General features: G+C 40.7%; 2 protein-coding genes across 4 annotated transcripts in view; both read right to left on the reverse strand.

The window, feature by feature from the left end:
• Window positions 1–19,056: 19,056 nt before the first annotated feature.
• Mtpbeta (mitochondrial trifunctional protein beta subunit) lies at window positions 19,057–76,825 on the reverse strand. The gene is made up of 10 exons (XM_070095896.1): window positions 76,666–76,825; window positions 74,184–74,364; window positions 72,467–72,654; window positions 65,141–65,275; window positions 44,419–44,546; window positions 40,733–40,963; window positions 38,286–38,435; window positions 36,529–36,745; window positions 20,756–20,844; window positions 19,057–20,425 (listed from the first exon to the last, which is right to left on the reverse strand). Exons 1-10 carry the CDS (start codon window positions 76,718–76,720, stop codon window positions 20,381–20,383), a joined length of 1,419 nt encoding a protein of 472 aa, XP_069951997.1. The 5' UTR covers window positions 76,721–76,825; the 3' UTR covers window positions 19,057–20,380.
• Window positions 76,826–96,651: 19,826 nt separating this feature from the next.
• LOC128694540 (protein trapped in endoderm-1) overlaps window positions 96,652–144,179 on the reverse strand; it is a 72,153-nt gene continuing 24,625 nt past the window's right edge. For all 3 annotated transcript variants that reach the window (XM_070095898.1, XM_070095897.1, XM_070095899.1), the window contains exons 2-9: window positions 129,237–129,680; window positions 124,102–124,360; window positions 119,327–119,447; window positions 105,772–105,927; window positions 100,579–100,655; window positions 100,073–100,199; window positions 99,147–99,293; window positions 96,652–97,762 (exon numbers count right to left, since the gene is read on the reverse strand). In XM_070095898.1, the coding sequence (XP_069951999.1) occupies window positions 97,550–97,762; window positions 99,147–99,293; window positions 100,073–100,199; window positions 100,579–100,655; window positions 105,772–105,927; window positions 119,327–119,447; window positions 124,102–124,360; window positions 129,237–129,348 (1,212 nt within the window). In that variant the 5' untranslated portion in view covers window positions 129,349–129,680 and the 3' untranslated portion in view covers window positions 96,652–97,549. The remainder of the gene's footprint in view (window positions 97,763–99,146; window positions 99,294–100,072; window positions 100,200–100,578; window positions 100,656–105,771; window positions 105,928–119,326; window positions 119,448–124,101; window positions 124,361–129,236; window positions 129,681–144,179) is intronic.

Here is a 144,179-nt window from a genome sequence, read left to right on the forward strand (position 1 = left end):
GTACCATAAAAGTTTGATAAATTTGTTGCCAGCAAAAAAGTCAAAAAGGAAGTCTGCACAAAGGTGGGCCATCAGCGAGGAGGGAAGATAAACTAAGGGTATTAGAGCGGTGACGACATTGGAGATAAATTCTGTGTGCTTGCTGGTAAACAATAAAGTCCAATAGAATATGGCAAACTGAAACTGGAACCTGACAATTCTTACAGAGTGGAACTGGGCACCTCTCCAAGAGATATCTAATGTGAAGATGGGAAGAGTGTAGTCTCCCAACCCCGGCATCAATGATAAGACGGCCAGAAGCCTAAACCCGGCTTAATACATAGAATATATTTGTTGTGAATCAAATTGGACCATTTTTTTTTTTTTTGGCTTTAGACAAATTAATACGGGCAAGAACGAATTGCTGACACAAGGGACAATTGCATAGCTCATTGTATTACATAAGGCAGGCCATCAAACAAAGGAAATAGTAGAAGCCATCAGTGTGTGTGTGTTCAGTGAAGATCTGGGTGGCTCAGCTTTGTGAAGGTGGTGATAATGACATGCCCACACCAAGAGAACATCCAAGGGAGACTAGATAAACATCTCTACTTACATGGATGTGCTCTAGACAAATGTACCCACCTATGTTAATACAGTATTGAAGGGTTGAAAATTTAGTACTGCAGTTAACATAAATGGGGACACTTGTTTGAGCTTCCCTGAATGTGCTCATGCTGGGGGCATGTCATCTCCACCACTGTTATGGATTATTATTATAATCGTGGGGGAACGCTAAACCCGTAGGACCCGCTGTTACGGAAACAAGGTACCCAGTTCCTCACTGAAAGCTCACATGAACCAATGGCCTGCCTTATGTGATCCAATTGTCTCATGTCAATGACTTATTCTTGCCCATATTAATTTGTCTATAGCCAAAAATGCCCGATAAACTTGGCACTCAAGAACACGTAGTGCTTAGAGACTTCCCCCCCCCCCACCACACACACACACACACACACACATCCATCCACTCAGCAAGCCTAGATTATTATTATAATCAAAATGAAGCGCTAAGCCACAAGGGCTATACAGCGCTGCTCAGCAAGCCTAGAAGGCACTGAGCATGCAGCCAGTAGGCCTAGGGAAGTCCATGACATCCCACTGTTTAATGTCAGGCTGGCATTAATTTGTGTTGCACCTAAACACCTAATAGGACTGGGTACAATTTTGACATTAAAGTATGCCAGGCATCTCCACCCAGCATACTTTAATGACAAGCATTGTAATGTCGCAGAAAACTCACCCTAACCTTTGCACTTTATTATGGGATATTGGCAGTTTGGAGGGATGTGTTGTGTATCTCTATACGTATATGCTTCTGAACTGTTATATTCTGAGCACCTCTGCAAAAGCAGTGATGATGTGCGAGTGTGGTGAAAGTGTTGAATGATGATGAAAGCATTTTCTTTTTGGGGTGTCACCCTGCCTCGGTGGGGACGACCGGTTAGTTACATTCGGTGTAGGAGGGTTAGCAGTGTAGTTCTAAAGTACCTGGAGGATGAGAGGCAAATAATTTTGACCCAAGGAAGGGAAGATTAGGTCTAATTCTCTGAATCAAGAGCTCTTCCTTGGCATCAAGGAACAGCCTTGAAGGGTCACATGCCAGTATGTAATGGTAGTGTGTAAATTTGACACTTAGCCCTTAAATATCTTCCATGCATGTATTTCCCTCTTTTTTGCTCCAGAGTGCATCCCAAGTGTACTTTGAGGCACTCCTAGTACAGGTACACCTCACTTAATGACCTACCTGTTTGACAACCACTCAGACTTACAACCAGCTCTCTGACCAGTGTACTGTACATAAGTGTATTTTACTTTGTTATTTAATGCCTATTTCTAGTTTTAATAAACTAAAAATGTTATAAATGGTGCAAAGGTGACATTAAAACAATATCTAAAGATGGTTGACACAAACCCACTACCAGCACAGTATGCTTGAAATATCAGTAAGGGGTGGCTCCTCGCTTTACGACCAATTTGCTTACCACCCTACTCTTATTCAAATTCAAAGTTTATTCTCTATAAAGATTACAATGTTGAATTTACAGAATTTGGTTGTTGTGTGGTTTACATGTAGTTAACTAATGATTACAGAGTGTACCACTAGAACGCCTAGCATGGCTAGGCATTTTGGGCAGACTTAGTTTAATTCTTTATTTTAAAATATTACAAATTATGAGGTAAATTGGTATTATGGTTAAGTGACTAAATACTAGTTTGTGAGTTTAGCAATGTGAATGCTTTTGTTTTGGCACAGTACATAGTTTCAGTATTGGAGTATCATAGGATTCATTATTTTAAGATTGAGATTAATATTTCTGTTTATGGTCAAATGGGTGAGTGAGTGTGTGAACCACCAGGTGGTATTCGTGTAGTTAGTTGATGGGGTTTATCAGGGAGATAAGATGTTTTCTAATGGTAGTTTTGAAGGTGATGAATGTGTCTGCAGTTCTAGAGTTCTCAGGTAGGGTGTTTCAGATTTTAGGGCCTTTGACATACATTGAATTTTTGTAAAGGTTTAGTCGGACATGGGGAATGTTGTAGAGATGTTTGTGTCTGGTGTTATGCCTGTGGGTTCTGTCACAACTATCAAGAAAGCGTTTTAGGTCAAGGTTGATATTGGAGTTTAAGGTCCTGTAGATGTAGATTGCACAGTAGTAAGTGTGGATGTACTGAACAGGGAGTAAGTTTAGATCTATGAAGAGTGGGGGGGTGTGTTGCCAGGGATGGGATTTAGTGATTATTCTTACTGCAGCTTTTTGTTGGGTTATTATTGGCTTTAGGTGTGTTGCTGCAGTTGATCCCCAAGCACAAATAGCATAGGTGAGGTATGGATAAATAAGTGAGTGGTATAGTGTGAGAAGGGCATTTTGCGGCACATAGTATCGTATCTTGGAGAGGATCCCAACTGTTTTGGATACTTTTTTGGTTATGTGTTGGATATGGGTGCTGAAATTCAGGTTGTTGTCAAGGTATAGGCCTAGGAATTTGCCCTCATTATGTCTGGTAATTAGAGTGTTGTCGATCTTAATGTTAATTTGTGCATCTCCTGCTCTGCTACCAAACATAATATAGTAGGTTTTGTCAGTGTTAAGCGTAAGTTTATTGGCTGTCATCCAAGTCGATATTTTGATCAGCTCCTCGTTAACAATGGTGTTAAGGGTGGCAAGATTAGGGTGAGAGATGACATAAGTCGTGTCGTCAGCAAAGAGAATGGGTTTCAGGTGTTGGGATACGTTTGGAAGATCATTGATGTACATGAGGAAGAGCAGGGGACCAAGGACACTTCCCTGCGGAACTCCAGTATCAAGTGGCCGTGTTGTTGATGCTGTGTCTTTAATGGTAACATACTGATACCTATTAGTAAGGTAAGATTTGAAATAAGCAAGCGCATGGCCTCTTATACCGTAATGGTCAAGTTTGTGGAGTAGGATGTCGTGGTCTACTGTGTCAAAAGCTTTTCTTAGGTCAATAAAAATTCCTAGTGGAACAGAACTCAGTCATTAAGTGAGGAGTACCTGTAGTTGAAATGTTTTAACTTGGTTTTATGTAGGCAGTAAACAATCTGACAGTAAACTCTGATGTCTTGTCTTGAATATTATTATTATTACAATCAAGGGGGAAGCGCTAAACCCGGAGGATTATACAGCGCTTGTCTTGAATAGACTGTCAACACTGAGCAATATTCCAAATGTGAGAGCACAAGTGATTGGAATAGTGCCCCTATAGACATTATTTCTTATGTTTTTAATGTTATTATCTACCCTGTCCCTCTTCAAGGGGGGCTCCTTGGCATGGTGAAGAGGCTCTTGGTCTGAGGAATTAGCCCTGTCGGTCTTCTTCCTCAGACCGAACCTAATTACCCCCCATTCTCCCCTCCCCTATCCCATCCTCCCCTTTTTCCATTCCTCCTCCTCCTCCTCACCCCTCCCTTTTGCCCTTCCTCTTTTTAGCCTTCGTGATTTCTCCCACAGGCGCGCTAGTTCCTAGGTAGGGGAAAGGACACCGGGGTCCATCCCATTCCGTTGAGGTTTCTTGGCGGTGGCGTAGTTTGCCGTGGAATCTGGATTGCCTAGGGATGTCCCGATCCCTCTCCGGTATCCCGGAGTAGCTTTGGGTGTCTTTTGGGCGACGGGTGTATCTCTGGAAGCCACCTTTCGGATTCCGGGGGTGGTGGCTGAAGGAGGTATGCTTTGTGGCGGATATCCGGCCGCCCTCTCTTTTGTCCACCGAGGTAGCTCGGCAGATGTGAGGTTGCTATCCCGGATTGCTGGTTTACTGGCATGAAGGGTAGGGTATGGCACGGGTTCCATGCTGCATCTGCGCTACTAGCGGTGTCGAGTCCTCTTGGGCGCGGAGGGAGATTTCCGGCCCTTTCATTCCTCCTGGGAACTATTCCTCCCCGCTCCCCCCTTTTTTTTATTCTTTTTTTATTTTTATTTTCTTTTCTTCTTTCTTTTTTTTTCTTAAAAACAAAAAGCAAAGGAGTAACCTAACCATGGCAGCCCTAGTCCATGAAACCACTACCCCCGGGCCCCTTCTTGATACCGCACCCCATTCTGACCCTGCCTTGTGTTTAGACCACTCTTCGGACACTCCTGATGCCCCTGTACCTCTTGCTGGTGCTGTTTCCTCACCCGCTTCAGGTACCGGGGCTTCGACTGACTCCTTCGATTTGTCTGAACTCCGCTCTCCTTTGACTATGCTTCCGGCTTCTCCCTCTACGGTACGGCAATTTTCGAATCGCCCACCCATTTCATGCCGGACCAACTCCGGTCCTACTCCTAAACGCCAACGTCAATCTCCTGATGATGCTCCGTCGTTACCTTCCCATTCTACTCGGAAACGACCGACACGTCAAGCACTCCCTCTCCACGCTCAGTTTCGGACCACACAATGGACTAAATTCTTTACTTTAAGACCAACTTCTTCTTCTGCCTACCTTTCTGACCATAGTATTGCCAAAGCGCTCCTGCGTCATGTTGGCAGAGATATTTCATTTCACGCTCTCAAGAGCGGTACGCGCATCGTCACTGTCCAGAATGCTACCCAAGCTCATGATCTTTCTCTCCTTTCGAATATCGATACTACTCCTATCACTATTGAAAAACATCTTTCTCTCAATTCTTGTAGTGGTACTGTCATTCTGCCCCATACCATAGTCCAACAGAATTTCCAGTCATGTGGCAATGACATTTTTGAACAGCTGGAACTCCAGGATCTCCCAATCCTCAAAGTAGACACTTATGTCCTTCCTGCCCGGGGGCGGAGACGTTACCCTTGCAATGTGGCTCGTTTAACTTTTGACAGCCGAGAACTCCCGTCCTCTGTATATGTCGCGGGACATCGGTTACAAGTTCGAAAGGTGATACCTACACCGCAACAATGTAGAAATTGCTGGCGTTTTGGTCACCCAGCGAAATATTGCAGATCTATGGCCGAATGCCCAGTCTGTGGTGCCGACGACCATTCTAATACATCTTGCAGTCAACCTCCATCTTGCCTTAATTGTAATGAAGCTCACCCTTCGTACTCCCGCCGTTGCCAGGTCTACTTAAATGAACGTGAAATCCGTTGCCTCAAAGAGGCAGAAGGTCTCCCTTATGCTATGGCAGTTACTCATCTCCGCCTCCAAGGGAGACTACCCCGTGTTTCTTATTCTCGTGTTTCCAAACGTCCCCCCACTTCTGGGGTCCCATCTTCTGCAGCCTCCTCTGTTGTTACCCCTCCCATAGCCACTATGGCATCTAATCCTTTTGCTGTCCTTGGCTCTGACGTCCCGACTACAACACAGTCTGTTCTCACATCTTCGCGTCCTTCCTCACAAGCCCCAGTATCGACAAGACCTCGTACGACACCTAATACCAATCGCCCCTCTACTCAGAAGTCCAAAAAATCCACATTGCTCAAATCTTCTTTGCCCCTTCCTTCCCTTCTTCTGCCTCCACACTTTACCTTTCTAGTCTCTGTACCTAGTTCTTCCCCTCTCTCTGGCTCTATTACAAGTGTGGAGATTCACCCTCCTCCTCGTACTATGCCTTCCACCCCCGTCCCCTCTCAAGTTTCTCCCTCTTCTGCCACCTCCCAGGTTTCTGCCTCTTCTGTCCCCCCCCCCACACTTCATCTCCAGTCCCTTACACTCTTCCCTCCCCCTCTACTTTGGTACAGTCCATTACTGTCCCAATCTTTACTCACCCTCCTCCTCCTATCTCCAATATGGTCTCCCATACATCTTTGAATTCAGAAACACTTGAAGCCATTTCAGAATATATTGCAGAGACTAAACCTTCAATGGACACTGATTCACTTCCTGTTCCTTCTCTTCCCTCTCCTCCATCTTCACAACCCCATTCTTCGCAACGCTCCGTTCCTTCGCTACTTGAACATCTTCCAATGCCACCACACGTTGACTTTTCTAACCCCTCTAGTCCGTAGGTGCCTTTACCTACAGATTCCTGATATTTTCTTCATCGCCAATCATGGCCTATTTACAGTGGAATATCCGCGGCCTCAGGGGTAATCGGGGTGAGCTTCAGATGTTGCTTTCCAGGTTTTCCCCTGTTGGTGCTTGCTTACAAGAACCAAAATTACACTCGGCTGTTTTCCAACCTATCTCAGGCTATAATTTATTGTATTCTTCGGATCCTTTCTCAGATGGGACCTTTAATGAAAGTGCCCTTCTTCTACGCAATGATATTCCGTACTGTCAACTATTTGTCCATACCTCGCTGCATTACACTGCAGCCCGTATCCACTTGAATAAGTGGTTTACAATATGTTCTTTATATCTCTCTCCTTCTCGAGCATTTTCTATCCCAGACTTTGCCTTTCTTGTTTCATCCTTACCACCACCACTTCTGTTACTTGGTGATTTTAATGCCCACCATTTCCTCTGGGGGGGGTCTCATTGTGACTCACGTGGCATTCAGTTGGAGGCTTTTCTTGCCTCTCACCCCCTCCATGTTTTAAATACGGGTACTCCCACCCATTTTGATCCTCGTACTCATACTCTCTCTTGCATCGATCTATCAGTCTGCTCTTCCTCCACTGCACTAGACTTCACCTGGTCTGTTCTACCAGACTTACATGACAGCGATCATTTTCCGATCATTCTTACTTCTCCTTCCTATTCACCACCTTTCCGTAGCCCTCGCTGGCAATTTGATCGGGCAAATTGGGATCTTTACTCACACCTCACTGCTTTTAGTGAGGTTCCTTCTTCATCCTCCATTGATGAGCTCCTACACATCTTCTCGACATCAGTTTATACCGCAGCTTCTCATTCTATACCCCAAACCTCAGGCAGGCATTCTCAGAAGTGCGTGCCTTGGTGGTCTCCTGCTTGTGCTCGTGCAGTACGTTTGAAACGTGCTGCATGGGGCAGGTACCGGTACAATAGAACCGCTGAGAGACTTGTTGATTTTAAGCAGAAGCGTGCGATCGCTCGCCGTGTCATCCGTGAAGCTAAACGCACTTGTTGGCGAGACTATGTTTCCACCATCACCTCTGCTTCTTCTATGAGTGCAGTCTGGAAAAAAGTGAGGAAATTGAGTGGTAAATACTCTCCTGACCCGGCTCCTGTTCTACGGGTCACTGGTGTTGATATAGCAAACCCTCTCGACGTTGCCATTGAACTTGGCACACATCTGGTCCGTCTTTCCCGAGGGCTCCATCTATGCCCCTCGTTTCTTTCCTCAAAGTCTGCCAGAGAGTTAGTACCCTTGGACTTTTCTTCTCTCGGAGAAGAACAGTATAATGTGCCTTTTACACTTCAAGAACTGGAGGCAACGCTCTCAGCTTGCCGATCATCGGCAGCTGGGCCTGATGACATTCATATTCGTATGTTACAACATTTACATCGGTCAGCCCTTGTAGTCCTCTTACACCTCTTCAATCTTATTTGGGCACAAGGAGTTCTTCCCCAGCTGTGGAAATCTGCCATTGTTCTCCCTTTCCGCAAACCGGGTACTACAGGACATGATGCCTCCCACTATCGCCCCATCGCTCTTACAAGTGCAGTTTGCAAAGTGATGGAACGCCTCGTAAATCGACGTTTAATGTGGTATTTAGAGACTCACAACAGTCTCTCCGCTAGTCAATATGGCTTTCGTAAGGGTCGTTCTACCATAGACCCCTTACTACGCTTGGATACGTATGTTCGTAATGCCTTTGCGAATAATCACTCAGTTATTGCCATATTTTTTGACCTTGAGAAGGCATATGACACAACTTGGAGGTATAATATTTTGGCCCAGGCCCATTCCTTAGGCCTCCGAGGCAATCTACCATCCTTCCTTAAGAACTTTTTAACTGACAGACATTTCCGTGTTCGAGTCAATAATGTTCTTTCCCCGGACTTCGTCCAAGCTGAAGGTGTCCCTCAGGGATGTGTTCTAAGCACAACACTTTTTCTCCTTGCTATAAATGATTTGGCCTCTGTTCTTCCACCCAATATTTGGTCATCACTCTATGTTGATGACTTCGCTATTGCTTGTGCAGGCGCTGACTGTCACCTTATTGCAGTTTCTCTCCAGCATGCGGTCGACCGTGTTTCCACTTGGGCCACCACACATGGGTTTAAATTTTCAAGTACCAAAACTCACCAAATTACTTTCACTAGACGCTCTGTTATCTCCGATCATCCTTTGTATCTCTATGGCTCCCGTATCCCCGAACGTGATACAGTCAGGTTTCTAGGCCTTCTCTTTGACCGTCGGTTAACCTGGAAACCTCACATTACCTTTCTGAAGGCAACTTGTCACAGCCGGCTAAACCTTCTTAAAACCCTTGCTCATCTTTCCTGGGGAGCTGATCGTCGAACTCTGCTTCGCCTACATTCAGCCCTCGTTTTATCGAAACTCGATTATGGTGACCAGATTTATTCTGCGGCCTCTCCTGCTACTCTCTCTAGCCTTAACTCTATCCATCACCAAGGCTTACGTTTGTGCCTTGGTGCTTTTCGCTCTTCCCCTGTTGAGAGCCTCTATACAGAAGCAAATGTTCCATCCTTGTCTGATCGCCGTGATGCCCATTGCCTTCGTTACTATGTACGCTCTCACGATCTACACAATCCTTCCATTTATAGAATGGTCACCGATATTAGTAGACATTCTTTATTCGTTCGCCGCCCCTGTTTGCTCCGTCCCTTTTCTCTTCGCCTACATTCACTCTTGTCTTCCCTTCAGTTACCACCTTTATATGTTCATGTAGCATCTCACTTTTCCCTACCCCCCTGGGAAGTTCCAGCTGTTCGGGTCTGTTCTTTCTCACTCCCTTGCTCGAAAGCTCAACTGCCTACGGTGGCTTCCCGCTCTCTTTTTCTTGATCACTTCCACTCCCATTCTCATGCCACCGCTGTGTACACAGATGGCTCTAAGTCTTCAGACGGCGTCGGATTCGCAGCAGTGTTTCCGGACAGCGTCGTACGAGGGCATTTACTATCTTCAGCTAGCATTTTTACTGCTGAACTGTATGCCATTCTTGCAGCACTTATCCGTATCCAACTTTGGCTACGCCGTATCTCTACCAAACATAAAGATATTGTTTTTTGTTGGGTCCCTGGTCATGTCGACGTACAGGGCAATGAACAGGCAGACACTGCTGCGCGGTCAGCAGTATATGACCTACCAATTTCCTATCGATTATTATTATTATAATCAAAAAAGAAGCGCTAAGCCACAAGGACTATACAGCGCTGCAGGGCAGGAAGGAAGCGAGGGCATCAGGTGGCAAAAGGGAGATGGATGAGCAACAGGTTACGGATAACAGCGGGGCAGTGGATGGTGAAAGGGTAAAGGGCAGCAAGAGACTGAACCAGAAAGGGCTGAGGGGAGTGCGAAAAGTATCATCAGAGTTTGTGGAGTAAATCAGTCGTTGTCAAGAAGTCAATGAGAGAGTCAGGATTAAAGGAGGGTCCATCAGCAAGAAGGGAAGGTAAAGAGAGAGTAGGAGAACGAAGACGACGTTGGAGGTAAATTCTGCGTGCTCGTTGATAGAGAGGGCAGTCTAACAGAATGTGGCTAATCGATACTGGAACTTGACACTGCTCACAGAGAGGAACAGGGTGCCTCTCCATGAGATACCCATGAGTAAGACGAGTGTGGCCAATGCGAAGGCGGGAGAGAGTGGTCTCCCAACCTCGGCACTGATGACAAGAAGACGGCCAGTAACCTATGCTCGGTTTAATAGAATGAAGTTTGTTACCGAGCAGAGTTGACCAACGTTGTTGCCAACGGGTGCGAAGGTGGGTAGCTATTGCAGCAAAATAGTCTAGAAATGGAACACCTCGATAGGAAATTGGTAGGTCATATACTGCTGACCGCGCAGCAGTGTCTGCCTGTTCATTGCCCTGTACGTCGACATGACCAGGGACCCAACAAAAAACAATATCTTTATGTTTGGTAGAGATACGGCGTAGCCAAAGTTGGATACGGAGAACTAGGGGATGAGATGTATCAAATTTTCGTATAGCCTGTAGAGCACTAAGGGAGTCTGAGACTACTACAAATGATGACACAGGCATAGATGCGATACGAATAAGTGCTGCAAGAATGGCATACAGTTCAGCAGTAAAAATGCTAGCTGAAGATAGTAAATGCCCTCGTACGACGCTGTCCGGAAACACTGCTGCGAATCCGACGCCGTCTGAAGACTTAGAGCCATCTGTGTACACAGCGGTGGCATGAGAATGAGAGTGGAAGTGATCAAGAAAAAGAGAGCGGGAAGCCACCGTAGGTAGTTGAGCTTTCGAGCAAGGGAGTGAGAAAGAACAGACCCGAACAGCTGGAACTTCCCAGGGGGGTAGGGAAAAGTGAGATGCTACATGAACATATAAAGGTGGTAACTGAAGGGAAGACAAGAGTGAAAGTAGGCGAAGAGAAAAGGGACGGAGCAAACAGGGGCGGCGAACGAATAAAGAATGTCTACTAATATCGGTGACCATTCTATAAATGGAAGGATTGTGTAGATCGTGAGAGCGTACATAGTAACGAAGGCAATGGGCATCACGGCGATCAGACAAGGATGGAACATTTGCTTCTGTATAGAGGCTCTCAACAGGGGAAGAGCGAAAAGCACCAAGGCACAAACGTAAGCCTTGGTGATGGATAGAGTTAAGGCTAGAGAGAGTAGCAGGAGAGGCCGCGGAATAAATCTGGTCACCATAATCGAGTTTCGATAAAACGAGGGCTGAATGTAGGCGAAGCAGAGTTCGACGATCAGCTCCCCAGGAAAGATGAGCAAGGGTTTTAAGAAGGTTTAGCCGGCTGTGACAAGTTGCCTTCAGAGAGGTAATGTGAGGTTTCCAGGTTAACCGACGGTCAAAGAGAAGGCCTAGAAACCTGACTGTATCACGTTCGGGGATACGGGAGCCATAGAGATACAAAGGATGATCGGAGATAACAGAGCGTCTAGTGAAAGTAATTTGGTGAGTTTTGGTACTTGAAAATTTAAACCCATGTGTGGTGGCCCAAGTGGAAACACGGTCGACCGCATGCTGGAGAGAAACTGCAATAAGGTGACAGTCAGCGCCTGCACAAGCAATAGCGAAGTCATCAACATAGAGTGATGACCAAATATTGGGTGGAAGAACAGAGGCCAAATCATTTATAGCAAGGAGAAAAAGTGTTGTGCTTAGAACACATCCCTGAGGGACACCTTCAGCTTGGACGAAGTCCGGGGAAAGAACATTATTGACTCGAACACGGAAATGTCTGTCAGTTAAAAAGTTCTTAAGGAAGGATGGTAGATTGCCTCGGAGGCCTAAGGAATGGGCCTGGGCCAAAATATTATACCTCCAAGTTGTGTCATATGCCTTCTCAAGGTCAAAAAATATGGCAATAACTGAGTGATTATTCGCAAAGGCATTACGAACATACGTATCCAAGCGTAGTAAGGGGTCTATGGTAGAACGACCCTTACGAAAGCCATATTGACTAGCGGAGAGACTGTTGTGAGTCTCTAAATACCACATTAAACGTCGATTTACGAGGCGTTCCATCACTTTGCAAACTGCACTTGTAAGAGCGATGGGGCGATAGTGGGAGGCATCATGTCCTGTAGTACCCGGTTTGCGGAAAGGGAGAACAATGGCAGATTTCCACAGCTGGGGAAGAACTCCTTGTGCCCAAATAAGATTGAAGAGGTGTAAGAGGACTACAAGGGCTGACCGATGTAAATGTTGTAACATACGAATATGAATGTCATCAGGCCCAGCTGCCGATGATCGGCAAGCTGAGAGCGTTGCCTCCAGTTCTTGAAGTGTAAAAGGCACATTATACTGTTCTTCTCCGAGAGAAGAAAAGTCCAAGGGTACTAACTCTCTGGCAGACTTTGAGGAAAGAAACGAGGGGCATAGATGGAGCCCTCGGGAAATACGGACCAGATGTGTGCCAAGTTCAATGGCAACGTCGAGAGGGTTTGCTATATCAACACCAGTGACCCGTAGAACAGGAGCCGGGTCAGGAGAGTATTTACCACTCAATTTCCTCACTTTTTTCCAGACTGCACTCATAGAAGAAGCAGAGGTGATGGTGGAAACATAGTCTCGCCAACAAGTGCGTTTAGCTTCACGGATGACACGGCGAGCGATCGCACGCTTCTGCTTAAAATCAACAAGTCTCTCAGCGGTTCTATTGTACCGGTACCTGCCCCATGCAGCACGTTTCAAACGTACTGCACGAGCACAAGCAGGAGACCACCAAGGCACGCACTTCTGAGAATGCCTGCCTGAGGTGTGGGGTATAGAATGAGAAGCTGCGGTATAAACTGATGTCGAGAAGATGTGTAGGAGCTCATCAATGGAGGATGAAGAAGGAACCTCACTAAAAGCAGTGAGGTGTGAGTAAAGATCCCAATTTGCCCGATCAAATTGCCAGCGAGGGCTACGGGAAGGTGGTGAATAGGAAGGAGAAGTAAGAATGATCGGAAAATGATCGCTGTCATGTAAGTCTGGTAGAACAGACCAGGTGAAGTCTAGTGCTGTGGAGGAAGAGCAGACTGATAGATCGATGCAAGAGAGAGTATGAGTACGAGGATCAAAATGGGTGGGAGTACCCGTATTTAAAACATGGAGGGGGTGAGAGGCAAGAAAAGCCTCCAACTGAATGCCACGTGAGTCACAATGAGACCCCCCCCAGAGGAAATGGTGGGCATTAAAATCACCAAGTAACAGAAGTGGTGGTGGTAAGGATGAAACAAGAAAGGCAAAGTCTGGGATAGAAAATGCTCGAGAAGGAGAGAGATATAAAGAACATATTGTAAACCACTTATTCAAGTGGATACGGGCTGCAGTGTAATGCAGCGAGGTATGGACAAATAGTTGACAGTACGGAATATCATTGCGTAGGAGAAGGGCACTTTCATTAAAGGTCCCATCTGAGAAAGGATCCGAAGAATACAATAAATTATAGCCTGAGATAGGTTGGAAAACAGCCGAGTGTAATTTTGGTTCTTGTAAGCAAGCACCAACAGGGGAAAACCTGGAAAGCAACATCTGAAGCTCACCCCGATTACCCCTGAGGCCGCGGATATTCCACTGTAAATAGGCCATGATTGGCGATGAAGAAAATATCAGGAATCTGTAGGTAAAGGCACCTACGGACTAGAGGGGTTAGAAAAGTCAACGTGTGGTGGCATTGGAAGATGTTCAAGTAGCGAAGGAACGGAGCGTTGCGAAGAATGGGGTTGTGAAGATGGAGGAGAGGGAAGAGAAGGAACAGGAAGTGAATCAGTGTCCATTGAAGGTTTAGTCTCTGCAATATATTCTGAAATGGCTTCAAGTGTTTCTGAATTCAAAGATGTATGGGAAACCATATTGGAGATAGGAGGAGGAGGGTGAGTAAAGATTGGGACAGTAATGGACTGTACCAAAGTAGAGGGGGAGGGAAAAGTGTAAGGGACTGGAGATGAAGTGTGGGGGGGGACAGAAGAGGTAGAAACCTGGGAGGTGACAGAAGAGGGAGAAACTTGGGAGGGGACGGGGGTGGAAGGCATAGTACGAGGAGGAGGGTGAATCTCCACACTTGTAATAGAGCCAGAGAGAGGGGAAGAACTAGGTACAGAGACTGGAAAGGTAACGTGTGGAGGTGGAAGAAGGGAAGGAAGGGGCAAAGAAGATTTGAGCAATGTGGATTTTTTGGACTTCTGAGTAGAGGGGCGATTGGTATTAGGTGTCGTACGAGGTCTTGTCGATACTGGGGCTTGTGAGGAAGGACGCGAAGATGTGAGAACAGACTGAGTTGTAGTCGGGACGTCAGAGCCAAGGACAGCAAAAGGATTAGATGCCGTAATGGCTATGGGAGGGGTAACAACAGAGGAGGCTGCAGAAGATGGGACCCCAGAAGTGGGGGGATGTTTGGAAACACGAGAATAAGAAACACGGGGTAGTCTCCCTTGGAGGCGGAGATGAGTAACTGCCATAGCATAAGGGAGACCTTCTGCCTCTTTGAGGCAACGGATTTCACGTTCATTTAAGTAGACCTGGCAACGGCGGGAGTACGAAGGGTGAGCTTCATTACAATTAAGGCAAGATGGAGGTTGACTGCAAGATGTATTAGAATGGTTGTCGGCACCACAGACTGGGCATTCGGCCATAGATCTGCAATATTTCGCTGGGTGACCAAAACGCCAGCAATTTCTACATTGTTGCGGTGTAGGTATCACCTTTCGAACTTGTAACCGATGTCCCGCGACATATACAGAGGACGGGAGTTCTCGGCTGTCAAAAGTTAAACGAGCCACATTGCAAGGGTAACGTCTCCGCCCCCGGGCAGGAAGGACATAAGTGTCTACTTTGAGGATTGGGAGATCCTGGAGTTCCAGCTGTTCAAAAATGTCATTGCCACATGACTGGAAATTCTGTTGGACTATGGTATGGGGCAGAATGACAGTACCACTACAAGAATTGAGAGAAAGATGTTTTTCAATAGTGATAGGAGTAGTATCGATATTCGAAAGGAGAGAAAGATCATGAGCTTGGGTAGCATTCTGGACAGTGACGATGCGCGTACCGCTCTTGAGAGCGTGAAATGAAATATCTCTGCCAACATGACGCAGGAGCGCTTTGGCAATACTATGGTCAGAAAGGTAGGCAGAAGAAGAAGTTGGTCTTAAAGTAAAGAATTTAGTCCATTGTGTGGTCCGAAACTGAGCTTGGAGAGGGAGTGCTTGACGTGTCGGTCGTTTCCGAGTAGAATGGGAAGGTAACGACGGAGCATCATCAGGAGATTGACGTTGGCGTTTAGGAGTAGGACCGGAGTTGGTCCGGCATGAAATGGGTGGGCGATTCGAAAATTGCCGTACCGTAGAGGGAGAAGCCGGAAGCATAGTCAAAGGAGAGCGGAGTTCAGACAAATCGAAGGAGTCAGTCGAAGCCCCGGTACCTGAAGCGGGTGAGGAAACAGCACCAGCAAGAGGTACAGGGGCATCAGGAGTGTCCGAAGAGTGGTCTAAACACAAGGCAGGGTCAGAATGGGGTGCGGTATCAAGAAGGGGCCCGGGGGTAGTGGTTTCATGGACTAGGGCTGCCATGGTTAGGTTACTCCTTTGCTTTTTGTTTTTAAGAAAAAAAAAGAAAGAAGAAAAGAAAATAAAAACAAAAAAAAGAATAAAAAAAGGGGGGAGCGGGGAGGAATAGTTCCCAGGAGGAATGAAAGGGCCGGAAATCTCCCTCCGCGCCCAAGAGGACTCGACACCGCTAGTAGCGCAGATGCAGCATGGAACCCGTGCCATACCCTACCCTTCATGCCAGTAAACCAGCAATCCGGGATAGCAACCTCACATCTGCCGAGCTACCTCGGTGGACAAAAGAGAGGGCGGCCGGATATCCGCCACAAAGCATACCTCCTTCAGCCACCACCCCCGGAATCCGAAAGGTGGCTTCCAGAGATACACCCGTCGCCCAAAAGACACCCAAAGCTACTCCGGGATACCGGAGAGGGATCGGGACATCCCTAGGCAATCCAGATTCCACGGCAAACTACGCCACCGCCAAGAAACCTCAACGGAATGGGATCGACCCCGGTGTCCTTTCCCCTACCTAGGAACTAGCACGCCTGTGGGAGAAATCACGAAGGCTAAAAAGAGGAAGGGCAAAAGGGAGGGGTGAGGAGGAGGAGGAGGAATGGAAAAAGGGGAGGATGGGGAGGATGGGATAGGGGAGGGGAGAATGGGGGGTAATTAGGTTCGGTCTGAGGAAGAAGACCGACAGGGCTAATTCCTCAGACCAAGAGCCTCTTCACCACGCCAAGGAGCCCCCCTTGAAGAGGAATAGGTTACTGGCCGTCTTCTTGTCATCAGTGCCGAAGTTGGGAGACCACTCTCTCCCGCCTTCGCATTGGCCACACTCGTCTTACTCATGGGTATCTCATGGAGAGGCACCCTGTTCCTCTCTGTGAGCAGTGTCAAGTTCCAGTATCGATTAGCCACATTCTGTTAGACTGCCCTCTCTATCAACGAGCACGCAGAATTTACCTCCAACGTCGTCTTCGTTCTACTACTCTCTCTTTACCTTCCCTTCTTGCTGATGGACCCTCCTTTAATCCTGACTCTCTCATTGACTTCTTGACAACGACTGATTTACTCCACAAACTCTGATGATACTTTTCGCACTCCCCTCAGCCCTTTCTGGTTCAGTCTCTTGCTGCCCTTTACCCTTTCACCATCCACTGCCCCGCTGTTATCCGTAACCTGTTGCTCATCCATCTCCCTTTTGCCACCTGATGCCCTCGCTTCCTTCCTGCCCTGCAGCGCTGTATAGTCCTTGTGGCTTAGCGCTTCTTTTTGATTATAATAATAATAATCTACCCTGTCAATTTCTGGCCTTTGAGAATTTTTTTTTTTTTTAAACATCCTGGCTGTCTCCCACCAAGGCAGATAACTTGAAAAAAAAAAAAAAACTCATCATTTACACTCTCACTGTCTTGCCAGAGGCATAATTATCCCAAGTCTTACTTGTTCCTTTCCTTTCACAAGATAGTCCTGTGTGTTCTGTAACCAGGTTTTCTTTAAGTTCTTCATTAATTCCTCTATATTATTGCCAATTGGAGATAATATAGAACACTTACCTACCTCTCAGAGATAGACAGCCCAGTGGAAAAACTTCTAGAACATCAGAACACTGATTAACTGCAAATGACTCAACTCCTAAATTTTTTTTAACATGTCAGCTGTTTCCCACTGAGGCAGGGTGGCCCAAAACAAGAGAAAAAACCCAGAAAGAAAAAACTTTCATCATTCAACACTTTCACCATCACTCATACATTTTTTTTTCTCAACAAGTCGGCTGTCTCCCACTGAGGCAAGGTGACCCAAAAAGAAAGAAAATCCCCGAAAAGAAAATACTTTCATTATCATTCAACACTTTCACCTCACTCACACATAATCACTGTCTTTGCAGAGGTGCTCAGAAAACAACAGTTTAGAAGCATATACGTATAAAGATACACAACATATCCCTCCAAACTGCTAATATCCCGAAACCCCTCCTTTAGAGTGCAGGCATTGTACTTCCCTTTTCCAGGATTCAAGTCCGGCTATATAAAAATAACCAGTTTCCCTGAATTCCTCCACTAAATATTACCCTGCTCACACTCCAACGGATCATCAGGTCCCAAATACCATTCGTCTCCATTCACTCCTATTGAACTGTTGTATTTTGAGCACCTCTGCAAAAGCAGTGATTATGTGTGGGTGAGGTGAAAGTGTTGAATGATGAAAGTATTTTTCTTTTTGAGGATTTTTTTTTAGTTTGGGTCACCCTACTTCGGTGGGAGACAGCCGACTTGTTAAAAAAAAAAAAAAAAAAAAAAAAGCATCAGGATAGTATCTGTCAGTGGTTCCAGGGATCATTGACCTGTTTGTCTCCTAAATTGGGAAGGAAATAAAGTATAGTTAAGTCCTTGAATAACGTTATTTCGTTATAACATTGACAAAAAAAAAAAAATATTCTTGGCTGGGGCCACTGTCCGTGTGAAGACAGTAAAATAAAAATTCATAAAGTATATGATAATCATACAAATGCACAACAATAAACGATGTGGTATGAAAGCGCCCAGCAAGTCCACCATATTTGTTGTTGAACTATGTGTGGTAGCAGGTACTCCTTAGTTTTCACTTTACAAACATTTATTCCTTGATTTAACCCTGTTGCAACGAGTGCTAAACGTGCACTGTGCACCCCTGATGTCTGTGGCCACAAAAACACAGAAAAAGTGTGATATCAGAAACAAAACGAAGTTTTAAAGAGGTTTCACTGTCGACAGCGAGGTGTGGTTTTGTTATACATTTCACTTAGTCACAGTTTCTAAGAACCTATTGTACTGTATTACAAGAACTGCCAAGAAACACACAGGACAGTAGATTTTTATATTCAGAGAGAAGCACTAACCCTTTATGGGTCATACAGTACCCACTGAATGAGAAGTAATCAGATTTGACTCAAGCCCCAATTCCTTGGATCAAGAGCTCTTCAACATCATCAATGCTCTCTCCTCTGTTAAAGGGAAGGTAGAGCATATGTTACAGCTTACATATTAAAAGATGAAATGAAAACACCTGCCAAAGCATAAAATATTTAACAGGCTTCCATTTCATACCCAATTTAACAGTATGGTGGTACAGGTAATTCTCACCTAACAACCGAGTTCCTTTCCTAAGAGTAGGTCGGTAAGTGAACTGGTCATAAAGCGAGGTGCTGCCTGTTACTGATATTTCAAGCATATTATGCTGGTAGTGGGTTTGTGTCAACCATCTTTGTTTTAATGTCACCTTTGCACCATTTATAACATTTTTAGTATATTAAAAATAGAACAAGGCATTAAAAACATATATTTACACATATGGTACACTGGTCAGAGAGCTAGTCATAAGTCCGAGTGATCATTCAATGGGTAAGTTGTTAAGCGAGGAGTACCTGTACTGTCCTGGATGGTTGCTATCAACCTATATATAACAGCAGGTAGCTGTAAAATGAAACCTACTAAAAAATAAAACCACAGGTAGTAATGTCAAACAAGGTGGCTTTTAGCTCTTTATTATTTTTCAACTCAATCCACTGAAGAAATTAACGACAGGTTTTGAAGTGAAAGTTCAAGACAACTTTCAAAATACCACTAAATATATTTCCCAGTATATCACCTGATCATGACCAGGTCATGGACTGGGCCATGGGAGTGTTAACCCCCAAAACACCTTCCTCCAGGTAGAAATTAAGAGAGCTCACACTGTTTAAGAGGAATATTATCAGTAACATTGTATACAGTGCAGATATCAGGGATGAAAGGGCTGATGGCAGTTCAAAGCCTATCAGTGGAGGAGGATAGTAATTTCACTGCAGTCATAATGTTCCTTTTAGAAACCATTTTTTTTTTTTTTTACATTTTAAGCATGTCGGGAGGAAGAACACCTTTCAAAATCCTGTGCAACAGGAAGATAATAAACAAAGAAGATAATAAAAGACTATTCATAGGCCTTTACCTCGTTATATGAAATTAAAATGCAAAACACTGCCCTTTGTCTATGCACTGAAGGTCCACTCAAATTTTTACTTGGTCCTAACAATTTTTTTTTGGCCGAACTTGACAAAACTCATTCGGTTAACCTCATTTTGCTCGATAAGCAGAGCATAAATTTGTTGTAAAATATTCAAGAAAATCAGTCTGAACATCACAATGTCAAAATATTTTATTGATGTTAAGTGCTAAATAAATTTATGTTGAGCTCAGATAGGAAAACTATATTACACCAAGATTAGCAAGATTAGGCTAGATGTTAAGTTAGTTTTGGTGAAAACTTTCAATTCTGCTGTGTTAATTTATTAGTTAGACAGGCTTGACTGACTGCACAGCAATTGCATAGTAAAGAGCAACTATGGTAGGTCTTTTTCCAGCAGATCAAAAATGTTTGTAGAAATACCTTGACACAGATGTATATATGAAGGTTTAGTCCTACAGTTTTATGTTTATTGCACCATTTAAATCCCCTATTACTTTCATGATAATTAAAATCCATTAGGTTGTTATATTTCATGTATTCATGAAAATAATATATACAAAAATACTATATAGTAACCGTTAATTATATTATACAAACACTACAGTTAACTAATAATTCAAAAGATGCCTTACTCCATATTAAAATTATTGCATTGATAATTGCAGTTTCTTATATTTATGGGTAAACACATGGTAGGAAGCTAAACACTATTATAAAAAATGTATACCTCATGAATTTCCCACTGGAAGAAAACAAAATTTTAAGAAGCAACTTTCTCATTTTATTTTAATGTGTTCTTGGTAACATTCTGAAGTACTTCTTGGCATCACTTTCAAAGTACACCAGCTTAAACAGTTGCACCTGGATACCGCTCAATAAGCATACCAACACCCTGCAAGAAGGAATTTTAATCTTAAAAGAACTGAGATATTAATACTTTAAACCAATTTTTTTTTTTTTTTCAACAAGTCAGCCGTCTCCCACCGAGGCAGGGTGACCCCAAAAAAGAAAGAAAATCCCCAAAAAGAAAATACTTTCATCATCATTCAACACTTTCACCTCACTCACACATAATCACTGTTTTTGCAGAGGTGCTCAGAACACAACGGTTTAGAAGCATATACGTATAAAGATACACAACATATTCCTCCAAACTGCTAATATCCCGATATTATTTAACCTTTTCTAAATTTACTGTACTGTACTCTGCTTGGACACCCACCTGACCACCAGCAGCACAAGCAGTGATGCAAGCATAGTGGCCATCTTCCTTTATCAACCGGTGAGCTGAATGCATTAAGAGGCGCACACCTGCAAAATTCATGTAGTTTTAACCTACAGTATATACTGTAATAAAAAAAAATGTTAAAAATGACAGAATGAGACCTAGTGCAGTGCTGACTAATTTCTAGTTATCTATTTATTTATAGGTGAACAGGGGCAGTATATGTAAGGAGATGCCCATATGTCATTTAGGCATGTATGAAGGCAAGCCTCCTAAAGCCTGGTGTTCATGTAAATTTAGCAGTAAAGAGGTACCTGGGTGTTGCTAACCTTACCTGTACTGCCCCTTTTCACCTATGAATAAGTAGGTGCAATACCTGGATATTGATTTTAACAGCTGCTGCCAATATTTACCTAGCAGTAAACAGGAACCCATGAGCTAGATTGCAAAAGTCACAATGGGTCTGTCATACCCTAATGGGCATTGTTATGGGATTGTATGGAATAAAATCTAAAAATATACACACTTCATTACCATTAAAAACACTGGTCATAACTGGGCTGCATCTCCCCTATAAAAACCATTCTTTCATCTAGTCGATGCAAAATATGGATACAGTTTCAAGATTTCAGATATGTTATCATTAATAAGGAGATGTTTTGCCATATCTTGTAAGATTTGCATGGTGGTATCTGAAATAACAAAAAAAGGCACAATATCGTGACTGGAACGATACACAAATAACCCGCACATAGAAGAGAGGAGCTTACGACAACGTTTCGGTCTGACTTGGACCATTTACAAAGTCACACTAACAAAAAGGAGAGCAGGATGGGTATACAGTGGACCCCCGCATAACGATTACCTCCGAATGTGACCAATTATGTAAGTGTATTTATGTAAGTGCGTTTGTACGTGTATGTTTGGGGGTCTGAAATGGACTAATCTACTTCACAATATTTCTTATGGGAACAAATTCGGTCAGTACTGGCACCTGAACATACTTCTGGAGTGAAAAAATATCGTTAACCGGGGTTCCACTGTATATACTTATATATATATACAGTGGACCCCCGGTTAACGATATTTTTTCACTCCAAAAGTATGTTCAGGTGCCAGTACTGACCGAATTTGTTCCCATAAGGAATATTGTGAAGTAGATTAGTCCATTTCAGACCCCCAAACATACACATACAAACGCACTTACATAAATACACTTACATAATTGGTCGCATTCGGAGGTAATCGTTATGCGGGGGTCCACTGTATACACCTACCATGCGACTTACGACCGAGTTCGGTTCCGAGAAACTGGTCTTAAGTCGAAATGGACGTAAGTCGAACTTTACTACTGAATATCAACATCACATTTTTGTAATGACTTTATTTTATTGTTTTATTTTGGTGTTTCATGTTTTACTTTACTTTTTATGCTGTTAGTACTGTATTTTATACTGTAAGGTTTAGGATAAACACTGTGTACAACACAAATAATTGTTTATTTCCCAGAAATTTGGCATAAAAAACACGGTCATAAGTCGAGTGGTCGTAAGTCGAGCAGGTAGGTGTATGTATATATGTGTATATATGTGTGTATATATGTGTGTATATATATGTGTATATATATATATATATATATATATATATATATATATATATATATATATATATATATATATATATATATATATATATACTGTATATATATATACACAGTGGACCCCCGCATAACAATGGCATCACATAGCGATTATTTCGCATACCGCTTACTTTAATCGCAAAATTTTTGCCGCGCATACCGATTAAAAACCCGCTCACCGATTTTCGTCCGAGACGCGTCCAATGTGCGCCCTCACCCAGCCTCACATGTGCCGCCCGTGCCATTGTTTACCAGGCAGCCTCCGCGCTAACATCCAAGCATACACTCGGAATATTTCGTATTATTACAGTGTTTTCGGTGGTGTTTCTGGAAAATAAGTGACCATGGGCCCCAAGAAAGCTTCTAGTGCCAACCCTGTGGTAAAAAGGGTGAGAATTAGTATGGAAATTAAGAAAGATTTTGAAGGGTTTGGGGCTAACCCTGAGAAGCCTATGCCAGTTGTGGAATCCATTGTGCCTACTTCAAAGATTAAGGAAATGTGTGCACAGTGGGTTGAACTGCAAACCTTTATGGATGAAAATCACCCTGACACAGCTGTTGCAAGCCGTGCTGGTGACTATTTCAATGACAATGTTGTGGCCCATTTTAGACAAATCGTAAAGGAACGGGAGGTACAGAGCTCTATGGACAGATTTGTTGTGCGACAGAGGTCCAGTGACTCTCAAGCTGGTCCTAGTGGCATTAAAAGAAGAAGGGAAGTAACCCCGGAAAAGGACTTGCTACCTCAAGTCCTAATGGAAGGGGATTCCCCTTCTAAACAGTAAGAAGATAATGCTCTCCCCTCCTACCATCCCATCAATCATCACCAGATCTTCAATAAAAGTAAGTGTCATGTAAGTGTGCATGCCTTTTTCAGTTTGTGTGTATTAAAATTAACATTTCATGTGGTAAAAATTTTTTTTTTTCATACTTTTGGGTGTCTTGCACAGATTAATTTTATTTCCATTATTTCTTATGGGGAAAATTCATTCACATAACGATTATTTCGCATAACAATTACCCCTCTTGCACGGATTAAAATCGTTAACCGGGGGTCCACTGTATATATATATAGGCAGCGGTGGTGGTGGTAGTGGTAGTAGTAGTAGTGGAGGTGGAAGGAAGTAGTTTTCTTTTTTATATTTTATAATTTATAAATTTAATATATATTTATATTTATTTTCAAAATTTAATAATCATAAAAGAAACACGTCCAATGTTTCTACTCTGGCTGGGATTCGAACCCAGGCCCTCGCCGTGTGATGCGGGAGCGTTAACCACCAGGCCACCAGAGCCCACATGAGTGGAAGGAAGTAGTAGTGGGGAAAGTTGTAAGGAGGAGGAGGAGCCAGTCAAATACTAAGAAAGAAGAGCACTGCAATTTATTTATTTTTCCCACCGAGGGGGGAAAATAAATAAATAATTAATGAAGGAACAAATACACAAGGCAGAAGAAAGACAACCCAAAGGAGAAAAATCAGAGAGGAAAGGGGAAGAGGGAGAAGAAGAAAAAGAAGGAATCAGGTTAGGTTACTGGTGTTCTAAAGTTTGGAGCATTTTACAATGTAGTGGGAAAGGAAGGCATCTACAGAGACAAAGCCAGGACTAAGATTCATACAAGGAAAGTTGTGTATTAGGGAGGATTCAATCAGACGGCAACTGTTAAAGTTGGAAGTAAGCAAGACAGTTTTAGCAGAAGACCAGTCAATAAGATGGCGGTGAACTCTGACATGACAGAAAAGAGCATTGTTTGTGTCAGTAAGCCTAACACTACTTTTGTGCTCCCTAAGTCTGTCAGAAAGAAATCGGCCAGTTTCTCCAAAGTATTGAAGAGGACAGGATGAACAAGAAATAGAGTAGACACCAGGAGCATCTGTAGAGGGAGGAGAGGTATGAACGAGATTAGTGCAGTGTTCGTCTGGCAGAAAGTAAGTTTGATGTCTAAGGAACGGAGAGTGTTGTTGAGATTAGAATGACCAGAAATGTAGGGAAGGCAGAGGACAGAAGAGTTCCCAGGAGTAGAGAGTTTGGGAGAGAAGAAATTACGTTTCGCACATGAAAAGGCAGAGTCTATGAAATGGGAAGGGTAGCCAAGACGGGAAAATGGAAATTTCTGATTGAAGGAACTGAGGATCACAAATGTGGAGAACATAGAGAAAGAGGGAGACAAGAACACCTTTCTTGACAGAGGAAGCATGATAAGAAAAGTAGTGAATGTACATGCCACTGTGCATAGGTTTGCGGTAAATGGAAAAGGCAAAACCTGTATCTGAGCGGTGGACATGAACATCAAGGAAAGGAAGCAGGGAATTAAGATTCCTATTCAGCTTTAAACTTAATGGAAGAGGCAAGATTATTAAGAGTGTCAAGAAATGGTTGGGAGAGACTAGAGTCATGAGGCCACAGAGCAAAGATGTCATCTGCATAGCGGAGCCAGAGTGAAGGGCGCACATCGATAGTAAGAAGAAGAACAGTCTCGAAGTATTCCACGTAAAGATTAGCAAGGACAGGAGAAAGCGGAAAGCCCATAGCCACACCAAAGGTTTGAGAATAATATTTCCCTTGGAAAGAAAAGGAAAGACTGGCTGTTGTGGGTCACATCCTGGAGATGACTCAAGGACTCCAACTGGCAATAAGCTACTTTGCTTGCTTGCCCCTTTTTTTGGGGAGGGGTTTACAAACCCTCAAGGGTTAAAAATCCAAAGAAAGTCTCTTTTCATCAGGAAGCTAATGATGGTTAACTTACATTTCTAATTATGGAATGAGAGAGAACAACTTGGCAAGTGCTGGAAGCCAATGACAGCAAAACCCATTTTGTTGCAACACAATGGAACAATTTTTTTCAATACGAATGGTTTTTGGACTTGACGAGCTGTTGGAGTGTGAACAGGGTAATATTTTTCGAAAAGATTCAGGGAAACTGGTTAGCCAAACTTGAGTCCTGGAGGTGGGAAGTACAATACCTGCACTTTAACCCTTTGACTGTTGAGACCCCTGCTCACAAACTTGCTCTCAGTATTGAAGAATTTAAAAAAAAAAAAATCTTATAAAATAATAGAGAATCTTTTTCTGATGGTAATGACGCCAAAAGTACAAAATTTGATTGAAAACTTACAGAATTACGCTCTCATGAAGTTAGTGATCTCAGCAATATTTACACATCAGCAATTTTGCCCAATTTGAGCCCTATTTTCACCCAATTCCATTGTTCCAGTCAACCAAACTCATAGTTATTTCTTTAGAACTCCATTTGTTCTATCGACTGAGTACAAGAAACCGCCCATTTACTGATTTCAACTACCCAATAAAGTGGTCTTATAATACTCTTGCTTTCTATAAAGTGGTCTTATAATACTCTTGCTTTCTATTTTGAATTTTTATTCACACAAAAAATAGAAGACTTACTGTTATGCAGACTACTGCATTATTGTAATAATTGTATAAGTAATGTCAACCCATTCGTGACTGTGTATCAGAATGACTAGTTGGACACTTAATGGACAATGACATTTATTTACTCTTGAACATTGGCAAAACTCAAACATTTCCTCTACTTTGAGCTCAATTTCAAGGTCCCTTTCATCATGAAACCAATCAAAATCATCTCTAATCCTGTAAAATGTCTTCCATTCTATCAAGTGAGACCAAGAAAACGAGAATACAACCAAAAATACTATACAAAAATACACCTCAAAGTTGGTGTTTTAATCCAAAAACACAGTCGGAGTTTTCTTTTTCCCATTATGCACTGCGTGCTGCAGGATTTTTTTTATACTGCGCACACTGACCACACGGACCCATTCTCTCACATGTGGGCCAACCAGCTTTCTCCCACTTGATTTAAAGCCACTAAAATTTTGGAGTATAAATACGTCAAAAACACTGGCTCGTAAGAGACCAGCTCAACCTGGAGCTCATTACCTTTGTAACTTGGTCATGATTATGACCAGATCTAGTTCATTACCTTTGTAACTTGCTCAGCTATCAAAACTTTGGAGTCCAGTCCCTGGACCAATTATGTACCTCTGTAATCTTTTGACTACCGCCCACAGGATGGGTATGGGGTGCATAATAAACATATTAAACTAAACTAACTCATAAGATGTATACATACGTGTGTGCAAAGACAGTGATTATGTGTTAATGATGGTGAGTGTTTCTTGCTTTCTTGGGACACCCTGCCTTGGTGGGAGAAAGCCAGCATGTTAAAAAAAATTACCTGCCATCTCCCAACGAGACAAGGTAACTTGAAAAAGTTTTTTTTTTTTTTTTTTTTTTAGTTAGTAATTTATACAGGAGAAAGGGTTACTAGCACCTTGCTCCCAGCATTTAAGTCACCTTTTACGACACGTATGGCTTACAAAGGAAAGATTCTTTTCCATTTTCCCATGGAGAACTGGAACTGAAATATATGTGCATTTAATGTAAGGTTCTCCTGCTTTGATATGTTAAGCAAAATCCTATTTACTTATTATTTGGTGGTCTAACAAAGAGGAAAGCATGGCTTACTGACTGTACAGTGACTGGCAATGGAGTAGTTTATAAAATTTTCTGCTCCAATCATAGGTGTATTTCATCTAACCCATCTGGGGCTGGAGTAGGAAAACAGACTTCATGGAAAACAATACCCAAAGTTAAGAGAAAGTGTAGAACACTTTCTCCATAAGCTATACGTGTTGTAAAGGGCAATTAAATCATCGGGAGGAAGAGCCTAAAAACCCCTCTTCTTTCTCCTGTAACAACTACTATATCGAAAAAGGAAATTTTAACCCTTTCAGGGTCCCCAGGCCCTCTCCCAGACTTGTTCTCAGGGTCGCCCAAATTTCAAAAAAAAAAAAAAAAAAATTATTTCTTATGAAAAGATAGAGAATCTTTTCCTGATCATAATGACATCAAAAGTATGAAATTTGATGAAAAACTTACGGAATTATGCTCTCGCGAAGTTAGCGGTCTCGACGATGTTTACGCATCAGTGATTTTGCCCAATTTGAGCCCTATTTTTGGCCAATTCCAGTGTACTTATGGACAAAAATTATAACTATTTTGCTAGAACTCCATTTTTTCTATCGAATGAGTACAAGAAACCACCCATTTACTGATTTCAACTATCCAATACAGTGGTCAGAATTTAGCAATTTTGCCAATTTCACAAAAATTTCAAAAGATGCCAATTTTCAAATAGGGTCCAGAATAAACAAGAAAGACATTCTTGGCACTAAAATAACATTTCCTCTGTTCAATAGTCAAGTCCCCATGCCCCTCTTACATTCTTTTGCTTTCCACTTTGAATTTTTATTATTATTTTATTATTATTATCACACTGGCCGATTCCCACCAAGGCAGGGTGGCCCGAAAAAGAAAAACTTTCACCATCATTCACTCCATCACTGTCTTGCCAGAAGGGTGCTTTACACTACAGTGTTTAAACTGCAACATTAACACCCCTCCTTCAGAGTGCAGGCACTGTACTTCCCATCTCCAGGACTCAAGTCCGGCCTGCCGGTTTCCCTGAACCCCTTCATAAATGTTACTTTGCTCACACTCCAACAGCACGTCAAGTATTAAAAACCATTTGTCTCCATTCACTCCCATCAAACACGCTCATGCATGCCTGCTGGAAGTCCAAGCCCCTCGCACACAGAACCTCCTTAACCCCTTCCCTCCAACCTTTCCTAGGCCGACCCCTACCCCGCCTTCCTTCCACTACAGACTGATACACTCTTGAAGTCACTCTGTTTCGCTCCATTCTCTCTACATGTCCGAACCACCTCAACAACCCTTCCTCAGCCCTCTGGACAACAGTTTTGGTAATCCAGCACCTCCTCCTAACTTCCAAACTACGAATTCTCTGCATTATATTCACACCACACATTGCCCTCAGGCATGACATCTCCACTGCCTCCACCCTTCTCATCGCTGCAACATTCATCACCCATGCTTCACACCCATATAAGAGCATTGGTAAAACTATACTCTCATACATTCCCCTCTTTGTTCTTTGTCTCCACAGACTCCTAAGTGCACCACTCACCCTTTTCCCCTCATCAATTCTATGATTCACCTCATCTTTCATAGACCCATCTGCTGAAACGTCCACTCCCAAACATCTGAATACATTCACCTCATCCATACTCTCTCCCTCCAATCTGATATCCAATCTTTCATCATCTAATCTTTTTGTTATCCTCATAACCTTACTCTTTCCTGTATTCACTTTTAATTTTCTTCTTTTGCACACCCTACCAAATTCATCCACCAATCTCTGCAACTTCTCTTCAGAATCTCCCAAGAGCACAGTGTCATCAGCAAAGAGCAACTGTGACAACTCCCACTTTATGTGTGATTCTTTATCTTTTAACTCCACGCCTCTTGCCAAGATCCTCGCATTTACTTCTCTTACAACCCCATCTATAAATATATTAAACAACCACGGTGACATCACACATCCTTGTCTAAGGCCTACTTTTACTGGGAAATAATTCCCCTCTTTCCTACATACTCTAACCTGAGCCTCACTATCCTCGTAAAAACTCTTCACTGCTTTCAGTAACCTACCTCCTACACCATACACCTGCAACATCTGCCACATTGCCCCCCTATCCACCCTGTCATACGCCTTTTCCAAATCCATAAATGCCACAAAGACCTCTTTAGCCTTATCTAAATACTGTTCACTTATATGTTTCACTGTAAAAACCTGGTCCACACACCCCCTACCTTTCCTAAAGCCTCCTTGTTCATCTGCTATCCTATTCTCCATCTTACTCTTAATGCTTTCAATAATAACTCTACCATACACTTTACCAGGTATACTCAACAGACTTATCCCCCTATAATTTTTGCACTCTCTTTTGTCCCCTTTGACTTTATACAAAGGAACTATGCATGCTCTCTGCCAATCCCTAGGTACCTTACCCTCTTCCATACTTTTATTAAATAATTGCACCAACCACTCCAAAACTATATCCCCACCTGCTTTTAACATTTCTATCTTTATCCCATCAATCCCGGCTGCCTTACCCCCTTACATTTTACCTACTGCCTCACGAACTTCCCCCACACTCACAACTGGCTCTTCCTCACTCCTACAAGATGTTATTCCTCCTTGCCCTATACACGAAATCACAGCTTCCCTATCTTCACCAACATTTAACAATTCCTCAAAATATTCCCTCCATCTTCCCAATACCTCTAACTCTCCATTTAATAACTCTCCTCTCCTATTTTTAACTGACAAATCCATTTGTTCTCTAGGCTTCCTTAACTTGTTAGTCTCACTCCAAAACTTTTTCTTATTTTCAACAAAATTTGTTGATAACATCTCACCCACTCTCTCATTTGCTCTCTTTTTACATTGCTTCACCACTCTCTTAACCTCTCTCGTTTTCTCCATATACGCTTCCCTCCTTGCATCACTTCTACTTTGTAAAAATTTCTCATATGCTAACTTTTTCTCCCTTACTACTCTCTTTACATCATCATTCCACCAATCGCTCCTCTTCCCTCCCGCACCCACTTTCCTGTAACCACAAACTTCTGCTGAACACTCTAACACTACATTTTTAAACCTACCCCATACCTCTCCGACCCCATTGCCTATGCTCTCATTAGCCCATCTATCCTCCAATAGCTGTTTATATCTTACCCTAACTGCCTCCTCTTTTAGTTTATAAACCTTCACCTCTCTCTTCCCTGATGCTTCTATTCTCCTTGTATCCCATCTACCTTTTACTCTCAGTGTAGCTACAACTAGAAAGTGATCTGATATATCTGTGGCCCCTCTATAAACATGTACATCCTGAAGTCTACTCAACAGTCTTTTATCTACCAATACATAATCCAACAAACTACTGTCATTTTGCCCTACATCATATCTTTTATACTTATTAATCCTCTTTTACTTAAACTTGTGGCATTTATGGATTTGGAAAAGGCGTATGACAGGGTGGATAGGGGGGCAATGTGGCAGATGTTGCAAGTGTATGGTGTAGGAGGTAGGTTACTGAAAGCAGTGAAGAGTTTTTACGAGGATAGTGAGGCTCAAGTTAGAGTATGTAGGAAAGAGGGAAATTTTTTCCCAGTAAAAGTAGGCCTTAGACAAGGATGTGTGATGTCACCGTGGTTGTTTAATATATTTATAGATGGGGTTGTAAGAGAAGTAAATGCGAGGGTCTTGGCAAGAGGCGTGGAGTTAAAAGATAAAGAATCACACACAAAGTGGGAGTTGTCACAGCTGCTCTTTGCTGATGACACTGTGCTCTTGGGAGATTCTGAAGAGAAGTTGCAGAGATTGGTGGATGAATTTGGTAGGGTGTGCAAAAGAAGAAAATTAAAGGTGAATACAGGAAAGAGTAAGGTTATGAGGATAACAAAAAGATTAGGTGATGAAAGATTGAATATCAGATTGGAGGGAGAGAGTATGGAGGAGGTGAACGTATTCAGATATTTGGGAGTGGACGTGTCAGCGGATAGGTCTATGAAAGATTAGGTGAATCATAGAATTAATGAGGGAAAAAGAGTGAGTGGTGCACTTAGGAGTCTGTGGAGACAAAGAACTTTGTCCTTGGAGGCAAAGAGGGGAATGTATGAGAGTATAGTTTTACCAACGCTCTTATATGGGTGTGAAGCGTGGGTGATGAATGTTGCAGCGAGGAGAAGGCTGGAGGCAGTGGAGATGTCATGTCTGAGGGCAATGTGTGGTGTGAATATAATGCAGAGAATTCGTACTTTGGAAGTTAGGAGGAGGTGCGGGATTACCAAAACTGTTGTCCAGAGGGCTGAGGAAGGGTTGTTGAGGTGGTTCGGACATGTAGAGAGAATGGAGCGAAACAGAATGACTTCAAGAGTGTATCAGTCTGTAGTGGAAGGAAGGCGGGGTAGGGGTCGGCCTAGGAAAGGTTGGAGGGAGGGGGTAAAGGAGGTTTTGTGTGCGAGGGGCTTGGACTTCCAGCAGGCATGCACGAGCGTGTTTGATAGGAGTGAATGGAGACAAATGGTTTTTAATACTTGACGTGCTGTTGGAGTGTGAGCAAAGTAACATTTATGAAGGGATTCAGGGAAACCGGCAGGCCGGACTTGAGTCCTGGAGATGGGAAGTACAGTGCCTGCACTCTGAAGGAGGGGTGTTAATGTTGCAGTTTAAAAACTGTAGTGTAAAGCACCCTTCTGGCAAGACAGTGATGGAGTGAATGATGGTGAAAGTTTTTCTTTTTCGGGCCACCCTGCCTTGGTGGGAATCGGCCAGTGTGATAATAAAAAATAATATAATAATAATGTATTACCTATAACTAAACCCCTTTCTATACAAAGTTCAATCAAAGGGCTCCCATTATCATTTACACCTGGCACTCCAAACTTACCTACCATACCCTCTCTAAAAGTTTCTCCTACTTTAGCATTCAGGTCCCCTGCCACAATTACTCTCTCACTTGGTTCAAAGGCTCCTATACATTCACTTAATATCTTCCAAAATCTCTATCTCTCCTCTACAAAATAGAAGATTTACTGTTATGCAGACTACTGCATTAGTGTAGAAATGGTATAAATAATATCAGCTCACTTGTGAAATAATATTAGACTCGCCAGTTGACGTATATTGGACGCTTAGCATGATTTGTTTACTTTTGAACTTTGGTAAAAATCAAACATTTCTGCTACTTTGAGCTCAATTTCAAGGTACTTTTCATTGTAAAACCAGGAAAACTAAAATACAACAATAAATACCATACGAAAATACAGTGCAAAGTCGCTGTTTTAATCCAAAAACACGGTCAAAGTTTTTTTTTTCTCATTACGCACTGTGTGCTGCAGGATTTTTTTTATACTGCGCACACTTACCACACAGACCCATTCTTTCATATGTAGGCCTACCAGCTTTCTCTTACTAGATTTGAGGGCGCTAGAATTTAGGCATACTAATACGTCAAAAACCCTGGTGCGTAAGCCGTACTAGTACGTCCGAAACCCTGAAAGGGTTAAGGACGCGATGTCAATGTGCATGAATGCAGTATGGATGAGAACAAAGAACTGTTAATGTTATGAATGAAAAGAAACTGGATATCTTAGCTCTAAGCAAAACAAAACTAAAAAGGGGTAGAATTTCAGTGGAGAAGAGTAATTGAGGTTAAATCAGGCTTAGTCTAGTGAGTTAGAGCTTATCTGTGCCTCCCTCATTATTGTACATACATGTACATGCTGGCACAAGATGTTTACTAAGGGTAATAAGTCAGAAAAATTAACTGGCTACAGAAAATAATATAGCAATGATCACGGTAATTGTTTAACCACCTTTCACTGTTGCAACTTAACACAAAAAACTTCTAATATGGTGAACTACCTTTTCCTGAAGGTAGACACCAAAAATACATAATTAAATAGAAACTTATGGAATTAAGAAGGCTTGAAGTTGGTAGTCTGAGAACAAATTTATCCATCAGTGATTTTGCCCACTTTGTGGAGAAATTTTCTCCAGGAGGGGGGTATCAGCCCCCTTCAGCCCCTTTCAGCCCTGAGGGGCCCAGACCTCTCAGAAGGGGCAAGCGTCTTGTTTACTGCTACAGGAAGTAATTGATCACAGATGCCGTACGAGTATGCGACCTGTGGTCAACCGACCATTGCTCCTTGCAGTCCAGTGTTGCAGAGTGTATTTTAATAAGCGACAGTACATCTCTTACTTTAGCAGGACAATTAAGGAAAATCCTGCTCCCATTTCGTTACCATAGTAAAGATAGTGGACATTGTTGTCTATGCTTAAGACAGCAAGAATCAAACCTTCTGCTTTGCTTCTTCGAGGAAGTGGCAAGGAAGCAAAAAGTACTAGGTCAGCTTTTTTTTTGTGCAAGGGGCAGTGATGGCATGGGGCGCTGTGGCGTCTTCAGATTAGTACTTTTGACTCTACTGAGAGTGACACTGACGCCAGGATAACCAACAAAGAACAACGATCTGTGCGTTAGTGTGAACAGAGTGTCTCACAAAACACAATAAACACTTAAGAGAAGTGTGATCAGCTTCTCTTGTGATAACATTGTGAACAATAAAGACAAATCTTGTGGAACATAGTGTACCAGTGTGCGTTTTCTAGACAATGGAAGACGTGGACATCCAAGGACACTTCAGCTTCTATCAAGTCACCGATATCTGTCGAAGGTGTGAAGAACACCATAGCTCACGCTACAAGAGCAAGGTATGTTACGAATTTCTTGTAGAACGGGGGACTGCGCAGTTCTTGAGTCGCAAGGAGTTTGTAATCAACCTATAGTCGGCAGTAAGGTGTGGACTTTTGAGTCCAAACAAGTATGTATTTTGTCAGCCATCAGTGAATGAAATATGCTGACATAACACCCCCTAGGGGTAATTTATAATCTTACAAATTATATTTCTTGACAGCCCGTTGTGAGATGGTTTCGACAGCTTCTAGACCTCGTCTGCAGGGGCGGCTGTGCAGGCGATGAGTTGTCCTTAAGTTAAGTTTTCACTGTTTAAACTTAGCTGGTAATGCCATTTCCCAACACACTTTGAGGCCTATTTAAACCAAAGAATGTATGAAAGAATAGTGGTACCAACACTCTTATATGGGTGTGAAGCTTGGGTTGCAAATGCTGCAGCAAGGGGGTAGCTGGAGGCAGTGGAGATGTCCAGTCTAAGGGCAGTGTGTGGTGTAAATATTATGCAGAGCCTCACTATCCTCATAAAAACTCTTTACAGCATTTAGTAACTTACTACCTATTCCATATACTTGCAACATCTACATTGCTTCCCTATCCACTCTTTCATATGCCTTTTCTAAATCCATAAATGCAATGAAAACTTCCCTACCTTTATCTAAATACTGTTCACACACATGCTCTAATGTAAACACTTGATCCACACATCCCCTACCCACTCTAAAGCCTGATAAGTTAGACACATGTGCAACTCTTGGGTATCTTTATTGAGGAAACGTTTCGCCACACAGTGGCTTCATCAGTCTATACAAAGGAGAATCTTGAAGAAGGAGGAGGAGAATGAGGTAATCAGTCCCTCAACCTTGAGTCGATGTGGTCAGTCCATGATGGACTGACCACATCGACTCAAGGCTGAGGGACTGATTACCTCATTCTCCTCCTCTTCTTCAAGATTCTCCTTGTATGGACTGATGAAGCCACTGTGTGGCGAAACATTTCCTCAATAAAGATACCCAAGATTTGCACATGTGTCTAACTTATCAACATGTCAGTTCTCTGAACCATTCATCTACAAACTCTAAAGCCTCCTTGTTCATCTGCAATCCTACTCTATCTTACCTATAATTCTTTCAATAATAACCCTACTGTACACTTTACCTGGTGTACTCAGAAAACTTATTCCCCTATAATTTTTACAATCTCTTTTGTCCCCGTTCCCTTTACATAAAGGAACCTTACACGCTCTCTGCCAATCCCTAGATACCTTCCCCTCTTTTATACATTTATTAAACCAAAATACCAACCACTCCAACACTATATTTCCCCCCTTCTTTAAACATTTCTGTCAAGATCCTGTCAGTAAATAATATGCTAATAATGTCTAACCAAGACAGAACTAGCAGCAATGTATTCAAGCTAGAAAAATTTAGATTTAGAAAGGTTACAGGACAGCAATGGTTTAGTAATAGAGTTGTGGATGAGCAGAACAAACTTCCAAGTAGTGTCATTGAAGCTAAAACCTTGTGTAGTTTTAAAAAATAGGCTAGACAAGTACATGTGTTTAGGTAGTAGGTTGGTAGACAGCAACCGCCCAGGGAGGTACTACCGTCCTGCCAAGTGAGTGTAAAACGAAAGCCTGTAATTGTTTTACATGATGGTAGGATTGCTGGTGTCCTTTTTTTCTGTCTCATGAACATGCAAGATTTCAGGTACGTCTTGCTACTTCTACTTACACTTAGGTCACACTACACATACATGTACAAGCACATATATACACACCCCTCTGGGTTTTCTTCTATTTTCTTTCTAGTTCTTATTCTTGTTTATTTCCTCTTATCTCCATGGGGAAGTGGAACAGAATTCTTCCTCCGTAAGCCATGCGTGTTGTAAGAGGCGACTAAAATGCCGGGAGCAAGGGGCTAGTAACCTCTTCTCCTGTATATATTACTAAATGTAAAAGGAGAAACTTTCGTTTTTCCTTTTGGGCCACCCTGCCTCGGTGGGATACGGCTGGTGTGTTGAAAGAAAGAAAAGAAGTACATGTGTGTGTGAGTGAGAGTTTGACCTGGTTAGCTTGGGCCAGGAAGTCTGTAGCAGTGCTTTCGTTAAGCAAGTGCGACTTGGAACTGCCTAGCATGGGCCAGTAGGCCTGCTGCAGTGCTGCTCCTTTATATTCTTAGGGGACAAGGAGCTAGCTCTTAACATGTTTGTTGTGTAACCCCCATTTTTAAGTTACTAAATCTACATAGGGCATTATTACAATACACAGATTTTCAGGAAATTAATCTCCACTTCTTTGATACCTTTGAAGAATTTCGAGAGTATATCTACTCTCTGAGCCCGGCCATGAGCCAGGTTCATCTGGTGCTTGCCTGGTCAACCAGGCTGTTGCTGCTCGAGGCCCGCTGCCCCACATATCCATCACAGCCTGGTTGATCTGGCACCTGGTAGAAGTACTTGCCTAGTTTCTTCTTGAAGGCTTCAACACTTGTTCCAGCAGTGTTTCTGATATCTTCTGGTAAGATGTTGAAAAGTCTGGGACCCCGGATGTTGATACAGTGTTCCCTTATTGTCCCCACCACACCCCTGCTCCTCACTGGGTTTATTTTACACTTCCTCCCATATCTCTCACTCCAGTATGTTGTTATGGCAGTGTGCAGATTTGTGACCAGGCCCTTGAGTACCTTCCAGGTATATATTATCATGTACCTCTCTCTCCTCCGCTCCAATGAGTACATGTTCAAGTAGTTTAGGCACTTTACTGGATCAATGTGAGCCGTAAACGATCTCTGTATTTGTTCCAGCTCCGATATCAATAATGGCAAAATAAACACTTAAAAGGAGATCCATACCCCTTTAATACAAATTTACAAAATATAGCACTCTCATTACCCTACTACTGCACTAACATAAATTTTCAGATTAGTACAAGAAAATGATGTTCTTCACACGTTATATCATGGACTTACCTGTTGCAGCAAATGGATGACCAATGGATAATGAGCCTCCCCATGTGTTAATTTTGTCCGGATCAGGAGCGCCAACTTTCTCTGAACGTCCTTGATAAGTTTTTGCAAACCAATCAGAATCCATGGCCTTAAAGTTGGCAAGCACCTGGCCTGCAAATGCCTCGTGGATTTCCCACACATCAACATCTGAATTCTTTAGGCCAGCTTTTCCCAGAACCTTGAATAAATAAATTTAAATATTAGAAATGCAGTAAGATTTATTCTTAACCTGAACTTCATGTAAATTTTTGGGAGAAACATTGGGTATTCACCACGCATTTACAATGCAGATAATGTACCTTCAACAGCTGGTTAATCAATACTCTGCATCCCTTCATAGATATTACCTTTTTCACACTACAACATCCAAATCTAAGAGGCAATTCTCCTCCACCTGTTGTAATATGAAGAAAACTCATATGCCTGGAAGATAAAAGATATTTTACCACTAGATATCGTGCATGCCCTTCTTCCATATCTTCCTTGGATGCTCCTTACACCACTTTCTATAATTCTCAGATTTATATACACTCAAGCTTACTTGCTGTATCCTATGACAAAGTCAGTTCAATCTTTACTTTTTTTGGTTTAAAGAGATTTCACCTTCATAGACTAAAAAATGTTACCCTACCTCAATTCATTTCAAAGCCTGGCCCTAACTATGGTATACTATTTCCCAGGATACAACTGAGAACAGTCTACCAGCATTCAGATAACCATTTACTGATAGGTGAAAAATGTTAATGAAACTTGCTCATAAGTTTTGCCCTTCTTTAAATACCTTTCACAAAACCATACTATTTTCTAACTGCTTCATTTTCTGCATGATATTCACATCATACAATGGTATGCTGATTACAAGCTTAATACTGCACACATTCACAGAATTACAGGCAAGGCTTGTGCTGATTGGGTGAAACTGGGTACATTACATAACTCCACTTTTACAATTTTTTAACTATCAAAAAAACACTAATTACAAATACAATCACTAATACAAACAGTGAGAGGACATGGTTGCTTTTTGCCAATAACAATGTGCTTTTGGGAGAGTCTGAAGAGAAGTTGAAAAGGTTGGTGGATAAATTCAGAATGTATGTAAAAGAAAATTAGAAGTGAACAAAGGAAAGAGCAAGGTGACGAGGGTAAACAAAAATTTTGGTAATGAAAGATTGGATATCAGATTGAAAGGAGGGAGTATCTGCACACCTCTGGCAAGAATGTGATATACTGAGTGATGGTGAATATTTCTTTTCTTTTGGGTCACCATGCCTCGGTGAGAGATGGCCGGTGTGTTAAAATAAATAAATAACAGCATCAACAAAAACAAAAAGGGCAAAATCTAACCAAGAACAGAGAAGTGTCACAAGGATACCAGTAAGTTTACCTTTAAAAGCAGGAGTGGTAGATTACTGAAATGGGATTTAAATGCAACTATACAGTAAGCGCTCTATTTGCTGAAAACCCTAAAAATACAAACACAAAGTAAACACTAAAGACAGGACGAAAGCATAACTTTGCATCTGTAACTACAGATAAGCCATCACAAATAAGGACTAAAAACTGTGAATTCTTTTTTGGTCATGTGTGCAGCTATATTTGATTAATAATGTCTTGATCACAATCATAAATGTTTTCTTAAAGAGGTTAATACCCCATTAGATATTAACACACACTGACAACATCTGAACACTGTACTAAGCAGTTTGTCATCTAACCTTTGGGGTAGCGTAGGTTGGCCCCAAGAGCAACTGATCCTTAGGGTCCTGGGAAACGTAAGTAAAGTCGCGAATATATGCCTTGGGCTTCCATCCCATCTCTTTGGCTTTCTCTTCGGTACATATAAGGCAAGCAGAAGCACCATCAGTCTGTAATATAATACAAAGACGTACATTCTATAAAACATGGTATATTTAGTGTCCCAACAAATTTTGCTGTCCATTATTTTATTTCTGTTTATATTTGTCAATAATGGATCATAAATAAATGAATCAGTGTGGCTGGCATTTATTTAGGTTTAATGTCATTCATAACGTCAATTATGTATATCAGGCTATTTCCTTATAATTCTTACACTCTTTCTTGTCCATATTCCCCTAGGTACCTTCCCTTCTTTCATGCATATATTGAACAAATACACCAACCATTACAAAATTACATTCCCACCTGCTTTTAGCATTTCTGTTTTAATCCTATCTATCCCAAATGCTTTATCCCCTTAATTCTACCCGCTGCCTCACTCTCTTTTCCTACATTCTTGTCTGACTCTTCTTTATTCCTACAAGATGTTATACTTCCCAGCCCAATGCATGAAACCTCTGCCTCTTTTTCTTCAACATTTAACTCTTCAAAATATTCCCTCCATCTTCCCAATACCTCTGCTTCCCAATCTAGCTTCTCTCCTCTTTTACTTTTAACTGCCAAATTCATTAACCCTCTAGGCTTTCTCAACTTATTAATTTCAAACTTAAACTTTTCTTACTGGCTTCCCTTTCACACTCCCTCGTCACTCTTTTAACCTCTCATTTTCTCTCCATATACTCCACCCTCCACTTACTAGCGCTTCATTGTAAAAAAAACCCTCTCATATGCAAACTTTTTCTCCCTTACTACCCGCTTTACCTCCACATTCCACCCAATATATCTAGTTTTGAAACCCAACTCCTCACTTACTTTAATTAAAGGTATGCCATGTCTCAGATCAGAGATACAAGTATTATGCAGATAAGGATGAAATAGAGCAATGTGCAGTGGCATAAAAAGTAAAACTTTAGAATCAGGAAAAAATGGGTATTGACAGGGTATTAATTTTTTAACATACTAGCCATTTTATATGAAGGAAATGACTCAAAAAATGAAAATGTATTCATCATCACTCAGTCTTTTCATAAATGCACCGACATCACTATTTAAATGATACATTGAACTGCAACATTCCCACTCATCAAGGTGCAAGCAATGTACTTCCCATCTACTAGGTTTCCTTCCATTCCTCAAATATTAACCCTTTGACTGTCGCAGCCGTATATATACGTCTTACGAGGTACTGTATTTGACGTATATATACTCATAAATTCTAGCGGCTTCAAATCAAGCAGGAGAAAGCTGGTAGGCCCACATGTGAGAGAATGGGTCTGTGTGGTCAGTGTGCACCATATAAAAAAAATCCTGGAGCATGCAGTGCATAATGAGAAAAAAAAAACTCTGACCGTTTTTTTTTAATTAAAATGCCGACTTTGTGGTCTATTTTCGTATAGTATTTATGGTTGTATTCTCATTTTCTTGGTCTCATTTGATAGAAGGGAAAACATATTATAGAAATAGAGGTGATTTTGATTGATTTTACTATAAAAAGAACCTAGAAATGGAGCTCAAAGTAGGGGAAATGTTTGATTTTTGCCAATGTTCAAAAGTAAACAAATGATGCCATTGCCCAATAAATGTCCAACTAGCCATTCTAATATGCAGTCATGAATGGGTTGATGTTATTTATACAATTATTACAGTATTGCAGTAGACTGCATAATAGTAAGTCTTCTATTTTTTGTTTGAATAAAAATTCAAAATAGAAAGCAAGAGTAATACCAGAGGGGCCTGGAGACATGACTGATGAGCAAAGAAAATGTTATTTTAGAGCCAGGAATGTCTGCATTGTTCATTCTGGACCTTATTTTGAAACTGTCATATTTTTTAATTTTCGTGAAATTGGCCAAATTGCAAATTTCTGACCACATTATTAGGTAGTTGAAATCGGTAAATGGGCAGTTTCTTGTACTCAGTCGATAGAAAAAATGGAGTTCTAAAGAAACAGCTATGAGTTTGGGCGACTGGAACAATGGAATTAGCCAAAAATAGGGCTCAAAGTGGGTGAAATCGCCGATTTGTAAACAACGCCGAGGTCGCTAACTTCGCGAGAGCATAATTCCATCCGTTTTCCATCAAATTTCGTTTTTTTGGTGTCATTACAATTGGGAAAAGATTCTCTATCATTTCATAAGAAAAAATATTTTTTTTTTTTTTTTAAATTTTGCGACACCAGGAGACACCTCAGGATTGGGGGTTGCGACAGTCAAAGGGTTAAGTAAAAAAAATGTATGGAAATCTTTCATGGGTAACCATGTATAATGATGCACTGTATAAATGTGTTTGTCCTTGTTACACTTACCAAGAATGAAGAATTTGCTGCTGTAATGGTACCATGTGGCTTCACAAAGGCAGGTTTGAGCTTGGCCAACTGGTCAGGGGTGGACACACGAATACCATTATCTTTCTCCACTACTTGGTCTACACCTGGGACCTTGAAGGGCACTACATCAGACAGGTGTCCTGCTTCCTGTGCTTTGTGAGCCAGTGTGTGTGAGCGTAGTGCAAACTCGTCTTGTTCTTCCCGGGATATCTGCATATAATCCAAATGTCACACAACTATATTTCCTACATAAATGGTATACAGCCCCTACTATATACAAAAATATGAGAAGATACAAGTGAAATTACATGAAGCATCTTTAGGATCAAATTAAATACAGACTATTCCTCTCATATCAATACACATATACATAAATCAGAAAAATTAATAGGAGCATAATCATCAGAAAAATCACTTGATAATTTAGATCTTCTTTCTTAACCCAGAAATGAAAAAACTATGAATATTTAAGTCGCATGTTGCCTTATTGGGGTTATGTCTCAAAGGGAATACCTAAAACAAGGAGTCATTCCAAGCTATCATATAATGGAAGTGTCAGTGAACAGTGTTATATAACGTGAAATCTGCCAAGTATGAAGTGACAATAGCAATTTTGGAGGAAAGGGGCAGCAAAGAAAAGTCTTGTAAACTGGGTAACTTTGGATTCACTAACTCTTAGAACAGAGCTAAAAAGTACTGTAACAAAGAGAAGCAGCTTTCTTCAATAAAACACATTATTATAAATGCAATAAGATCACAATAAACAGGCGATATCACAATAAGCACACCAACCAGTGAAAAAATAGGGAACTTCCAAGCACTTTTGTGATTTCTCGTATTATCAAGGACAATTAAAATTTTCTAGGGTGAACGAGAATTGACACTTATGGTGAATATTTGACCATAATAATAATAATAATAATAATAATTCTAGGTAGTAGGTTGGTAGACAGCAACCGCCCAGGGAGGTACTACCGTCCTGCCAAGTGAGTGTAAAACGAAAGCCTGTAATTGTTTTACATGATGGTAGGATTGCTGGTGTCCATTTTTCTGTCTCATAAACATGCAAGGTTTCAGGTACGTCTTGCTACTTCTACTTACACTTAGGTCACACTACACATACATGTACAAGCATATATATACACACACCCCTCTGGGTTTTCTTCTATTTTCTTACTAGTTCTTGTTCTTGTTTATTTCCTCTTATCTCCATGGGGAAGTGGAACAGAATTCTTCCTCCGTAAGCCATGCGTGTTGTATGAGGCGACTAAAATGCCGGGAGCAAGGGGCTAGTAACCCCCTTCTCCTGTATGTATTACTAAATGTAAAAGGAGAAACTTTCGTTTTTCCTTTTGGGCCACCCTGCCTCGGTGGGATACGGCCAGTGTGTTGAAAGAAAGAAGAATAATAATAATAATAATAATAATAGGTAGGGAAGTTTTTATTGCATTTATGGATTTAGAAAAGGCATATGATAGAGTAGATAGGGGAGCAATGTGGCAGATGTTGCAAGTATATAGAATAGGTGGTAAGTTATTAAATGCTGTAAAGAGTTTTTAAGAGGATAGTGAGGCTCAGGTTAGGGTGTGTAGAAGAGAGGGAGACTACTTCCCAGTAAAAGTAGGTCTTAGACAGGGATGTGTAATGTCACCATGGTTGTTTAATATATTTATAGATGGGGATGTAAAAGAAGTAAATGCTAGGTAGGGTGTTCGGGAGAGGGGTGGGATTAAATTATGGGGAATCAAATACAAAATGGGAATTGACACAGTTTTTGCTGATGATACTGTGCTTATGGGAGATTCTAAAGAAAAATTGCAAAGGTTAGTGGATGAGTTTGGGAGTGTGTGTAAAGGTAGAAAGTTGAAAGTGAACATAGAAAAGAGTAAGGTGATGAGGGTATCAAATGATTTAGATGAAGAAAAATTGGATATAAAATTGGGGACGAGGAGTATGGAAGAAGTGAATGTTTTCAGATACTTGGGAGTTGACGTGTCGGCGGATGGATTTATGAAGGATGAGGTTAATCATAGAATTGATGAGGGAAAAAAGGTGAGTGGTGCATTGAGGTATATGTGGAGTCAAAAAACGTTATCTATGGAGGCAAAGAAGGGAATGTATGAAAGTATAGTAGTATCAACACTCTTATATGGGTGTGAAGCTTGGGTTGTGAATGCAGCAGCAAGGAGGCAGTTGGAGGCAGTGGAGATGTCCTGTCTAAGGGCAATGTGTGGTGTAAATATTATGCAGAAAATTCAGAGTGTGGAAATTAGGAGAAGGTGTGGAGTTAATAAAAGTACAGTGGACCCCCGTATAACGATATTATTTCAATCCAGAAGTCTGTTTGGGTGCCGTTATAGACCGAATTTGTTCCCATAAGAAATATTGTGAATTAGATTAGTCAGTGTCAGACCCCTAAAAATACACCTACAAAAGCACTTACAAAAATACACTTACATAATTGGTCGAGTTGGGAGCTGATCGTTATGCGGGGGTCCACTGTATTAGTCAGAGGGCTGAAGAGGAGTTGTTGAGGTGGTTTGGTCATTTAGAGAGAATGGATCAAAGTAGAATGACATGGAGAGCATTTAAATCGGTAGGAGAAGGAAGACGGGTTAGGGGTCTTCCTCGAAAAGGTTGGAAGGAAGGGGTAGAAATATGAACACACATGCAGTATAATGTGATCCTTTATTGACAATGTTTCGCCCACACAGTGGGCTTCTTCAAGTCATAAGCAGATCTACCTGGGGTGGAAGGTACGCGAGTATTTATAGTCAGGTTCAGAATGCTGAGGTCAGGTGGAGAATGCTGCATCTGATGATGTACCGAGTGGGGTGATAGACTCTATAACCCCACTTGGTACATCATCAGATGCAGTATTCTCCACCTGACCTCAGCATTCTGAACCTGACTATAAATACTCGCGTACCTTCCACCCCAGGTAGATCTGTTTGTGACTTGAAGAAGCCCACTGTATGGGCGAAATGTTGTCAATAAAGGATCACATTATACTGCATATGTGTTTATATTTCCATTGTGTCGGTATTTTATACCATTTATTCCCAAGGAAGGGGTAAGGGAGGTTTTATGGGCGAGGGGCTTGGACTTCCAGCAGGCGTGCATGAGCGTGTTCGATAGGAGTGAATGGAGACGAATGGTATTTGGGACCTGACGATCTGTTGGAGTGTGAGCAGGGTAATATTTAGTGAAGGGATTCAGGGAAATCAGTTATTTTTATATAGCCGGACTCGAGTCCTGGAAATGGGAAGTACAATGCCGCACTCTAAAGGAGGGGTTTTGGGATATTAGCAGTTTGGAGGGATATGTTGTGTATCTTTATACATATATGCTTCTAAACTGTTGTGTTCTGAGCACCTCTGCAAAAACAGTGATTATGTGTGAGTGAGGTGAAAGTGTTGAATGATGATGAAAGTATTTTCTTTTTGGGGATTTTCTTTCTTTTTGGGTCACCCTGCCTCGGTGGGAGACGGCCAACTTGTTGAGAAAAAAAAAAATAAGGAAATTTCTAATAAGGCTTACCAGTAACTGAAAAATTACTAAGCCTTCACATAATAAAAGCACCTGCATTCTACAGCTACAACTAAGGTAAATTATCTAAAACTAATGGTTCGTAAATAATGAAAATAAAAAATATGAAAGGAAACCTGGAAAGCAGCAGCAAGGCGGTCAGCAGAGTGGCCCATGCTTTCATTGGTAGAGAACTCTGCCACTGCAGGAACATCAGGCATAAAATGCTTCAGTGACAGCTGGGAAAGAAGGCTCAACCGTGCACCTGAAAAATTAAACTTCCAATAAAATTCTCAAGTTTATAAACTGATGAACTAATTTCTGACAAACATTTCCACCTATAAAGTATAAAACCACATTAAAATGAACAAGAAAATTTGCTGTTTTTCTTATATAAAATAGCATACCAAAAACCAAGATATACTAGGCTTGTTGTCAGCCTGCTTGTTCCCAATTATCATTATTATTATTTTTTTTTTTTTTTTTCAACAAGTCGGTAAGCTCTAAATCTTTTAGGACAGTGGGGTCACATTTTTTCAACTTTTATTTTATTATTCTGCTCCTCTTGAAAGCCTCCATTACACTGAAAATACCTTGTGAAAAAATTTAGCAAAATATTTTGATACTGGGAGATGGATAAAGAACTTCAAGTTTTGTCTATGACCAATTAATGATTTTTTCATGTTTATGTTATGGCTCCTCAATGATACTAATTGAGGGGTATATCAGATGTTCTCTGATGGTGGCTGCAACCATTGCATTACAAAGAAGCTGAACAAGGGTTCTTAAATGAAAAAGGCAAGGAAATTTTCAAGGACTTGAAACTTCCATCCAACCAACCAGCTCTTGGATACTTCCTTTACATCCACTGGAAGCAGATCACACATGAAGCACTGGCTTAAACTATCAAGAGCAAGGAGTTTTGAAACCAAGCTCCCATCCCAGTGCCCCATACGCTAGATTCAATGAAGAAACTCAAGAACCTTCTCACTCAGTGGCACACCCTGAAAAAATGCTTCCCAAATGACAGACACAGGCCCAAACAGTGACAGTGAATCTGAGGAGTGCTCTCAGGATATTTTTGACCATCTATGCTAATGCCCTTGAAATCATCAGCACTGAGAAGGATAAAGCCTTCTTTTTTGCTCAACAAGAGCAAAAGCTTTAGGGAGCTGACTTCTGTTGACATTGTCCTCACAAAACTAAAGAAACAGCAGCAGCATTTAGCCAAAAAAACAGGAACACTGGCAGACATGAGCAAAGATGCAGAACATTTAGAAGAAAGCAGCAGTAGTACCTGTAATTTTGCAGCTGGGGAATCCAGTTCCAGGTCCAAGCTTACACACTGCCTCTTCCCAGGAAGGTTCCAATTCTATCATAACTACTCTGGACCACAAGTCTCTGAGCTGCAATAATAACTGTCACAAAAACAGCCCAGACTCTTACAGGATCAGCTTCAGATTGTAATGACAACAGCATCTAAAGGAGACCTCCACCAACATTCAAGAAAGCTTTAATTGTCCATTGAGATAGCAAGCCTCTGATATTACTAGAAAATAAAGTTAATCTCCTTTCTTCACTAGCATCTTCACCAGACAGAGGTTGCCAACTGCAGCACTGAAGCAGCACAAGGAAATACTGTCTTCAATGTCTTGAAGGGTGGAAGACTGATATAGTATGAGGAATATGTTTCAATCGTACAAATTGCAACATCAGTCAACATGATGGCCATGTATAATCCTTGAACAGTCACTCAGGTGTGACCTACATCTCCATTCTCAATACCACAATTTAGAACTAGTAATTTGGGCAGCATTCAGTTTGTCAGTGGGTGCTTCCTCAGCTCTGGAAGCACTCAACATCATTTCCAAGTACACTGGAAGTTCAAAGGGCTTGATAGGCTTGAAGACCACCATCAACCACCAAAGCCTCTGTGAATTTGCTCAACTTGGCATTAGTGGAAGCCCAGCCACTTGACTGTCATCTACTGGAGCTTACCTGGTTCATCCCTGAACAATTCCTCATGTCCTGTGGATGAAGACCATCTATGCCATCTATGTACACCAGGGGCCATACTAGGTAGTACATCACCAGTGGTACTAATGAAGCACAAAGGTAGACAAAACATCCCAAATGGTAATTTCTGCTTCATATTTGCAAATATTCTAGGTAGTAGGTTGGTAGACAGCAACCGCCCAGGGAGGTACTACCGTACTGCCAAGTGAGTGTAAAACGAAAGCCTGTAATTGTTTTACATGATGGTAGGATTGCTGGTGTCCTTTTTTCTGTCTCATGAACATGCAAGATTTCAGGTACGTCTTGCTACTTCTACTTACACTTAGGTCACACTACACATACATGTACAAGCGTATATATACACACCCCTCTGGGTTTTCTTCTATTTTCTTTCCAGTTCTTGTTTATTTCCTCTTATCTCCATGGGGAAGTGGAACAGAATTCTTCCTCCGTAAGCCATGCGTGTTGTAAGAGGCGACTAAAATGCCGGGAGCAAGGGGCTGGTAACCCCTTCTCCTGTATATATTACTAAATTTGAAAGGAGAAACTTTCGTTTTTCCTTTTGGGCCACCACGCCTCGGTGGGATACGGCCGGTGTGTTGAAAGAAAGAAGAAAGAATTTGCAAATATTCAGGGTTTGAAAATCAAACAAAAACAACAAAGTTAGTTATGTAAGTGGTCTCCTATCAGAAGCAAATGCCATGTTTGGAGCATTTACAGAAACACATACAAGGGATTTTTTGGAACGAGAGATAAGGATAGAAAATTATAACATGTATAGATGTGATAGGATTAATAGGTCACAGGGAGGAGTAGGAATCTCTGTAAAGGATATTTTCTGTTGCACAGAAGTGTTGAACTCTATGAATGATATACAGTGGACCCCCGCATACCGATTTTAATCCGTGCAAGAGGGCTCATTGGTATGCGAAATAATCGGTATGCGAATGAATTTTCCCCATAAGAAATAATGGAAATCAAATTAATCCGTGCAAGACACCCAAAAGTATGAAAAAAAAATTTTTACCACATGAAATATACATTTTCCTACACACAAAGAGAAGGATACATGCACAATAGTAGAGTAGTACATGCACAGTATATATTGTGCATGTACTAGTCTACTAAATGAAGAATAAATGACACTTACCTTTATTGAAGATGCAGCAATGACTGATGAGACACTGTGTCCTGGGAGTGCCTTTTCCTCCAGAGTACTGTAGGTCCTGTTTGGCATTTTCTTCCAGAACAGGCCTTATCACACTGTGTATGTCACTACGATTCTTAAATCTCTCAAACCAACCTTTGCTGGCTTTAAATTCACCAATATGAGCACTAGTTCCAGGCATTTTTCCCTGTTCACCTGGGTGTTAGTCGACTGGTGTGGGTTGCATCCTGGGAGACAAGATTAAAGACCCCAATGGAAATAAGTTAGACAGTCTTCGATGACACTGACTTTTTTGGGTTATCCTGGGTAGAAAATCCTCTGGGGTTAATTGTTTCTTGGTATATTCTCAATAAGCCACACCAACAACGGTGCTACAGCAGCAGCAGACGATGCTACAGCAGCAGCAGACAATGCTATAGCAGCAGCAGCAGCTGACAGTGCTACAGCAGCAGCAGACGATGCTACAGCAGCAGCAGCATCAGCTGACAGTGCAGCAGCAGCAGCAGCTGTACCACCAATAGTAGCGATGGTTGATTGGGGTTCATTATACAACCTGGCCAGCTCGGAGACACGCACTCCACTTTCATACTTATCAATGATCTTTTTCTTCATCTCTATAGTAATTCTCACCCTTATTGCTGTAGGGTTGGCACTAGAAGCTTTCTTGGGGCCCATGGTCACTTATTTTCCAGATAAAATCACCAAAAACACTGTAATAATACGAAATGTTACGATTGTATGCTTGGATGCTACAGTGGAGGCTGGCTGGTAAACAATGCCACCGGCGGAACATGTGAGGCTGGCTAAGGCGCAAATTGGACGCGTCTCGGACGAACAGCGGTGAGCGGGTTTTTGAGCGGTATGCGAGGCAAAATTTTTGCGATTAAAGTGAGCGGTATGCGGAATAAACGGTATGTGATGCCAACGGTATGCGGGGGTCCACTGTAGTAGAAATCCTCAGCATTAAAGTTGAAAAATAGGAATATGGTAATTTTTTTTTTTTTTTTTTTTTTTTTTTTAACAAGTCGGTCGTCTCCCACCAAGGCAGGGTGACCCAAAAAAGAAAGAAAATCCCCAAAAAGAAAATACTTTCATCATCATTCAACACTTTCACCACACTCACACATTATCACTACTTTTGCAGAGGTGCCCAGAATTATCCTAATATATAAACCATCATCATCAACTGCTGAGGAATTCACAAAGCAGCTAAGGCAGATAAATAGTTATGTGGATAGGCTAGAAAATCCCACACCAAATATTTTACTCCTTGGAGATTTTAATCTCCCTCACGTAAAATGGAAGATGGCACAACACAGCGTTATACCAGAAATATCTTCAGGAAGCACCCTGGTCCAACAGGCACATACCAGGGAACTAATGAGGTTTTGTGAAAAGTACTCATTAAACCAACAGATAACTGATCCCACTAGAAATGAAAATACCCTGGATTTGACATTCACAAACAACGAGGAACTAATCAGAGACATAACAGTTACTTTGTATAGAAAGGGATTTAGTTATAGGTAATACATATTTTAAGAAAAAGAGGATAAATAAGTATACAAGATATGATGTAGGGCGAAATGACAGTAGTTTGTTGGATTATGTATTGGTAGATAAAAGACTGTTGAGTAGACTTCAGGATGTACATGTTTATAGAGGGGCCACAGATATATCAGATCACTTTTTAGTTGTAGCTACACTGAGAGTAAAAGGTAGATGGGATACAAGGAGAATAGAAGCATCAGGGAAGAGAGGTGAAGGTTTATGAACTAAAAGAGGAGGCAGTTAGGGTAAGATATAAACAGCTATTGGAGGATAGATGGGCTAATGAGAGCATAGGCAATGGGGTCGAAGAGGTATGGGGTAGGTTTAAAAATGTAGTGTTAGTGTTCAGCAGAAGTTTGTGGTTACAGGAAAGTGGGTGCGGGAGGGAAGAGGAACGATTGGTGGAATGATGATGTAAAGATATTATATTATAATTCTAACTTTAAAGAATTACCTTTAAAGTACTACCTACTATCATATTCCCAAGCTCCATTATTTGATCATCACTTTATTTGTTCACCACAAATTATTTTAGTCCCTTTTATATTGTCTCCTTTATTTTAGCTTTAAAAAACTACCTTAGCTCATTATTTTTACATTTGTTAAATAATTCAAGTGCTATTTTTTTTTAGCTTTAGAATATTTACTTTATTTTTTACTTAATTCTAACTATAGATTCACTACAAATCTTATGATTACAAGCATTGATCCTGATACCAACCTCTTATTTAATGACTTAAATGATTCAAACAGTTACTGTAATTACTACACAGCAGAACAATCAAAGGCACTTCTCAGAGCTAACAACAACATAACTATCTTTAACTACAATATCAGATCTTTAAGCAAGCATTATGATGACCTCCTAGCATTACTAAATTCCTTGCATGCCAATATGTCCATCATTACACTAACTGAAACCTGGCTAAAGCCTGATACTACAGATGTCTATGCCATTCCTGGTTACACAGCCATACACAACTGTAGGCCAGACCAACAAGGGGGTGGCACTGCTATATACTACTCAGACCAACTAGAATGTATCACTAATACTTACACAAGGGATGAACATGGGGAATATATAATAGCTAAATTCAAATCCAAATACCTACAAAAACCTCTCACAGTGATAAACATCTACAGAGTTCCACAGTCAAACATTAGCCAATTTAGTCAAAACCTAGGAAGTATGATAACTGATGCACGCATGAACAAAGATCACTTACTACTCTCAGGTGACTTCAATATAAATCTCCTGCAAGACCAGGACCCACACGTTACTGAATTCACAAACACAATGAGTAACTGCATGTTGCTACCAACAGTAACAAAACCTACAAGAGTTACAGAGACTAGTGTTTCCCTACTTGACCACATCTGGACCAACACCATATCCCCTTTAAAATCAGGCATAATTACAGATAATACCACAGACCACTACCCTACTTTCCTCATAACAACTCTTGGTAAAATACCCCAAGACACTACTAAAGTCACCTTCAGACTTCACAATGAGGCAGCCATTAATAACTTCACAACAGCAGTAACAAACATTGACTGGCACACTGAGCTAGAAATCTATACAGATATTGATGAATGTTTTAATAATTTTCTAAAAAAGACCCAATACCTTTATAACAAGCACTGCCCTAAAAAAACTAAACAGATGACAGCTAAGAGACTGAACAGTCCCTGGCTAACACCCAGCATTCTCAAATCCATAAATACAAAACACCGATATGAAAAACAGTACAGAATGGGTCACATAACCAGAGACCAAACAAAACGTTATTCGTCAATCCTAACCAGCCTGATAAGAAGGGCAAAAAAATTGTATTATGAGAACAGATTATCCAACTTACGAGGTGATATAAAAAAGACCTGGAAGACCCTATCAGAAATTCTGGGAACAAAAAAGATATCACGACATAGCGAAATAAAATTAGCAAAATCAGATGAACCCCAACTCCCACCAACAGAAACAGCACACAGACTCAATGATTTCTTCTCCACTATAGGTCAAAACCTTGCCAATAAAATCCCAAGCGCAGATACCCCACCAAATGACTACCTCACTGGCAACTACCCGAACACACTGTTCCTAGCTCCGACTAACCCATACGAAGTCTCCCTTATTATCAACGCACTGAAAAACAAGGCAGGAGATTTAAATACCTTACCACCCTTTATATACAAAAAAGCATCACAAGTACTATCACCAATCATTGCAACACTCTTTAACAAATCCATTGAATCCTCCACCTTCCCTACAGTTCTCAAAATAGCAAGGGTCACCCCGATCCATAAAGGAGGAGACCAGAGTTGAATAACTATAGGCCAATATCCAATTTACACCCTCTCTCAAAAATCTTCGAAAAATTAATTCATAAACGAATCTACTCCTACCTCATCTCCCAAAACATTCTCAACCCCTGCCAATTTGGATTCAGGCCTAATAAAAATACTAATGATGCTATTATACACATGCTAGAACATATATACACTGCAATAGAGAAAAAAGAAGTCCCACTGGGGATCTTCATTGACTTACGTAAAGCCTTTGATACAGTTGACCATGACTTGCTCCACGTAAAATTGTCACACTATGGTATTAGAGGGCACTCCCTCAACTACCTCAAGTCTTACCTCAGCAACAGAAGCCAATATGTGTACGCAAATGGGGCAAGCTCTTCCGCACAACCAATTACAGTTGGTGTCCCACAGGGAAGTGTCCTTGGCCCTCTTCTCTTTCTCCTATACATAAATGACCTACCAAATGCTTCGCAATTACTCAAACCCACACTTTTTGCAGATGACACTACATATGTCTTCTCTCACCCGAGCCCAGTCACGCTAGCCAATACTGTAAACACCGAATTACAGAAAATATCTACCTGGATGAGGACTAACAAACTTACACTAAACATTGACAAAACCTACTTCATTCAGTTTGGTAACAGAGCTACAGATGTACCTCTTAACATAACAATAAACGGATCACCTATCACAAAGCTAACAGAGGGAAAATTCCTAGGAATCCACCTCGATAATAGACTCAAATTTCATACACATATACAACAAATTTCTAAGAAAATCTCCAAGACTGTAGGCATACTATCGAAGATACGGTACTATGTTCCACAGTCAGCCCTCCTGGCCCTTTATCACTCTCTTATTTACCCCTATCTCACCTATGGAATTTGTGCATGGGGCTCAACAACAATTAACCATCTCAGACCACTAATTACCCAACAAAAGGCTGCAGTTAGAATGATAACAAATTCTCACTACAGGCAACACACTCCACCAATATTCAAAACACTCAACCTACTCACCATACAAAACATCCATACTTATTATTGCACCTATTACATACATAGAACACTTAACTCTGATATTAACCCTCCCCTCAAACATCTCCTTGCCAACCTCAACAGAACACATGACCATAACACAAGGCACAGATCACTCTTTGATGTTCCTCGTGTCCATCTCACGCTATGCAAAAACTCAATGCACATAAAAGGCCCTAAAATCTGGAATTCATTACCTGTAAATATAAAAGAAACGCTACCTGTTTATAAATTCAAGTCTCTTCTCAAAGATCACTTACTCACTCAAAACCAAATAAATACTGAATAACTGAACCTTATAAATTGTATATCCTATATGTTACTCACAATTATATCACACAAATGTTAAACCTAGGACCCAATCTAACTTTATTATTTTTTTAAATACACTACCTAACAGAATACTCCATTCGACTGAATGTACAGCAATGCAAGCAACCATATGACCTGTCTTTGTAATACTCATTTGTGCTTTATAGTTATCTGTTTACAATAATGTTTTATCACTGATTTTATCATTGCTTAGTTAATCTTAAGTTAATTTTAAGCCAGCCCATAATGCTATGCAAATAAGTGGCTTTGGCATGCTGCTCTTACCTGCTCTAAGGGAGAAAAAGTTAGCATATGAGAAGTTTTTTTCAAAGTAGAAGTGATGCATGGAGGGAAGAGTAATGAAGAAAAAGAGAGCTTAAGAGAGTGGTGAAGCAATGTAAAAAGAGAGCAAATGAGAGAGTGGGTGAGATGTTATCAACAAAATTTGTTGAAAATAAGAAAAAGTTTTGGAGTGAGATTAACAAGTTAAGGAAGCCTAGAGAACAAATGGATTTGGCAGTTAAAAATAGGAGAGGAGAGTTATTAAATGGAGAGTTAGAGGTATTGGGAAGATGGAGGGAATATTTTGAGGAATTGTTAAATGTTGATGAAGATAGGGAAGCTGTGATGATTTGGAAAAGACATATGACAGGGTGGATAGGGGGGCAATGTGGCAGATGTTGCAGGTGTATGGTGTAGGAGGTAGGTTACTGAAAGCAGTGAAGAGTTTTTACGAGGATAGTGAGGCTCAAGTTAGAGTATGTAGGAAAGAGGGAGATTATTTCCCAGTAAAAGTAGGCCTTAGACAATGATGTGTGATGTCACCGTGGTTGTTTAATATATTTATAGATGGGGTTGTAAGAGAAGTAAATGCGAGGGTCTTGGCAAGAGGCATGGAGTTAAAAGATAAAGAATCACACATAAAGTGGGAGTTGTCACAGTTGCTCTTTGCTGATGACACTGAGCTTTTGGGAGATTCTGAAGAGAAGTTGCAGAGGTTGGTGGATGTATTTGGTAGGGTATGTAAAAGAAGAAAATTAAAAGTGAATACAGGAAAGAGTAAGGTTATGAGGATAACAAAAAGATTAGGTGATGAAAGACTGGATATCAGATTGGAGGGAGAGAGTATGGAGGAGGTGAATGTATTCAGATATTTGGGAGTGGACGTGTCAGCGGATGGGTCTATGAAAGATGAGATGAATCATAGTATTGATGAGGGGAAAAGGGTGAGCGGTGCACTTAGGAGTCTGTGGAGACAAAGAACTTTGTCCTTGGAGGAAGAGGTGTGGAGAAATTTTCTCCAGGAGGGGGGTATCAACCCCCTTCAGCCCCTTTCAGCCCTGAGGGGAACAGCCTCTCAGAAGGGGCAAATATCTTGTTTACTGCTACAGCGAGTAATTGATCCCAGATGCAGTACCAGTATTACGACCTGTGGTCAAGCAAACGCCGCTCCTTGCAGTCCAGTGTTGCAGAGTGTATTTTAATAAGAGACAGTACATCTCTTACCTTAGCAGGACAATTAAGGAAAATCCTGCTCCCACTTTATTACCAGAGTAAAGATAGTGGACATTGTTGTCTATGCTTAAGACAGCAAGATTTAAACATTCTGCTTTGCCTCATGGAGGAAGTGGCAAGGAAGCAAAAGTACTAGGTCAGCTTTTCCTTTGTGCTGGGGGCAGTGACGGCGTGGGGCGTTGTGTCGTCTTCAGATTACTTTTGACTGTGAGTGACACTGACGCCAGGATAACCAACAAAGAACAATCTGTGCGTTACTGTGAACAAAGTGTCTCATAAAACACAATAAACACTTACAGAGAAGTGTGATCAGATTCTTTAGTGATAAGACTGTGAACAATAAAGACAAATCTTGTGGAACATAGTGTACCAGTGTGCGTATTCCTAGACTATGGAAGACGTGGACATCCAAGGACACTTCAGCTTCTATCAAGTCACCGATACCTGTCGAAGGTGTGAAGAACACCATAGCTCACGCTACAAGAGCAAGGTAGGTTACGAATTTCTTGTAGTACGGGGGACTGCACAGTTCTTGAGTCGCAAGGAGTTTGTAATCAACCTATAGTCAGCAGTTAGGTGCGGACTTTTGAGTCCACACAAGTAAGTTTGTAAGCAATCAGTGAATGAAATATGCTGACATAACACCCCCTAGGGGTAATTTATAATCTTACATAATATGATCTCATTACAGCCCATTGAGAGATGATCATGACAACAATTCAAGACCTCGTCTGCAGCGGCGGCTGTGTAGACGATTTGCTGTCTTTTATCAGCTAAGTGTTCCCTATATTTAAATTTAAAATTAAACTTAACTGGTAATCCCATTTCTCAACATTTTGGTCGTGCTCGAACCGGATAAAGGCCACACTGTGGTCCAAATATGTTGTACTACAGTGTAGAAATAACCTACGAGCCAAGGTCCTTCGAAAAAAGCTGTAAAACTAGTGTTTTACAATATAAATCAGTATAAATGAGTCCCTCCAGATTCAGTCACAGAGAATGGGCAGCCAAAATAAAACTGGCGCTCACCCAGCATTCACCCAAAGAAAACAGGAGCTGGGTGACTCACCCAACAAGAAAACGGGGGATGGCACCCGGCATCCACTGCTCCAAGCTCGAAGAAGCGCTGACTAAGACGACGACAACCCAACTGAGGTTCGGTTTGTCTGAGTGTATATACACATAGTGTTTATAATGTTTATAAACAGAAATTAAGAGACAAGATTGTGTTAAAGTTTGTTTCTTATAGATATACCTGTTATATTAAAGGAACTTATATATAAAGTGTAAGCTTTCAAATACATATTAACAGTGACATTTATATATGTGTAAGCAATATTCACGTGTGATTTGCAGTTATACAATGACATTTATAGTGTATAGTGAATGAAGTGTATAACGTTATTTACGATTAATCATCGTGGTCAGGCTGACACAGCAAATTCAAGCCATAAACACCAGCCATATGTACTCTGTACCCTTCATGGTCATTGACCCTGAGGTTAAGCTTAGTGGGTCAGTAGTGTCTGACTCGATTATTGCTGACTTAAGCATAACAAAAACTCAGCTGTTTATAGCAGTACCGTGTTTTTTAAACACTCTAAGTGTGGTGCTAGAATTTTCAGTATACCATTAAAATGGCTTGTTTGAAAACTCAGTTTCAGTCTTTACAGACTAAGATTACACAATTAGAAAATCTAATTTCAGTCTGTATAGGATTAACTCAAGATACAAACATAGATTTTGATGATCTTGAGGTCAAATTTGAATTACTTACACAACGTCTGGAAATAATTAATTCAGACTATACACATTATGAAAAGAATTTTCTTGAATCAGATCCATCTGAGGATGAAATTAAAAATGTTTTGGAAACTTTTAGTAATCAACAATTAAGGTGGACAGGAGTACAGGCTATCTGCCGCAAAACTCTGTCACAGAGACCTACTGTAACTAGTGGTCAAACACCTGTTACACCTGTAACAACAAGTGTCCCATTACCAAGCTTACCTACATTGTCATTACCTATTTTCCAAGGTCATAATTATGAAGAATTCATTAGTGGTTTTCAATCCATAGTAAATTCACGAACTGACATAGATGAGATTGCTAAGTTCAATTATCTTAAATGTCTTGTGAAGGGAGAACCCTATGAACTGATCAAGTCATTTCCGGTGGTTAAAGGCAATTATCAAATAGCCTTACGTGTCTTAGCAGACAATTACTTTGATGCTGACAAGGCCAGGGTTAGACATGCAATCTTAATATCAAGCTTGAAGCCACCCAGACATTGTTTTTCAGACTTACAGGCATTTAGAATCACATTAGACAATAGTCTCAGATCTCTAGGTGTTAAATATGACCTAAGGAAATGTGATTGGTTTATCAGTGGTATTGTACAAGATAAGTTGTCACCACAAACTATTGAACGATTAAATATTATGTTCAATAAACGCTATTTTACTTGTGAGGAAATTAGCAATGGTTTACAAACAATAGTTTCATGCATGCAAGCAACGAGACAAGATGAGAAATCCACAAATCCAGTGGATAATAAACCTTCAACTCAGTATAAAAAGAGTATACCTACTCCCACTAAACCACAGAATGGGAAATCCCATATAGGCATTTATCAAGCTGTGAATACAACAGACAGTAAACAGACTGTCATACATAAACGTACTCCAAAATGTGTACTTTGTGATGGAACACATTGGGCACAGTATTGTATTCAATACACATCAGTGGAGGCACGTAAACAACGTGTTCATCAGCTGGAAAGGTGCATTAAGTGTTTAGGTGAACACAAGGGAGGTAAATGCTCACTGAAGAAGTGTTTTAAATGCAAGGGTATGCATCATACAGCATTATGCCCAAATACTTTCGCTGAACAGCAGAAGACTTCCACAGAATCAGGAAGTCAACAAGCAACAGCATTAAATGTGAGAGATAAGTTTAAAGCAACTGCTCTCCCGATAGCTCGAATTGAGTTATCTAATAAATTACACAAAACCAATGTGCTAACACTATTTGATCAAGGCTCACAAAGGTCCTTCATAAGAAGAACAGTGTTGCAGAAACTGAATAAACAACCCTATGCCAAAATACAGTTAGATATAGCTGGTTTTTTCCACAATTCTGGTAAACAGACACATGACCTAACCAGAATCACTGTTGGTCTAGGAAACAGGAAAAAGACAGGAGAAGCTGTGGTAGTAGATGATTTGCCTAAGTCTGTGCAGATCCAGGGATTAAAAGAAACAGTTGCAGCACTGAAAGCAGCTAAGGTCAAGTTAGCCTGTCCTGACATACAGATGGACACAATTAGCCCAATTGATTTAATCATTGGAAGTGATTATTATCACTGTTTTGTGCAAAATATAGTAAGTAAACATGATGTTCACTTGCTGAAAACAGCAGGAGGCTACATGATATGTGATCCCATTCCCTCTCAAAGTGGGAAAGAAGCTGATATTGATTCAGTGAAAAATGTACTAGTTACAAGAATAACCGCTGATCATGTACCACAGCAAAAATTATCATTACTGGAAGAAATGAATGAACCAGTTGATAAGTTGTGGGATTTAGATGTGATAGGTATTGATGTAAATAAACCAAGCCCACAAGAGTCTCAGACTTATAACCAATATTTGGACACTGTCAAATATAAAGATGGACAGTAAATCCACCACATCTGCCTAGCAATTATCGCATGGCTTTCGGACAGATGAAAGCACAAATACATGAGCTAAGGAAGAATCCAGAGCTACTGACTGTCTATGATAATATCATACAAGAACAGTTGGACAATAAATTCATCAAGGAAATAGTCGAAGACAAGTTGAAGACAGACGCTCATTATCTCCCGCACCATGGAGTCAGAAAAGATTCTGAAACCACTCCACTACGTGTTGTATATAATTGCAGCGCACGTGCAAATAAAGATGTAGCAAGTCTTAATGACTGTCTGATGACCGGACCCTCACTAACTGAGAAGCTTGGAGACGTGCTTATGAAATTTCGCACAAACCCATATGCCTACACGGCTGATATTTCCAAAGCTTTCTTAAGAGTAGGACTACAAGAAATAGATAGAGATTATACTCGATTCTTGTGGCCTGAAAATCCACATAATCCTCAAAGTCCTGTGAAAACTTATCGTTTCAAATCAGTATTGTTTGGTGCAACATCCTCTCCATTTCTACTAGAAGCTACTCTAAACACACATTTGAAGAAATCTGAAAGTCCCTTCAAAGAAATCTTAAAGAAAAGTTTCTATGTGGACAATCTTCAAGGTACTGTGAATAAAGAGGAGGATTTGAAATCCTTATACAGAGAAGCTAACAAGGAGATGAAAGAAGCAAATATGCCTCTAAGGATGTGGAATACAAATTCAAAGCAATTAAGGGAACTTATCAAAGAAGATTTCCCTGAAGCTGAAATTCCTGATTGCAACAATATGTTGGGACTTAATTGCAACACACAGGAAGATACTTTTGAGTCTCAAAAAGATAAATAATAAATCATGCAGTACACTCACTAAACGTAGTTTACTGTCAGAGGTATCACAATGTTTTGATCCTCTAGGACTCGTCTCACCAGTTACCATAAAGGGTGAAATGCTTATGCAAGATGCATGGAAGCTCAAAATTGGATGGGATGAGAACTTGCCTCTAGAAATGAGTCAAGCATGGGATGAAATATCCAAGGAGTTTAAACAACTTCATCAAATTAAATTTCCCAGACGAATAGGTCAAGAGGGAAACAAGTACACAATACACAAGTTCTGTGATGCGTCAACCAGAGGTTATGGCGCTGTAGCTTACATGAGTAATGCTGAAGGAAGTACACTAATTACTTCAAAGGCCAGGGTAGCACCCTTGAAGGTCAGAACAGTATCACAATTGGAACTGACAGCACTCTTTGTAGGTACAAAATTAGCTGTCTATCTCAACAAAGTACTTGATCATCTCACTATTGAGAAAACCGTGATCTGGAGCGATAATGAAGCAGTTCTTCAGTGGTTAAGAAATAATGAGAGTAAGTTGGTTATGTACAGAACAGAGTAGCAGAAATAAAAGAGATGCAGAGAGATTATCTCTTTCTCCACGCCTCTACCCAAGAGAATCCAGCTGACATGTTGTCACGTGGTGTCCCACTCAAGAAATTTGTGGATAATAAATTATGGCTCCACGGACCGAACTGGCTCTCTAATGAAAATAACTGGCCTCAGCAAAAAGCTCACATTATGCCAGAAGAAACAGTCTGCTTGAACACAGCAGAAGTAAGTTGTGTAAATACTGCAGACACAACAGAAATAGTCATTGATGGATCTAAATACTCATCTTTGGGTAAACTCTTAAGAGTTACAGCTCTTGTCTTTAAATTCATTAAAGGAATAAAACCTGATTATGAATATCTTGAACCCATTAAATACTGGGTGAAACTAATACAGAAAGATGTTTTCTCTACAGAATATAAATTTCTAGAAACACAAGATAAATCTCCAAAGAAACCTGTCATGATTAATTCTTTAGGATTTTATCTCGACTCAGAAAAGATTATAAGATGTCGAGGAAGAATTCATAATTCTTCACTACCTAAAGTAGCCATACATCCAATATTGATCCCCAAGAATCATTGGCTAACAAAACTGATTGTGCAAAACGCCCACAGTAACGTGTTACATGGTGGGGTAGCTGACACACTTTGTCATATACGACAATCCTACTAGATACCTCAAGGTCGACAAAGTGTGAAAAAACAAATAAAGGACTGTATTACTTGTCGTCACTACGATATGCGAGTATGTCAGTATCCAGGTCCACCTCCATATCCCTCTGAAAGAGTTTGTCATATCACTCCATTTGAGGTGACAGGTGTAGATTACACTGGACCAATAAGTTTAACCAAAACAGTTGACAAAGTTCCCATCAAGGTGTACATCTGTTTGTTCACTTGTGCTACAACTAGAGCAGTACATCTAGAAGTAGCCACTGATATGTCTGCTGAAACCTTTATCAAATTATTCAGAAGGTTTGCAGCCAGAAGGGCATGTCCCAGACTGATGATTTCAGACAATGCAACAATCTTTGTTGCTGGTGCTGCTTATATAAGCAAGATCTTTGATCAACCAGAAGTACAACAGATGCTGAATCAACGCAGGTGTCGTTGGAGATACATTCTAATCTCCATGGCACGGCGGATTTTATGAAAGAATGATCGGCATTGTAAAACGTTGTTTAAGGAAGGCTCTTCATCGTCAGAAAATAGACTTAGAAGAATTCCGTACAGTTGTGACTAAAATAGAAAATAGAGTCAACAACAGACCTCTAACTTATGTTACCGATGATCTGGACAATTTAGAAGTGTTAAGTCCATCTCATTTACTCCATGGCAGAAGGCTCAAACCTGTTCCTCCCGTGAATGATAAAGAAATCATAGAGGATCCTACTTATTTCGAACCTGAGCAACTCAGACGTAAATTCAAACATCTTAATAAAGTGATTGAGCGTTGGGAGAAAATTTGGCGAGAAGACTATCTCACCTCATTGAGAGAACACTTCTATGGAGCTGGTGTTCCTGAAAATCATAAGTCCTTAAGACCTGGTGACATAGTGATTATTGACAATGATGGTCTGAGGTCCCAATGGCCACTTGGAAAAATTGTGACCATATATCCTGATGCAAATAGAATCATCAGGACAGTTGATGTTTTGAGCAAAGGTGTAGTGAATAAGCGGACAATAAATAAACCGGTGCCATTAGAATTACAGTGTTGAAAACAAAATTAGTGATTCTCCAGAAACCACACCGACTAAAGCTGTTCAGAAAAGACAAGCAGCAGTGGTGGTGAGTGAGAAAATCAAATTAATGTTAAGTGATGAATAGTTCACCTGCAGCGAACCTCCGCCACCCCCCAGTGTGGAGAAATTTTCTCCAGGAGGGGGGTATCAACCCCCTTCAGCCCCCTTTCAGCCCTGAGGGGCCCAGCCTCTCAGAAGGGGTAAATATCTTGTTTACTGCTACAGCGAGTAATTGATCCCAGATGCAGTAAGTATACGACCTGTGGTCAAGCGACCGCCACTCCTTGCAGTCCAGTGTTGCAGAGTGTATTTTAATAAGAGACAGTACATCTCTTACCTTAGCAGGACAATTAAGGAAAATCCTGCTCCCACTTTATTACCATAGTAAAGATAGTGGACATTGTTGTCTATGCTTAAGACAGCAAGATTTAAACATTCTGCTTTGCCTCATGGAGGAAGTGGCAAGGAAGCAAAAGTACTAGGTCAGCTTTTCCTTTGTGCTGGGGGCAGTGACGGCGTGGGGCATTGTGGCATCTTCAGATTACTTTTGACTCTACTGAGAGTGACACTGATGCCAGGATAACCAACAAAGAACGATCTGTGCGTTAGTGTGAACAAAGTGTCTCACAAAACACAATAAACACTTACAGAGAAGTGTGATCAGCTTCTTTAGTGATAAGATTGTGAACAATAAAGACAAATCTTGTGGAACATAGTGTACCAGTGTGCGTATTCCTAGACTATGGAAGACGTGGACATCCACGGACACTTCAGCTTCTATCAAGTCACAAATACCTGTCGAAGGTGTGAAGAACACCATAGCTCATGCTACAAGAGCAAGGTAGGTTACGAATTTCTTGTAGTACAGTGGACCCCCGCATAACGATGGCATCGCATAGCGATTTTTCCGCATAACGATTACTTTTATCGCAAAATTTTTGCCCCGCATACCGATTAAAAACCCGCATACCGATTTTCGTCCGAGACGCGTCCAATGTGCCCTCACATGTGCCGGCCGTCCCATTGTTTACCAGCCAGCCTCCGCGGTAACATCCAAGCATACACTCGGAATATTTCGTATTATTACAGTGTTTTCGGTGGTGTTTCTGGAAAATAAGTGACCATGGGCCCCAAGAAAGCTTCTAGTGCCAACCCTGTGGTAAAAAGGGTGAGAATTAGTATGGAAATTAAGAAAGATTTTGAAGGGTTTGGGGCTAACCCTGAGAAGCCTATGCCAGTTGTGGAATCCATTGTGCCTACTTCAAAGATTAAGGAAATGTGTGCAGAGTGGTTTGAACTGCAAACCTTTATAGATGAAAATCACCCTGACACAGCTGTTGCAAGCCGTGCTTGTGACTATTTCAATGACAATGTTATGGCCCATTTTAGGAAAGTCTTGAAGAAACGGGAGGTACAGAGCTCTATGGACAGATTTGTTGTGCGACAGAGGTCCAGTGACTCTGAAGCTGGTCCTAGTGGCATTAAAAGAAGAAGGGAAGTAACCCCAGAAAAGGACTTGCTACCTCAAGCCCTAATGGAAGGGGATTCCCCTTCTAAACAGTAAGAAGATAATGCTCTCCCCTCCTCCCATCCCATCAATCATCACCAGATCTTCAATAAAAGTAAGTGTCATGTAATTGTGCATGCCTTTTTCAGTTTGTGTGTATTAAAATTAACATTTCATGTGGTAAAAAATTTTTTTTTTCATACTTTTGGGCGTCTTGCACGGATTAATTTTATTTCCATTATTTCTTATGGGGAAAATTAATTCGCATAACGATTATTTCGCATAACGATGAGCCCTCTTGCACGGATTAAAATCGTTAACCGGGGGTCCACTGTACAGGGGACTGCGCAGTTCTTGAGTCGCAAGGAGTTTGTAATCAACCTATAGTCGGCAGTTAGGTGCGGACTTTTGAGTCCACACAAGTAAGTTTGTCAGCCATCAGTGAATGAAATATGCTGACATAACACCCCCTAGGGGTAATTTATAATCTTACATAATATGATCTCATTACAGCCCATTGAGAGATGATCACAACAATTCAAGACCTCGTCTGCAGGGGCGGCTGTGTAGACGATTTGCTGTCTTTTATCAGCTAAGTGTTCCCTATATTTAAATTTAAAATAAAACTTAACTGGTAATCCCATTTCTCAACAAGAGGTGAATGTATGAGAGTATAGTTTTACCAATGCTCTTATATGGGTGTGAAGCATGGGTGATGAATGTTGCAGCGAGGAGAAGGCTGGAGGCAGTGGAGATGTCATGCCTGAGGGCAATGTGTGGTGTGAATATAATGCAGAGAATTCGTAGTTAGGAAGTTAGGAGGAGGTGCGGGATTACCAAAACTGTTGTCCAGAGGGCTGAGGGAGGGTTGTGAGGTGGTTCGGACATGTAGAGAGAATGGAGCAAAACAGAATGACTTCAAGAGTGTATAAGTCTGTAGTGGAAGGAAGGCGGGGTAGGGGTCGGCCTAGGAAAGGTTGGAGGGGGTAAAGGAGGTTTTGTGTGCGAGGGGCTTGGACTTCCAGCAGGCATGCATGAGCGTGTTTGATAGGAGTGAATGGAGACATGGTTTTTAATACTTGACGTGCTGTTGGAGTGTGAGCAAAGTAACATTTATGAAGGGATTCAGGGAAACCGGCAGGCCGGACTTGAGTCCTGCACTCTGAAGGAGGGGTGTTAATGTTGCAGTTTAAAAACTGGCAAGACAGTGATGGAGTGAATGATGGTGAAAGTTTTTCTTTTTCGGGCCACCCTGCCTTGGTGGGAATCGGCCAGTGTGTTAATATTAATAATAATAATGAAATATTAATTTTAATACACACAAACTGAAGAAGACATGCACAATTACTACTCTACTAAGAAAAGAATACATGACACTTACCTTTATTGAAGATCTGGTGATGATTGAGGGGATGGGAGGAGGGGAGTGTGTGGAAGTTATTGTTTAGAAGGGTTATCCCCTTCCATTAGGACTTGAGGTAGCAAGTCCTTTTCTGGGGTTACTTCCCCTCTTCTTTTAATGCCACTAGGACCAGCTTGAGTCACTGGACCTCTGTCGCACAACAAATCTGTCCATAGAGCTCTGTACCTCCCGTTCCTTTAAGACTTTCCTAAAATGGGCCATAACATTGTCATTGAACAGGTTGCCAACACGGCTTGCAGTAGCTGTGTCAGGGTGATTTTCATCCGTAAAGGTTTGCAGTTCAACCCACTTTGCACACATTTCCTTAATCTCTTTTTTTCAATTCCATACTAATTCTCGCCCTTTTTACCACAGGGATGGCACTAGAAGCTTTCTTGGGGTCCATGGTGACTTATTTTGCAGTTACAAGCACTAAAAACACTGGGATAGTGTGAAATGTACCGAATGTATGTGTAGATGCGACTGCACTGGCTGGCTTGTAAACACTGGCGCTGAGGCCACACGTGGGACGTGTCCCAAACGAATCATGTAAGGCGAGTTTTTTATTGTGAGGCGAGGCAAAATTTTTGCGTTCAAATGCTTTGTATGGCGGATTTAACGTAACACGATGTGTTCGTAAGGCGAGGGTCCACCGTATGCGGAATTTTGAAGTACTACTCATAAGTTTGAAATAAAGAAAATTTTCAAGAAATTTTATTTCGTATGGGGGTCAAGTACTTGGGTTAAAAAGAAAGAGGGTGTGAGAGTTAGATCTCTCATAGCTTTACACTAATTTTTGTCCTGGAGAGCTGAAGAACAGGTTTGTGGAGTTTTTCTTTTTTCCAACTATGATCACAAATAAGCAATAATCGTGGCTTGCTTCTTTTGTGCTTTTTATAAAACTCTTCACTTTATTTCCTTTAGTGGCCATCTGATTTGTGAAGATGACCACCAGTAAAAAAAAAAAAAAAGATTCAAAACACTGAATAAAAATCATACGGAATGCAAAAAACCATGATGCCCACTGTGATGAGTATAAGCCTGGCTTTATTTATAATTTCCACCATTTAATTTAATTGACTACAAGTGATATATATTTGTTTACACTAGCTTTAAATGGTGAATCAGTAGCATAGAGAAAAGCTAAAAAAATAAAATTGTCATGATAAAAAATGTATACTATTATAATTTACCTAGTTAAACCAAAAATACTGATGTACTGTACTCACCTGTTGTCTTTGCTCTGTTCAGCTTAAGCAAGAGTTCTCGCATTTTGCGAGAGTGACGAATGGGTACATCAGACATAAATTCCACTCCTCCAGCAATACATGCATCATATACACCTGCATACAGCAGTCCTGCACCTGTTGGCAAATGCTTGCTTAACACTGCATATTGCTTTTTTGAGCAGAAAATTTAGCTATCCTTCACAAAACTGTGCTCTTTACTTGAGCTTCAAACATATTTTTTCCTGTACATTTTAAAACTTTTCCCACCTGGCATGTATTTTACCATGGATACTGGCAGCATTTTAATTGCCTTCTGTGACATAAGGAGAAACTTTATTAGAATAAGAACTATTAATAAACACATTAGAAAGTGAAGATGTTCATATACTGAAGGCCCGTAGAGGTTTGTACAACTGTCTTGTCCATCTTGCTTATTAATGAAACAAAGAAAAGACACAATCTTACTATTGTTCAAAATTTTTAATAGGCTTCTATGTCACACTCATGTGGTTAGCCTGTAGTATCTACCATAATGGTTGCTTTCTATCAACTTATACAGATAATTACCAAAAATGATAATCAACCAATTCTGTTTCTTCGTCCGTTCTGTATCTAATACACATTTATTACAAAGTACAAATACTTCTACAATTCCAACTTTTCTCAACATGTAATCTTATCACCGTTTCTCGTACTGCTAATTCGGACAATTTTGCTTCAATCTGCCTTCTTTCCTATTTCAGGTAAATCCCTTTGCTTAATGAAGGAAGGAAGAGGGTGGAAGTTCCAATTTCCTTGATCAAGAACTCTTTACCGGCATCATGGCACTGTCCCCATCCTTGAATGAATCAGGATCAGTCCAAGAAAGTAGAGCTCAGGTCAAAATTCTTGGATAAATAGCCCCTCACCAACATCAAGGAACCTACCCTGAGGGAGGGAGGGACCTCATCCTCAAAGGACTAACATTACAATAATTGCCACTTAGAAAAAATGGTATTCCACACTAACAACATTGAACTGCATTTGCTTTATTAAGATGTGGTAAAAATAAGTTAATAAGTAAATTATGATGCTTTATGCTTTGTTACTCTACCTAATTGTATAGTTTAATGTGATTTACAGGATTAAGACAGAAAAATTCTTAAGTAAATGAACTAATTTCTTAAACTTTACAGAATTAATAGTATATATACTAACTACTAAATTTGAAATCAATACAACAGTCATAAGAAATTAAGTTTGGAGAAAAATTTTCAAAAGCTCTAGAATTCTGGGGCGATTGAAATTAGGCAGCATCCCTAACATGTCAGGTTCACCAATTCCTAGAGTGCTATGTATATACACGTACGTACGTACGTACGTGTGTGTGTGTGTGTGTGTGTGTGTGTGTGTGTCTGTGTGTGTGTGTGTGTGTGTGTGTGTGTGTCTGTGTCTGTGTGTGTCTGTGTCTGTGTGTGTCTGTGTCTGTGTGTGTCTGTGTCTGTGTGTGTCTGTGTCTGTGTGTGTCTGTGTCTGTGTGTGTCTGTGTCTGTGTGTGTCTGTGTCTGTGTGTGTCTGTGTCTGTGTGTGTCTGTGTCTGTGTGTGTCTGTGTGTGTCTGTGTGTGTCTGTGTGTGTCTGTGTGTGTGTGTGTGTCTGTACTCACCTAGTTGAGGTTGCGGGGGTCGAGTCCGAACTCCTATTCCCGCCTCTTCACTGATCGCTACTAGGTCACTCTCCCTGAACCGTGAGCTTTATCATACCTCTGCTTAAAGCTATATATGGATCCTGCCTCCACTACATCGCTATTGTGCGTGTGCGTGTGTCTGTGTGCGTGTGTCTGTGTGCGTGTGTCTGTGTGCGTGTCTGTGTGCGTGTGTCTGTGTACTCACCTAGTTGAACTCACCTAGTTGAGGTTGCAGGGGTTGAGTCCAAGCTCCTGGCCCTGCCTCTTCACTGGTCGCTACTAGGTCACTCTCCCTGAACCATGAGCTTTATCGTACCTCTGCTTAAAGCTATGTATGGATCCTGCCTCCACTACATCGCTTCCCAAACTATTCCACTTCCTGACTACTCTGTGGCTGAAGAAATACTTCCTAACATCCCTTTGATTCATCTGTGTCTTTAGCTTCCAACTGTGTCCCCGTGTTGCTGTGTCCAGTCTCTGGAACATCCTGCCTTTGTCCACCTTGTCAATTCCTCTCAGTATTTTGTAAGTCGTTATCATGTCCCCCCTATCTCTCCTGTCCTCCAGTGTCATCAGGTTGATTTCCCTTAACCTCTCCTCATAGGACATACCTCTTAACTCTGGGACTAGTCTTGTTGCAAACCTTTGCACTTTCTCTAGTTTCTTTACATGCTTGGCTAGGTGTGGGTTCCAAACTGGTGCCGCATACTCCAATATGGGCCTAACGTACACGGTGTATAGGGTCCTGAACGATTCCTTATTCCTTATTCCTGTGTGTGTGCGTGCGCGCACGTGTGTGCGTGTGCATGTGCGTGCGTGTGCGTGTGTGTGTGTGTGTGTGTGTGTGTGTGTGTGTGTGTGTGTGTGTGTGTGTGTGTGTGTGTGTGTGTGTGTGTGTGTGTGTGTGTGTTTTCAACAAGTCGGCCGTCTCCCACCGAGGCAGGGTGATCCAAAGAGAAAGAAAATCCCCAAAAAAGAAAATACTTTCATCATCATTCAACACCTTCACCTCACTCACACATAATCACTGTTTTTGCAGAGGTGCCCAGAATACAACAGTTTAGAAGTAGTATATACGTATAAAAATACACAATACGTATGTCTCCAAACCGCCAATATCCCAAACCCCTCCTTTAAGAGTGCAGGCATTGTACTTCCCATTTCCACACACTTCAACAGATCGTCAGGTCCCAAATACCATTTGTCTCCATTCACTTCTGTGAAATTATGAACTAACTAATGTAGCTTTCCAAAGAATATTTTAAGACCAATTAAAAATCTTATTAACTTTAGTAAAGAAATAGTAGTGCCTGCAATGAAGTGTGAGAAACATAGCAAAAGTAGCAATCATTATGATAGCAATCAATATACAGTACAGTGGTCCCTCGTTTTTCGTAATTAATCCGTTCCTGGAGGAGCTACTGTAAACGAAATTTACGATTTGAGAATCAATTTTCCCCATAAGAAATAATGTAAATACAATTAATCCGTTTCTGACACTCAGAAGTATTAAAACAAAAAAAATTTTTACATGAAATATACATGTAGTACATAAACAATACAATGGGAAATGATGAATGAAACATTAACAGCATAACACTTACCTTTATTGGAGATTCTTCTTAGTGTATGGGAGACTGGAGGAGGAGAGAGATTGGATTGTTTACAGTTTGGATGGGGAATCCCCTTCCAGCAACACCTCAGGTACCAATTGCTTCTCTGGGGTTGCTTCTCTTCTCTGTTTCTTAATGCCACTAGGACCACCTTGAGAGTCACTCTAGTCCTGTCTCGCAAAGTAACTGTGGAGAGAGCTCTGTTTCTGGCGTCTCTTTAACACTTCCCTAAAATGGTACAAGACTTTTGTCACTGTACATATTTCTCACCTTCTTTACCACAGGCTTGGCACTAGGAGCTTTCTTTGGAGCCATGGTAGCTTATTTAGTACTTGCAAGCACTAAAATGAGTGGAATATTATGAAATATTTCGTAGGAGCACTTGAGGGGACCTTCACTCACTGGTAAACAATGCCAGACTGGCTGGGTAGGGAGGCCTCCCCTGTTCACACCGTGCGTAAGCGTCCTGGACGAACTACTATTTGCGAGTCAACCTATGAAAAGCGAGTCCATGTTTATACGAAAATACCCCTATGATTGGCGAAATTTACGATTGCCGAGAACTACGAAAAGCGAGGGACCACTGTACAAACTTCAAGTGCATCTTAAAAAAATTATCCTCTTCAATGACATCCTTTTCTAAAGATACTGACACTAAAAAACACAAATTCTGGTAGAAAACTTACGGATTTATACAGGTGCAAAGTTAAAGGTTGTCTAGGTGCAATATTGGTATTGTCACTTTCACTGACGATACCACTGACAATACCTATTTTAATGCTCATTTAGACCCAATTCCTATCTACTTTGCTAGCATTTCTTTAGTTTTATTGAATGAACACAAGAAGCCATATATTCAACTATCAGAACTACCCTATAATTTAGCCAATTTTACACAAATATAAAAAATTCCAGTTTAGAAATAAACACTAAGCATTCCAGTTACTAAAACAACCTTTCCTTTATTCATTAATCCCATCCCCAAGTCTCTCCTATAGAACTGCCCAACATTTTGAATACATCACACAAAATACTGAAGTTTTACTCACTTTCTTAGATAAAATATAATCAAGAATGATTGGCCATGGATTAGGCCATCTCAATAATTGAAGTAGACCTAGTAAAAACCCATAAAATAAACTGGGGAAAAGCAAAGGGGCTCTACCAATCCTCAGGAAAATTGCCAAAAATTTAATAATTCTGACACTTTGAGCCTTATTTGAAGTTACTGTATTTTTGGTCCTGAAATCAACCAAAATTATCTCTAATAATAATAATATAATAATATCTTTATTTACTACAAGTACATGTACATGGTATACAGGCCTAGCTGACAACAATGACGTACTACTATATAGAAAGCCCCTTGGTATGCTCCGCATGTCGGGCAAATTAGGTCAGTGTCCCAGGATGCGACCCACACCAGTCGACTAACACCCAGGTACCCATTTTACTGATGGGGAACATAGACAACAGGTGGAAAGAAACACACCCAATGTTTCTACTCTGGCTGGGAATCGAACCCAGGCCCTCGCCGTATGAAGCGAGAGCGTTAACCACCAGGCCACCAGAGCCCTTAATTCACTATTATGTCTTCAGTTCTATCAATACCAAGAAACAGTCAATATAGACCATGAAAACCATACCAGAAAACACCTCAAAAATTCAGAGGTTTCCATTTCCCATTATGTACCACATGGGGCAGGATTTTTTTTTTTTTTTTTTTTTAGACTACACTCACCAGACTCATTCTCTCATTTCTAGGCTAAAATTTTCAGCCCACAGCTTATCTGAGGGAGCTGAGCTTAAAACATAGATCTACATGAGTGACACTGGCATCAATTACATATACATAAATATGACACGAATGGATTAAAAACAAGCAATATGCGGTATTGATGGCTAATCTAATACTACAAAGCAAATGTTTCAGTATCAATACAGGCATACCTTGCCAATACTTTGGTTAGGTTCCAAAGAACGCAATCATTTATTAAGTGTGCAATAGCGCTAGACCTAAAAAAAAATGATGCTCGATTCAGTTCGGAGTCAGCTGATGTGCACGTCACTGCCACACACTATCTTAATAGAAAAGCAAGCGCCAATAATAAACATAATATGTACGTAACTGAAAAGCACTGTAGCGAAACACACTATAGTGAAGTACCTTAAAGGGAGGTATTCTTGTATATTTTTGGCAATTTAAAAATTTTATATATACAGTAGCACCAGCTTGACGGTATTTCGCTTTACGGCACTCCGCTAATACGGACATTTCAAATTATGACCAAAACTCGCTATATGGCTCCCTGTCTTTCTAATGCAGTCACCGCACCCCACCCGGTTTGTTTACATTCTCTGTGAGCACATCTCCACTATGTCTGGAAACTTTCCAAAATTTCAAAGGCTTTAAAGTTATTGCATATTTTATACGTCTTCTTCTTTCAACAAACTGGCCTTTATCCCACCAAGGCAGGGTGGCCCAAAAAGAAAAACAAAAGTTTCTTTTTCTTAAATTTAGTAATGTATACAGGAAAAGGAGTTACTAGCCCCTTGCTCCTGGCATTTTAGTCGCCTCTTACAACACACATGGCTTACGGAGGAAGAATTCTGTTCCACTTCCCCATGGAAGTATTTTATATATATTCTAATAATTATACTTATGTGTACTTGTACCTAAATAAACTTACACACTGTGCTGGCATGCAAGTACACGTTAAAAATCAAGTCTTAACGCCATAGTAATAATACTAATACAGCCTCTTATCACTTAGTGATGAGAGGCTGTATGACGCCTCAGACTTAAGATGGGCTCTCTGACCAGAATTTACACCTACAAAATTTATATTAGAACTGATTTCCTCTATTCTGTTTATTTCAATTTATAGTACACTACTGTATAAACATTTAATAATATACCAGAAATGTTATAAATGGTGCAAAGGTGACATTAAAACAATATCAAAGATGGTTGACACAAACCCACTACCATTATAGTATGCTCCTCATTTAGTGATGAATTTGTTTAACGAAGTGGGCTTAGGAATGGAACTACGTCGTTAAGTGGAGAGGGGCTGTACATAATAATAATCACTCTTGGGCACATTAAATGTCTTATTTTATGTTAATATAGACATTTTCATTAATCCATCTATGATATTTTCTTCAAAATTATAAAAGAAACATGTTAAATAGCATATAAACATGATACATACACTCACAGTACAATAAATTTCACATAAATTTGAGGTGTGGTAGCTGGGCGGAGGGAAAACATTACATTTTCTCTGGTCCAGCAAACAGAGAAAATGTGTATGAATCTGCGTTTGGCCCAGTCACTCCCCTTAACACATTCCGCTTTGTTTACAATTCTCGGCATGAACTCTTCTCATTAATTCTCTCTTCTTTTATGATGGCATCTAAAGGTTGTTGTTAGAAACAATTAAACTCAGTGAACAAGGTATGTCGACGGTAATAATATGGCTCTGGGCCGCATTAAATATCGTATAGCTATGCAGGTAGGTGTAGCTATGTAGCCCAGGTGGACTACATAGTTACATCTACCAGCTACCTACACCTGACTTCCTACAAATACTATTCACCTCTCATCCTACATTAAGACTACACATATTTTAAGGTAAATAATGAGTGTACTGTATGTGAATTTTATCTCTCTAGGCTACTTTAAATATTGTATATTAAGTTTGGGATGGGGAGCCAGGGATACCTACACCTGACTTCCTACAAATAGGTACTACTCACCTCTCACCCTACATTAAAACTACAAATATTTTAAGGTAAGTAATGAATGTACTGTGCATGTATTTGACTTTTGATTGTTTTTTAATGTCTAGTTCTACTGTTAGCTTAATATATGTTAGTGCAAACTTGTTGTCTGGCATTTGTAAGTGGAAAAAATGGTGTTCCGCTTTCCAGCAGTAGCCTGGAACCTAACCTGCTGTATAAGTGGGGCCCTACTGTACAAGCAATGTGGTGAATATCTATTACAAAAGATGTTTTGTCTTACTCCCTCTCCACCCCCACTTACAGGTTGTTATTGCCTGGTTGGAGGAGATGCAGGCCATTGCGACAGTATGAGCTGGAATCTTGTCAGAAAAGCCTGCCCCTAAAGCTGCTTCACGAGCAACATTTGAAGTTTTTACTTCATGGATGACCGTACCCATGGTAATGTAGTCCACAGAAGCTTTGTCCAATCCAACGCGAGATACTAAACCCCTGGGGAGATTCACAAAAAATAAGATGTATCACTAGGCACACATAAGAAAAAATTAGTCAAAATACTGTAACCATCTTACAATTTGTAACCCCATCATATTTACAAAGAAATAAAACCTTAATCGTGTACATTACTCAATGGTATTATCCGAGTCCCCTATTTAATCCAAATCACAGTCCAATTTGAATTAAATAAATAATTTTTGAAGTGCAATACTAAACATTTATATTTGTAGCAAATGACGAGTAGCAGACAAACTAGGAATGTATAACACATGCAGCTGAGCAAGCCTTTTATTAGACATTTTTTGCCCTAAAAAAAACTTTATGAAGTATTTACAGAATCAATACACAAAACATGATAAATATAGTGGTCCTGCAGAGTGTGACTAGTTAAAGGGGTGGACCAGATGAGTAGTTGAAAGGACCAAGGAGTTTTGCAGTAAGCCAAACATGGTGTCAACCCTTGTGTCAAATCTTGTTTAACATTCATTTAAAGACAAATTAAGGTAACATAAAAAAAAAAAAAAACTAAGATTCCATTTCTGTGATTACCTCTATGCTTGAGTAAGAATCTCATGCCTGGCTGTGACAGTCCTCAACAAACAGGGTATGTGTGTAAACCCATTTCTGAATCAGAAAGCCAAACATATTTCAAAATTTACCTGAAAAATATCAGCAAACAGAAAGACCCTATCCATAAAATACTGTACAATACATTCCTTTTTATACTGTATCCAATATTGGCTTAAAAATATTTTTCAACACACTGGCCATCTCCCCCAAACGTAAGGGGACTCGAAAAAGAAGAAACTTTTTCACTATCACTCACTCTCACTGTCTTACCAGACACATGCCAACATTACAGCTCATATGCCCCTCTAAACTGTAATATCCTCATTTTATCTGCAAATATTTTTTCATATAATTACTAACTAGCTATCATATCAATGTACAGTACAGCAGGGTCCCACTTTACAGCATTTTGCTATTACAGCGATTTGCAATTATTCCCATTCTTCATCTATTCAGGCTACCTACATTAAATATATTCACCACTCAAAGTTTTTTTTTTTTTTTCAACAAACCGGCCGTATCCCACCGAGGCAGGGTAGCCCAAAAAGAAAAACAAAAGACTATAAGCTTGAAAATATTTTAAGGTAAGTAATGTGTGTACTGTATATGCATTTTTTAAGCCTAGCTTTATTGCTCACTAAATATATGATAGTGCAAACATATCAAGCATTTAAGTAAATAAAGGCCATGCTTTACTTTACAGTGATTTCTGCTTTACAGCGGTAGCCCGGAACCTAATATGCTGTATGAATGGGGCCCACCTGTACTGTATTTTAATACTGTAATATGGGCTTTAAAAAGTATTTATTAACACTGTTACAATGTGCCTAATGACATGCTGTATTTTTAATAAAATTAATATATACAATGATTTACAGTACTTTATTACAACACTACAAATGAGAAGCTACTGTAGTGCACTAGTGTATTAAAAATGGTATGCTGTCACTCACCTGAGAGCTTGACGGGCAATGTCGTGTGGCATCAGTTTCTGGTACTGTGTTCCAGACACGAGGAAGGGTGTTCGCACCCCATCCACCACAACAATATTTTTCAGTCCCGGCCGTGACAAAGATGCCTTTGTCTTGGCGCCCACCAGATGAGTTGCAGATGTTCCAAGTGCACGTGTCCCCACTAGAATGGAAATTAAAAAGAAAAGTTATACTTCTTTATACATTTAGTAATTTAGAAAAAGGGGCTACTAGCCCTTTGATTCTGGCATTTTAGTTGCATCTTCCAACACATGGCTTACAGTAGAAGGATTCTTCTAAAGTCTAAAAATATCAGTTACATTAAGGCTTTTTTTTTTTTCTAGCGTGCAATTTCTCCAGCATTAAGTGTTGTGCGATGGAGATATTTATATTTGGTGCCTATGAGAAAAGACCCTTTTTATATAATATAACCTAATATTACCCTACCTATAATAGCTCAGAAATTTACTACTGGTCTAGGTCAGGTAAGGTTAAGTTGGGTTGAGTTATGTTATTGAAGTTATTCATCAAAATAAAGCTTTTTTCTATTTGTCCAAACTGTAACTATTCAATGTAGAACCCACTAATAAAAAAAGAATCTACTTAATAAATTATATTTTTCCTATTATTACCTTAAAACAATTTGTACAGCAAATAACTTTTCTGCCATGGAATAGATATTACACTCATGGGAGTGTGCTAAACCTACAGGGGTCATGCAGCATCTGGGGAAATGGGAAGTATTCGGGTTTAATCCAAGGAAGGGAACACAGGTCCATTCCTTAGATCAAGTACCCCTTCACTGGCAGCAAGGAACCTCCTCTGAAGGAAATGGAATGGATAGCATGGTTGTTATTTAAAATATAGAAGCCTAATTGATTTCTTTCCCAGGAAAAATGATGATAATGACCAGACTAACAATGATACAAATATTGCATCATCATCATGAGATCAGGATTATCATCATTATTATTATATTCATGGAAAAAAAACAACCCACAGAGGTCATATAGCTGAAGGGAATGGGATTTATTATGGTCTGATTCATAGGATCAAACAAGCACCAAGGAACTCACTCCTCTTGAGAAATTATATTCATCAGTGACAGGACTAACAAAAAAAATAATTTGGAGGAAACTGTCAAAATCAGAGCAAAATTAGATATCAAAATTTGCATTTATTCCATAAAAACATAGCATTAACACACAAAATGTAATTACAGGAATAAGCTCATTAATCAATGTTGCCTGGCTATTTACATTAATACAATTCTGGTTAGAAAATAGTGCCCCCCCCCCAAAAAAAAAATGTATGGTAAATATTCGAACTATGTCTGACTTAATAATTTGCTCCATAAAACCTTCAATATTTAGTAGGTTTTCCAGGCAAATATTTTGCACAAATGGTAAAATTCATAAGCTAGCCTAACGAAATCCAAAATAACCCAACCTAAAATACCTCATCTAACATCTACATAAGCAAGTCTCCCGATGACACTAAAACAGGCCGTCAAATTCTAATGTGGAAATTAGAGCACTATAGGAAGATTTGGGTAGGTTGAAGATGTGGTCGGAGAAGTGGCAGATGCCATTTTATGTAGACAAATGTAAGGATCTAAGCCTGGGAAGAAAGAATAACTATGGTACTTACAAAATAAATAATCCAAATCTCACTCTGAATAAAAAGAAAATTAGGGACTCTAGTTAGCAGTAATGTAAAGCCAAGACAGCAGTGCATAAGTGTTAGCAATAAAGTAAATAGAATTCTTGCTTTCAAACCAAGAAGTATAAATAATAGAAGTCCTAATGTTATACTTCAACTTTATATATCCTTAGTAAAGTTCCATTTTGATTATATTGCGCAAATTCTAGTCTCATTATTACAGAATGGACATAAATGCACTGGAAAACAGAGAAGGATGACATAAATAAGTAAATAAATAAACAAACTCCTTAGTGGGCATTGAAGTGAGAACCTAGGGTGGCTTTAATTAAAAGCTAATTGGACAGGTACACGATTAAGTGACGGCAAGTTAGACCTATCTAGTAGGAGTCAGTAGGCCTGCTGCAGTGCAGCCCTAAGTAGATTTATTTAGGTACAAGTACACATAAGTAAAATTATCATACGTAAGTGTAAATTACCCAGACTACCCAAAATTCAGACAAGTGACTATATTCTTATGTGCAGTTGTATTAAGCTTTAAATTCGTTAATCTGAAAAAGAAATCAGCTCTAATTTAAGTTGTAATGTGCTACATTTTAGAGCAAGTAGCTCGTTTTCATGTGAGAATAGGGAAGGACTTACTGACAATATATCGCACTTGTCCCACAAGAATCAAGGACACAAATTATAACTATTTCCCATATTTAGAATTTATTATTCTATTTTATGCTTTGGAGTTACATCAGAAGCGCATACTCTATAAGTGAGGAGGTTATGAGTGACGCTGGTGAAGTAGACATACCATTATTGATAGTTGCCAGCAGGAGTGAGGAGGAGTGAGCAGTGGTGAGCGCCATTATTACTGCCGGTGTTTCTTCTCACTGAGATAATACCACCCACTCCAGTCCAGTGTTACCTAACAAACCTTAATAATAACCCTATAATGGTCACTCAGAGACTACACTATAACGTTTTTTTGTGACTGAAATCAATAGTAAATCATTACGACTGTAACTGGATCATAAACATGTACAGTAATAAGTTCAGTATCACTACAGTGATACTGAACTTTGGGGCAAAGTCCCTTGACTCATCTCATTAAAATTAAGATTAGAATTGTTTTTCTTGAGGAGCAATGCAACAAAGATATAGTAGATATAAATATAGGCACAGAAGAAAGCCATTAATTATGAGCTAGCTAGTCAATCTTACATACTAATTAGATCTAAATTGATAAATTACACATGTGCAACTCTTGGGTATCTTTATTGAGGAAACGTTTCGCCACACAGTGGCTTCATCAGTCCATACAAAGGAGAATCTTGAAGAACAGGAGGAGACTGAGGTAATCAGTCCCTCAACCTTGAGTCGATGTGGTCAGTCCATCAATCTTGAATAGAATACGGCATACGTGCTGAGAAGGAGCTTATAAACCGTTGGCAGGAGAGGTGCAGCAGTCATAGGTCGTGTAACATTTGTTCAATGTTGAAGTAGGTCGTGCCCAAGAATTAGGCAAGCGAAGAATTCCCAAGTATTAAGATCCCAAGAAGTTGCAGTGTCTGACAGGTTTGTAGATGAATGGTTCAGAGAACCGACATGTTGATAAATTCAACATGTCGGTTCTCTGAACCATTCATCTACAAACCTATAGATCTAAATTCTAGACTAAGCATATTATTTAAGACATTACTTAAGATATTATTTAAGTAAGTAAGTTTATTCAGGTATAAACAAATACAGTTATATAGATTATCATACATAGCAGCACATGTGTAAAGTACCCAGGATAACCCAAAAAAGTCACGTTGACTTATTTCCATTGGGGTCCTTTAATAAGGTCCTTTAATGGGGTATCAGTACAGCTTGTGTAATTCACTACACAAGCTACAAACATGTAAATAATTCATTATCGTTAACTTATTTAGCTAAAACCTTGTACCCCATTTCCCATTATATTATGTACCTCAGTAATTTTTTGACTACAGCCCACACCATGGGTATTGGGTGCATAATAAGATATTGAACTAACTGATCCCCAAACACAAATACCATTGATGACGTACGGATAGATTAGAGCAGTGGTTCCCAAACTGGGGGTAAATTACCCCCTGGGGGTAATTTAACCATTTTTGGGGGGTAATGGAGGGGTGACAGAAAAAAAATTATGAATTCTGAAAATCAAGAAAACAATGCGGTACCCGGTATGAGGATTATTGTTAACTTTGTCTTAGTATATAAAGTTGTAAAGTAAACTTATTATAAGTAAGTAATAAAGTTAAACCAAATAACAATAAACATCAAAAACTAATATACAGTATTAGAAAAGAAGAAATATATAGCTAAGTGTGTGGAAACCCAAAAGTATTTTGACAAGTATGCTTCAGGACAAAAGTCACTCAGTAGCCCAGATCGACCTGTCCAGTACGTGTCACTCACTTCCTGAGGCTGCCTCTATTTCACACTGTCAGTTTATCTGTGAGCATCAGCCGAGGTAGACATAAGCTGGTATGTATGTGTACTGCCCTGTGCAGTATATAGTTAGTATTTACCCACTGTTACTGTGAATTTGTAGCTATTATTAATTTTATATATAATGTATGTGTGGTTCTTACGTTTTCAATGGTTTTGCTAGGATTAGCAGAGTATGCGAGGCTGTATATGTTCACGTTTAGCCATATATATCAATAATAACAACATTTTGTGAAAGGGGTAACATGCTTTATGTGGCATGTTAAATTGGGTAACAAGCTGAAAAAGTTTGGGAACCACTGGATTAGAGAGTAGTATAAAGTGGGCAGGGATGACTGGGGGCATATTATTATCATGGGGAAGCGCTAAACCCGTACAGCGCCTGTGGGGGATGGAAGGAATTCAGGGAACTGGAGCACAGATCCAATTCCCTAGATCAGGAGCCCTTCACCAGCGTCAATTAGTGTAGTATAAAGTGGGCAGGGATGATTGGGGGCATATTATTAAGGGGAAGCGCTAAACCCGTATAGCGCCTGTGGGGGATGGAAGGAATTCAGGGAACTGAAGCACAGATCCAATTCCCTAGATCAAGAACCCTTCACCAGCGTCAATTAGAGTGTAGTATAAAGTGGGCAGGGATGATTGGGGGCATATTATTATCATGGGGAAGCGCTAAACTCGTACAGCGCCTGTGGGGGATGGAAGGAATATCATGTGGGGTTCGAACACGTGGATAGGGTAAAGTAATACTCACGTAGGCTGGTAGTACGTATAATTAGAACGGTAGTATGGAAGAGCCAAACAGCCATGACCTGCCTCCTTGCTCACTCTCATCAGACTAACTAACCCCAGTACCCATATGTGAGGGGGGTGTTTGAATACTGCTGTGGTCAGCAACAATATGAATACAGACAGTGATTCACGCAGAGACAGTTGGTAGTGAGTCATCTACTGGTACACTGGTTACTGGTAACTGGTTACTGGAACTGGTACTACTACTGAGAGCTCGGCGACGCTAACGTATGTCGTCCCGACATACAACTAATACAAACTAGAGATGGCAGGTATACGGCTTGGGCTGATTCTATACAATGTCAAAGTACACAACAATTGAACATTATAACATTCATAAGTAGAACATTGGAATGGAAGCTTACGTAACTGAAACTGTAATGCAATACAAGATATAATATAACACAACTCATTGAATGAAACTCAACGTTGGGATTACACAATAGAAGTGATAAAAAAAAATTTGATCGATCGATCTGTATTCATGTGATCTACGGATTCTGAGGAAGGAATATATACAAAGAAAGAGTGTTTAACAGAAAGGCAGATTCGGTGCACTCAAATCTAGACTGTTAACTCTCAGAATTCGGAGAGAACGTGAACACAAAAAAAAAATTCTTGAATACTGATAAGTTGATACTGTAATTATTCATCTATACAGGTTATTTACATTTAACCCCAACTCTGCAAGGGTAAGATTGACATATGCGGAATGGGTGTCATCTCTGGGAGGATCAAACTCTGTAGCACTGGCTAACTCATGCTGTATTTGAGGCAAAACTGAATTGGAAGTAACAAATGATACTTGAAGGTTTCTCAATACCTGTCGTGTACGTAGGGAATAACGACATTCAGGTTGATCGTCTGACTGAGTATCAGAGGAAGAGAGTACAGGATCAGGAGGATTGTCAGAGTCTGTCACATTAGTCTGGGTTGGAACATCATTATCATCACATACTAACTTCATATGATCTAAATGCGATTCTTTATACTGACCAGTACTAATTTCTCTAACCTTATACTTATTACCAGTGATATGTTCAACTACTCGATAAGGACCAACAAACTTTTGATCAAGCTTTGGCATTGCAGACGTGTTGTTAAAGTTAGTCAGCACATAACTCTCGAACCTACTTTGATTTTGGATGGCTTTGCTCGAGTGTTTGCGACTCTTGTAAATTCTACTGTTGATTTATGAAGTGTTTCACGGATTCTTCTAAAAACACTTTGAGCTAAGCTGGTACGAGTTGCTATGAAATCATCAGGGTTGTAATTTGGTTTCGGATTAGAATATAGCAACTCATAAGGCAAACGTTTATCTACACCGTACAATGCATAATGTGGAGTGTCACCTATAGAAACATTGTAAGCAGAATTTATAGCACACTGCACATCAGGTATAACTTCATCCCAAGTTTCACTGTTGGGATTGATAGTGGCTCTCAAGACATCAAGTACTTTTTTATTGGTTCTTTCCGCTAACCCATTGCTGGCAGGATGATGAGGAACAATGGTGGATTTAGAGATCTTGTACAAGGTGCACAAATTTTCAAGAATCTCATTACAGAATTCACCTCCATTATCTGTTACTAGGGACTTAGGGGTGGTATGCCTGCAGATAATGCGTTCTTTAAACGCTTTAGCTACTGTATGAGTGTGTGTGTGTGTGTGTGTGTGTGTGTGTGTGTGTGTGTGTGTGTGTGTGTGTGTGTGTGTGTGTGTGTGTGTGTGTGTGTGTTTTTGTGTGTGTGTGTGTGTGTGTGTGGGTGTGTGTGTGTGTGTGTACTCACCTATTTGTACTCACCTATTTGTGGTTGCAGGGGTTGAGTCTTAGCTCCTGGCCCCGCCTCTTCACCGGTTGCTACTGGGCCCTCTCTCTCCCCGCTCCATGAGCTTTATCAAACCTCGTCTTAAAACTGTGTATGGTTCCTGCCTCCACTACGTCATTTTCTAGGCTATTCCACTGCCTTACAACTCTATGACTGAAGAAATACTTCCTAATATCTCTCTGACTCATTTGTGTCTTCAACTTCCAATTGTGGCCTCTTGTTTCTGTGTCCCCTCCCTGGAACATCCTGTCTTTGTCCACCTTGTCTATTCCACGCAGTATTTTATATGTCGTTATCATGTCTCCCCTGACCCTCCTGTCCTCCAGTGTCGTCAGGCCGATTTCCCTTAATCTTTCTTCATAGGACATTCCCCTTAGCTCTGGAACTAACCTTGTCGCAAACCTTTGTACTTTCTCTAGTTTCTTGACGTGCTTTATCAAGTGCGGGTTCCAAACAGGTGCTGCATACTCCAGTATGGGCCTGACATACACGGTGTACAGTGTCTTGAACGATTCCTTACTAAGGTATCGGAATGCTGTTCTCAGGTTTGCCAGGCGCCCATATGCTGCAGCAGTTATCTGGTTGATGTGTGCTTCCGGAGACATGCTCGGTGTTATACTCACCCCAAGATCTTTCTCCTTGAGTGAGGTTTGCAGTCTTTGGCCACCTAGCCTATACTCTGTCTGTGGTCTTCTGTGCCCTTCCCCTATCTTCATGACTTTGCATTTGGCAGGATTAAATTCGAGTGTGTGTGTGTCTTTGTGTGTGTGACTCAACAATCAATATTTGCACCAATAACTCACTACAGTTGTGACCGGGTGTGGAAGTGTGAATTGCTCATTACTCTAAAATTTGTTCTTGATTGTAGCCATGTATAAACGCAAGTAACCATTCTTACAGTATTCATTACCTTTGTAACTTGTGAGCTCATTACCTTGTGCCTAGTTCAGCCATCAAAACTTTGGGGCCCAGTCCCTGGACCCATTGTGTACCTCTATAATCTGTAAATACCTTTGTAACTTGTCATGATTGTGACTAGACCTACCTGGAGTTCATTACCTTTGTAAATTGTGAGTTCATTACCTTTGTAAATTGTGAATTCATTACCTCTGTAACTTGCTCAGCCATCAAAACTTCGAGGCCCAGTCCCTGGACCCATTATGTACCTCTGTAATCTTTTGACTACCGCCCACAGGATGGGTATGGGGTGCATAATAAACATATTAAACTAACTAACTAACTTTAGCTACTGTCTCGGCAGTCTTATCTGCAATAGGAACTAACTCACAATATCTGGTGAAATGGTCTACCATAACACACAGATGTTTGTTGCCTTGGAGGGAACATTGGAAATTAGTTAACAAATCTAGCGCAACTCTTTCCCACGGTTCACTAGTAGTTGGATACACTTGGATTGGATTAGGGCCATTAGCATTACCTTTATGTTGCATGCAGACACTACATTTCTTAACATACTCAGAAATATCAGTTGCCATACGAGGCCAAAAGTATTTCAATCTGGCTTGTTTTACTGAACGATCCATACCAGGGTGTGCAACACCTGGTACATCGTGAACTAGCTGTAAGGCTACATTCACTAGTGACTGTGGAATTACTAACTGGTATACTCTTCTGCTAGGAGTACCCAACTCGGCTGTTCGATACAGTAATTCTTGGTTCATGACAAAGTCACTGATGGGTGCTGGTGGCTTCACAGTCAGAATAAGATCTTCCTGGAGCAGGAATCGAATCACCAGAACACAAGGGATCGGTTCTTTCTTACTGGAGGAATGAACAAACTCGGTGGAGTGGATGACTCCCCCCGGTTGAAAAAAATTAACGCTATAACACGCAATATGAGCAAGGGAGAACGAATCTACTATCTCAAACTGCAAGCACAGGAGAAAAGAAATGAACACGGTGAACAATGCTGATATTCAATCTGAGTCGCACACAGTGACACGAGGTATCAGCTATAAACTTCACTTACAAACGTTAACAACGTGGAAGTTACTCGAGAAATAACTTCTTACAATGCACTGATTACTGTCAACTAGGATGGGATCACAATCTGAAACACGGAGTCCAGACAGGAGTGACAGTATTACTAGTGCCTGACCGCTCGGCTACGTTAATAAGCAATCTATAAAAAAAACATTTAGAGAAATGACAGGGCAGTAAGTCTTAACTGTGACTTTGACTGGCAGAAAAGTGCAAAAGTTAACAATACTCAAGGACATGCATAAGTAAGCTTAAGTGGAAGAAAATGCTTAACAATTCTGCATAAGTAATAAAAAAATGTCTAAGATACACTGCAAGAGGAAGGACAACTCAATGTAAAGGACTATTGGCCAAGATAAAAATTACATTGAAATTTACAAGTAAAAATATTACTGGAGACTGAATTAAATGCAAAATGAGCTGTCTTTACTCTTGCTAATAAAGGAATTAACTAATAAAATTTTAAATCAATGTAAAAAGTATAAAATAAAATTACTAAATTGTATGCAACGAGAGATAACTGGGAAATTTAAATATTTTCTAAGAATGCATAAACAAAATTAAAATATAATGCAAAGACAACATCAGGAAAATTAATAAAATGAAAAACAAGATGCAATAATAAACTGAGAATAATAATGCATAAAAATATCAATAAAAGAAAATAATTCACTGCAGAACAAGTTCAACAAAATTCACTGCAGAACAAGTGCAACAAAATAAGGTGTAGAAATAATCACTGCAGTAATAAAGTCTCACTGGGAAAACTTAGGTTAAATAATAAAAAAAAAATATGAAGAAAAACTGATTGAACACTTTAACTCCTAATTGTAAATTAGACAAAACAATTTACTCAGAGTAAAGAAAACACTTTACGTTAAAAAGAAAATTGAAATTACATCAAGAGTGAATTTGTTCAAAGAAATATAAAAATATGAATAAAAATAAAACAAAGGAACAAAACGGGAAGTGTAACACTTACAAGTGGTGAGGCAAGTGTAACACTTACAAGTGGTGAGGCAAGTGTAACACTTACAAGTGGTGAGGCAAGTGTAACACTTACAAGTGGTGAGGCAAGTGTAACACTTACAAGTGGTGAGGCAAGTGTAACACTTACAAGTGGCAAGGCAAGTGTAACACTTACAAGTGGTGAGGCAAGTGTAACACTTACAAGTGGTGAGGCAAGTGTAACACTTACAAGTGGTGAGGCAAGTGTAACACTTACAAGTGGTGAGGCAAGTGTAACACTTACAAGTGGTGAGGGAGGCAAGTGTAACACTTACAAGTGGCAAGGCAAGTGTAACACTTACAAGTGGTGAGGCAAGTGTAACACTTACAAGTGGTGAGGCAAGTGTAACACTTACAAGTGGTGAGGCAAGTGTAACACTTACAAGTGGTGAGGCAAGTGTAACACTTACAAGTGGTGAGGCAAGTGTAACACTTACAAGTGGCGAGGCAAGTGTAACACTTACAAGTGGTGAGGCAAGTGTAACACTTACAAGTGGTGAGGCAAGTGTAACACTTACAAGTGGCGAGGCAAGTGTAACACTTACAAGTGGTGAGGCAAGTGTAACACTTACAAGTGGTGAGGCAAGTGTAACACTTACAAGTGGCGAGGCAAGTGTAACACTTACAAGTGGTGAGGCAAGTGTAACACTTACAAGTGGTGAGGCAAGTGTAACACTTACAAGTGGCGAGGCAAGTGTAACACTTACAAGTGGTGAGGCAAGTGTAACACTTACAAGTGGTGAGGCAAGTGTAACACTTACAAGTGGTGAGGCAAGTGTAACACTTACAAGTGGCGAGGCAAGTGTAATACTTACAAGTGGTGAGGCAAGTGTAACACTTACAAGTGGTGAGGCAAGTGTAACACTTACAAGTGGTGAGGCAAGTGTAACACTTACAAGTGGTGAGGCAAGTGTAACACTTACAAGTGGTGAGGCAAGTGTAACACTTACAAGTGGTGAGGCAAGTGTAACACTTACAAGTGGCGAGGCAAGTGTAACACTTACAAGTGGCGAGGCAAGTGTAACACTTACAAGTGGTGAGGCAAGTGTAACACTTACAAGTGGCGAGGCAAGTGTAACACTTACAAGTGGTGAGGCAAGTGTAACACTTACAAGTGGTGAGGCAAGTGTAACACTTACAAGTGGCGAGGCAAGTGTAACACTTACAAGTGGTGAGGCAAGTGTAACACTTACAAGTGGCGAGGCAAGTGTAACACTTACAAGTGGTGAGGCAAGTGTAACACTTACAAGTGGTGAGGCAAGTGTAACACTTACAAGTGGTGAGGCAAGTGTAACACTTACAAGTGGTGAGGCAAGTGTAACACTTACAAGTGGTGAGGCAAGTGTAACACTTACAAGTGGTGAGGCAAGTGTAATACTTACAAGTGGTGAGGCAAGTGTAACACTTACAAGTGGTGAGGCAAGTGTAACACTTACAAGTGGTGAGGCAAGTGTAACACTTACAAGTGGTGAGGCAAGTGTAACACTTACAAGTGGTGAGGCAAGTGTAACACTTACAAGTGGTGAGGCAAGTGTAACACTTACAAGTGGTGAGGCAAGTGTAACACTTACAAGTGGTGAGGCAAGTGTAACACTTACAAGTGGTGAGGCAAGTGTAACACTTACAAGTGGTGAGGCAAGTGTAACACTTACAAGTGGTGAGGCAAGTGTAACACTTACAAGTGGTGAGGCAAGTGTAACACTTACAAGTGGTGAGGCAAGTGTAACACTTACAAGTGGTGAGGCAAGTGTAACACTTACAAGTGGTGAGGCAAGTGTAACACTTACAAGTGGTGAGGCAAGTGTAACACTTACAAGTGGTGAGGCAAGTGTAACACTTACAAGTGGTGAGGCAAGTGTAACACTTACAAGTGGTGAGGCAAGTGTAACACTTACAAGTGGCGGGGCAAGTGTAACACTTACAAGTGGTGAGGCAAGTGTAACACTTACAAGTGAGGCAAGTGCAACACTTACAAGTGGCGAGGCAAGTGTAACACTTACAAGTGGTGAGGCAAGTGTAACACTTACAAGTGAAGAGGCAAGTGTAACACTTACAAGTGGTAACACTTACAAGTGGCGAGGCAAGTGTAATACTTACAAGTGGTGAGGCAAGTGTAACACTTACAAGTGGTGAGGCAAGTGTAACACTTACAAGTGGTGAGGCAAGTGTAACACTTACAAGTGGTGAGGCAAGTGTAACACTTACAAGTGGTGAGGCAAGTGTAACACTTACAAGTGGTGAGGCAAGTGTAACACTTACAAGTGGCGAGGCAAGTGTAACACTTACAAGTGGCGAGGCAAGTGTAACACTTACAAGTGGTGAGGCAAGTGTAACACTTACAAGTGGCGAGGCAAGTGTAACACTTACAAGTGGTGAGGCAAGTGTAACACTTACAAGTGGTGAGGCAAGTGTAACACTTACAAGTGGCGAGGCAAGTGTAACACTTGCAGTTCCTGATCAGCCGGGCTGTGGCTCGTACGTTGGTTTGCGTGCAGCCAGCAGCAACAGCCTGGTTGATCAGGCGCTGATCCACCAGGAGGCCTGGTCACAGACCGGGCCGCGGGGGCGTTGACCCCCGAAACTCTCTCCAGGTAAACAAGTGGGGAGGCAAGTGTAACACTTACAAGTGGCGAGGCAAGTGTAACACTTACAAGTGGTGAGGCAAGTGTAACACTTACAAGTGGTGAGGCAAGTGTAACACTTACAAGTGGTGAGGCAAGTGTAACACTTACAAGTGGTGAGGCAAGTGTAACACTTACAAGTGGTGAGGCAAGTGTAACACTTACAAGTGGTGAGGCAAGTGTAATACTTACAAGTGGTGAGGCAAGTGTAACACTTACAAGTGGCGAGGGAAGTGTAATACTTACAAGTGGTGAGGCAAGTGTAACACTTACAAGTGGTGAGGCAAGTGTAACACTTACAAGTGGTGAGGCAAGTGTAACACTTACAAGTGGTGAGGCAAGTGTAACACTTACAAGTGGTGAGGCAAGTGTAACACTTACAAGTGGTGAGGCAAGTGTAACACTTACAAGTGGTGAGGCAAGTGTAACACTTACAAGTGGTGAGGCAAGTGTAACACTTACAAGTGGTGAGGCAAGTGTAACACTTACAAGTGGTGAGGCAAGTGTAACACTTACAAGTGGTGAGGCAAGTGTAACACTTACAAGTGGTGAGGCAAGTGTAATACAAGTGGTGAGGCAAGTGTAACACTTACAAGTGGCGAGGCAAGTGTAATACTTACAAGTGGTGAGGCAAGTTTAACACTTACAAGTGGCGGGGCACACAACACTTAATCACGTATTCATTATCTTAGTATATTCTTACAACAAAATCTTGCTGTGACTGATACGACAAAAATTTGCTGGCAAAAATAATGGTACACAAGTCTGCGAAAAAATTAGAGGAATGAGACACTGCTGGCATACGAAAAAAGACACACATAGAAATAAATGGATAATTTGGTAAACTGGGGTGAATATCACTGCATGAAATACAATGACAATTACTGGAGAATACAATGCTGAAAGAATACAATAAAAAAAATGAATCACTTCACAGAGTGACTGACTGATACACTACACAATAATACTTACTACAGACAGAGAGTAGCATAAAATAAAACAGATAAAAAAAATAAGATGAGCGAAAACACTGAAAAATATTGCAAAAATAATGAGTCAAAGAAACACTGAGTCTTCACTGAAAATACAAGGCTTAGAGTACACAAGAAATTCACTATAAACGTCTCACACACGCAAATGTCTTTAAACAGGAAATTATCACTGGAGTCGGGAGTAGTCGACGGTGATGACTGGTGATGGTAGGTTGTCGAAGGTTGTCCTGCGAGGTTTCAATTACTCAGATATGGCAAACACGAGGAAATTAAATCTTCATCAGAGTACAAAACAAATTCTGGCCACAAAATAGAGCGAAACACCAACGTCAAAGACCTGGGAGTGATCATGTCGGAGGATCTCACCTTCAAGGACCATAACATTGTATCAATCGCATCTGCTAGAAAAATGACAGGATGGATAATAAGAATCTTCAAAACTAGGGATGCCAAGCCCATGATGACACTCTTCAGGTCACTTGTTCTATCTAGGCTGGAATATTGCTGCACACTAACTGTGGAAAATTACATTTATCTGAATGTAACTAATTATGTACATAACAGTAAATGATAACAAAGATAATTATTATTTATCAATATTACATAGACAAGTAGGAATTTGGGACACCTAGGTCGCAAAAAATGTCCCCCTTCGATACCTACCACTGTCATAACCACAAGTTGTGGACCCATTACGTACCTCTGTAATCTGTAAATACCTTTGTAACTTGTCATGATTGTGACTAGACCTACCTGGAGTTCATTACCTTTGTAATTTGTGAGTTCATTACCTTTGTAAATTGTGAATTCATTACCTCTGTAACTTGCTCAGCTATCAAAACTTTGGAGTCCAGTCCCTGGACCAATTATGTACCTCTGTAATCTTTTGACTACCGCCCACAGGATGGGTATGGGGTGCATAATAAACATATTAAACTAACTAAACTCTGGACCTATTGATTAAATGAAATATACATACACCAGGAATACTGGTAAATATATAAATTTGTGGACTGTATATTAAAAAATGATTATATATAAATTCACGTATACGTAACAGAAGGAAAATATATCTTAATATCACTCACCAATTTGACTGGATATTAAGTTGTATCATACTCAGAAAAACCTCACTAACTTAATTTATGAAAACACTGGCCAGAATTATACACAAATCTAGAGAGCTTATCTGAGGTTCCTGGAGCTGTCTTGTCCAGTCGTCTGATATCTCAAGTTATGCAGGAATGCACATCCAACAATTTCGCCTCCTATTTGAGAGGTGTCAATCCAATTTTAACCTCTAGAGCACGAAAAATTCTTCCCATTATATTAACGTTGTATCCAATTCAAAACCAAGATGGCGAGTCTCGTCTGCGCAGACGCAGGCGTTCCGTTTTCTATGACATAAATATTATTAAATGCAGTATGGCCATCTATTTACATATAAATACTGAATTTCTGGAAAATATATACAGTATTTTCCACACTAACAGCACCTTTCAAGGCAGGTGAAATTGCTGACCTAGAAAATGTACAGAGAACCTTCACGGCGCGCATAACGGAGATAAAACACCTCAATTACTGGGAGCGCTTGAGGTTCCTGAACCTGTACTCCCTGGAACGCAGGCGGGAGAGATACATGATTATATACACCTGGAAAATCCTAGAGGGACTAGTACCGAACTTGCGCACGAAAATCACTCACTACGAAAGCAAAATACTTGGCAGACGATGCAACATCCCCCCAATGAAAAGCAGGGGTGTCACTAGCACGTTAAGAGACCATACTACATAAGTGCCAGGGGCCCGAGACTGTTCAACTGCCTCCCAGCATACATAAGGGGGATTACCAACAGACCCCTGGCAGTCTTCAAGCTGGCACTGGACAAGCACCTAAAGTCGGTTCCTGACCAGCCGGGCTGTGGCTCGTACATTGGTTTGCGTGCAGCCAACAGTAACAGCCTGGTTGATCAGGCTCTGATCCACCAGGAGGCCTGGTCACAGACCGGGCCGCGGGGGCGTTGACCCCCGGAACTCTCTCCAGGTAAACTCCAGGTAATGGGGAAGCGCTAAACCCGTACAGCGCCTGTGGGAGATGGAAGGAATTCAGGGAACTGGAGCACAGATCCAATTCCCTAGATCAAGAGCCATTCACCAGCGTCAATTAGAGAGTAGTATAAAGTGGGCAGGGATGATTGGGGGCATATTATTATCATGGGGAAGCGCTAAACCCGTACAGCGCCTGTGGGGGATGGAAGGAATTCAGGGAACTGGAGCACAGATCCAATTCCCTAGATCAAGAGCCCTTGACCAGCGTCAATTAGTGTAGTATAAAGTGGGCAGGGATGATTGGGGGCATATTATTATCAAGGGGAAGCGCTAAACCCGTACAGCGCCTGTGGGGGATGGAATGAATTCAGGGAACTGGAGCACAGATCCAATTCCCTAGATCAAGAGCCCTTCACCAGCGTCAATTAGAGTGTAGTATAAAGTGGGCAGGGATGATTGGGGGCATATTATTATCATGGGGAAGCGCTAAACTCGTACAGCGCCTGTGGGGGATGGAAGGAATTCAGGGAACTGGAGCACAGATCCAATTCACTAGATCAAGAGCCCTTCACCAGCGTCAATTAGAGTGTAGTATAAAGTGGGCAGGGATGATTGGGGGCATATTATTATCATGGGGAAGCGCTAAACCCGTACAGCGCCTGTGGGAAATGGAAGGAATTCAGGGAACTGGAGCACAGATCCAATTCCCTAGATCAAGAGCCCTTCACCAGCGTCAATTAGAGAGTAGTATAAAGTGGGCAGGGATGATTGGGGCATATTATTATCATGGGGAAGCGCTAAACCCGTACAGCGCCTGTGGGAGATGGAAGGAATTCAGGGAACTGGAGCACAGATCCAATTCCCTAGATCAAGAGCCCTTCACCAGCGTCAATTAGAGAGTAGTATAAAGTGGGCAGGGATGATTGGGGGCATATTATTATCATGGGGAAGCGCTAAACCCGTACAGCGCCTGTGGGGGATGGAAGGAATTCAGGGAACTGGAGCACAGATCCAATTCCCTAGATTAAGAGCCCTTCACCAGCGTCAAGGAATCTCCCTTGAAGGGATTGGGGGACATAAAAGCGTATTTTTTGGTGAATCCTAAATGTTCTGGGTGTAAGTACTAAATTATAATTTCCTGGTTAGGTGTATTCAGAAGAATTTACCTTCGTCTTGGCAGTCAGTTGGTGATTGTTAATCTTTATTTTCAAATGAACATTTTTAGTTTTACTCCCAAACATAGAGAAGGTCTTGTCAATATTTAGAGTCTGTTAGTTGTGATCTAAGTAAATATTTTTGCAAGTTCGGCGTCGACAGGGTTGTTGATTGCAGCCGAACTGGGATTTAAAATGATAAAAGTTGTGTCATCCGCAAACAGAATTGGTTTAAGTCCCTGAGAAGCATTAGTTAGGTCACTGATGCAGATAAGGAATAGCAGAGGGCCCAGAACACTACCTTGTGGAACCCCTATGTTGATAGATCGGGTTGCTGAGATAATCAGGTTAGGTCACATATTAACACAAGCACATACATGGCCATGGAAGCTACAGGACTAATTTCATTCTCCCGCAGCTTCCGTGGCTGCGTATGGGCTCAGATCAGGGGTGACATGTCTAGTGGTACTGGGAATCTGATTATCTGAACCATTAATGGCCGCGTGGATTAAGGTCTCTCGGAATTTCGAAGGGCTTCTCACGAAGCGTGCTAAAGGATCGGGGGTTCAATTCCTGGTCATTCGCGATTAAAAAATAAACGGCAGTAAAAAAGGTAGTCGGGCGGACCTTTTAGGGTCGAAATCATTCGAAGGGTGATATTTCTCGGTTTATTATCGCTTGGTTGGTTACGGTTTTCGTATTCAGAGAGAAGCGTTAAACGTACAGGCAGAGGCGTCGCTAGAGTTGGTGTCACCCGGGACGGAATCTTTGGTGTCACCCGGGGCCGGGGCAGCATCTTTGGTGTCACCCCCATGATATTCAAAGGTGGGGGGGATGGGGGGTAAACTCCAGTTACATCACTACTGCATGACCAGTGACTAATGTTTAACAATGAGAACGTGGGCCATAAACCAAACAGGAGAATACTTCTCAACTTTATTAATGATAAAATAAATAATCATAGTAATATTGAGGAAATATAAACTCAAACACCACTTTGAGTACAGCCAACAGATCCTACATTTATTCATCTTCAACAATGCAAAAACAAAAAAAAAAAAAACTTGAAAAATAAAGAAAAACATTGCAATATCAGAGAAACACTTGTTCCGATTTGACCTTGAGTACAGGTAATAACTCAGTGAATCTGATCTTACATTTTTTTGCCTTCAGTTATGCAAAATCCTCTTTCACATCATCAAAATCAATGATTTTCCCTATATAGGCTTATTTGTACTCTGTAATCCTATTATAGGCTATATAGAAACGAAGGATTCTTCTCTTATGTTGGTGCAGCACTGTTTTGTGCATTAGCGTCACCGTCTTTAGAGGCTCTATGGTGTCACCCGGGGTGGCCCGCCCCCCTCGTCCCCCCTTACGACGCCTCTGCGCACAGGGATTATTCATTGCCCGTAGAATGGTAGAGTATTATCATGGGGAGCGCTAAACCCGTATGGATTATACAGCGCCTATGGGGGAGGGGCGGAAAGTATTCAGGCACAATTCAGGGAACTGAAGCAGATTCAATTCCCTAGATCAAGAGCCCCTCACTAACATCACCTTCCTTGAGGGGTGTGGAATGGTAGACAATGGGGTTCGATTCAAAGGAGGATAGATACAAATCCTTGGATCAAGAGCCCATTACTAGTAGTATCTGGAACCTCCCTCGAGGGCCCCTGGAAGAGAACTAAGTTAGTTTGAATGTACTAAAAATTCTTTATCTAATCTCTCATATCATTTTATAACTATCTTTTCTTGCTATCAGCCAATGAAGACATCTTCAGTGTTTTTAGTTTTTCATGATAACATTTTTTACGTCGGGTATACATTTTATGACACTTTGAACCCTTTCTGACACTTGTCCCCTGCGTTCTAATGGCTTAACAAATTAAAAAAAATGACTTTCTTTGTGTAGCTCCCAGAAGACTGTAGCGCCTTCAGTTCAAAGCAAAAGTACCCTGGTTCGAGCCTGGAGACGTGGGCACATATCCTTCCACCTGTTACCCCTGGTCACCTAGCATTCCTACATCCGTGGGGAGAGGCTTTGATCCAGAGGGAAGCCAGGTCCAATTCCTTGGATCAAGAGGCCCCTCACCTGCATCAGTGTATCTTGAGGGGCGTCACCTAGCAGTAAATAGGTACCTGGACATTAGTCGACTGTTGTTGGTGGCATTCTGGGAAGGATGCTGAACCTTAGATGGTGTCAGGACTTGCAACAAACCGAGGCAGACCATAGCACATCTGAGTGGCAATACAGCATAACAAAATAACAGTGCAGTGTAGCTTTCCAGTCATTTTTCTTAATTAAAAAAGTCCAAACATCCTATAAAAAGTCACAACGTGATATTAGGACCATACTTGGTGGCGAGCATTTTCTTTAATGGGGTGTAAAATTATTATTATTATAATCAAGGGGGAAGCGCTAAACCCGGAGGATTATACAGCGCCTGGGGGGGGGATGTGGAAGGCATTCAGGCTTAATTCGGGGAACTGGAGCACAGATCCAATTCCCTAAATCAAGAGCCCCTCACCAACATCAAGGAACCTTCCTTGAGGGGTGGGGTGTAAAAACTTGCATTTGTGGTCACAGTGGTGCCTATGTTAACCTTCCTATGGTGTAGAAATATACCTAATTGGACGAATTTTATAGTGGCTAGCTGGTCCAGTGGCTAACGCGACGGTCTGGAGTTTTGAGACTGATCGTGGGTTCTATCCCCGCCCGTGGTATGGTTTGTTTGCAATCGTGTCATTACGATTTCGTGAGGCATGGGGTGTATTATTATGTGGAAGCGCTGAACCCGTAGAGGTCATACATCAGTCGTTGAATGGGAAATAAAAGGTAATCAAATTGATCCAAGGAAATGGAGGATAGTTCCAATTCCCTGTATCAAGAGCCCTTCATCAACGTCAAAGAACCTCTCATGAATGGTTTAGTGGGGTGTGGTAGACAACATTACTAGATTTTGTTATATTCATGAAGCAATGTAATTCATTCAGTGTTACATAGTTGTAATCTATTACATATCTTTATATACAAACTGGGTTGTCAAGTGCTCCAGTGAAATATATTATTACTTACAGTAAAATAATGAATAATACACAAGTTTTCTTTGATATTATGATATTCACAGGAGAGCACTAAATCCTTCAGAGGCGCGTGAGTTTCCGTTTCCTGTTATTATGTTTATTTTTCCACTATAATCTACCTTGTCCATAATTACTATCGCATTTGCTTTGTCTGATTTCGTAAGTTGAAGTCCAGGATCTTTCCTTAATTAATTCATGGTAAAACTTAACTGAGCGAAGCTTAGACCTCTACAACACAATTGTCCTCAAAGATTTGTTAAGTTATACCATGAAATAAGGAAAGATCCTGGACTTCACCTTACGAAAGCAGACAAAGCAAATGCGATAGTAATTATAGACAAGGTAGATTATAGGGGAAAAAATAACATTAGAAAACTTACGTGCCCCTTAAGGGTCATACAGTCTGGGAGAATGAGAGGCACTCAGGATGGATCCAATGGAATGACAACTTCAGTTCCTTGGATCAAGAGCCTCTCGCAGACCTCAAAGAACCTCCCCTGATTAATTTTTATTTAACAGAACTACTAACAGCTCACTAAGGCAACATTACAGCACTTCATGACCAACTGCCAATCAATTACCGTCCATTAGTTGAACACTGTTCATGTTACTTTTCTTATAAGTTCCTGCCATATTATTATAATAACTAAGCGCTAAACCCATAAGGGTCATACAGCGCTGGTTCATGCCATACATTTCATTATATATATTCAAAGATATTATGATATATATATATATATATATATATATATATATATATATATATATATATATATATATATATATATATATATATATATATATATATATATATATATATATATATATATATATATATATATATATATATATATATATATATATATATATATATATATATATATATATATAGATATATATATATATATAAGCCCGTTCTCTTAACCACAAACACAGCACTGTTGTAAAAACAGTTAAATGGGTGGCAGTGGCTGCCCGTTTTCTGCTTGCGTGGCAGATTATTTTTGTCTTCTATATTACATTTATAGTTTTTCCGCTGTTACCTATCCTAACGTGAATAAGCCAACCTAACATAGCTCAACCCGACCTATTTAGAAAAGTGCTGTAAACCCTATGTGAAAGTGTAATATTTTAACAATTACTGACTACTTTATCACTAATACAAATAATAAATTTACTTTAGACAACTCTAAGCTCGGTTCGTCGCATATAACGTAGAATCTTAGGAAACAGTATATATTAAATCTAGATACATACATTATGTAAACTGGCATTAAGTATTTATTACTGATAGGACACGCATTACTGTCAAGTTATAAGCTTCAAATTTTTAAACTGAACGAATCAGGTAGTGCTTTAATGCACTTAGGCATTGAGATTGCAAAGTTCAGCATATATCAAAAAAAAGTCATTATCAACTACATTTGTATCCTCCGCTGCGCTAACCAAGCAATGTATCTTCGTAAGCCCAGACACCCTTTCCACATTTCACGCAAACTGGAATAGTAATGTGGCCAAAGTTTTTACAAGTTAGCACATGGAAAGCAATATCCCACTTCTTCAAATAATGTCAAATTGTCTCCTACACAGATTAAATATAATTCGAACCTTCTACTATGATAAACCAGCTTTGAAAATTTAAAGCTAATCAGAAAAAGACATTCTCTAGCTTTCACAGACCAATATACCAAAATCACCAGTCCTTTAAGTTTGAAGCTACTCGAAAGTTGCATTCTTTAGTTATCAGCATTTTGAAGCCAATCAGATGAGGCATTCATAAATATCACATGAAAACTATTATTTGAGTTTTCTCAACTTCTCAAATAAAATTAGCACACAACCCGAAATCAATCCAAACATTGCTCTAAGATACACTAACTAGTGTTTAAGGTTTGAAGTCGATCAGAAGAAGCACTGCAATTATTGCACAGAAACCAGTTTAATAACATTGGATAATTAGAACTTAGACAACCTAAAATCTGTGCAAAGATTCCTTTGAGAATGATACATTGGCATTAATAGTCTGAAGCTGACCAGAATATGCATTCTTCAATCATCGCACACAACCCGACAACTCAAAGTTTAAATCACCAATTTGCATCTACACAGTATAGTCCCAAAATGTCTAGTCCAATTCAAGGCTTCCTCTAAGTAAGATACATCAGCAGTAGCATTATGCAGTTATAACAAGGAAACTAATTTGTTGATCAAGCTTGGCAAACTGATTCTTACACCGCCCAGCATCAATGCGAACCCTAGTCTGACCACAGCCCGATATCACCCAGAGCATCTAGAGAGACTAAATATATAAGGCAGCGCCCTGTTCATAAGATGCATCAGCTATTAAAGATCGAAATTCTTCTAAAGAGACATATACAAGATATTTCACGAAAAAATACTACGTTACATAAATAAAACTGTAATCTACCCACTCTAATAAAAGTTACAGCTTTCTTCCTAGTAGGATATACCAGCGATGAGTTTAAAACTGGTGTGAGGACGCTTTCACAAGTTATCGCTTGGAAGTCAGTATAGGAAATGGTCTATACAAAACTGACCAGAGTTACAGTACACCAGAGTTGAAAACTGGAAGCTGATCGGGTAAAATGTTTTCAACATATACAGTCAAGGAAAACCTTGGAGGCAGAAAAAAAAAAAGTCAGCCACTTAAAGGGTATCTCTTCCAGGATACCTAACTAACAGTTACACAAATGAAATTACCACCAATACTGGTGAGGTGTTACTAGTAATAGGTCAGGCACAATACATTTTCAAACTGCGACAAAGCTAGGGGTCCTTGAGTTTATTCAAATGAAAATGATCACCGCTCACAGGTTTAAAGTGCATACTAGACAGCGTCAATAACCCCTTAAAAAAATTAACATCAGCATTGAAAAAGTAGAAACCTACAGCACAATAGACTCCTACAGTCTTGTGGCTGTCGTAGTGCTTGTAGAGCTTGTGGTGTTCTGACACACTATGTGTAGGCAGCAGTTGTGGCTGTTGTAGTGCTCGCAGAGCACTGGTATGTCCTTACTCTTATAAGAATTCCCTCGAGATTCCCACTTAATTATATTAAGGCAAGTTTTTCTTTATTTCTTTCAACTCCATCATGATAGAATGCTAAGCCTTATACAAATATTTCAAATTAGTTGTTAATATTAGCAGTAAAAATGTTAACATATACTGTAATACACTTGGATGAGTCAACCTGTGACACTAAAGGATACTGTCATGACTAAAAATCCTGCAATTTCACTACTCATATATAGAGTAGGTATAAGTATATCCTTACTGTGTTTACTATATATTATTCATGTTACATGAATGTAATAAGGCCAGGTTTATATGTTATGAATTAATAAAAACATTTTAAATAGGTTTTCAACCTACAATAAAACTTGCTTGATAAAAATACGGCTCATAGGTCACGACAGGAAAACAGCTGTTTTGGAGATATCACCACTAGTGACTTACAGATAGAATGAGTATGAGTACCATTGCTGGGACTTTAAGACTTATGGTAGTTCCTGATTAGCCGGGCTGTGCTGTCTACGTTGGACTGAGTGCAGTTAGCACCAGTATCTTGACTGATCAGGCCTTCAACCAAGAGGCCTGGTAAGAGAACAGCCCATGTGGGGCGATGATCCCTCCAGCCATCTACAGGTAAACCTGCTGGTTCTTTTAAAGACGGGTATCAGATAGGTTTGGAGTTCCACCCTTGGCCAATACCTGTGGGGTTCCAGGAGCCTCCATGTTATTGCTCTTAACCAAGGATCCCTTAGAAAACTTGCGAACGCTAAACTTAGAACCGGCACTTGGCGTGGCTGCCCGGGACTGCCTACGGCTGTTGTCACTTGTAGCCTCCTCTTTCCAATGGAATTTCGTGCGCGATACCTGGGATATACAAAAATACGTGTAAATATTTAGTAAACATTAATTTATTTTATGAACACTGCTCACTATTAGTCAACATTATTTACCACAAGCATTCGTAAAAAAATACTATTTAAAACTGACAGGTTACAGCACACAACGGATGTTTCATGTATGTCCTATTTGTCGCACGGACTGGGTACATGGGAAAATTTTCGGTAATCAAATATTCTAGAGCCAGCAGGAGGTATATTACGGTAGGCAAAAAGAGCTTTAAAACAATCAAGCATCAGTCTCAATTTGTTATGGTTTGTGAGTTACTGCATTAGCGCTTCTCCATAAATATAATTATTATATTCATGGGGGAGCACTCTATAGAGCGAATTATTACTATATTCACGAAAAAGTGGTAAGCCAGTGTTTTACTGCAAGGGGAGGTTACATTAGGAGGTACCTTCATAGGCATGGAAAGCTCATAAAAGCGTGAAAGGAGTTATGGTTGGTGCAGTAAGTCTGTTTCTATCAGAAAGTACAGCCAAGAGAACAACTTGAGTGAGAACATCGGGGTGTTACAGATGTTTAAAGTGAATTCTAAATGTTTTTAGTTAAGGAGGGTAGCAGGACCTGACAGTTCTCACAGAGGTGTTGGGAGTCGTTCCAAGAGATGTCGACGTGTGTCTCCTTTGTTCACCACCTAATCACAATTGTGGTTTGAAAACAATTTGTTGATTACCAATGACTTTGTTAGCAGTCTAGAAGTTGCTAAGTCAGTACTGTAAAAAAAAAAAAGGAAAAAACAAACCCTTGAAGGAAATTGGCCTTGAACTGTGGAACGCAGACTGCGAGTTCATGTCTCAATCAGAATGTCTACGTGGTTATAATATAAGGGCGTGACCATATAGTGAGTCTAAGGGAATTATTATTTTTTTGAATCTAGTCCACATAAACAGTTTCTATACAATCTATAAGTCAATTGTTATATATAGTACAGGTCTGATCTCTTATAAAGTTATAATCAGCGTTATGCCCACATGTTATATGCATTAATATTAAGGTCCCTACGTGTGGAAATTACAAGAGCATGCACCCTTGGTAAAGCAGATTTTGTCCATATTATTTTCATAATTTTATGCTAGAAATAGCAAGTGGCTGAACCTAAATAAAACAAATTATTCACAAACAATTGAATACCTATGAAAGTTTAAAGTACGTATTTCAGTACCAAACAAAATTAGGACTGTGTTTCCTGAAGTTTATTTTTTTACGTGTTATCTAGTTATTTTTCATAGAATAATATCAATAACATTAACATCAAATCAATAATATTATCCAAAACTAAAAAAAAAAAAAATTCTATCCAAAATACTATAATAGCCAAAATAAAGAAAAATAACGTAGACCTTACCTCCTTAAAGTTGGGCCACCATCTAGCTATGTAGTTCACGTAGGCGTCACGGTACTGTCTGTTCATAAAGACGTAGATGACAATGTTGATGCAGTACTGGGCCCAGTAGAGCGGGTGTAGCAGCAGCAACAGAGTTGGCATATGGTACTACGAAGTCAACATATAGTAATAATTAATAATAATAGTAATAATAATAACATTTTTAAATAGTACATGGATATTACAACACTAGGTTAAGAGTTGGCACGCATTATTGAGGTGTCCAGTACCTCGATCGCTAGCGCATTCAGCTCACACACTGAGGTCTGGGGGGTCGATCCCCGCTACGTGTGGTAACATTAGGACGTGTTTTCTTAAGACACCTGCTGTCCACCTCCACCTATCGGTAAATTGGTATTTGGTGTTAGTCAACTGGTGTGGGGTCGCATCCTGGGAACAAAATTGACCTAATTTGCCCGAAATGCTCTGCATAACCAGGGGCTTTCTACATAGTAGTGTGTCACTGATGTCAGCTAGGCCTGTATACCATGTGCATGTACTCATTAAGGCTGTAATTTACTTTAATCCGCTAAGCGATACTCTTCAAGATACCATGATATTGGTGAAGGGCTCTTGATCTAAGGAACTGAACTTACTCTATCCTTCCTTGGATCGAATCTGACTGCCTCTCATTACCCATTTCCCTGGCATTGTTATGACCCCTACGGGTTCATCTTCCCAGAGATACAATATAAGAGGATAAAAAAAGTATCTTATTTCGAGACAGTGGGTCAGGATTGAGATATATTATTTATATTAGTGGAGAATAAGCGCTAAACCCGTGGGGGTCATAAATAAAGTTCAATTCTTTGGGTCAAGACCTTTCACCAGCACGAAGGCACTCCACTTGAAGGATTGGGATAGAACAGAGCAGGTTAAATATGTACCTTATTATCGAGGTAGTGGACGATCGAGACTGGAGAGCAGCAGATTAGGAAGGCCAGGAAAATGACCCCAATTGTTCTGGCGATGCGGATATCACGCGACCTCAGGCCTTCCCGTGGGCGAACTGTCCTGATGGGCAGTAACAAGAAGGTCAAGAGATCATCTTAACATAAGTGGGAGATGAATATACTTAAAGATTAGCAAAAGTCAACATGCCTTATGTGCCTCTGTAATCTTTTTTTGGATGGGTATAGCGTACATAATAAAACTATGTAACTGTCTTCAATCTTACCGTCTAACTTAAAGTCAGTTTCATATCAACAGATCATATCAACAAAATACGAAGTTAGATTAACACAGGCCACGTCAATAAAACTGAGGCTATCTGAGGTCGTCTCGACATTGCCAAGCAAACAGTCCAGGTCAAGAGAAGTAATCAAGGGATTAAAGTATTTTGGCACAAGCCTATGAAGTTCATTAGAACAATGTACTAACGACATGCACTAACTTTGTATCAGAGTTGTTAGAAGAATTCTTGAGTAGACTGCTCGACTTCAACTGGATCTTGACTGAGCTCTGGCGGGCCTGTGGAAAAAAGGCATGACCTAGATCACAAGGATGAATACATCATTGCTCTACCTACACTGAGATAGATTTACTGGCTAATACGATGCTGGTTCAGCTCACATTCAACCTAAATTTACCTTAAAATTATTTGTTTCAATGATACTGCTTGGCAGTTCGCTCCACTAACCCACAATTATTACCAAAATATTTATACATCTACTGGCAACAGCTTGTCAGTAGATGCAGGGAAGCAGTACTTGAATGAAAAGTCTTACCCGGTAAGACTTATTCATTAAAAACGGCATGACAGTGTGCAGTTTCAGCCAGTAATTTTGTTTATGACTTAGGTATTCTGGTGATGCAGAGACTGGGGAAGTCTTTACTAATTAACCCATTCATGGGTCATGTCTACTGCAGTGAGGGAAGAGAGGAGCCGGGTCGAATCCTAGTCAGGGAGAAACATACGGGTGTCAATACCTGCTGCCTCTGTTACCTAGCTGGTTAGGAAAGGTTTGTCAGGAAACAGGACAAGAGTTTCCTGATGCTGGTCTTTGTCAGATGATGACCCGCCGTTGAAACTTTTGGTCATCTGACCGAGGCCTGCCACTGGCTTACCGATAACCATTTCGTTAGCGTGTTACCTAGCAGTAAATAAGTACTGTATTTGAGAGTTAGTATTCTTGTGGGTCGCATTCCGTGGAAACCTAAAAACAAAAAACCAATGGGAATAAGCCACACTGCTTGGCGTTTTCGAGCTACCCTGGCTCTTTAGCCCTCATGGGTCGCTAAAACGAAGTTTTAAGTTTAAGTTCATTTTCAGCGTAATTATATCCCTACCAGTGTCAAAACGGTTGGACCACAAATATCCAACCAAACAAGCGAGATATCGTTTCATTTCTCAGTTGGTTTGTGGTAGCGACCTCAGACCTGCATATATATTAACTCTTAAATACTATTCATTACTTTACTGTGGGTGGACAATTTAACCTTAATGGGGACCAAGTCTGTAACTTTTTTATATAACCACGAAGTCCACATTCGTTTCTTCCCCACAAGTATGTCGCCCATAAATACTTTAAATGAAATACTGACCAGGATTTTATCCATCTGGTTGCTTCACACAAGAGGATGGTTATCGAAACCTCTGTAAGACATCTTGCTCGTCATTGCGCATCAACGATGCCTACGCAGTTAGTTTAGTTTAATATGTTTATTATGCACCCCATACCCATCCTGTGGGCGGTAGTCAAAAGATTACAGAGGTACATAATTGGTCCAGGGACTGGACTCCAAAGTTTTGATAGCTGAGCAAGTTACAGAGGTAATGAACTCACAATTTAGAAAGGTAATGAACTCACAATTTACAAAGGTAATGAACTCACAATTTACAAAGGTAATGAACTCCAGGTAGGTCTGGTCACAATCATGACAAGTTACAAAGGTATTTACAGATTACAGAGGTACGTAATGGGTCCAGGGACTGGGCTCCAAAGTTTTGATAGCTGAACTAGGTACAAAGGTAATGAGCTCACAAGTTACAAAGGTAATGAATTCTGTAGAATGGTTACTTACGTTTATACATGGCTACAATCATGAACAAATTATAGTGTAATGAGCAATTCACACTTCCACACCCGGTCACAACTGTAATGAGTTATTGGTGCAAATATTGATTGTTGAGTCACACACACACACACACACACACACACACACACACACACACACACACACACACACACACACACACACACACACACACGCACGCAACCACAAATAGGTGAGTACACACACACACACACACACACACACACACACACACACACACACACACACACACACACAATTTAGTTTAATATCTTTATTATGCACCCCATACCCATCCTGTGGGCGGTAGTCAAAAGATTACAAAGGTACATAATGGGTCCAGTGACTGGACCCCAAAGTTATGATAGCTGAACTAGTTACAAAGGTAATGAACTCCAGGTAGATCTGGTCACAATCATGGCAAGTTACAGAGGTAATGAATCAGCTTCACTCCTATACATGGTTACAGTCATGAGCAAATTACAAAGTAATGAACCACTGATACGTCCACACCTGGTCACAATTGTAATGAGTTATAAATACAAATATTAAGTGGTTCATACACCCACACTAGCGCGCGCGCGCACACACATACACACACCAGGGCGCACGCACGGACATGTGCACACACACACCCACACCCACACACACACACACACACCAACACCCACACACACACCCTCACACACACCCACACACACACCCTCACACACACCCACACACACACCCTCACACACCCACACACGCACACACACACCCACACACGCACACACACACACACACACACACACACACACACACACACACACACACACCCACACACACACACACACACACACACCCACACGCACACACACACACCCACACACGCACACACACACATACACACACACACACACAGTGGGCACCTGTGACGAGCGGGGTCCCACAGGGGTCGGTCCTAGGACCAGTGCTATTTTTGGTATATGTGAACGACATGACGGAAGGGTTAGACTCAGAAGTGTCCCTGTTTGCAGATGATGTGAAGTTAATGAGGAGAATTAAATCTGATGAGGACCAGGCAGGACTTCAAAGAGACCTGGACAGACTGGACACCTGGTCCAGCAAATGGCTTCTCGAATTTAATCCTGCCAAATGCAAAGTCATGAAGATAGGGGAAGGGCACAGAAGACCACAGACAGAGTATAGGCTAGGTGGCCAAAGACTGCAAACCTCACTCAAGGAGAAAGATCTTGGGGTGAGTATAACACCGAGCATGTCTCCGGAAGCACACATCAATCAGATAACTGCTGCAGCATATGGGCGCCTGGCAAACCTGAGAACAGCATTCCGACACCTTAGTAAGGAATCATTCAAGACACTGTACACCGTGTATGTCAGGCCCATACTGGAGTATGCAGCACCTGTTTGGAACCCGCACTTGATAAAGCACGTCAAGAAACTAGAGAAAGTACAAAGGTTTGCAACAAGGTTAGTTCCAGAGCTAAGGGGAATGTCCTATGAAGAAAGATTAAGGGAAATCGGCCTGACGACACTGGAGGACAGGAGGGTCAGGGGAGACATGATAACGACATATAAAATACTGCGTGGAATAGACAAGGTGGACAAGGACAGGATGTTCCAGGGAGGGGACACAGAAACAAGAGGCCACAATTGGAAGTTGAAGACACAAATGAGTCAGAGAGATAGTAGGAAGTATTTCTTCAGTCATAGAGTTGTAAGGCAGTGGAATAGCCTAGAAAATGACGTAGTGGAGGCAGGAACCATACACAGTTTTAAGACGAGGTTTGATAAAGCTCATGGAGCGGGGAGAGAGAGGGTCTAGTAGCAACCGGTGAAGAGGCGGGGCCAGGAGCTAGGACTCGACCCCTGCAACCACAAATAGGTGAGTACAAATAGGTGAGTACACACACACACACACACACACACACACACACACACACACACACACACACATAAAAAAATATTTGGAATCAGGTATTATGGGAAAAATCGAGTCAGTACCATCTACTACGTCGAGGGGGTCAGAAAATTTTTCCAAAATCTCTGTGAAAAAAATTATCTCCACAAATTAGGTGAGGGTAATGAAAATATTCATAGGTTGAATATTTTTGTGTCGACTTCAACTTCAACTTACGACCAGAGCTTCGGTAAGAAGGGTAAGGAAGAAGGATGGGTAAGGATAGAAATATGAGAAAAGGATGGGAGGGGGAACGAGGTAGGACATAAAAGGGAAGTGGCTCAACCACTTTTGTGCAATTTAAAAGTGCGTGTGTGTATAATAACAGAAAATTATTGGAAGGGGTATAACACTTACCCAACAGTCACACAGATATAACAGATATATAGGTGCATGACTCTGAGTCGGTAATAGATATACAAGTTGCAATTGCGTTTTTTTTGCGATTGCATAACGAAGATTTCATCGACAAGGCAAGGCGATGATTATATAGATAGACAATTCATGTAAAATCACTGGACACGTTGGCTTCTTTCAAGGTGGTGTCCCGCCATAGTAAATATAGCGAATTTGTAACAGTAGATGTGAGAGTAGAAAAGTTATATAAGATATCTCCATAATTAGGGGCGATAATATTCTTAGCAGACATAGAAGGGTTCTGGTGTTATCTAATCATCTTCATCTGCAGGCAGGTTGCTCAAGATCATTGGTCGTTGGTAATCGTCTTTATGATTGAAGCGACGCAGCCTCTGTGGAAGAGTCATTCTTTGAGTCCTGTGAGGAGGAGTGTTAATGACATAGTCGGTAGTATTTTCAACTTGGGGAGGATGTTCTCTATCTGGTATGTAGAGTTCTTGCATTGCATAGAGTTGTCTCTTCTTCAGCATATTAAGGCGTACATTTAAGGCAGTAATATCCTGCTGTATGTGTAAATCTGCCATTTTGATTCTGTCTCTCCTCCTTGTACCCGTAATAAAGCGGAGAGCTCTATTCTGGACCCGTTGACCATCAAAAAGTTTAAGGAACATGACGCTGGAAGGTTATAACAGAGCAGGCTACCTCCAACCCATCAGTGACGATCCGCAAGAAAACATGACATCATCTGGATACGTCTTCAAGCTGCCTGCTATAATTTGGTGTCACTGATTTTTTTGGGTTATTCTAGGTAATTTACACTATGTATGAAAATTGTACCCATGTGTACCTATGCCTAGAAGAACTTTCTAAGATACTTACGCCGAAGGTCCTCGGAAGTAGCCTCTTTTAAAGATTCAGCATAAAAAAGAGGCTTAAATATACCAGAAAATATCTGAATGCTTTCAAATTAAAACCAAATTTTGGGGCAAGGTAAAAAAAAAAAAAACGCCTAAAAGCGAGCCCCATGTGCAGAAAGTTAGTGTTATTTTGAAGCATGGAAGCATAACTGTTTTTCTTTGGGATGAATTTAATCCTCCAATCACGACAGTCTCAGGCATGAGAGCTGATACAGACCTACCGAAAGATTCTATAGAATATGGATACTGAGACAAGAGCTGGGCAACTGTTAGCATCCTGTCCTGAATGTGATATTTGTTTCTCTGTTTCACTCACCTTGTAGAAAATGTAGGAGTAAGAAACGATGATAATCAAGCAAGGCAGCAAGAAGCCGACCCCTAGGAAGAGTTTGCGTGGACCTTGACCTTGTGGAGTATCATCAGCGAAGTCACACTCTTGGGTCCTGTCATTGTATTCAAATTTGCCGTAGATCTACGAGGCAAGGAAAAAGTGCATATGTGAGTATATAGACAACTTATATTTATTGCCTTTTATGAAAACAGATGGCGATACAAATTATCAGCTATTTCTAGGTCTATATACTTATCAAGTTAAATTAGAGCATCTCTGAAAATATTCTGGAAAAAGTGAAACACTGAATCACTATCTGCTTTCTTGACTCCTTGTAAGAATTAGTAAAATTTAAAATTTGTGGAAAAATGTGAACTTTGTCTTTAATCCGTTAACAAAACAGTGGTTGTTAGTAAATATTATCTCACACCGTTAACGTCTTCACGGAACCCTCCCAACGGTGGCCAATTACCATCTCTCAGAAATGTCTGCGCCATAAACGGGAGAAACGATTTTTTATGAAACTGTCTCCATCAAGAACGGGCAACAGAAATTATATTTAAGAGGCAGAGGAGAAAGAAAGGTGGGGAAGGGCGAGAAATGTCACCCATATTTCTCTCCCTTACCCCACGCCTCTTTTTCCTCTGATTCTGATATACAATTTTGTTGCCCCCGCTCTATGATGGAGATACAAAAAAAAAAAAAAAAATCTCCTGCGTATGGGTTAGGTCATCCTGAGAGATTATAATTCCTAAGTAATAGTAACTCTAGCTCTGCTGGAAGGAAGTTTTTGAATCTCCCGTAGCTGATGAACCCGTTTAGAATACTTGACGACATCCTCATCATCGCCCTACTTTAGTCTCCCAGATCAAGCTGACAGATTTCTTTACTTAATTTATACAACCCAACCTGTAATGGAATATGAGAGGAAAAACATAGTTAAGTTTTGTTTCAGCATGTAAAATATGATAAGCTCTATAGATTTTTAACCCGAAAATCACTCCCTATGAACGCAAAAGACTCGGCAGATGATGCAACATTCCCCCAATAAAAAGCAAGGGCGCCAGGAGTACACTCAGAGACAACACAGTAAGTGTCAAGGGCCCAAGACTGTTCAACTGTCTCCCAGCATACATAAGGAGGATTACCAATAGACCACTGGCTGTCTTCAAGAAGGCGCTGGACAGGCACCTAAAGTCAGTACCTGACCAGCCGGGCTGTGGTCCGTACGTCATTTTGCGTGCGGCCAGCATTAACAGTCTGGTTGATCAGACGCTGATCCACCACGAGACTTGGACCAGGCCGCGGGGGCGCGTACCCCCGAAACCCTCTCCAGGTATACTCCAAGGTTAAGCATCAAGAATAGCCCGAGAAAGTCAGTGAGTCATCGGGGAGTGTCTTATTTCCATTGGAGTTGTTTACTTTTGTTCCCAGGATGCGACCCACACCACTCGACTAACACCCAGGTACCTACTTACTGTTAGGTGAACAGGGACAGCAGGTTAAGGAAACATGCCCAACGTTTCCACCCGTGCCGGGGATTGAACCACGGACACTCAGTATGTGAGACGATAGCATTGCCAAGGGAAACCGAGTAAGCAACTGATATTAAAGGGTAGCTTCACACTGCAGTTGGTTGTACCTAATTTCGCTTAAAAATAGACAGCTTGCAATAACATGCTGCATAACCTCACAAAGCCTCACGAAACCTACAAATCCACACAACTGTCTCACATACAGGTGTAAGCCATCACTTGTACAGGAGGAAGTGTAAGGCAACCCCTAGACATTTTTACCCTCGGGACGCTCCCTTAAGTAAATATTATTTGCTACGCCTCATACTTCTTACTAGCCGCCATCTCCAGGTATTGTTAACCTACAGTTCGTCGTCAGTTGGTTTGTATTCTTGGAAAATGAAAGTGGTATATATTCATCCCTATCATGATATATTGGATTAGTATTTATGTTTTTGTGACTTCTATTTTCAACATCATTGCCACATTAACTCACCTTTATTTCATTATTATTAAATCCTAAAAGCTCTTTTTACCTTGTTTTGTATTTATTTTCATACCTCTGTATGGGGGAGATGAAATGAAAATGTATCGCTAGACTAACATTTTTGTAGAAAATATCGTATATATTTTCCGAAATATAGTGTATTTTTGCATGTAAATTAGTGAAATACATTGTTGTTGGTAAAAAAAATTAATTTGAAATTAAGAAAGGGAACCAGCGACTGGGTAGCGTCGCTTGGTGAAGAGACGCCATATTAAAACTGGGAAGGACGAGACGTTAGTGAAATCGGAGGAATTATTTCGTAACTCTGGAGGTTAAATGTGGTTGAAGCAATAATAGTTGGAGTTACAGTCCTGCAGAATGTGAGAAACCAACGACTGGACAGGACTTCGAAATTAGATGTGAAAAGGGAGAACAATTAACCACCACCCAGATAGGTACTGTATTTGCTGAAATCTGGCCAGTAGTTTCCTCATATCTAGGCAGGTGTTGAGGGTGACCTAGTTACACCAAGTAATCTCCAGACAGATTTGGTGAGTGTTAGTAACAATTTTTTTCTCTTATGTTACATAAATATGTATATGCATTTATTTAAGTCAATTTTATTTTTTCGTAACGTTGTTTCTTCATAGTTTTCCAAAGAGCATTAAGCGTCTTATTTCTTCAAATTGTTAATATTCATATACCACACCGTTACAGCTAGTTATCTCCCTCATAAGTCCATTAGCAATCAGTCGACAGAGGTTGCAAACCTCTCCACCAATCTCTATGTTTACTATTAGTAAATAACAGGTAATTTTTCATTTTCGAAAATTCTTCAGTTCACTCTTCGTTTACTTGGGCACCTTCACAATAGTGTTTCCAGCAATTCAGGAAAAAAATATGCGGAAAATATCGATGCTTCTTAGAACAACTTGTCAACACATTCTTTCACATATTATGTAGGTTGTTCACTACATATGTTCAGCTAATCGAGTTCGTTGCTTTTGAGCTTCAGCTCTTGGCCCAACCTCTTAGAGAATTGCAGCCACACAGTCCAACAATTATATGAAGAATTATATCATGCTACAGTTATTTTAAAGATCAAAGATTTAAGCCTTAACAGTCTGCAGTCATCTTTTGATTATCAGTACAGTGTACGCGCATGAGAATCGGTATCAGACAAGGTATTTATACCAACAAGTGTCCAATGTTTAGGACACTTAAATGAGAATACGTTTCACCTACCAGGGGATATATCAATCCACTACAGAGGCCACGAAAAAAGAGGGAGATTTAATGGAGCATATATAGTGTCTTATAAATGTGTACACCAAAACTGCTGAGTATTTAAAGAAATAATTTAGAATATGCAATTTTTATGAAAAAAAAACACCTTTCTCGGCCATTGAACCTCCACATGCTTACCTCCGTCCACTGTCTGATTTCGGTTAATTAATTGGTTGGTTAGTTAGTTAATCGAATTCTTGTAAACTGTTCAGCATCATTCAAGAATACATTAGTCCACAAAAATGGGCCTAATGGAATTAAAGTAAAATCGCAGTATATGTGTACATTATACACCCCTCCACGTGTCCATACACTGTTGCTCTTAATAAGTGCACACATCAAGATACTCTCATCTGCCAATTACTCTCAATGTGGAGGTCAGACCAACAGAGGCCCTCTACCCACCATTGCAAGTGCTATCAACAACACTTGTAATCCATGCTAACAATTGGTTTTAGAATAGAGTATCAGTTTATAGTATTATACTGGATTTTTTGGTTACCACTTATATCGAATTTTAAACAATTATTTCATATACAGGCCTTGTACTTTATTTATCTTTTGCAAACATAATTTATATTTCTTTTTAGTTTCCAAGATCTGACCTGTTAGCTTTTTATTTGTTTTAACCATGATAAGCAATAAAACTGTAGGGGTCATATAAAGCCTGAGAAATAAAGAAGAAGACAAGTCCAGCTCCTTGGATCAAGAGCGCCTCAACAGCAATTCCCTTGAGGGAGGGGGACCTGCTGAGAGTAATTTTACAGAAACATTGTCATAAACAATGGCTTTATCTTTCGTTTTAAAGTAACGACAGTTTTGCTAAACATACCGATTTTGATGTATTTTATTCATATTGTATAAACAAAATTTTGATTGACCTAAAACAATATATATATACACACACACACATATATATATATATATATATATATATATATATATATATATATATATATATATATATATATATATATATATATATATATATATATATATATATATATGCAATAAGATCACAGTAAACAGGTGATTTCAGAAAATGCAAAATAACCACTCTGAAAGAATAGAGAAATTCCAAGCACTTTCGTGAGTAGTCACGAAAGCGCTTGGAATTTCTCTATTCTTTCAGAGTGGTTATTTTGCATATATATATATATAGGTTGGTAGACAGCAACCACCCAGGGAAGTACTACCGTCCTGCCAGATGACTGTGAAACAAAAACCTGTAACTGTTTTGCATGATGGTAGGATTGCTGGTTTCTTTTTCTGTCTCATAAACACGCTAAGATAACAGGGATATCTTGCTACTCCTACTTACACTTTGGTCACACTTCACAGACACGCACATGCATATATATATATACATACATCTAGGTTTTTCTCCTTTTTCTAAATAGCTCTTGTTCTTTTTTATTTCTTCTATTGTCCATGGGGAAGTGGAAAAGAATCTTTCCTCCGTAAGCCATGCGTGTCGTATGAGGCGACTAAAATGCCGGGAGCAATGGGCTAGTAACCCCTTCTCCTGTATACAATTACTAAAAAAGAGAAGAAGAAAAACTTTATAAAACTGGGTTGCTTAAATGTGCGTGGATGTAGTGCGGATGACAAGAAACAGATGATTGCTGATGTTATGAATGAAAAGAAGTTGGATGTCCTGGCCCTAAGCGAAACAAAGCTGAAGGGGGTAGGAGAGTTTCAGTGGGGGGAAATAAATGGGATTAAATCTGGAGTATCTGAGAGAGTTAGAGCAAAGGAAGGGGTAGCAGTAATGTTAAATGATCAGTTATGGAAGGAGAAAAGAGAATATGAATGTGTAAATTCAAGAATTATGTGGATTAAAGTAAAGGTTGGATGCGAGAAGTGGGTCATAATAAGCGTGTATGCACCTGGAGAAGAGAGGAATGCAGAGGAGAGAGAGAGATTTTGGGAGATGTTAAGTGAATGTATAGGAGCCTTTGAACCAAGTGAGAGAGTAATTGTGGTAGGGGACTTGAATGCTAAAGTAGGAGAAACTTTTAGAGAGGGTGTGGTAGGTAAGTTTGGGGTGCCAGGTGTAAATGATAATGGGAGCCCTTTGATTGAACTTTGTATAGAAAGGGGTTTAGTTATAGGTAATACATATTTTAAGAAAAAGAGGATAAATAAGTATACACGATATGATGTAGGGCGAAATGACAGTAGTTTGTTGGATTATGTATTGGTAGATAAAAGACTGTTGAGTAGACTTCAGGATGTACATGTTTATAGAGGGGCCACAGATATATCAGATCACTTTCTAGTTGTAGCTACACTGAGAGTAAAAGGTAGATGGGATACAAGGAGAATAGAAGCATCAGGGAAGAGAGAGGTGAAGGTTTATAAACTAAAAGAGGAGGCAGTTAGGGTAAGATATAAACAGCTATTGGAGGATAGATGGGCTAATGAGAGCATAGGCAATGGGGTCGAAGAGGTATGGGGTAGGTTTAAAAATGTAGTGTTAGAGTGTTCAGCAGAAGTTTGTGGTTACAGGAAAGTGGGTGCAGGAGGGAAGAGGAGCGATTGGTGGAATGATGATGTAAAGAGAGTAGTAAGGGAGAAAAAGTTAGCATATGAGAAGTTTTTACAAAGTAGAAGTGATGCAAGGAGGGAAGAGTATATGGAGAAAAAGAGAGAAGTTAAGAGAGTGGTGAAGCAATGTAAAAAGAGAGCAAATGAGAGAGTGGGTGAGATGTTATCAACAAATTTTGTTGAAAATAAGAAAAAGTTTTGGAGTGAGATTAACAAGTTAAGAAAGCCTAGAGAACAAATGGATTTGTCAGTTAAAAATAGGAGAGGAGAGTTATTAAATGGAGAGGTAGAGGTATTGGGAAGATGGAAGGAATATTTTGAGGAATTGTTAAATGTTGATGAAGATAGGGAAGCTGTGATTTCGTGTATAGGGCAAGGAGGAATAACATCTTGTAGGAGTGAGGAAGAGCCAGTTGTGAGTGTGGGGGAAGTTCGTGAGGCAGTAGGTAAAATGAAAGGGGGTAAGGCAGCCGGGATTGATGGGATAAAGATAGAAATGTTAAAAGCAGGTGGGGATATAGTTTTGGAGTGGTTGGTGCAATTATTTAATAAATGTATGGAAGAGGGTAAGGTACCTAGGGATTGGCAGAGAGCATGCATAGTTCCTTTGTATAAAGGCAAAGGGGATAAAAGAGAGTGCAAAAACTATAGGGGGATAAGTCTGTTGAGTGTACCTGGTAAAGTGTATGGTAGAGTTATAATTGAAAGAATTAAGAGTAAGACGGAGAATAGGATAGCAGATGAACAAGGAGGCTTTAGGAAAGGTAGGGGGTGTGTGGACCAGGTGTTTACAGTGAAACATATAAGTGAACAGTATTTAGATAAGGCTAAAGAGGTCTTTGTGGCATTTATGGATTTGGAAAAGGCGTATGACAGGGTGGATAGGGGGGCAATGTGGCAGATGTTGCAAGTGTATGGTGTAGGAGGTAGGTTACTGAAAGCAGTGAAGAGTTTTTACGAGGATAGTGAGGCTCAAGTTAGAGTATGTAGGAAAGAGGGAAATTTTTTCCCAGTAAAAGTAGGCCTTAGACAAGGATGTGTGATGTCACCGTGGTTGTTTAATATATTTATAGATGGGGTTGTAAGAGAAGTAAATGCGAGGGTCTTGGCAAGAGGCGTGGAGTTAAAAGATAAAGAATCACACACAAAGTGGGAGTTGTCACAGCTGCTCTTTGCCGATGACACTGTGCTCTTGGGAGATTCTGAAGAGAAGTTGCAGAGATTGGTGGATGAATTTGGTAGGGTGTGCAAAAGAAGAAAATTAAAGGTGAATACAGGAAAGAGTAAGGTTATGAGGATAACAAAAAGATTAGGTGATGAAAGATTGAATATCAGATTGGAGGGAGAGAGTATGGAGGAGGTGAACGTATTCAGATAATTGGGAGTGGACGTGTCAGCGGATGGGTCTATGAAAGATGAGGTGAATCATAGAATTGATGAGGGAAAAAGAGTGAGTGGTGCACTTAGGAGTCTGTGGAGACAAAGAACTTTGTCCTTGGAGGCAAAGAGGGGAATGTATGAGAGTATAGTTTTACCAACGCTCTTATATGGGTGTGAAGCGTGGGTGATGAATGTTGCAGCGAGGAGAAGGCTGGAGGCAGTGGAGATGTCATGTCTGAGGGCAATGTGTGGTGTGAATATAATGCAGAGAATTAGTAGTTTGGAAGTTAGGAGGAGGTGCGGGATTACCAAAACTGTTGTCCAGAGGGCTGAGGAAGGGTTGTTGAGGTGGTTCGGACATGTAGAGAGAATGGAGCGAAACAGAATGACTTCAAGAGTGTATCAGTCTGTAGTGGAAGGAAGGCGGGGTAGGGGTCGGCCTAGGAAGGGTTGGAGGGAGGGGGTAAAGGAGGTTTTGTGTGCGAGGGGCTTGGACTTCCAGCAGGCATGCGTGAGCGTGTTTGATAGGAGTGAATGGAGACAAATGGTTTTTAATACTTGACGTGCTGTTGGAGTGTGAGCAAAGTAACATTTATGAAGGGATTCAGGGAAACCGGCAGGCCGGACTTGAGTTCTGGAGATGGGAAGTACAGTGCCTGCACTCTGAAGGAGGGGTGTTAATGTTGCAGTTTAAAAACTGTAGTGTAAAGCACCCTTCTGGCAAGACAGTGATGGAGTGAATGATGGTGAAAGTTTTTCTTTTTCGGGCCACCCTGCCTTGGTGGGAATCGGCCGGTGTGATAATAAAAAAAAAATATATATATATATATATATATATATATATATATATATATATATATATATATATATATATATATATATATATATATATATATATATATATATATATATATATATATATATATATACATGTATATATATTAATAATGATATTGTAGAGAATTAATATCAGTAATTAAAATAGTCACATTCCAGAGACTGGCTGCGATTATAAATTCCAAGAGTGAAGAATAAACATTTCAAAGAGAGCCTGAGGATAGCACAACAATATTTATATAATCCGATTGTGTGTGTGTGTGTGTGTGTGTGTACTTATCTCTTTGTTGTTGCAGGGGTCGATTCATAGCTCCTGGCCCCGCCTCTTCACTGACTGCTACTAGGTCCTCTCTCCCTGCTCCATGAGGTTTATCAAACTAGCCTGCTAGTGTACCTCGCCTATAATCTAGTGATACCAGTGGGGAAAATTTTCTTTTTAAAATACGATAAGTTGCAAAATCTTGAGGAAATATAAAAAGCGTACAGTTTTGTAGAAATATATCAGTGACGTTTACAACAATAAGATCATTTATCATCCAGAAACCTTTCCACAGTGTTGCCGTAGCTAATAACCAGTAACAAGATGGTACCTAGTTGGGTGAAGTGACCATCATTAGAATTTTTTTCATTTTTGAAATACTAGCCGTATACAATGGAAATTCATATAACCTGTAGTTAGCAGCGGTCACAATATACAACGAAAAGCAAATATTACTCCAGTAAAAGCAAATTTTCCTCCGGTAATGTTCACCAGCCAGCTATAGTGATAATATATCATTTGTTGTGGTGGAGACGGAAAAAAATCTAGAAAAGCTAAATACAGTGATCTATAAGCGCCAAAACCTTCAGGCTGTAAATAAGGGTTGAGGTCTCAACCGTTCCTCATAGTAGGAGCTGCCAGCAATCACCGGTTTCTCCAACATACAAGTTAAACTTTTGTATCAATCTAATCACATATTACTCGGTTAAATATTTTTACAGTAGTTCCTTCATGTGCTAGTCCAAAAGCACCGACCGGATATGTTTAAAAGAGTGATCCACTAACCAGATTCGACTTGTTCCGAACCTTTGACCGGTTTCAAACGGATTTGTTGGACAATAAGGTGTCCTCTGACCTGACTATAAACAGACGGGGTCTTAGGCGCCCTTATCAAACACCCCAAACAGTAACTATTAAAGCAGTGACTACTAGAGTGGTAAGCTTGTCCAAATATACAAGTACAAATACAAATAGATACAATACAAATAGTCAGATCTTCACTTTAAAGAGGTTATTAGTAGAATATACAAGAGGTTATTGGTAGAATATACAGTAAAACAACCATTAAAATAACATTATGAAATCCTGTATAGTCTGCAGCCAAACAAACAAGCGAGCTTCCACATGGATTACATGCAACTTTTGTGGTAATTGGGCTCACGCCCCATGTGCAGATATCCAAGAATTATCTACAAGAGGTATTAAATCAGGTAAGTGTTTTTGGATATGCCCAAATGCTCAATCTGTATGACTGGAGATGCTGGCCAGGTAGTCAGGAACTGTAAGGCTGGAGATGCTATCCTGGTAGATAGTAACTGTATGACTGGAGTGGCTGTTCAGGTAGACAGGAACTGTAAGGCTGGAGATGCTGTCCTGGTAGACAGTAACTGTAAGGCTGGAGGTGCTGTCCTGGTTGACAGTAACTGCATGCATGGAGGAATGCATATTAGTGGCCTCGATGGAGACAGGAGCTGTAGTGGGGAAACCAGTGTAGTCAAGGACAAGATAAAACCAATATTACAAACTAGTAATATCACAGGAGATAGCAAACAAGGGGATTCCACTAGAAATAGTGATGATAAATTACCAGAAATAACTGGTGAGAGCTCCATTGTTAGTACTAGTGAAGAAAGAAATAAGACAGGAAAACATGCACCAGCAGGGAATACAGTCACAAAAATCCAAGACAAACAGAAACCAGGCCTGTGCAAATATTATGCACTTGGTATCTGCAGGCATGGAATATCTGGAAAAACAGATGGGACGTGCAACTTTGACCACCCTAGAAAATGCCGTGCCCATATGACAACAGGAAAATGCAACCTCCCTTCCTGTAAACCTTTTCACCTTGAAATGTGTCACTCTTCAGTACAGGAAAGAGAGTGCTATAACTTATACTGCCAGGCACACCATCTAAAGGGGACAAAAAGATACAAAACATCCAGATCATGGGAAAACCTGGGTAGCCACAGCCACTCAAGAGAGCGGTTTTTTAGTGCCAGGAAGAAAAAAAATGGCAGGAAATGGCAGAAATCGTACACCAAATCCAATCATTTCTGGAGTGGAATCACAGTCGATGGCCTCTACTCCAAACCAACAGATACGGTTATTAGTGCCGGGAAAAAAAGTCCCCCACCCAGTACCATGACATTCTTCTTTGCAAATATACAGGGTCTAAAGCCAGCAACGAACAACAAAATACCTTTCATCCGTGGACTGCTTGCAGAGGCAAATGCAATGTTCACGGCTTTCACAGAGATCCACATAAAGGATCACTTGGACAACGAAATATGGATCCCGGGTTACAACCTATACAGATGCGGCAGAGTGAACAGGGAAAAGGGGGGGTTGGCCTGTATATCGCAGTCACTTATTTGCTCAGAATTGCTAAATGCCTCAAATGATGTAGTTGAAGTTTTAGCAGTAAAGATCGAGAACCAAACTCTAGTCATTGTAGTAGTTTACAAACCTCCGGATGCAACTTTCCAACAATTCCAGGAACAGCTGTTGAAAATTGACCATTATCTGGAAAATCTTCCAGCTCCTGCCCCCAACATCTTGGTCCTGAGGTATTTCAACTTAAGGAACCTAAAATGAAGGAATATAGCAAATGTTGCTGCAGTGATAACACCAGGAGGCAGCTCAGATGAGAACTCACACACACGCACACGAGCTTTTAAATCTCTGCACAAAATTCACCTTAAACCAGCAAATAATAGAGCCTACTAGACTGGACAATACACTGGACCTCATCTGCACTAACAATGATCTGATACGAAATGTCACCATATCAAAAACAATATACTCAGATAACAACATAATCGAGGCTCAGACATGTATGCGCGGAGCCCACGACCGACAAAATGAGATTAGTCACGAGGAAGCCTTCGCCAAATTCAACTTCAATAACAAGAACATAAAGCGGGACCAAGTAAACCAAGATAGCCTAAGCAACACAGACCCCAACTTATGCCTAGAACAGATAAACTCTGTGGCACTCGATGTATGCTCAAGGCTTATTCCTTTAAGAAAAAGGAGGAGTTGATGTAAAATAGAAAGAGACAGGCGCACCCTTTACAGGCGAAGGAAAAGAATAACAGAGCGGCTAAAAGAGGCCAGTATATCTGCAGTGCGTAGGGAGAAATAGTAAACATCGAACTAAAGCTAAAGGAATTTTATAGGAGTCAGGAATCACGGGAAGAACTAAAAGCCATAAATGAAATCGAAAGAAACCCAAAGTATTTCTTTTCTTATCCCAAATCAAAGCCGAGAACAACATCCAGTATTGGGCCCCTACTTAAACAAGATGAGTCCTACACAGATGACAGCAAGGAAATGAGTGAGCTACTCAAGTCCCAGTATGACTCAGTTTTTAGCGAGCCGCTAACCAGACTGAGAGTCGAAGATCTAAATGATTTTTTTTATGAGCCACAGAACTTGGTAAACACAAGCCTATCTAACGTTATCCTGACGCCAAATGACTTCGAACAGGCGGTAAATGACATGCCCATGCACTCTGCCCCAGGGCCAGACTCATGGAACTCCGTGTTCATCAAGAACTGCAAAAAGCCCCTATCACGTGCTTTTAACATCCTGTGGAGACAGCGCATGGACACTGGGGTCGTCCCACAGCTACTAAAAGCAACAGACACAGCCCCACTCCACAAAGGGGGCAGTAAAGCAATAGCAAAGAACTACAGGCCGATAGCGCTAACATCCCATATCATAAAAATCTTTGAAAGGGTTCTAAGAAGCAAGATCAGCACCCATCTAGATACCCATCAGTTACATAACCCAGGGCAGCATGGGTTTAGAGCAGGTCACTCCTGTCTGTCCCAACTACTGGACCACTGTGACAAGGTCCTGGATGCTCTAGAAGACAAACAGACTTTGCAAAAGCCTTTGACAAGTGTGATCATGGTGTAACAGCGCACAAAATGCGTGATAAAGGAATAATAGGAAAAGTTGGTGGATGGATTTATAATTTCCTAACAAATAGAACACAAAGAGTAGTAGCCAACAGAGTCAAGCCTGAGGCGGCTACGGTGAAAAGCTCTGTTCCACAAGGCACAGTACTCGCTCCCATCTTGTTCCTCATCCTCATATAAGACATAGACAGGGATATAAGCCACAGTCATGTCTTCCTTTGCAGATGACACCCGAATCTTCATGACAGTGTCTTCCATTGAAGACACTGCAAGGCTCCAGGTGGATATCAACCAAATCTTTCAATAGGTTGCAGAAAACAATATGAAGTTCAACATTGAGAAATTTCAATTACTTCGATATGGTAAACGTGAGGAAATTAAAACTTCGTCAGAGTATAAAACAAATTCCAACCACACAATAGAGCGAAAAACAAACGTCAAAGACCTGGGAGTGATCATGTCGGAGGATCTCACCTTCAAGGACCATAACATTGTATTAATCGCATCTGCTAGAAAAATGACAGGATGGATAATGAGAACCTTCAAAACCAGGGATGCCAAACCCATGATGACACTCTTCAGGTCGCTTGTTCTATCTAGGCTGGAATATTGCTGCACACTAACAGCACCTTTCAAGGCAGGTGAAATTGCTGACCTAGAAAATGAACAAAGAACCTTCACGGCGCGCATAACGGAGATAAAACACCTCAATTACTGGGAGCGCTTGAAGTTCCTGAACCTGTACTCCGTGGAACGCAGGCGGGAGAGATACATGATTATATACACCTGAAAAATCCTAGAGGGACTAGTACCGAACTTGCACACGAAAATCACTTTCTACGAAAGCAAAAGACTCTGCAGACGATGCAACATCCCCCCAATGAAAAGCAGGAGTGCCACTAGAACGTTAAGAGACAACACAATAAGTGTGAGGGGCCCAAGACTGTTCAACTGCCTCTCAGCATACATAAGGGGGATTACCAATAGACCCCTGGCTGTCTTCAAGCAGGCACTGGACAAGCACCTGAAGTCGGTACCTGACCAGCCGGGCTGTGGTTCGTACGTTGGATTGCGTGCAGCCAGCAGTAACAGCCTGGTTGATCAGGCCTTGATCCACCATGAGACCTGGTCACAGACCGGGCCGCGGGGGCGTTGACCCCCGGAACTCTCTGCAGGTAAACTCCAGGTTCCTGCCTTCACTACGTCTCTTTCTAGGCTATTTCTAGGTTATTCCTGTGTGTGTGTGTGTGTGTGTGTGTGTGTGTGTGTGTGTGTGTGTGTGTGTGTGAACACTTACATCCAGCAGTGGTATCGTCATCAGCAGGCCGGAAAAGAGCCAAATGGCAGCAATGAGACCAGCTGTCTTGGCTCCTGAAAACAGTCGCGGGTACTGCTTGGGCACTGCGATCAGGACACACCTGTTGGTAGTACACAACTGTAAAACATGAGCATTATTATTATTATTATTATTATTATTATTATAAAAACAAAGTGCTCAACCCACAAGGGGCTCCAGCTGAATCATCATCTAAGACCCGCGTCAGAAGACACTTGTCCTTTTCCTGACAAACATTATACCTATCTACGACAAATGGCTCCTGGAGTTTAACCCCACTAAGTGCCAAATCATGAAGCTTAGGGAAGGGCAAAGAAGACCGCAGACGGAATACAGGCTCGGGGATTCAAGACTGCAAGCCTCAGTCAAGGAGAATATCATACCGAGCACAACCCCTGAGGGGCACATCAATCAAATAACTACTGCAGCATATGCGCGTCTGGTAAACCTAAGAATAGCGTTTCGACACCTAAGTAAAGATTATTACAAACTAAGTAGAGTCATTCACGACACACTATACTGGAGTACGCAGTACCAGTATGGAACCCACACCTGGTTAAGCATGTCAAGAAAATGGAGTAAGTGCAGAGGTTTGTAACAAGACTAGCAGTCCTTTAGCCAATGGGTATCCTATGAGGAGAGGCTAAGGGAGCTCAACCTGATGACACTGGAGGACAGGAAGCTAGGGGGATATGATAACGTCGTACAAAATATTGAGAGGAATTGACAAGATGGACAGGGGCACAATGTTTCAGAAATGGAATGCAGGATCAGGGGACACAACTGGATGCTGAAAACTTGGATGAATCATAGGAATGTTAGGAAGTATTACTTCAGCCTTAGGCTTGTCAGGAAGTGGAGCAATTTGGAGAATGAAGTAGTAGAGGTGGGATCCATACACAGCTTTAAGAAGAGGTACGATAATGCTCTTAGAGCCGGGAGTGAGTGGACATAGTAGCGACCAGCGAAGAGGCGGAGCTAGGCGCTGTGAGCCGAACCCTGCAACTATAAATCGGTGAGTGTACACACACAAAGTACAACACTGAATACTTCTTGGTTTACAGCCTACTTGTCAAACACAGGAGAAATAAACAGGTTAATACACACCACACTTGTTAAAACACCTATTGAAAGCACAGCTGCTGGGGCACCACATCTGTCAAACACCCACTAGGCGCACAGCTGTTGGTATATTCACACCTGTCAAACACCTACGGAATATGATACTCCCAGCACAGCACCTGTGAGTAACTGGCATTATTTCATTAAGTGAAAGAATCAATCTTCCGTCCGCTATCAGGCTATTGGTGACTTGTGTGGTGAGGGGCTCTTAATCTTGGGAATTGGATCTGTGCTCCGGTTCCCTGAATTGAGCCTGGATACCTTCCATCCCCTCCCCCAGGCGCTGTATAATCCTACGGGTTTAGCGCTCCCCCATGATTATAATTTATTTATTTATTTATTTATTTATTTCCAATTTGTGCACACATACAGAGGTACAAAAAAAAATACAGATAAGAGCAGTATGCCAAAGCCACTTATACTATGCATAGCATTACGGGCTGGCTTAAAATTAACTTAAGATTAACTAAGCAATGATTATTATTATTATTATAATCAAGAAGAAGCGCTAAGCCACAAGGACTATACAGCGCTGCTACTAAGCAATGATGAAATCAGTGATAAAACATTAATGTAAACAGATAACTATAAAGCACAAGTGAGTATTACAAAGACAGGTCATATGGTTGCATTCAGTTAGGTAGTGATTCTGTTAGGTAGTGTATTTAAAAAATAATAAAGTTAGATTGGGTTTTAGGTTTAACATTTATGTGATATAATTGTGAGAAACATTTAAGATATAAAATTTATAATGTTCAGTTATTCAGTATTTATTTGGTTTTGGGTGAGTAAGTAATCTTTGAGAAGAGACTTGAATTTATAAACAGGTTGTGTTTCTTTTATATTTACAGGTAATGAATTCCAGATTTTAGGGCCTTTTATGTGCATTGAGTTTTTGCATAGTGTGAGATGGACACGAGGAACATCAAAGAGTGATCTGTGCCTTGTGTTATGGTCATGTGTTCTGTTGAGGTTGGCAAGGAGATGTTTGAGGGGAGGGTTAATATCAGAGTTAAGTGTTCTATGTATGTAATAGGTGCAGTAATAAGTATGGATGTTTTGTATGGTGAGTAGGTTTAGTGTATTGAATATTGGTGGAGTGTGCTGCCTGTAGTGAGAATTTGTTATCATTCTAACTGCAGCCTTTTGTTGGGTAATTAGTGGTCTGAGATGGTTAATTGTTGTTGAGCCCCATGCACAAATTCCATAGGTGAGATAGGGGTAAATAAGAGAGTGATATAGGGCCAGGAGGGCTGACTGTGGAACATAGTACCGTATCTTCGATAGTATGCCTACAGTCTTGGAAATTTTCTTAGAAATTTGATGTATATGTGTATGAAATTTGAGTCTATTATCAAGGTGGATTCCTAAGAATTTTCCCTCTGTTAGTTTTGTGATAGGTGATCCATTTATCATTATGTTAAGAGGGACATCTGTAGCTCTGTTACCAAACTGAATGAAGTAGGTTTTGTCAATGTTTAGTGTAAGTTTGTTAGTCCTCATCCAGGTAGATATTTTCTGTAATTCGGTATTTACAGTATTGGCTAGCGTGACTGGGCTCGGGTGAGAGAAGACGTATGTAGTGTCATCTGCAAATAGTGTGGGTTTGAGTAATTGCGAAGCATTTGGAAGGTCATTTATGTATAGGAGAAAGAGAAGAGGGCCAAGGACACTTCCCTGTGGGACACCAACTGTAATTGGTTGTGCAGAAGAGTTTGCCCCATTTGCGTACACATATTGGCTTCTGTTGCTGAGGTAAGACTTGAGGTAGTTGAGGGAGTGCCCTCTTATACCATAGTGTGACAATTTTACGTGGAGCAAGTCATGGTCAACTGTATCAAAAGCTTTACGTAAGTCAATGAAGATCCCCAGTGGGACTCACAAATCATCGTACATATTTGTACAAAGCCTTGAAGTAATTAACCCTGTTTATGAATTATATTTACAGTACAAAGAGATAAATGTCGATTAAATTCAATTGAGTAGTATAACAAAAAACAAGAAAAGGTGCAACGCAGCTTAACATAAACACAAGCAAAACCTTCAAATTTTTGTGGTGCTGTATGTCCGCGGAGACACCCCGCTGCCAAACGTATCGCCTGTTTATTTTTTTTTTTTTTTGTACTCTGCTTATTTGTGATTGAATTTACATATATAAAGGCTTATGTAACCTATCCTAAAATAAAAGTAAATGTATTTTTCGTATATAAGTCAACGCTCAGCTGATGACAATTGTTAATGAATAAGAATTGATGCAAGATCAAGACTTGAGCAACAAGTTGTCTCTCTTTCTCTAACAAAATACTTTAAAATTATCAGGTAGGCAGAGGTGTGTCACTACTGACCTTATTATTGAACTTGGATCTTTATTGTCAGCTGAAAATCTGCCAGACTGGTGAATATGTCCTTTTAAAGTCAAACTCGCAAATATTAGGTTCTAACTCCTAGGTAAAGAAATTCACTATGGGACTTTTAAACAAAATAACGTAGCTCTTAGTCAAACTGAATGGGAAAAATTAAGAGTTCTGGTTAGCACAATTGTAAAACAAGGCAAGTGTTCAAAAAATGAAGATGAATTATTATATACACGAGGAAGAGCTAAACTCATAAGGCCACGCAATAATGAGATTTGAGGCAAAAGAGAGCGTGGATTGAATACCTTGGATCAAGGCACTACGTCAACCTCCCTCGAAAGGGGGAAAATATGTAGAACTGGTATTAGTCTATGTTTTAGGTTCAGCCCACAAATATGAAGGGCGATAACAAACTTAAAACAACAGTTAATGTCGTGTCAACATTGACAGGAAAAAAGTGGGAGACGGACCTTAAGTTTCCCTGCTTATTGTTAAATCGATACGTTTAAGTTTAATAATTATTTCATTACTCTCCCTTATATTTTTTTACCAAATTTTCAAAAAATATCTTCTTTGGTATTATATTACTATGTATTGAGTATGATTATTTTTTTTTATTTGGTGAAAATTAGCTGATGTTCATTTGTGCGATCACGTTACATAAAAATCAATGCTCAAACTTTAGAAAGGTTTACAGTGTGTCCAGCAAAACCTGAAACATGGTTTAATTAGGGTCCTGGAAACCTGATAAATTTAATCAAGTTTGAACACAGGACAAGGTCATAAGGTTCAAAGTGCGCTGTGATGCATACAAGATTCAACGATTTTGATGCCGACCTCTCCGCCATTATTTTACTTATTTTATTTGATCATACAACTGAATTACTTGCATAGTACAGCAACTCACTAAACTACGCCTCACACTATGCAACAACTCAATAAACTACGCCTCACTATACAGCAACGCACTAAACTACGCCTCTCACCATACAGGAACGCACTAAAACTGCACTTCGCACCATACAGTAATGCACTAAACTACGCCTCGTACCATACAGCAGTGCGCTATACAATCCCTCATACCAACTCTCTAAACTACCCCTCTTACATCATAGAAGAACGTTTTAAACTAATCTTCAAATCAGATAGCAAAGCATAAATTCCCTCTTCACAGCAACACACCATCCTTCACAGCACACAGCAACACACTAAACTATCCCACACAGATGACCTAACAACCATTGAAGTCTCCTGTCTTACCTGTTGACAGCTATTGCAGCTATAGAGAGGAGCTCGGCCTGGATATTGACGTATCGCAAGAAGACGAAGACGTTGCAGCCATTGTCACTAAAGAGGGCGTCTCCGTCGTTGACGTAGAGGTGGAAGAGGTGGGCGGCGGAGATGGGCAGGATGGTGACGCAGAAAATGCCCTCAGCCACCGCCAGGTTCACCACCAGGTAGGTAGCGGCGTGCCGCAGGCGGCTTTCGTAGGGCAAGGCCAGGATGGTCAGCAAATTACCTGCAGAGTAACTAGATGATACTAAAATTTATATTATATTAATGGGGAAGCGTTAAAACCATAGGGAATGGGAGGTAATTAGGTTTGATCAAGGAAAAGCATAGCTATAATTTCTTGGATCAAAAGCCCTTCACTAGCATTCAAATTCAAATTCAAATTCAAAGTTTATTCTCTATAAAGATTACAATGTTGAATTTACAGAATTTGGTTGTTGTGTGGTTTACATGTAGTTAAATAATGATTACAGAGTGTACCACTAGAACGCCTAGCATGGCTAGGCATTTCGGGCAGACTTAGTTTAATTCTTTATTTTAAAATATTACAAATTATGAGGTAAGTTGGTATTATGGCTAAGTGACTAAATACTAGTTTGTGAGTTTAGCAATGTGAATGCTTTTGTTTTGGCACAGTACATAGTTTCAGTATTGGAGTATCATAGGATTCATTATTTTAAGATTGAGATTAATATTTCTGTTTATGGTCAAATGGGTGAGTGAAAGTGTGAACCACCAGGTGGTATTCGTGTAGTTAGTTGATGGGGTTTATCAGGGAGATAAGATGTTTTCTAATGGTAGTTTTGAAGGTGATGAATGTGTCTGCAGTTCTAGAGTTCTTAGGTAGGGTGTTCCAGATTTTAGGGCCTTTGACATACATTGAATTTTTGTAAAGGTTTAGTCGGACATGGGGAATGTCGTAGAGATGTTTGTGTCTGGTGTTATGCCTGTGGGTTCTGTCACAACTATCAAGAAAGTGTTTTAGGTCAGGGTTGATATTGGAGTTTAAGGTCCTGTAGATGTAGATTGCACAGTAGTAAGTGTGGATGTACTGAACAGGGAGTAAGTTTAGATCTATGAAGAGTGGGGGGGGGGGTGTTGCCAGGGATGGAATTTAGTGATTATTCTTACTGCAGCTTTTTGTTGGGTTATTATTGGCTTTAGGTGTGTTGCTGCAGTTGATCCCCAAGCACAAATAGCATAGGTGAGGTATGGATAAATAAGTGAGTGGTATAGTGTGAGAAGGGCATTTTGCGGCACATAGTATCGTATCTTGGAGAGGATCCCAACTGTTTTGGATACTTTTTTGGTTATGTGTTGGATATGGGTGCTGAAATTCAGGTTGTTGTCAAGGTATAGGCCTAGGAATTTGCCCTCATTATGTCTGGTAATTAGAGTGTTGTCGATCTTAATGTTAATTTGTGCATCTCCTGCTCTGCTACCAAACATAATATAGTAGGTTTTGTCAGTGTTAAGCGTAAGTTTATTGGCTGTCATCCAAGTCGATATTTTGATCAGCTCCTCGTTAACAATGGTGTTGAGGGTGGCAAGATTAGGGTGAGAGATGACGTAAGTCGTGTCGTCAGCAAAGAGAATGGGTTTCAGGTGTTGGGATACGTTTGGAAGATCATTGATGTATATGAGGAAGAGCAGGGGACCAAGGACACTTCCCTGCGGAACTCCAGTATCAAGTGGCCGTGTTGTTGATGCTGTGTCTTTAATGGTAACATACTGATACCTATTAGTAAGGTAAGATTTGAAATAAGCAAGCGCATGGCCTCTTATACCATAATGGTCAAGTTTGTGGAGTAGGATGTCTTGGTCTACTGTGTCAAAAGCTTTTCTTAGGTCAATAAAAATTCCTAGTGGATATTCCTTATTTTCCAATGCTGTGTAAAGCAGATCTAGCATTTTTATGATTGCATCATTAGTGCTTTTATTTTTCCTAAATCCAAATTGGCAGGGGTTGAGTATGTTTTGTGCTGTTATAAATGAATATAGTCTCCTGTGCACGAGTTTCTCAAAGATTTTGGATAGCAATGGTAAGTTTGATATTGGCCTATAGTTGTTTAAGTCTGTAGGGTCACCACCTTTATATATTGGTGTAACCCTTGCCATCTTGAGTAGTTTCGGGAAGGTGCTAGTTTCTAGTGACTTGTTAAAAAGTAATGAAATAGCATGCGAAAGGATATGGGCCGATCGCTTGTACAGTAATGGTGGGACATTAGACAGATTCCCTGAGTTGTTTTTAAGTGACTTTATAATCTCGGTGACTTCTGAGGGCTCAGTTGGTGCAAGATAGAAGGAATTTGGGAAATTCCCATCTAGGTAGTCCCCGGCATGGGCATTAGTATGTGGGATTTTATTGGCGAGATTAGATCCTATGGTTGAGAAGAAGTCGTTTATCTTGTTAGCTGTGTCAGTGGTATGTAGTGGTGTTTCATTAGGTTTAGTTAGGACAATATTCTTGGTTTTTTTCAGTTTGTGGGTCCCTAGAATCTGAGAGAGTGTTTTCCAGGTCTTTTTTATATCTCCTCTAATGTCTGTGAATCTACTGGAGTAGTATAGTTGTTTGGCTTTCTTTATTACTTTGGTGAGAACTGATGAATAGTGTTTAAGAATATCTTTGTGTATTAAGCCCTGTCTATATTGCTTTTCATATTGGTGTTTCTTGTCAATGGATTTCAGAATGGTGCTGGTTAGCCATGGGCAACCAAGCCGTTTGTTTGTGATCTGTTTCGTTTTTATAGGACAATGTTTGTTGTATAGTCTAAGTAATTTGTTAAGAAAAATGTCTGTCCAGTCATCAATACCATTGGCCTTGGAGAATTCTGTAGGCCAGTCAACAATCTCTAGGTCAGCTGTGAACTTCCTTATTGAGGCCTCGTCATGGAGTCTAAATGAGACTTTGTTGTATTCAAGTGGTGGTTTATTAATGTTTGTCAGGAGGAAGGTAGGGTAGTGGTCTGTAGTGCTATCTGTGATTATCCCTGATTTAAGGGGGGCTAGTATATTGGTCCATATGTGGTCTATTATGGTTGCACTTGTCTCAGTGAGCCTGGTTGGTTTAGTTATTGTTCAAGGCATTCCCTTGAAGGGAGCTGATAAACTGACTAACATCCAAAAATATATCTATACCTAATAGGGCGTCATAAAAGCCTGTTGCGAGACAGTGCTAAGGAAGAAGAAATTTCGTGAATGCGACAAGTACAAGCGGGTGTTTCTGAATAAAGAACAGAGAAAAAAAACGAAGATTCATTGAAACTTGCGGCTAAATCAAACTCAGATAAAATGCTTGAGAGTAAAAACAGAAACCGTGATCTCTGTATTAATTCTTGTTTGCGCTACTGCTCAGAGGATGAGCTGCGGGTACACAACACACACTATCCACTCAAGTGGCTAAAATTTGAATGAATTACCGACCTGTCTACCTTGAGGGTATTCCGGGAATCAACGCCCCCGCGTCCCGGTTCACGACCAGGCCTCCCGGTGGATCACGGCCTGGTCAACCAGGCTGTAACTGCTGGCCACACTTAGTCCAACGTACGAACCAACCTGGTTGATCCGGCACCGACTTCAAGAATCTGTCCAGCACACCCAAAGGTGTCAGTCAACACGGTGTTACAATTACGGCTCTGAAACTTACACATAGATGGCAGACGTTATGTTTGTTATTTACTGGCCAAAATATGATTGGTTGGCTTCTTAGGTTTAAAGCCCAACAGTTGTATGAGGATCATCGAAATTGTATTTCACCTACACAATGCCAGTCAAAATACATTAATCCCTCGTAAAACCGAGATTAAGTTAAACTCTCACTATCTTAAATAATAACATACTCAGGCTAGTAAACCCGACCAGTAAGCCAGCAGTAATTCTGCCGCCATACTGAGTCAACGGCACCACTGAACGGGGTCATTTCTTGATAAAAGATCCATGTCAATTGATTTTCGTTGACGATCATAATAACGACTGCCATTTGTGGGTATGCCTCGGAGCTACAATTGTGACACCGTGTTGGTTGACACGTCTGGGTGTGCATTAAACCCCCTCGAGTAAGTTAATCATCCTTATCCTCGAGGTAATTCATTTAAATTTTTGCCACCTGAGTGGCTGGTATGTTTTGTGCACCCGCAGTGTATATACTATATAAACTAAAAGATATATCTCTTGGTGTATATGTTGTACTCCATTGCTGAGTATAGTATATTGAAATTTTACTTGAAAACCATTGCTAGATGTACTTTTATCAAGACTGATAGACAGAACACATTATCTCCAGGTTGAGGGACTGATTCCCTCAAACTCCTCATCTTCCACCGTTTTTTTCTGTATCAGGCTGATGAAGCCACCGCCTGGCGAAACGTTTCCAGACACAGAATTTATGGCATTCACCACACGCTATGTTGTAAACTTCTGCTGTGCAAGTAGTTCTAGGTTTACGGTTTCTAGTGATCGCTTTGATATTTAGGTAGTAAGAACAACTACGTCTATTTAGGTTTTTCGGAGAATCAGGGCGATGATAATAATAATGTGCTCAGTGGGACGGATCAGTCGTTTATCTATGTTGGTAACCTCTTAGGATGTGTTGTGTAAAAGGCTTTCTGTCTGCAGGAATTAATAATGTGTGTTGGAAACCTTAGGTTGGCGAATACCTTCTCATTGTCTTGTCCTTCTAAAAGATAATCATCATTGCAAATTCAGAGTATTCACCTTAATCCCACCTCCTACTCTCCCTATAATATCTGACCTCACCTATACTTGATCTCGCAATTGTATGAACTCCCTATGTGACCTATCTTTTTTTCGAACCTGACCTCATTGTGCTCGTTTGCCTTATAAGGCGGTGTACTTGCTTATTCCTGTTACCAGCGTCATATACCCACTTGCCGGCTTTTGCCATTGTCTACCATACTCAGAACCAATGAGGAATAATTAACAAAGTCACAGTCCTTGGGTAAGGAAGAAATTGTGTTATGAAACTCATAACAGAGATAAGAAGGAACTACGGTGAGGAACAAAGAGTATTACCGAAGGTATTACCAAACCAAACCACCCAGAAGCAATATGGGAAACAGGAGGGAAAAGTGTAATCAACTCACCGAAGAACCCAAATATAGATATGATGATGGCAGCTACAGCAGTCACCAATATGGCCCAATTAGGGGCTCGGCCCGGCTCACTCTCTTCTGAATCAGTGAAGACGGAATCCATCTTATTAATGAAGACGGTGCCTCGGGGTATGAGGGATGTCGGAACAGGGTAAAGTGGAAGGGGTGTCTGATTCCCACTCCTTCCCTTTGCCTTGCCTTTCACACCTCGCCAATTTTTGGAAGTTTGTGGGTCTCTAGAGTGCGTGGCGAGATGCGTGGTGCTGAGATATCAGCAGGAGTCAGATATCCAACCCTTGCCCTGGGTGAAGGTGGATCTTAATTTGTCAGGATGCTCACATCAATTCCACTACAATAGTGTGTAGCTTTCGTACGCTCGTTTCTTACCCTCTGATATTTTTCATCACTACCTGCATTGTTTCCACTATGCTTTTACTGAAAAAAAAAATGTCGAAGTTTAGTTCAGAACACATGCAAGTGGTAAAAAAAGCAGATATATATATATAAGATATTGCAAGATACTAAGGTGTATGCGAAACTATGTATAGAATAGCTGTCAGACTAATCATCCTTCTTTACCTTACTCTGCAACTAGGTGAGTACAAATAGGAAGCGCGTCTGTCTGGCGCTCAGCAGACGGAGGATCAAGCCTCCACGTCATGCACTGAATGATCCCCATGGATTTAGCGCTTTACATAAAATATTATAATTTACCTTACTCTTCCATTAACTTACGTTTTATCTTCACACCCAAACAAAGCAAGCACCATTAATTAAAAATAAAATGTATATGAACCCTATAAGATTTTGCTAGTTATATAACATGCACCTCATATGCATATCATTACTGTTAGTGGAATAGTCATATTTGATTATTATTATAATCAAGGGGGAAGCGCTAAACCCGTAGGATTATACAGCCCCTGTGGGGGGATGTGGAAGGTATTCAGGTTTAATTCAGGGAACTGGAGCACAGATCCAACTCCCTAGATCAAGAGCCCCTCACCAGCATCAAGGAACTTTCCTTGAGGGGGCCCAATAGTCATATCTGTGTACTAAACAGATCGAACAGTTTCATGGCTCTGATCCTGAAGTAATTATTTTGTTACGTATAAAGCAACTGCTAACTCTGTTTACCTAACACACCAACACGCAGTGTTCCTACTTTTTTTCCTTTGCATGAACTGCGATCTCAGCTTAATCATTTCAGCAGGTCTGGAGGACACAAGGCCACCGTCGTGACACGGGATGTTGTATTGTTTCAGTCACAGTGACAACAGTACAGGATCACACCACATTCATAACGCTAATATTGGCATTTCCTATAATATATTTTCTTAGGTAATAGCTGTGCAAATATCACAAGCGATAGAGAAAGATAGCTGGGAGACAGGGGCATAAAGCACTGTAGAGCACAATGCATGATAGGATACGACCAAAGCAAACACTGAAAATATATTCAAAATGTTTATTTGGATACAAGAGATGATTGTTTATTAGGTTTCAAACCTACATACTACACGGGGCTCATCATGTACACCGCCAATCAAGGATACTTTACCCCTAAATATAATTTAAAATAAACTTAGCGTGTGTACGCTGAGATACGCATCTCTCAGTGCATATATCCCTTGGTACAACAGTTTATTACCAGCTACTTTAGCTATTAGAATGCAAAGACAGCAGCAACAGGAGTAACAGGAGAGGCAGCAACGCTGGGAGGTGACCATAACGTATATCCCTTGACAAACAGGAAACCTCGCCTTCCGTACCACAATTGTCGGTCTCAGTTATCGAAATTGTCCTAAATACTCTTATTTTTATTTCCATGTACCTTTACTTCTTGTTAATCGTCTATTGCTATTACTCAATATCCTCTTTATTTTCGTATTCCCTGGGATTTATCTGTTCAATGCCGTAACAGCTTCGTCTAAGACAGTATACCTTGAATATAGTGTGACAGTTTCATATGTACTCATTATTATTATAATCAAAAAGAAGCGCTAAGCCACAAGGACTATACAGACATCATATGTACTCAGTATCCATCGTATAGGCGGAAGTTAAAAGGTTACAGATCCATAATGGGGGTCATTATCTTAATTATTATTCACGGAGAAACGTTAAACCTTGGGGATGAGAGACTATTAAGTTTGATCTGAGGAAGGCTACTACCCTTCAGGGTAGTAGCCTACTACTACCCTGAAGGGTTCGTTACCTTAAGCCAGTGTATTTCTTAAAGCCACACTTGAGAACAGCAACTGCAATTTACTCAAAAACGAATGTATTAATTTTATGAAGCGCTAAACTCGCATGGATCTTTTCAGACCAAGGAATATATGTGAGGCACTTACCAACTGCCTGTCTAAAATCTTCCCCCATCCCCCTTCGGACTAGGTAGATCCACAGGGGTCAGGATTGGGTCGCTTGGTATTCATAATCTACATAATTGACACAGCTGAGAGAGTAAATAGCGACCTAAGTAATTTTGCTAATGACAGAAATAAGCCTCCAGCTAATTTCTAAAGAAAACATCAGGGAGTTACAAGATGATGTGGATAGGCTGATTTTGCGATCGAAGAAGTGGCTCTAACCCTGAGAAAAGAAAATAGCCACGACACTTATAAAGTTAATAATGCAGATCGTAATTAAACTGAACATTAGAAACATTCACTTCTGGTTACCAGAAATCTAAAGCCAAAACAACTTACGTAAGTGTTCGCAATAAAGCTAACCGATTTCTTGGCGTTATATTTAGCATAGTATAAACCTTGGTAATAGAGACCGACAAAAGTAGTAGAAGTCCCAAGGTTATACTTCACTTATATATTCCTGGTAAGGCATCATTCTGATTTTGCAGATCAGTTCTGGCTTCCATGAAATATCTAACCAAGATTGAACTTTTAGCAAAGGATGAAACAATAGAAGGAAACACTGGTTTGGTAAAAAAAAAAGTTGTAGATAAGTTGAACCAACTGTCAAGTAGCATCACTGAAGAGAGCAGTTTGGGTATCTTTAAAAATAGGTTGGAGAGTTATATACACGAGTGGGAGTGGTTGGGTGTGAGTAGACATGACTCACGAAATCGTAATGACACGATTGCAAACAAACCATACCACGGGTGGGGTTAGAACCCGCGATCAGAGAGTCTCAAAACTCCAGACCGACTCGTTAGCCACTGGGCCAGCTAACTTCAGTAAGATTCAGCATGGCCGTGACGAACTGTACGTCAGGTCCCCTCAAGTCGGTCTGGAGTTTTGAGACTCTGATTGCGGGTTCTAACCCCACCATTGGTATGGTTTGTTTGCAACTGTGTCATTACGATTTCGTGAGTCATGTTGACGGCTTTGAGGGGACTTGAGCTAGAGTTCGTCACGGCCATGCTAGCGGGAGATTCGTCTGTAAAAACTTGCATTTGTGGTCACAGTGGTGCCTATGCTAATCTTCCTATGGTGCAGAAATATACCTTGGTGGATGAATATTATTGAAGCTAGCTGGCCCAGTGGCTAACGCGTCGGTCTGGAGTTTTGAGACACTTTGATCATGGGTTCAAACCCCACCTGTGATATGGTTTGTGAGCAGACCCTACCTTGCGTGGGCTTGTCCCTGTATGTCTACCGCAACGCTCCTCTGTTCTTATGATGACAGGTGTGACAAAGTCTAGGAAAAATATGGTAAAACCAAATAATCTTTGCAATTCAAAGTACATCTCTCATAAGAACACAATGCAACTCCATAATCATACACTATTATATGCGACCATACTAAAAATTACACAATAGACAAACAACCCGCACACAGAAGACACAAGCTTACGACGACGTTTCGGTCCGACTTGGAACGTGTTATTTGTGTACTGTTCCAGTCACGGTTTTGTGCCTTTTTGTTCTTAACACACAAGATAACTGCAAGACAAGCTCTGGTATAGTTAAAATAAATCAACAACCAGTGACTATACACGATTTAGCTGCCAGAAAATTAATTAGGAAAAAAAAATAAAAAAATCTTCACAAAATTGAACTAGCAGGGAACTGTTCCAACAGAATTACACTGGCCAAGTCCACAAAGAATCAGATCAGAGACAAAATTCCGATTCCCATGACTGCCCCACAGCGACTAGGTCTAAACGTTGTATACAATAAATTCATGCTGACACCTGTCTAAGATGATGTTTTCAAGATTTTCTGCATCTCACGTTTGGCAGTATATAAATCTTCATTATTTTATGCTTCAGCTTCAACTAACTACATGATAACCACCTGGTGGTTCACAATTACACTCACCCACTGACTATAAACCCAAAAATACTAATGCTAATCTTAAAATAATAAATCCTAACTAGTCATAAGTTTGCCTATGATACTCTAATATAGACACTTTGTATTGTACCAAAACAAAAGCATTCACGAAGTGCAACTCTTGGGTATCTTTATTGAGGAAACGTTTCGCCACACAGTGGCTTCATCAGTCCATACAAAGGAGAATCTTGAAGAACAGGAGGAGAATGAGGTAATCAGTCCCTCAACCTTGAGTCGATGTGGTCAGTCCATCAATCTTGAATAGCTGCTTCTCCGCTGATATGCCGTATTCTATTCAAGATTGATGGACTGACCACATCGACTCAAGGTTGAGGGACTGATTACCTCATTCTCCTCCTGTTCTTCAAGATTCTCCTTTGTATGGACTGATGAAGCCACTGTGTGGCGAAACGTTTCCTCAATAAAGATACCCAAGAGTTGCACATGTGTCTAATTTATCAACATGTCGGTTCTCTGAACCATTCATCTACAAAAGCATTCACATTGCTAAACTCACAAATAATGATGTAGTCACTTAGCCTTAATACCATAATCGTAGAGTCTACTTGAAGGGGGGATATGATTGAGGTGTATAAATGGAAGACAGGAATAAATAAAGGGGATGTAAATAGTGTGCTGAAAATATCTAGCCTAGACAGGACTCGCAGCAATGGTTTTAAGTTGGAAAAATTCAGATTCAGGAAGGATATAGGAAAGTACTGGTTTGGTAATAGAGTTGTGGATGAGTGGAACAAACTCCCGAGTACAGTTATAGAGGCCAGAACGTTGTGTAGCTTTAAAAATAGGTTGGATAAATACATGAGTGGATGTGGGTGGGTGTGAGTTGGACCTGATAGCTTGTGCTACCAGGTCGGTTGCCGTGTTCCTCCCTTAAGTCAATGTGACCTGACATGACTAGGTTGGGTGCATTGGCTTAAGCCGGTGGGAGACTTGGACCTGCCTCGCATGGGCCAGTAGGCCTTCTGCAGTGTTCCTTTGTTCTTATGTTCTTAATGTTAAGAATTAATCTAAGTCTGCTCGAAATGCCTAGCCAGGCTAGGTGTCCTAGTGGCCCCCTCTGTAATTAGTATTTTATAATATGTAAACCACACAATACCCAAAACCTGTAAACCCCACATTGTAACCCTTATAGAGAATAAACTTGAATTGAATTGAATTGCTCCACATTATGGAGGTGAACTCTTCTCCAGGCTGAGAGACTGACCACCTCAAAACTACGTCTTCGAGGATGATCTACTGATTACATCATCTCTACACCTCTAGATTCTGCTTTCTCTTCTGTATTCGGCTGAAGAAGTCTACTATGTAGGTGAAACGTTTCGGAACAAAGATACCTAATTGATGTACATGTCTTAACTACTTGTCGGTATTGTATATTATTGTCGGTATAGCATGCTGACACCTGAGATGATGTTCAAACATGACAAGCTGTAGAAACTAAATTCCCAGTTACATAATGTAAGATATACGTCTGTGAATTCTCCTTCTGAGAGTGGAGGAGAATTCTCCTCCGTAATCCATGAGTGTCGTAAGTGGGAGACGGCAGTTGTTAAAAAAATACATCTGTGAAAATGTAAATGTTTTACAGTGACGACCCTACTCTCAGAGGCTAAGTCAACAATGTAGTTAAAAACGTCTGAGTCCACATCGAACGTGACTGCCAGACACAGCCCATAAATAACAATGTTGGGGAGACAAATTGCACTGCCCTTGTGCATTCGTGTGTGTACGTTTGTGTATGTGTGCTCGTGTATGTGCACGCTCGTGTGTGTGTGTTCGTGTGTGTGTGTGTGTGTGTGTTCGTGTGTGTGTATGTTCGTGTGTGTGTGTGTGTACTCGCCTAATTGTGGTTGCAGGGGTCGATACTCAGCTCCTGGCCCCGCCTTTCACTGACCGCTACTGGGTCCTCCCTCCCCCTGCTCCATGAGCATTATCATACCTCGTCTTAAAACTATGTATGGTTCCTGCCTCCACTACATCATTTGCCAGCCTATTCCACTTCCAAACAACTCTGTGGCTGAAAAAATACTTCCTAACATCCCTTTGACTCATCTGAGTCTTCAACTTCCAACTGTGACCCCTTGTTTCTGTGTCCCATCTCTGGAACATCCTGTCCCTGTCCACCTTATCTCTTCCACGCAGTATTTTGTATGTCGTTACCATGTCTCCCCTGACCTTCCTATCCTCCATTGTAGTCAGACCGAATTGCTTTAACCTTTCTTCGTAGGACATTCCCCCTAGCTCTGGAACCAACCTTGTTGCAAACCTTTGCACTTTCTCTAATTTCTTGACATGTTTGTGTGTGTGTGTGTGTGTGCGTCTTAATTAATATTTGCGCTAATAACTTATTACAGTTTTGACCAGGTGTCGACGTGTGAATTGCTCATTACTTTGTAATTTGTTCATGATTGTAACCATGTATAGACGTGTAGATGATTCATTACCTTTGTAACTTGATCATGATTGTGACCAGATCTACCTGGAGTCCATTACCTTGTAACTTGTTCATCTATCAAAACTTCTGGGTCCAGTCGCTGGACCCAATATGTACCTCTGTAATATTTTGACTACCGCCCACAGGATGGGTATGGGGTGCATAATAAACATATTAAACTAAAACCTTATGGTTCGCATAAGGGGCTTTTTATAAAGTAGTATATGCCAGCCACCCCAATTGTATAATATACTGTACTCCGTTTTACAGAAATAAAGTTTGTTAGCTCTCATTCTTTCCTGGTCAGTCAACTGATCTCTGAATAAATGCGAGAGGGGATGAGAAGGGTGGAAAGCTGCAACTGGGGGTCTGCTAAGACCTACCATACAATATTACCAAAATGGTAAATAACAAAAAAATATGAGTTATTACAACAGAAGCCTGGTAATTACCTCAGCTGTTAGACAGTAATAGATATACCATGTTACAGTAACACATTCCTAACAGTAAACATATATTAAACACTAATATGGCACATGATTATTATTTTGATCAAAACTAAGCGCTAAACCCATAAGGGTCAATGAAGTACAGATTATTATTATTATTATTATAACAGGGGTGAGCGACCATGAATCAGTTTCGTGTCTGAACATTGTAGGTCCATGGAGGTAGAAGTGACCATGAATCATCAAGCCTTCTGAGCCAGCGGGAGGCAGAGGTGAGTGATGATGAATCATCTACTCTTCTGAAGCAGAAAGCGGATGTATCCTATCTACAACACTTAGTATGTCCCTTATGTTACTTACTTTTTGTTGTTTATACATTCAATGACTCGAGTAAGGCAATGAATGAAATAGCTAGTCTACACAAACACTCCCAAGAGTTCTGTGACAGGATATTTAGTTAAGATCATTTTTCGTTTTAGGTAGTTAATTAGTATAATAAGGTAATTCAAGCCCAGCACTCTTTATGGTGTACTTCACACCTTCCTCCACCTCCAGGATGAGACCCACAGCAGTTGGTGGTATTTTGTTAGGAGAAATGGGAAAATGTCTCCTGACGCTGGTCCTAGTCAAATGATGAACTACTCTGTAGAACTTTTGGTCATTGACTTCTTGACAACGACTGATTTACTCCACAAACTCTGATGATACTTTTCGCACTCCCCTCAGCCCTTTCTAGTTCAGTCTCTTGCTGCCCTTTACCCTTTCACCATGGCAATATAAACACAAATGCAGTATAATGTGATCCTTTATTGACTACGTTTCGCCCACACAGTGGGCTTTTTCAAGTCACAAACAGTTCTGTTTGTGACTTGAAAAAGCCCACTGTGTGGGCGAAACGTAGTCAATAAAGGATCACATTATACTGCATTTGTGTTTATATTGCCATTGTGTCGGTATTTTATACCATTTATTTCCACCCTTTCACCATCCACTGCCCCGCTGTTATCTGTAACCTATTACTCATCCATCTCCCTTTTGCCACCTGATGCCCTCGCTTCCTTCCTGCCCTGCAGCGCTGTATAGTCCTTGTGGCTTAGCGCTTCTTTTTTATTATAATAATAATGGTCATTTGATCAACGTCTTCCGCTAGTTTATACTGCAGTCTGCTAATACTAAACATATATTTATTGCTAGATGCCAGATTTATACACACGTTTCGCCTGACAGGGAAATCGAGCCCAGTTCCTTGCGATTACGATTTGTAAGCAGCTTGGAGATAATAGGATTATCTCCAGGAGCCAGGCTTTGACGCTGTCATTTAATGCTTCGTTAATGTTGTGTGGAACGCCTCCGGGTAATCTGATGATAGGTAACATGTGAAGCAGGGTTAAGACTCATCAGTGAATCTGAACTTGGACCCTGAGGTCAATACTATGTGTGTAAGGTCAACAATGTGTGTGTAATGTCAACATTGTGTATGTAAAGTAAACATTGTGTGTGTAAGGTCAAGACTGTGTGTAAGGTCAACATAGTGTGTGTGTGTAATCACCTATATGTGGTTGCAAAGGTCGCTTCATAGCTCCTGGCCCCGTGTGTGTGTGTGTGTCTCCAATGCTAAAAATCAACATTTCTTTACATGGGTTAACAGCTGAGAGGAGTACATGTCAAGGGATCCTTAACCTAACCTTGCCAAATCCTGTGTAAAAAAAAAAAAAAAAAAAACCCGCAGTGTTTCTTGTAACTAATATCTTCCTATGGTTAAACATATATAACGTGTTTTATTTACCAGGAGATTATATTAATAGTAAAATTAATAATAATAATAATAATTATTATTATATTTGCAATTCAACCTATGTTGCAATAAAAACTAATACAGACACAAAGAAACACTCAGCCGAATGTTTTTAAAGTTGTAATGAATTTAATTTGCATTTGAAATCGACTGACAGATTAATGATGAAAATTCCACCTAAAAATTCTATTTTGAGGATGAGGTGGGTTGAGGAGAGAGGGAAGAAGAGTATTAATAGCAATCTTAATACAAACTTGTCTTGAATAATACGTCTACACCCACACTTACTGGCACTGAGCCTGAACATTTAATAGAAAAATATTTAGAACGAATTCCAAGAGATGGTAATGAGGTAATGTGATGTACTAAGAGCGGGAGATCAACCCCCGTCATTCACAAGTAGGTGATTACATAGGTGTCACTTTGGCGGGTAGAGCAGGCACCACCAGCCACCAACAAAAAAGCACATAATACAACAAGAGTGGCAGGTGGTTACAGCCCACACCTAGTACATTGTGGCACTTACTGCTCAAACCTGACTTGTCGATCATGCTCTCCATCTCTATCTCGCTTCCATGTCTACACAAAAGTCGTAGAAGCAAGGCATTTAGTTTTTCGCGGACAATTATATACAGACAATAATGTTTTCTGTTATTGGTCTCCCATAAACTCTTCTCATTTATTATTCGTTTCAGCGAAGAATAAATGAGAGAGTATATGGGAGACCCATAACTGAGAAACCTACTGTCTGTATACAGGATGTTTACCTGGAGAGTTCCGGGGGTCAACGCCCCCGCGGCCCGGTCTGTGACCAGGCCTCATGGTGGGTCAGGGCCTGATCAACCAGGCTATTACTGCTGGCTGCACGCAATCCAACGTACGAACAACAGCCCGGCTGGTCAGGTACCAGTCCCTGCTTGAAGACAGCCAGGGGTCTATTGGTAATCCCCCTTATGTAAGGTGGGAGGCAGTTGAACAATCTTGGGCCCCTGACACTTATTGTGTTGTCTCTTAACGTGCTGGTGACATCCCTGCTAAATTATTGCCTTGCTTGTGCATTTTATTTAATTTTACAAGCAAGCTGTTATCTTATCTCATCATATTTCAAGGCCTGGCCCTTATTAAGAGCTTATAAACGAGTACTTAATTTTTCATAAATTATTATCACTATTATCAGGGGGAGCGCTAAACCCGCAGGGGTCATACAGCACATGAGGAATAGGAGACAATCAAATTCGATCTTGGGAAGGAGAGGGCAGATAAACTTCCTTGTATCAAGAGCCTCTCACCAGCATCAAGGTACCTTCCATGAGGGGTCTAATTTAAGTCTATCTGGTAAAGAACTTAAAATCTACAAATTCAAGTTATATAATTGTCTAGTTGTAAAAGGATAAGTGGTACTAGGTTATTAAACAATAGAGGGGTAGCCGATTCAAAGGCAGGTCGGGGCGCGGCGGCAGAAGGGAAGCAAGCAGCCTGGAGGCTGCATTCCCCGCGCAGGCCCAGACCTACCGCAGCTCATACTGTGACGGCAACAGAGGCCGGAGACCCCTCAGCAGAGGGGCCGATGGAAGACTAGGGCGATTTGTTCTAGAGCTCCAGTCCCATTAAGCTACAATATAATGCAATATAAGTTCTCTGAGGGTTTTCCCTGCAGACATGGTCAAACAGCTATGTTTGAATGGAGGGACTACAGCATATGCAACAGTGCTACAGTTTTTGTAGGCCACTGTGCCATTTGCATAGTCCCGTGCAACTACACATCTGATTTTCAGTTTATCAAATTATTATTGTCACATTTTAAATAAATTTAACAGATTCTTGCTCTCGGCTGATTTACGCTACGTCTTAGTCTGCACTAAATCTAACATAAGTTCATAGTGGTCCACTGCCTAAGACGTACTTGATTACCGTATCATGTCAACAGTGGTTCTCGAGGAACACGCATCTCACTGGATGTATTAACAAATCTCTGACTATGGAAGGTACGGCCATATACCAGTGTGTTCGCTCCTTTCCAGATTTTATTACACTGTAAATGAAGCGGTAAATCCGTGTGGATCATTTAGCGCAATAAGTAATAACGACTGTCCTCCTAACTGCGAGACAGACATGCTACTCAAATTTACATCGAAGAAAGGTTAATTCCGGTACCTTCTCTAAATGAACATTGGGATTGTGCGATTCGCCATTACGGCCTCAAATGTAGATAAGCGCAACGTGATAAAAAATGAGAGAAAGCAAAAATAGGTAACATGAAAAAAACTATATCGAAGAGAGATATCTGGCAGATCACATAAATACCGTAATGAGAAATTCATATACTATACTTGCAGACCTAAAAACAGCCACTAGATCTATGACAGTGCAATGTTTGAAAAAAAAAATATTCACAGCATATGTTACACCAAAACTGGCATATGCAGCAACAGAAAGCAAAATAAAAAGCCAGAACAGCAAGAAAATGGCTTCCTGAGTTAAGATTAATGAGTTACGAAGTAAGACCGAGAACACTAAAAATGCTCTCGTTGTTAGGTAGGAAGAAAATAGAAGATAATGATAGTCACAATTAGGGCCATACAACAGCCTTATCCCAGCTACAGTCTATATGTCGTCACATACACGATATACACCACCTCGCCCACTTTTACTCAGTTTCATGAGACATAAGCTTCCTGGAAGTACCGGAAGTCATGAGCTGACGGATGTTTACAAAAGATGACATATTCATGTGTGGTAGCCGCAACGGATACAATTTGAACAAGCTACGAAATGGCCTCTTTCCAACAAATCTTGGCTTAGATCTTGTTTTTGGTTTAGAGCGATTTCAAACAGCTTGCTACCTACGAATCTCGGTTTAGAAATACTTGAAATAATTGGTTGTCAAAATATATTTCTTTAGAAAGACTTGATTTGGCTTTCACCAAACAGATACTGATTAAGAAATACTTAATTTTAAAAAATCTTCAGGTATCTTGTTACCAACAAATTTTTATTCAGAAAGACTTAAATCTGCATATGTCCTACAGATTTTAGGCATAGAATACTTATTTTATTGACAGACCTTGGTTTAGAAATCCTTAAGGGGATTTGTTCTCGACACTTCTACATAAGCATAATGGTGCCAGTAGGCCTACTGGTCTACACTTGGCAGCTGGTCCAATTCACACCCACCTCTGTATCCGATCAATCTACTTTTAAAGCTATCCAAAATTTTTACCTCAATGGGAGTTTGTTCCACTCATCTACTACTCTCTCTTTACATTCCCTTCTTGCTGATGGACCCTCCTTTAATCCTGACTCTCTCATTGACTTCTTGACAACGACTGATTTACTCCACAAACTCTGATGATGATACCTTTCGCACTCCCCTCAGCCCTTTCTACCTCAATCTCGTGCTGCCTTCTACCCTTTCACCATCCACTGCCCCGCTGTTCTCCGTAACCTATTACTCATCCATCTCCCTTTTGCCACCTGATACCCTCGCTTCCTTCCTGCCCTGCAGTGCTGTATAGCCCTTGTGGTTTAGCGCTTCTCTTTTATTATAATATAATAATACTCCACTCATCTACAATTCTAATGCCAAATTATTATCTCCTAATACCCTTTCTAAATCTAAATTTCTCCATCCTTTCTACCAACAGTGGTCCACCTTTTGGTGGTCAGATGATGCAAAAATAGAAAGGCATCAGGAAGATTAGGCTCCAGTCTGGTAGCAGCCACACACACACACACACACACACACACACACACACACACACACACACACACACACACACACACACACACACACACACACACACACACACACATACACACACACACCTTCAAGGCAGAAGCGACTCGGACCAGGATCCTGCAGGAGAAAGCACGATTAAGGGACATGCCGGCATACAGGAAGGTGTATTTCGACCGCGACAGAACACAAGAAGAAAGGCAGAAACTGAGAGAGATGGTACAAAGGCGAAAGGAGGAAAGACAGGGGATGGAGAAAACAGACAGGAGATCCCAGACCCAGGAAGAAGATCAAACACAGTCTCCCTCACAACTTCCTATAGAAGCCTCCCAACCAGGTCAACCCCAGTGCAACCAAACACTCTAAATCAAAACACCCATGCCACATCCAATGCCCCCACCCACTACATTACAAACTCCACCCCCACAGCAACAACCCATAGTTCCTTACCAGGTCTCCCACTTCCCCAACCCCAATATACCTCCCAGACCACAGTCTTAGAAAAGAAGTTGAAGGTGTGGTATACAAATGGAGATGGAATAACAACCAAGTATGAGGAGTGGCATGAAAGAATCAAAGAGACATCCCCAGACATAATAGCACTCACAGAAACAAAACTCACCAGAATAATAACAGATTCAATCTTTCCATCCGGATATCAAATCCTCAGGAAAGACAGAGGGAGGAGAGGGGGAGGAGGAGTTGCACTGCTCATTAAAAACCAGTGGGGTTTTGAGAAAATGGAAGGAATGGATGGCACGGGCGAAAAGGACTACTTAGTAGGAACAATGCAGTCTGAGGGACATAAGGTGATAATTGCAGTAATGTACAACCCACCACAGAACTGCAGGAGGCCAAGAGAAGAATACGATGAGAGCAACAGAGCAATGATCGACACACTAGCCGAGGTGGCCAGGAGAGCACACATGGGGGGAGCAAAGTTACTAGTTATGGGTGATTTCAATCACAAGGAGATTGACTGGGAAAACCTGGAGCCCCATGGGGGTCCCGAAACATGGAGAGCCAAGATGATGGATGTGGTACTGGAAAACCTCATGCATCAACATGTTAGAGACACTACCAGAGAGAGAGGAGAGGATGAACCAGCAAGGCTGGACCTTGTATTCACCATGAATAGTTCGGACATCGAGGGTATCATGTATGAAAGACCCCTGGGAGCTAGTGATCATGTGGTTCTGTGCTTCGACTACATAGTTGAGCTCCAAGTGGAGAGAGTAGCAGGAAGAGGCTGGGAAAAACCAAACTACAAAAGGGGGAACTACTCAGGCATGAGGAACTTCCTTCAAGACATTCAGTGGGAGAGGGAACTGACAGGAAAACCAGTACAAGAAATGATGGACTATGTATCAACAAAATGCAAGGAGGAAGAGGAGAGGTTTGTTCCCAAGGGAAACAGAAATAATGGGAAGAACAGAACGAGTCCTTGGTTCACCCAAAGGTGTAGGGAGGCAAAAACTAGGTGTACTAGAGAATGGAAAAGATACAGAAGACAGAGAACTCAGGAAAATAAAGAAATCAGCCGAAGAGCCAGAAACGAAGATGCACAGATAAGAAGGGAGGCTCAGAGACAATATGAAAATGACATAGCATCAAAAGTAAAGACTGACCCGAAGCTGTTGTACAGCCACATCAGGAGGAAAACAACAGTCAAGGACCAGGTAATCAGACTGAGGAAGGGTGATGGGGAATTCACAAGAAACGACCAAGAGGTATGTCAGGAGCTCAACACAAGATTTAAAGAGGTATTTACAGTGGAAACCAGTAGGACTCCAGGAAATCAGAACAGGGGGGCACACCAGCAAGTGCTGGATGAGGTACATATAACCAAGGAGGAGGTGAAGAAGCTGCTATGCGAACTTGACACCTCAAAGGCGGTGGGACCAGACAACATCTCTCCATGGGTCCTTAAAGAGGGAGCAGAGATATTGTGTGAGCCATTAACAAAGATCTTCAACACATCATTTGAAACTGGGCAACTCCCTAAGGTGTGGAAAATGGCAAATGTAGTCCCAATTTTTAAAAAAGGGAGACAGACATGAGGCACTAAACTACAGACCTGTATCACTAACGTGTATAGTATGCAAGGTCATGGAGAAGATCATCAGAAGGAGAGTGGTGGGCACCTGGAAAGAAACAAGTGTATAATTGACAACCAGCACGGTTTCAGGGAAGGAAAATCC

This window comes from Cherax quadricarinatus, chromosome 51 (assembly GCF_038502225.1).
Source record: "Cherax quadricarinatus isolate ZL_2023a chromosome 51, ASM3850222v1, whole genome shotgun sequence".
Classification (NCBI taxonomy): domain Eukaryota; kingdom Metazoa; phylum Arthropoda; class Malacostraca; order Decapoda; family Parastacidae; genus Cherax; species Cherax quadricarinatus.

What these genes read in the sequence shown, in the direction of transcription:
- Mtpbeta (XM_070095896.1), bottom strand. Translation starts at nt 76,720, where the DNA reads ATGGCGCTCACCACTGCTCACTCCTCCTCACTCCTGCTGGCAACTATC. An exon ending in GCTGGCAACTATCAATAATG is followed by an intron (nt 74,365 to 76,665) that starts GTATGTCTACTT and finishes TTTCCATTCTAG; the next exon opens with TGGGGACACGTGCACTTGGA. An exon ending in TCATCCATTTGCTGCAACAG is followed by an intron (nt 20,845 to 36,528) that starts GTAAGTCCATGA and finishes TGAATTTTGCAG; the next exon opens with GTGTGCGCCTCTTAATGCAT.